Consider the following 144,179-nt stretch of genomic DNA (forward strand, 5'->3'; position numbering starts at 1 on the left):
AATTTTTAATTACTGCAGTGCCTTAACACAGTTCACTGGGGCCATGAATGTCATCCAGGATATATTTTCTAACAGCTTTATTTTCCTTTAATGCACCTTTCTGTTAAAAACAGATGACATTTCACCGTTACTAAAGCTGGAGTAATACAGGGATATCCCTAGTGACTACCTTAAGTTATTATTTACCATAAAACACCTAGGAGATTTATACTTAGTGTATTTATTACTAGGGTGAATTTGTTCAGATGTTACTTCTCTTCTCTTAATTGAATTTTGGAAACAAATTCTTTACTTCCCTTTTATTTCCTCAATTAATGGATTTTGCTGCCAAAATAACCTCTTCTGGTCAAAGAATATGTTTAAATAACATTAGGAAAATAGCTTACTCTTTGACAAAACGATGCTGACCATTTTTTATTCTGTCATTCAAGGAAAGTTCCCATTTACAATCACCAAAAAATTTCAAACCAACCTGATGCACTCCCCAAAACATCCCACACGACACACTCTGACTTTCATTTAACATCAGCTGTACAGCTCATTGACTGCAATACATATGTCATAGAAAAGAATCGGCTTAAGAAAATGTTATTTAAAGCTTCTCAGTAGTAAGTTATAATTAATACTTACAATTAATACCCGTCAGTTTTAAGATACCCGGTAGCATACCGTGCTCAATATACTCACAAGTGACCTGCATTTGTCTTTTCACATGTATTTCTTCCCAACAGAAATGTTTTATCCATTCAAATAAAATTACATAAATCGCAGTGACTTCCTTTTAACTGAAGGTAATAGTAAACAGAAGTCAGATGATAGCTGGTAGTGTGATACGGTGCTCCTATTGATAGCTTCTTTTTTGCACAAAGTAAACCTTAGTTAGTTTGATAACAGCATGCTGGACTTGGAAGTGAGTGTTATTCGGAAAATAAGTTCTTCTCAGTTGTCACTGAAGTGCTGACTGGGGCTTTGATTTGCATAAAACTTGATTATATTTAGTACCTGCTCAAGTATCCATGCTAAATCAGCATCGCTTCATCAGCACACAGAGAATATCTTTCTGCCTATATTTCTTCTAAGATCTTCCTAAGATGACTTATTATTAGAACATATCATACAGCAATTTAAAATGTATGTATGCAATCATACATATAATACTCATGGGTACTCAGATGTCTCCTAATTTCCTGCCTTTCTCTTCAATTTGTTCCTCAATGTGCAATAAATGGCTGTAACTGATATTCAGCTTCTAAAGGACTCTTCTCTGGAACTGCAGTGATTCATGAGGTGCACAGAATCTTGGTAAATGTACGAAATGATGATCAACATTATCTGTTTTTTTGAAGAGGATCCAATACTTGACCTTACAGATGTTTTTTTAATACATTGTCACATTATCTAGTCATATTTTTATTTTTGTCCAGGTCATCACAAAAAGCACATCACTGGGTTCATGTGCTAATGTGTGTTGCATGTTAGTGTGACAACAATGAAGTCCCGTGCAAAGCTATTACTGTTCTGTGATTATGACAGCTCCTTTAGGGCCAAAGGCAAATACCTATGGTAGAGTTTGACATCAATGCCAAAGTGAGACCAAATCACAAACAAAAGGAGAGGGCATTACAACATTCCCTCCTGTGGTATCTAGGGGTTTCTTTTCTTCTTTGCCTACCTGGGCAAAAAAAAAAAAAAAATTATGTTAAGAGAATATTCTCAATTTACAAGATGAAAGGGAGATCCTAATTTACTTGTCTACATGATAATTAGTGGCACAAGGTGGGCAGGGGTGGGTGGGACACAGGCAACAACTCTCTTACTGGGGAACTTTAAACCCAAGCTACAAACTCATCGGTTCTGAGCTTACCTTGAATAGCTAGGTAACGGAGAACAAAAAAGTGTGACCAAGTTGTCCAGTAAAGTCACAGACAGAAATCATTATTTCACCCTTATTTAGCCCTATAAAGCCACTGTCATCACTCTCTGAGATGCTGCCTCCACGTTATAAAAATCAAGTAAATAGGATAAGTATAAGCAGTTACATTTATAGGTATACATAGGCTACAATTAAAGTAAGAAACCTCCTCTTCAACGATTTTTCCTCTCTTGAAAATAAATAAAATCAGGGTCCTGCTGTGGCACTGAAGTGATTAAGACAAAGAACACATATCTGGGGAGCTGGGAAACAATGTATGGAACAGTATTTTGCCCAGCTACACACAATTTACATTCCTCACCTTTCACAGTCCTCAATGACTGCATATATTACTTTTTTTTAAGAAGCAGATTTTGGCTAAAATGACCTTTTCATGTTGTGTAAGTACAGATAAAGTTTTCCTAATGAATACACTGAACTTACTGAATGCAGAAGATAAAAATAATAGTCTCTCACTACAGCTGACAAGGAAATAAGTATCAAGACTTATTCTCCGCTGCATTTGTGTTAGAAGTCAAGAGTAATTTTTGCACAGTCAACAGATATGCACCAGGATAAAGCTTCCATGGTTCAGGCTTAGGAGCCTTACAGCTGCACTGTTTCCCAAGCGATGAGACTCCGCTCGGCAGCAGAAGGCAAGCTGGTTTTTGGTAGTAGGTCCTATCAGGCCCAGGTTAGCTCAGTACAGTCCATGCCTCTGGAGGTATCACAGCTGTGGCAGCCCTAAAACGGGATGATGCACAGGGCAAGGAGAAAGTTGATAGGAAGACAGGAGTTCAGAAATAACAGGAAGAATAATCCCTATGCTTTTAAGTGATGCTTAAGGAAAAGTTCCTATTCATATTATAAAACAACTTGCTCTTAAAAGGAATGTAAGAACAGTGAGGAAGGATCTCCTGCTTTGGAAGTCCTTGGTCCTGTTGGTACCAATTGGTTCAAACCAAAACATATTTTTCTACACAAATACTGCAGGCCAATGCCTCCCATTGTTGATAAGCCACAGCATATGGAACCTTTGTCATATAACACTAAAATGGGAATTTTATTCACATTCTCTTGTTTTCATAGATTCATGTTCCTTATTTTAAGAGAGAGGTGCTCAAGCTCACAGACTTGGATTTTCAGAACAGTTAAGCACCTACTTTGTGAACATGGCTGGAAGTATTGTGTATTTGAAGTACAATATTTTCTAGCTGCACACTGTGAACTTGGGCCAGAATTTCAGAGCTTAGTGTCCAGCAGCTCCTAGCATTTCACTCTGTTCTGCTGGGTGCTAGGTCCTTTCAAATAATTTGACTACTGAGGCACCCATGTGGAAGTATAGTTTATAACTCGTTCAAAGGAAAACCAATTTTCACTGCAACAAAGCATTTATTAAATAAGAATTATTGCTCTGTCAAACTACAACTGTCTGTGTCATATTTCTGTTATCACTTAGGAGAAAAATGCAGCTGAGAAAGCATACTTTTTACTACATTTCTTGAATTCTCTAATAGTAAAACAAGCTTTGTCAAAACTGCCTTTTCTTAAAGTTTTCACAGACACCCAGCAAGTTTCAGAGCCCATATTTTTTGCTACAAAGCACCTGAAGACAGAGGTGTAAAGTGGACATGAGAGTGCAACCTTGTCTATCTACCATAATACTAATTTACATTACTAAAAGTTCTAAATGCAAACATGCTTAAAAAGCATGTACAATTTTCCTTTCCATCCAGATTCACCTGTCTGAAAAAATGATACAGAAAACTATACATGTTAGTTAAACAAAACCTACACTTTTAACTAGTGTATATGTTTGTTGTGTTATCCATTGAAGAGGCCAATTAACATGCTGTATTACCCAATTTTTTACTAGTACATCGTGCATTTATATAGAATTCATGATGCTTTACATCAGGATTTTAATAACATTACTCATCAGTAAGAAAGAGCACCCTACCTCATACTGGGTAAAACCAGCTGCTCAGGATTTAGCCAAGCACCAAGACCATCATTAGTGGGCTCTGTTTATTCTTCTGGACAGTAATTACCCAATGTATATTAGCCTTTCATCAGGGAAGGGCTGGGAAGAAAGACAGAACAATATTAACTGAATTAATGACTAAGAAATCATGGAAGGCAGAAGATGGCAGATCCTCAAAGAGAAAAGAGAGAATATAAAAAAATCCTTGTCCTTCATTCCCAATGCAGATTTTTCTTTTGAAGTTATAGGCTAGGTATTTGCCCAAGGGCCAATATTCTAACTGCATGGAGCAGGAAAGCATCTATAGCTCACTCTCTAGATAAAGGGACAGAGAAAAGGAGCAATCTTTAGGAACTCAAACCCTGACAAGCAAGCAAGCAAGCAAATCACAATTAAGCTGAGTCATGAGTCTTTGAACAGACAGTGAGGCAGCAAGGATTTGTAGGGTTTATGAATGAAATGTTAATGTTTGCTTTTAGCTTGACCTGGGGCCACCTTGATCACAGTTGCATTAAACCAGCAAAATAACATGGCATGCTATCCAGCCAGCCATGGTAATACTTAAAAGTCAGCAAGGATCATTATCTGGAGTTCCCTTCACAGCTCTGCTGCGTGATTTGGCAGGTATATTTCTACTGTTCTGCAAGAACAGCTTTGGGCTTGGTAACCAAAGTCTGTATGGGCCAATATCCATTCCATGCAAGGCATGATACTGACTACAGCAGGTGAGCAAGGACCATGTTGCTACCTGATGGCTTTTTCCTGTGTATTTGTGTTACTCTCTTGTAACCTAGCAGAGACAAATTCTGCAAAAAATTGACTTAAATACCATTATGGTATTTCATGCAAGTGCTTGAAGAAACACAATTTTGACCAGTGCTTTCTACACTTTGTCCAGGTTTTTTCCATACAGCAAGTGGGGGGGGGTTGGGGGTGGGGGGGTGGGGGAGAGAGAAAAGTGGGAAATACGGGATGAAATCCAGCAAACACAAGAGGTTTCTAAGCTGGAACAGTAATTGTCGCATTACTGTTACCAAAGTTTCCGTTGTACACGAGATTCAAGTGTGTTCCTAAAAAGGATGGAATGAAAAGATAGGTTGTTGTATTCTTTCTTATCCTCCCGGGGAAAATAAAAGTTTCTAAATGTTTTAGTGCCATATTTATAAAATGACACGTATTTAGTACCCCCTCAGACATTCCAGAAAAAAATATGTTTTTATTTCCACCAAACAGCATTTTTCCAGAAACTCCTTCCGAATGTGGCAGCAACATTGGTCTGAACTCAGTCAATGACTGAGTTCAGGTGTGATTTCTTTTACACATAGGTAAGATCTACTGAACTAGAACTGAGTTATACAAAACATAAAGGCATGAATACTCTAAACATTGACACACATACTCAATTCCCTGCAAACAAGTAACCTTGTTTAGTTCCACTGTGGATGCCATATTAAGTATAAGCATAACTGCTTCCAGGATCCAGGTCTAATCTAAATTACTAACCAATACAAATGTTCTAATATTCATACAGGATGGTGTAAAACGTACATACACACAGAGACACAAAGTAAATATTACTGTTTCTCAATTGGACTCAAAGCCAAGTGCCAACAAGCAGGAAGGAAAATGGGAATTTATTTTATTAGACTTCACAAGAAGAAATTATCCAGCTCTGATGAGAATACTGATTTTAGGGTTTAATTATTATTCTAATGGAGTCACTTCCATTTGCAATTACACATTTCATTTTACAATTTAATAAATCATCACAGTGGGAAGTAAATCAGTAGATATTCATGCTTAAGCCTGAGATTTCTGGTGTAATTTGCATTAAAAAAATTAAATAATAGCAATAAAAAAAGCATTAAAAAAAAAAAACCCAAAAAATAAGGCAGAAGCTATGCAAAAGGAAATGCATAAATGCAAAACTACTGAGATTAACCAAATGAACAGCTTGAGCTATTGTAAATAAAATGGAAAATGTCCTGCCTAGTCAGCCACATGGTAGCTGTGTCACGATACTAAAGCTTGCAGCAAAGAAAACAGTACACACACTATGAAAGCAAAACAACATCTTGGAGGAAAGTTTATGCACTTTATTACTTTAATGTAATGCCAAATAGCACAAGTAAATGATATGTAGAACTTGGACTAGCACTAGATGCAAAGAAAGACAGCAGCTGGCAAACAGTAAACAACTCCAAATAGACAGTGGGACACCGGCAAACCTGTGAAGCTACAAAAAGAGCTATGTAAGAGGAGAGAAAACTTGCAGCCAAAGATAAAACTGTTCAGTTTTCCAAATGCAGCATTATGACAATGCAAATTATAAGCAGAATTCTAGAAAGAAAGAAAGAAAAAAAAAGACATGCTAAAATTTTAGGCAGGAGAAAAAGCACATAAACCATACAATAAATAAATAGACATGCAAGCAAAGCCACCAGCACTAACAACATTCTGCTAGGACCCATAATATCCACTGGCATTTTCACAAATACAGATTTACATGACCAGAGCATCCTCTCCGTAAACACACTAAACCAGATAAAAACACCTTAAGCAATATAGCATCCAGCTTATTGATTACTTTTATGATATTAGAGTAGTGGAAGTAATAGCGCACACAGAAAAGGAAGGTGCTGTGGGTAACATCTGTAAGTCATTTGTGCCAAAGAAATATCAAAAAAAGAGGAATGAGAGTCATGAACAAATTAGTCAGTGTTTGCAGTGTTAAGAAAACATGTGAGTTTAAGCCAGATTTTAAAAGTCATGAAAGAGTGCCCCAAAGATGTCTTTCAGTAATTGTCTGAAAAGGTAGCATTCTCAGCTCCCACGGTCTGCACAGTAAAAAATGCCAGAGATGAACACCTCTGACTTTGTATCTAAAACAGCTCTGCAGCAGGTCAAGAGGATCTGGACGCCCCTGGAAAAACAGGAAACAGAGATAAAGCAGATGAACTGAACTAGTTCCATGGCTTCAGAGAGAACAAAACCAAAACAAACAAAAAAACCCAAAGCAAAAAATAAAAGACTGAACACAAGCTAATATTATAAGATCATTTGCATCTGATATTCTAACAAGGATCAGCCACTGAATATCCTCAACTACCAAGATCAGTGACTGAGCAAACTATCACTGTATGTTAAAGCACTGCAATCTCCTCAAAAAATTCTCTGTGAAATACTTTTAAGTTATTTGGGAATATGGCTGGATTCGACTTTCAAGTCAAGCCTAATACATATGCCAAACACGACCAGAGATATTCAGCATACAGCAAGCAGTTGGTGGCACATTCCAAGAAACACAGTGCAAGCAGCAAGAGCCAAATGCTTCTTGGAAATTGAGAGCATTCCTAGTCTGGCGGAGAGGGAAGGAAGTATTTCATTGACTGATGGACCTTGCTAAGGCTCTACAAGCAAGAACAGCATGGCAGATGAGTAAAACAGAAAAAAATAAAAATCTCAGCCACTGAACACAAAATCCTATGGTTTACCTTGCAACCTATTAAGTCAAAAAAAGAATGTCGGTAAGGAACTACCCAGCATACTAAGACAAGCTACCGCTGATGTGATTTCAATTTGATTTGTAAGAGTGTAGCACCCACAGCATTCAGGAACCGATTCATGTCCAGCCAGCCCTGAGGCAGAATCAGGGCATCCCCAAGTGATACGGTCACTGCCCTCACCATCACAAGCCACCACCATGGCAAAAGCACACAGCACACCACACCGCTGGCTTCATTCAGAATTTGAGTAAGAGGGTGTTCTGCAGATGTTCTCTACACCAACCAATGACAAGGGTTTGCAACACTTGAGAAACAGGTATTTTTGATAACAGATAACTGTTCACTAGCAGCAGGTTTACACCAGTTAAGCAAGAATTCGGTCATATCACTCCACCATACCAGAGCCAGCCAAAACCCAAAACTGGGTCAGCAGCTAAAATTTTAGCCTCTTAACAGCTGCATGAAGCAAACAAATGTCAAGCCACCCTTGAAAGAAATAATTGCAAAAGAGATCTCATTAACAATGTCTCAATAAAACATTCTGTGCTGAGATGCAGGCCTTGATAACTGCAGCAGGACACAAAATCAGGATCAAACTTACAGAGTGTACCACAATGGTGACACAAAACCTTCCAGGGATCCTGTGAGGAGAAAGCCATTTTCTCAAGATAAATCACGTCCTGGAAAAAAGCTGTGTATGTGAAATGGAAAACTCCATGTGTTTTGGGTTGTTTTGGTTTAAGTGAATGGGTACATATTCTTCCAAAACGACAAATACATCTACTCACTATGAACACAAGCTTCCATGAAATAATACTGAGAGTCCAAGATTTGATCAGCAACCCAGGGAAAGCATCACCCGGGGAAAGCATCTCCACTAGTAAGTGGCCAGCATGATTGAAGATATCCTCAAAAATGCTACATCCCCACAAAAAAAAAAAAAAAAAAAAAAAAAAAAGAGCAAGACAATCTACTGAAAGAAGAGCCCAACTTCAAATCGTCCACAAAATACAATGCTTCATTCAATGTCAGGACATAAAAGGAAAAGCTTTCAAATTCAAAGAAGAAAAAGTTGGTTGCCAGATGGGAGGGGGTGGGGGGGTGTTGAACTCTGAGTTTAAAAGAATGAGTATACTGGCGACAACACAAATTTTACCATAAGGGAAATAACAATATATGTACGTCAGGTACAGTAGCTGTATTTAGTTGTGTCCTGTTGTATAAACAGAACAAAAGAAATACTATGATAATCAGCTACCTGGCGAGAGGGTGCATAATATGCATGTATAAAGGACCTTAAAATCTTAGCACTCAGAGGACATATATGAAAAGCAGACTTCTGCACTAACTTCACACACACATTTTGCACTTCAGCAGTCAGCACATTTGTCTTGGAACACTGTTTCCTGAAGACAGACATGTTTTGGCTTTCAATACAGCTATTCCAGAGGATCTCATCACACCTTCCAAACCAGTCTGTTTACAAAATCCAAAGCAAGGAGGGTCTCGGGAGTGGGACAATGGACTTTACAAATGACAGAAATGAGTGAAGAAAAGGATCCAAGGCTTCCAGCAGGACTTCAAAGCAGAGAGGCTTGTCTTGTCCAATGTGCAGCTTGCAACTTACGAAGACTTTGGTTTGCAGAGCAGCTGGTCCAGTAGGACAGTGAAGGTTCAGTTTCTTTTTTAATGCTTAAGTCCACTCATTTTATTTTATATGAAGGATATAGTTTATCCTAGAAAATGACAACACTGAATTCTAGGACACCAAATTAATTTTTAGAGAGTTTGTTGGTAGAGCTCTTTATTTTACAAGTTAAAATTAATTAAGGCTTGGGTTCTTCAAGAAACATAGCATCTGTTGGTCTTTGTCTCAGACAAGCTGAGAACAGAGTAATTACAAATGGTCTATATGTGGTTGCTACTCAAGGAAATACTTAATTTTTTGCAATATTGGAATAAACCAGTTTTTAATTAGATGACAGGTGATGTACTACATTTCAGCAACTGGATATGCTATGAAGTAGTTCAAATAAGTGGTTCTTAAAATGAATCACTTTGATTCAATTCTTCTCCCGTAACTCCACTAATCTTTCTTATATGTGAAACTCAGATTTATTTAGAATTGATCACCCACAACTAGCAAACTACTGCAAGAACTACTCACTTAACTACTTCCATGTGAAATACCTTCACTCTCAAGTGTTCTTTTATATGACCTATCTTAATTATGAATTTAAGGAAAAAAATAAGACCTTGCAATTAGGTTGGAGCAAGATTTTAAATCACAGAATCATAGAATGGTTGGGTTGGAAGGGACCTTTATAGGTCACCTAGCCCAATCCACTGCCATCAGCAGGGACTTCTTCAACTAGATCAGGGTGCTTAAAGCACTGTCCATCCTGACATGAATGTTTCCAGGGATGGGTACCTACCATCTCCGTGGGCAACCCGTTCCAGTATTTCACCACCCTCATTGTAAAAAATGTCTTCCTTACACCTAGTCTGCATCTACCCTCTTTTAGTTCAGAACCATTACCCCTTACCCTATCACTACAGGCCCTGTTTAAAAGTCTACCCCCATCTTTCTTATAAGCCCCCTTTAAGTATTGAAAGGCCAGATGGGTGCCTTTGTTCAAAGAAGGATTTGTTTCATTAAGAAATAGTTTCAGGCATGTTTTCAAGGTTTTCTCTAAAGACTGAGAACTAGAAATATTTTTAGGATGACAGTTAAAATATACATGTAACCATGGGCCCAGGAACATAAGCTGTAAGTAAAAGTACTATTATGAAACTGCCATGTTTCAGACATGTAATACACACCCAGATGTATCAGCTTATTTGATTATTTAATCTACATCCATAGCACAATACTGGCATCACAGAGAAGATTTTATCAGCCTGAGGGTTGTTTTTGTTTTGGTGACTGTTTTTTTGACACACATGCACCAGGTATGAAACCTCCTCATTTTTCATCATCATCTGACAATTTTTTCAACTTCTTATGTATTGAAACTTATTATAAAAATTATTTTTTTACATAGGCTTATTTGCTTTTTTGCTGTCACTCAGTGTGGAAATATGAGGGAGATTAACTTCTAGTATACAGAGCTTTAGAGAATGTAGGTATTTTTAAAAATCAAAACCTCCACTTTCTATCAGTGTACTTCTTTCCCTAGGAAGGGCACATAGATAGAAAAATAACCAAGTTAAGAAGAAAACACAAATCCAATATATCAAATGTTAGTGGATGGAAAATGTTAAAGTAACTATAAAATGTTTCCTAAGATCAATTAGCCAGAGTACAGAAAGTTTTGACAGTTCTGGTGTATGAGCCCAGGCATACAGAATAAAGCACTGGTATCTAAACAATTGATTTGAGCTTAATAAAAGTGAGACTAATTTGCTATGCACAGAATTAGTAGAAGCATTTCAAAGAACAAATAATCTGAATCCACAGTTCCATGTAATTTATTCCTCAATTTCATTTCTAAGATTTCCAGTGTACCTAGTAATAAAAATCTGAAGTGGATAAGAGGGTAATTAGGGTTTGTGTCAACCTCTGTATAGATTTTCTTTTTCTGACAGTACTAGAAAGCTGCACTGCCAGCACATGGAATACTACGGAGTATGTCTGAGGTTCCCAGTGGTAAGAAAATGTATACTGTATGCCTGATGTAAAACAAAAGACCCTTCTCAGTAGTTTTCTAGAACATAATACACTGCAGTACAGTACGGTGGACTTTAGCCTAGCAGAGGAAGTAACAAATACATCCATGTTTTTTGTGTTAATGTTTATTGTTTTTCAGCAATAGATTCACTTGGCTACCTCATGCCAATAATAATGTACTGTGTAGTTAGTCCTTGTTTACATTTATGGCACAGTTTTACTTGTAAAGAAATGTAAAAGAAAACATATGCCCCATCACATTAGTGTGATGCTGTCTTGCTGTTTAACATCAGCCGTAATGATCTTTCAAGAGTCTGACTGAAAGCCTGGAGTTTCTCTACGTGATGTCCCTTTAGTCTCTTGGAGAACATCACAGAATGCCTGCCGTGTAAAACTAGGCCTAATCTTAATTATCTTGCTGTCTATTTCCTGAGCTTAATTAACTTTTCTGAGTGCTTTTCTACATGACCATTTTGTCTTATTCAGCATTTAATAATTGCTTTTCCCTCAGTTCCTAGGACAACGAAAAGCCTTCACAATCTTAATTGTTATGGCAAAAGCTAAGGTATAAGATTTGAAAGAAAAGCTGTAACAAAAAATTTAAGAACATAAGGCCATGCATACAAATAGAAGGGCAGAAATCTGCAAATGTGGAGAGATAATCTATTCTAGCTTCTAAATGAACTGACTTTAAATATTTAATGATCTTGTTAAGTAAATTCAGATTACAGGATTCAAATTCTTGTCATTATAGGTCATCAGGCTGGTTTAGGTGAAGTACAAATTGTCCATAGTCCACAGTGCTCAGATAAGTTTAGAATAATATAGCAGCTAATTTGCATGGCCAAGCCTTCTCCCTTACTACTTATCCAAATACTCTACGATCTGGCCACTCTTCTTGCAAGGGAGAACAACACAGTGAAGGCTGAGCACGTTGTAGCATCTCATTTTGCTACTGCTAGAATTTTACTTTGTGTTTTCAGATTACAAAAACCATCTGTATGCTTCAGAGAAACAAACACTAAGACTTTGCTTACTCCATTTTTTTCACATTCAGGACACAAAGGGGAAGTTTTAAACTGGCTGTCTAAAAAGCCAATATGATTATTTTCATTTAAAAAATACTGTCTTCCAAGCTCACACAACCTCCATTAGCTATTCCAGTGCATTTACTACATACGACTCTCTTCACCTCTACCATGCCAGCCAGAAGCTGAATGATTAGTTGATATGCAGGTGTTCAGCCAAGTTGCTTTTTAGTAATATTGGAGATAGACCAGATAAGTGAAAAGCTAATAAGTGGACAGCAGTCATCCCCTAGCTAAAGGTCTGAGGTCCAGTAGATTTTACAGAATATTTGTCTAACTTTTCAGGATTTGATCCTGTCACTATCTGACTGTCAGCACCAGAAGACAGATTCAGACATAAAAATAACCAACATCAAAGTAAAAACAATCAGCTCAAGCACCCATCCAGAAAACAGGGAAAGCTATGCTATCTTTTCTGTTGCTACTTTTCCCGTAACACCCAGAAACAACAATCAAATAGCTTAGCAATAACTTCATCAAAGTGAAAAACAAAGCTTCACAATGGTAAATAGCTAACTGATAAAATTAGCTATATCCCCTTATCATGATGGGGTTAATAACTCTAACGACTTGACTCTTCTCTGTTCCCCTAGACACCAACAAAATACCCTTTATACTAAAAAATAACGCACTGCATAAGGAATCAGGAGTGCCGAAGTTCATATCATTTCACTTCCATTTGCTTGCACTTGTGTATTTCAGTCATTTTGACTGTCAAAGCCTCCTGCTTGCAAGCTGAGAAGTCACACAGGATCACTTTTAGCAGCTATGGGCTAAAAACTTGCAAGTACTGCTGTCCCAAGCTCTCTGCTTTTCAGTGGTATTTACAGAATGAAGATGGAGTAAGGGTATTTGGATGTACTGAACACCTAGTATACTCTCCTACAGCAGCAGGAAGAGAAATCAAGCACAAACATCATAACCCCGTACTGTTATATAGGAAGCACAGTGTATCTAGCCTTCTCCTTGAACTTCATGTTAACCCTTTCTTAACACAGAACAGAGTATGGTTTTATCAGGACTTGGTAAGAAAGTAATAAATTGAGTTATGGACTAGACTGCTCACAAAAGCAGGTCAAGAAAGACAGTCTTAATACAACCTATTATAATAAAGAGCAAAATAAAGAAGAAAAAAAAACAACCCTCAACCTAGTTTTTACTTACTTTTTCCACATTAGCTTCCACAAACTTCATTACTTAAACACTGAGTAACTCATCCAATCACAAATTTCCCTCTTTCCTCTCCCACCTCCAGATCACTAGGACAGGTGTGAAGAAAGGCAAAGGCTACTGAACAGAACCAAAGAGTAAGCCCAGCTGGGCGAACTTAGCCTCAGAAGGAAGCAAACCATGCTCCCAGGGCTGGCACTGACAACATGCCCAACCGCCTTGGCAGAGAGGAGGCACACCAGGAAAGGAGAAAGAAATTGCTGTCTCCCACTTGCAATGTGACTCCAGGGCTGAAGGAAAAAACATCTTTGAGCTCCCGGGTATGCCTGGGTCACTCATCCATGGGACAGTTTTGACATATGGCCCATAATCTTAAGAAGGTTGGCCATTTTACTTTTCAAGTTTCAAGCACAGTCTAAATAAGAAAAGTTTCATCTGAAATCTTTGGAAATTCGAGTGCCTTTCCCTTCAAGAGAAACCCCCCTCAGGAATCAGAGCCCAAAGCAACTTACTGGTGACCAGTTCTGAAATGTCCTATTAAGCCAGGGCTGTTCACACTGCTGTGAACTCTGTTGTGTCAACACAGAACCACCAAAACTTTAATCTTTAGGGCAGCTGAAAAGATTTATTGCTATGTCAGTGACAAGCTGGAGTTTAAAGTTTCAACATATGAAGCTTAAAAAAGGGACAACAACCTTTCTCTTAAGTGGTTTAAGATTTGAATCACAGTTCCACCAGCTTGAGGACTTGTGAATTGTTTTCAGCTCATGGAGCAATTGTATTTATTGCCAATAAATTGGAGGGCAGTTTGATTAAAAGATCAAGAGAAACATTCCTCTGTTCCTAGCTTTTAAGTACTAGGCTAATGGTGTAAGAAACCATTGACTAGACAGAAGTGCCATGGTCTTCAACCATAAACCTATCACCTTACTGTATTTATTGTCTCTTGAAGACAGTGACCTGCTTTTTGTGCTACGTTAGCCACTTTATAAAAACTGACTGCTAGTCAGCAGCTGTAAGGTTAGTTTCCTTAGACCATGTGTCATTAGCATGAGACTGAATTTTAAGACAATCACTGGATTAGCTAGATACACTTAATTAAATAAACTTATAAGACCACCAATAACACTACTTGTTGAAACCACTCAACAGCAGTGGAATCTCTGCAAATGAATATTAACAGAACTTGTAGTTACTTGTGTTCAGTTATCTGGAGTGGTTCGTATGCTCTGGAATTCAATTCTCGCTGAGACCTGCAACCAAACTTACATACACGGGTGTGTAAACCCACTCAATATACATTTGAAGAGGAAGGAGGAGAAATATGTATATCCCAAACTATTTTGAAATGAAGAGTCTGACCAACCAAAAAACCTCAATACATGTACTTATATCCTCATATTTACTGAGAGCAACTGGCAAATAAATGAAATGGAAGAAAGAGACACAGAAGCTCAAGCTGCTTTTGTACAAAGACAAAAAGTGGCTGCATTTTACAAGTGAGAGTGTAGTTTTCATACCCATGCATGCTTGTGTAGAGCAGTATGTACTTTCTGCTGTCTCTCTTGAAGAAGTGATGAAGCAGGTCATTAGAAGTGAACAGATTGAGGGACTAACAGTCATGCAGGGTGTTAAAGCAAGCTCGTGTTATCCCAACTGCACTATCATAATGCTTTCAACTACTACTTGCTTGATAAAATGGAGCAAAGTGAACAACTAGGGAAACAAACAGGAACTGAAATAAACCCTAGTAAGTAAGTAACCCTTGGTAACAGCAGCTTAAAGCTCATTTAACTCATAGGCTTATTTAAAAAAACAGCTTCTAGCACCACTTAGAAAAAAATTTGCTCAGGCCTGCATATGCACTGAGTTTCCAGGTATGCTTTGTGATTGTTAGAAAATATATTAGAGTTTTACTTGATCTAGATGACTGGAAAAAAAAAAATCCTGCATCTGCTGAAGCCACTAACAGCTTAGTGATATGTTCAACTGAGCCTCTTCCAGGTTTTCTCTACTTTCATTAATATATATCCTGGCAGTCAGTAGAAACAACAAAACATAGTATTTCAGAAGGTAGGGAAAAGGCCAATAAAGAGCTAAAGAAAAACATAAAGCAACTTAAAGCAACTTTTTTTTCCTGTGCTTTTGCTTCTTCCTCTCAGTGTCTGCCCTGATGGTCTTCTACAGTTAACAAGACCTGTTGTTCAAATTAATATGAATTTAACCTACTAACATATGAACACACTTCTCTGCTTCTTGCAAGTCAGAGATTTCTTTCTGTATTTTATGGGGGCTTGAAATTATAGGTCCCAGAAGCCATAGAGTACCATTTGGCACACACTCAAATATAATGCACAAACATATACATGTGGAAAGCTCCAACGTCCATTCAAGTTCTGCCATATTTCCATTGCTACACAAGTCAATAACCACCTCTTCACTTTATAGATTCCAATACATTTCAGCTTACAGCATTTCCATGTAAAGATACTCCTAAGGTTTTGGAGGAAATTAAAATATTTTCAAAATAGGAAAGAGTTATTAGAAGGACATGTTTCTATGAATAAGCATTCTTTCTGAATTCTAACACCTGTGGGTTTTTGTAGATAGCTTTGAATCTAGATCCTTTGTATATAGGGCAAACAGGCTGATATGAATCAAAGGCAGTACTAACTTTCAATGTAGTCAAGATAGGTATGTATATATTTACATACACATAAATACATCTATATTTATCCTGACTACATTAAAAGGTATTACTGTCTTTGATTTATATCAAGTGGTTTGCCATATATTTAGACAGCAGGATCAGAGAGGCTCCAGTAACTCTCTTGTTTTACTACTTTTTTTCATACCTGTATCTCCTCTGTGACTTTTGCAGCCATAGGGCCAGGTTTAGGTCATTTTTGTTCTGGCAACACACTGGGATTTCCAAACTCTGCAAATCAGATTTCGCAAATACCATTAGCTTAAGTCAAAATCATAAAATAGTAAGAGGGCTGAACATCCCATTATTTCCCTTTCATTTTTGTAGTGCAATTTGCAAGAAACATGAATATGTATTTTTGTGCCCTTTTTACTGCCACCATTCCTACTTGCATAGTCATTGCAAGATTGACATCACTTTAAGCACTATTTGCAATCACAAAGAAATAATTCAGTGATGTATTTCCCTTTTTCCACTGCAACAATGTTTTGCACTTATGCAGCCAATGTTACAAACAAATCTGCCATTGTGCACTAAAAGAATGAAAGGGAACTGTACTCATAATCTGATGTTGCAAGAACTGTGGGGAATAAACACAATGGCATAGAATGCCAATATTAAGCTTATGATTTGATATCTGCTGGAGAATAATTCATACCAATTTTTATGTGACATTTAGAACAATACATCTTTTTGTGGCAAGTCAACCAATAAAAAGTGTTGCCTTATAATATTAAAAAATGTGCATAGTTGCTGTTACATCTAAATTATGGAAGAGACCAAGTAACTCAAAACTGCTAAGTAACAGAAAAGAAAACCAAGAAAGGTGACACAGCACAAATCTAAAGTAAATTCAGCTGGCAAGGTTGGACTATGTTGCTTTCTGTGGGTGCTAGCAGTGTCAGCCAGGCACCAGGAGTTGGTGATAATGGGCAATTTCAGTGTTTAACAGTGGAACAGAGCAGGATATAAGCTAATTCTTCTGACATAAAAGGGGCATCCTCTAAATACAAATATGAGACAGCAGCTCAGTTTTCAAGTGACAGTGAATAAAGGTAGAAACCAATTTAGCTGAGGGTAACAATAAAAGTAACATTTCTGGTTTTTAGGAAGGCAGACATGGGAAAAAATATCAATAGCCTTCAGGAAAGCAGACTTCTATAACCTTACAGACCTGGTTGTGGAGGTCACACAGGATGGAGTGTTATTTTTGGGGATAGGAAATATCAGCTACCCTGAGTTTTTTCTTCACAAGTTTTTATCTTATTATTTTTGAAGAACCATTTCACATTTTGCATATGTTCCAGGAAGAGTCAACTCAACATCCCTGGAGTTATTTAAAAGACATGTAAATGTGGTGCTTACAGACATGGTTTAGTGGTGGACTTGGCAGTGTTAGGTTAACAGTTAGACTCACTGATCTTAAAGATCTTTTCCAATCTAAGCAATTCTGTGGTTCGATGATGTCTAGAGAAGATGAATAAGGAAAACCAGTAATCTTTGAAGGGCACAGATGTATATTATCACAGTGGAATGAAAAGATAAGGAAGGATTAGAAGACACCAACTTAGCTAATTTTTTTCAATGACTTCAAAAAGAAAGCTCAAAGTAGAAATAAGGTTAGATTATTGTTTAATACCACTAGTAATTTAAACAAACACCAGCAGAAAATCTAGAAAGACCAGCCTTTGAAGAGTTAAGGAGAAATTAAACTTATTTGGTAAGTAATTCAATAAGAAGACAACTACCAAAGGAGCTGGTTTGATAAACAATGGCAAGGAAGTGCTGCTTCACAGTTCTCACTGACTGACACATTAATACCAATTTACCTCCTCTTTCACTCAGGATGTGATCAATGCTTAACACGACCAGCCCCAGTAACAGAAAGGTAAGAATTCCAGACACTGCAGGTTAAAAAGTATGTTGGATGTTTTCAAGCTGGAAGTGCTGTTGAAATTTACCTTTAAAAACACTGAGGCCACTGCCTCCATGAACAGTGGAGCCTGTCTAATGGCATACTGGGGCTGAGAGGGGAGGAGAGGAACCCTCCTGGTCAGGAATGGGCAGCTTGTTGGCCCATTCTACTGTCCTAAAACCAGTGCTTGCAAAAGGCTAAAGGAAGCAGCTTAAGAACAACTAGCAGTTATCTTTCAGATTTCATAAAGGACATGGATGAGCCCAGAACACTGAGAGGAGGACAGGAAAAACATCTGGTGCCTACCTTTAAACCAGGGAAGAAGAAAGGGGAGAACCTGGGACATGGAACCCTGCCAGCTTACCTTCACCTCCTAGAAAACAGGAAAACAAGAAAGTTTAAGCATAACAAAGGTAAAAAGGGAATGAGAAAGTGCCCCATGGAGTAGTATCAAGCTATTCACACTTTCTCCCTTTGTCTAACACAGCGATTCTACTGAACAGGGAAGAAATATTAAGTGTTAACACCTTGATTTTAAGCTTCAATTACAAAACTGTTTCAGATTATGTTCTTGTAAGAAGTAAGAAAGCAAGTTAAGAGAAAGAAGCATGTAGGAAAAACTGGATAGCAAAAGTACTATTGGCAGGTTAGCAACAAACTGGAACAGGGTATGGAGTGAGGTTTTACAAGAGTCTATCCCAAGCCCAGAACTGTTCAGTATTTTTTTATTAACTTGAGTGAAAGAAATAACAGGTATGGTTAATAAATGTACAGGTGATACCGATCTGGAAGGGACTTAAATTGAAGGACGGGATTAGAATTCAAACTCCTAATTAACTGAATTCTTACTGACTACAGCAGAGGTTAGGCACTACTCAGAGCAGATGCAAAGTTCTATATTTAGGGGTAATCATCTGCACAGTGATAGTATAACAGATGACTGTATACAGCTGCACTACAGAAAGAGACCTAGGAGTTAACTGGTACATTTTGTGATCCAAGGGCAAATGCATATGGGAATAGGTTTTACCCCCCATGAGAATTTCTTCACTCATCTACGCGATGGAGTTGCCCTCAGCTGGAAATGCCCAGTTCTGGGTATTAATTCAAGAAGGATGTGAACCAGCTAGAAAAGGCAACAAGAATAATCAGAGGTCTGGAAAACAGGAAAAGCTGAAGGAATTATAGTTGCTCAGTCTAGAGGGATGAAGAGTGATGTGGCAAAAAAATCATACATACTTTACAATAAACTCTTAAGGTCCATTGTCAACAGTACAATAGTGATCTTAAAGTTTGAAAGCTTTACCTTACATGCCAAAAAAAATGTCTTGACATCCAAGACTTTTAGAAATGGAAGACAGTCCTCTACCCATTCCTGTTTGACAGCAAACTGAACAAATGTCTGTGACAGACAGGAAGAAGCAGCATCACATTGATTTTTTAATGGAATTAAAACTTAATTCAAATAATCAAGTAAAAAGAACTGGAGCTGGAGAAACAGGTAAGTGCCTGTCCTATAGGAAGAATACATCTGAATTATGTGACTTACAGTTGTGCTAGGTTTGCATGGCAAAGTTTTGGTAGTGGGGGAGGCTACAGGGGTGGCTTCTGTGAGAAGTTACAGAAGCTTCCCCCATTTCCAATGGAGCCAATGCCAGCTGGCTCCAAGATGGACCTGCCGCTGGCTGAGGCCCAGCCCATCAGTGACAGTGATAGCGCCTCTGAGATATAGTATTTAAGACGGGGGGAAAACTGCTCACAACAGCAGCTGTGAGAGAGGAGTGGTAATATATGAGCGGAACAGCCCTGCAGCCCCCCAGGCCAGCGCCGCAGGAGGGGCAGGGGGGGCTCCAGGGGCCGGAGCAGAGATTCCCCCCAGCCCATGGTGAAGCCCACGGTGAGGCAGGCTGTTCCCTCAGCCCATGGAGGCACACGGTGGAGCAGATACCCACCTGCAGCCCATGGAAGACCCCACACCAGAGTAGGGCGATGCCTGAAGGAGGCTGTGACCCCATGGGAAGAAGCCCACGTTGGAGCAGAATCCTGGCAGGGCCTGTGGCCCCATGGGGAGAAGACCCCCCACAGGAACAGATCTGCTGGTAGGGCTTGTGACCCCATGGGGGACCCATGCTGGAGCAGTCTGTTCCTGAAGGACTGCACCCCATGGAAGGGACCCACAGTGGAGCAGTGTGTGAAGAACTGCAACCTGTGGGAAAGACCCATGTTGGAGAAGTTCAGGAAGGACTCTCTCCCATGGAAGGGATCCTGAGCTGGAGCAGGGGAAGAGTGTGAGGAGTCCTCCTCCTGAGAAGGAAGGAGCAACAGAGACAACGTGTGATGGACTGACTGCAACCCCCACTCCCAGTCGCCGTGTGCTGCTTGAGGGGAGGTCAGAGAAAACTTGGAATAAAGTTGAGCCTGGGAAGAAGAGAAAGGTGGGGGCAGGGTGTTTTAAGATTCAGGTTTTTATTTCTCATTACCCTCTTCTGATTTGACCGGCAATAAATCAAACTAATTTCCTCAGGTCAAGCCTGTTTTGCCCATGACAACAACTGCTGAGTGATCTCCCTGTCCTTATCTCAACCCACAAGCCTTTTGTTTTATTTTCTCTCCCCTGTCCTGCTGAGGAGGGGAACAACAGAGGAGCTTAGTGGTCACCTGGCATCCTGCCATGGTCAAAGCCACCACAACAGTATAGACGCCACATACTTTCTGGCAGGCCTCTTTTCCCTTTTATTCTGATTGTCAGTGACCTGCAACCAAAGTTTTTGTCACATCGCCCTTTAAATATCAATAGATTGCCAATTTTTGGTACCTATTCTTTGCAAAGCTGATATTACCTCTGCCTTCAGGAACTGAAGCACAAGAAGGAAGAAAGTGACGATCCAGTTCTACATTAGTATTTGTGAGCTTTACCACTGGAAAATGGGATTAAAGAAACTGAAGACAACTTGTTGATGTTTAGTGTCTCATTTAAAGCTACACATCATTTAAAGCATAAACACTTCTTCATGCCAAGCCACTGCCTTCTGCTTTGATTATCTCTATATATTGCCAATGGTGGTATTTGTGACTTGGGCAGACAATTCAAATGTGATACCAGAATTGTGGCAGTAGATGGCATAACTACACTGTGATCTTGGGGAAACTTCAACTCCGCTCTTTTCTTTTGCCTAAACCATTCAGACCAAATATTTAAAACAGAAATTTAAAAATGCTTTATACCTAACATATTTTGCTCTTAAATTGAGGAAGCATGAAGCAAACTGATCATCTATACAAGCAGAAACAATATAGTGGGAAATGGAGCTGTTTTCTTGTTAGAGAAAGTTGTGCTCTAGGCCCAAATTTTTATAACAGTGGTCAGAATCAAGCCAGAATTCAGTGCTTAAATTCCTTTCTTGCAACTATAAGCAATAAAATGTAGATGTATAGAAAATGTGGTTAACATTACTAAGCCTTCCTTTAAGATTATTTTCCTCCATACAGATTTTAAGGCAAAATTTGGTGGGTTTTTTTAAGAAATAGTAATTAAATTTAGAATTAACTGTGTTTGGAATGTTTCATATCATAATGTTTTCCTTTATCTTCTCAGCTATCACAGGTTTTCAAAAATTTCATGTGAACTTATTTTAAGTTACAGTAAAAGCCTCAGTGTGTTTCAGCCTATGAACTCAAAAGTGATGAGTAGATATTAAAGCATGTAATTGTAAAAAAATTATACCAAAAACAATGTCATACAAGACAGGCAGCAGTAAAACTAAGCTTCCACTACCGGTAAGGGGTTAGCAGTACCTTAAAGAAAACTGAATTGCATGGTGCTTGTTTCCTTTGCACTTAAGAACGTTTCAGGATTCATGCTGTAAACTCTCCAGTAGACATCAGCATTATCTTGTTCATGTGATCCTTATTCACTGAACTGTACCACAGGCTCTCAGAAGGAATTGAAACGAGTAGAGATATTCTTAAAAAGCTGTAGCATCAGAGTAGCTAATACCCCTAACATGTGGCATAGCATCTGGAGACAGAAGTGCCCCACAAAGCAACACCAGCCCCTCTTAGAATCCCAGATCCCTTCCTCAGTACCACCATGTCTTCTTTCTTCACCTATCTTTACTGCTATCTTTCCTTACTTAGAGAAATAATGCAGGAAGAGATACTGTCTACAAATATTTCTATAATGTATGCATAAGTTTTGAGGGCTGTGGACCACTCTGATGTTCTTACTGGCAGTTTAGGCAAAGAGACATCACTATCCCTTCCCCATTTCATCATCTCTTCTTTACTAAACTCTTGCAGGCAAGCTTAATCTGTTTCTAATTTGCACTCAGAACTTTGTTTATTCTCCTGGGGACACACTGGGTATACACACTTTTCCTACACCCAAAGAGCCTTCTGCAGTCTTCAACAGATTCTTCCACTGTCTAGAAGAGTCTTTTATAGTGCCCTTGGACAAAAATATCCATAAAGAGGGAAAGAGCTAGATCCTCTTACATAAGACTTTGCCAAGGAGGACTCGAGACTTGAAAAAAGAAACTATCCTTCCAGTTCCATATACCTGCTTTTGTTTACATCAGTTGTGATATAAGCAAAGAGGTTCAGGCAGGTAAGTTTTGTCTCCCTTGTGCATTGTAGTAGCCTTAACTACACGATCAAATTTCTTTCATTCCAGTCCAGGATGCTGATGCTCACTGAATAGAGGGTACTCAGCATTTTCATGTTGTTCTTCTTACCCTGTATGCAGCCTCACAATTTAGTATATTCTTCACACTTTATCCTGAATACTCTCTTACTGATTTCTGTATGAAAGTGAAGTGTTTTCACCCATCACGTTGTCTTAGTGTTCTCTTACAAATGCCTCAGAAAGTAAAGGGGCATTATGATTCCTTTGCTTTTTTATCAGTGATAAATCAAAGCACGAAAGTCAAAGTTAATACAAGGATGACAACTTTTTCAAAAGTACAGTGTGATTCTTTTAAGTTTTCAGAACAGTTTCCATTCACTAAAGTTTAGCTGTGAAATCTCAGCACATCTGTGAACTGGGATACTCAGGGGAGAAGTAGCATGCAAATAGTGGAGGTTTTGGGTTGAGGTTTTGCTTTTTAGTTTGTTTTGTGTTTGTTTGTAGGAGTTTGATTACTTACTAAGATTCCAGTAAGACTTTGTGCAAGGTGAATTAAATTCTCAAGGACAAATTTCATCTGCCTAAGTTTTAAAACCCCTCTCTGCTACATCAGTGATTAAGTGTTCCTGTCTACATATCATTCAATCTCCACAAACCTCTGAAAGTTTGGACCTTATACCCAAAGTGTTTATTATTTTCTTGTAATTGCTGTTCAGTATGCAGTGCAAGTGTACTGGCTGTTAAAAATACAGTAGGAAGAGCACTTTGTGAGAGACTGTCCTAGTTTGCTTATACGTGGAAGTGTAGTATGTCTTGCTGGCAGTTATAGTATTCCAAAACCACCTTTTTAGTGCTTGGGAACAGTCCAACTACCCCCAAACTTTATAGCATAAGCCTCTATACTGCATGTTAGGAACTATAAAAAGGAACAGTTCCCCAGCATTTCTCTCCCAGCCCAAAATAATTCCAAATGCATATGACCAAGCCTACTAAACTCATCAATAATACTCAAACAACTTGAGATGCCTTGCAACATGCCTTTGGCTTGAGGGTGTAATCACAGAGAACAGTGTTACTGCTCCCAGAGGAAAATATTTCAATGTGACATGATGGCAATGGACTCTTCAGACCTCGCAGATTCTATTCTCATGCTCAAGTCAAACCAAGTTGCATCTTGAAGGGATTTAATTTAGTTTTTAAACAAAACAAGCTGGTTTGGGAAAAAGATTTTGCAACAGAAATGTGTCGTGTGATTCTTCCTCTCCTTTCTCCTCTCCCCCTGCAGTACATCCTGGAACCCCAATGAAGCTTCCAAAATAGAACAAATATTCATTAGGCTCCCTCTCCCAGTTATTTCTCCTTTGCAGGTAATGTAAATTCGACAGGTTTGAGTCCACGTGTAACAAGCAGTCTATCGCCTACTCCCAACCCCCTGCAATATTCTCTGCTGGCGAACCCACTCCATTGCTGGCAGCGTCGGGGGTGGTGGTGTTTGGGTTTAGTTTGGTTTGCAGGTTTTTTAAGAACTAAAGCCATCTAGATCCTTTTAGCTTCTGTACTTCTATTTCTGTCACAGTCCTGGCTTAATTCTTCTTTACCACATGAAGATGTTCTCAGGCTTTGTCTAACAAGTATTCTCTCTGTAGAAAGAAGAAAGTCTGCAGCTTTTACATATTTATCCAGTAACAAGTGTTCTCTTGCCCAGTGTCTTTTCATGTAACATCTGTCCCAATTCCCTATTTTCCTGGAAAAGTCAAGTCATGCTTGTCTCACAGGACATAAAATTGTTCTCTGGAACCAAATAAACTTTCCTTTTGTGTCAAAGGCTTCCCTCAGTATTGTTAGGACTATTGCTCTCTCAGGACACTGGACAATGTACAGCTGATAGTAAAATAACACAACACAACCACACCACTTACTCTGGGTTAACAGCTCAATGCATTATACACTAGGTTTTCTGGAAGACTCTGTTACACATAGCAAGAAACCTTGCAACAGTTGTATTGTCATTCACGATCTTTGGCCAAAATGGCAAACTCTACTGAGGTTTACAAATGTAAATAGTGATGTAATCTTCTTCTATCCTATAGGTAAAGATATGTTTCTCCTTCCACTAATTCTAAGGGCCCATACATTTTGTCTGAACAACAGCTTGGATCTCCACTGCTCATACGCTACAGCTTCTTTCACTGTAGTATGCCAAATTCTAAGTAATTTCTATTTTTTCAGGCACTATCAACCTTCAGAAATGGACCAAATCCACTGTCTGCCAAGTTCTAGCTGTTTTTTCAAGCATCCACTGTTTTTCAGAGTTTTTATTCAGCATCCAATCTTTTATTGGTTACATCTTGTAAAGCAGTAGAAAAAAGCTGCTTAACCACTTCAATCTTGCTGCAACTCCCCCTACTCAGTAAAATCATCTTTTCTCCAAGTGTAATTTTTGCCAAGAACACTGAATTCTTCAAGTTCCTACATTAACACCATGATGGTTTGGACCTGGCTGAATGCCAGGTGCCCACCAAAGCTGCTCTGTCACTCCACTCCTCAACCGGACAGGGGAGAGAAAATAAAACAAAAGGCTTGTGGGTCAAGATAAGGACAGGGAGATCACTCAGCAATTACCACCACGAGCAAAACACACTTGACTTGGGGAAATTAGTTTAATATATTACCATTCCAATCACACCTTCCCCTTCCTCCTAGGTTCAGCCCTAGTCCCAGTCTTTTTGTCATACCACTGTGCGGCACAGGGGGACAGGGAATGGGGGTTGAGGTCAGTTCATCACATGTTGTCTCCACTGCTCCTTCCTCCTCACACTCTTCCCCTGCTCCAGCTCAGGATCCCTTCCATGGGAGAGAGTCCTTCCTGAACTTCTCCAACATGGGTCTTTCCCACAGGTTGCAGTTCTTCACACACTGCTCCACTGTGGGTCCCTTCCATGGGGTGCAGTCCTTCAGGAACAGACTGCTCCAGCATGGGTCCCCCATGGGGTCACAAGCCCTACCAGCAGATCTGTTCCTGTGGGGGGTCTTCTCCCCATGGGGCCACAGGCCCTGCCAGGATTCTGCTCCAACGTGGGCTTCTTCCCATGGGGTCACAGCCTCCTTCAGGCATCGCCCTACTCTGGTGTGGGATCTTCCATGGGCTGCAGGTGGGTACCTGCTCCACCGTGTGCCTCCATGGGCTGAGAGGCACAGCCTGCCTCACCGTGGGCTTCACCATGGGCTGGGGGGAATCTCTGCTCCGGCCCCTGGAGCCCCCCCTGCCCCTCCTGCGGCGCTGGCCTGGGGGGCTGCAGGGCTGTTCCGCTCATATATTACCACTCCTCTCTCACAGCTGCTGTTGTGAGCAGTTTTCCCCCCATCTTAAATACTGTATCTCAGAGGCGCTATCACTGTCACTGATGGGCTGGGCCTCAGCCAGCGGCAGGTCCATCTTGGAGCCAGCTGGCATTGGCTCCATTGGACATGGCGGAAGCTTCTGTAACTTCTCACAGAAGCCACCCCTGTAGCCCCGCTGCCACCAAAAATTTTGCCATGCAAACCCAGTACATACATCTAGAGTTCACTCTACAGAACAGATCCTTTGATGTAACTGATCATCATTACACATAAGAAGCCCTCCCAATATGTCATATCACAATGGCAATTCCTTCCCGAAAACTCGCATTATCACTCACTACCTATTTGTAGGATTCAGCATTGATACATTTTTATCAGTTTACCTTGTCTTTTTAATTGCTCCACCTCGAAGTTTGTTAGCACGCTACCATAGGTGGCATGCAGTAATTCTTCAGAAATAAGACGGTTTACATGGAGTTTTGATTCCAGACACCTGTAAGCTACAAAAAGCAAGCTTTCGCACTACCCGTTTCTCAGGTGTCTGCAGCTTTCCTGCAGGAAGCAGTCAAGGAATCTGCCTGCAACCCTCAAGAAAGGGACACAAGCCACTCCTGAAGAGGGGATGCCTCACCAGAAAGCAAGACAGAGGAGTCAGTACTATTCAATGTCTTCCATTATGCGATACCTGCTAATTGAGAATTGTGCTACTCAATAAAGCGATACCAAGCATGATGTGAACACAGATCTTTATCTGAACAAAATTAACAACTGCCTCAGCTTTTATGGAAACTTGCATCTTAAAAGAGTTTGAATTCCATGCAAGATTACTTGAACGGGTGCTTCACAAATGCAAGGGAATAGGACTCCTGTGTATTTTTGCAACAAACTGTTGTTTTCCCGATTTGGAATCCAATTTTAAATATTCAATTTCCTGCAATATCTTTGGACTCCCTTCCAACTAACTAGCACAAAACGAAAGGTTTATGGTCACTTTATTGAACCAAGAGTATGTTGTTAAAGTACTAATTTGAAAATAGCATCTGAAAAGATGATGTAGCAAAAAAGACACTGCACAGAAAGTAATAAAAAAATGTAATACAGACACAAGTCTCTGTCAGATTAATTCAAAGCTACTGATACTTGATATGGTTATTATTACAATCAAATTATTAGTATGAAGTAGCAAGTTTCAATACAGCATTAGATCACGAAGTACCAGCCAGACCATCGAAAAAACCTTCAGAATTCTGGCAAAGAGTGTATGGGTATTTCTGCATGTGTGAAAGGTCCAAAATTAAAAACTTCATTAATGTGGTTCTCCTCTAAAAATGGTTATAATTCAAAAGGTTCATAAGGCATAATTCATTCTGTTGGCTTGTTTTCTGAATGTTCAGTTTCAAAATAAAGCATAAGAGCCCAGGAATGTGGGGCAGGGGTTGCGTATCTCCCATTTGTCTTTGCAAAATGCACGTCTGTGTTTTACATCCAGCTGATCCTACAAAGTAGCCATGGGGAGACTGCTGAAATCTGGGAGCATCACCTGGGTACACAAACTGCCCAGGACAGGAGAAGGGCTACTGAAATCACAGACCCCTTCTCAGGCGAGAGAAGAAATGGGGAGGAACCGGACATCTTGCACATGAGGGCTGGATTTTCCTGCCTTTCTGCTATTGCAGCCAGGAAGAGCCACTCGACAGGCCCCCAGGCCTGACCTACCAAACTGAGAGCACCTGTGGTTTCCCATGGTTCTCCATGCTGGCAGCAGTGTTTGCTCTAGCCACGCCAGGGCCACAATGTCCCCACATCCCAGCCACCCCCCACAACACATCATGCACCTGCAGCCCAAGTACCAATGCAGGAAAGGAGACACCCCACAAACCCAGCAGGCTGGGCAGTGACAGCAGCCCCAACCCTGCCCATCACAGCTCTTGCCCAAGCATGCTCTCAGGAGGGAGCTCCAAAGCCACCACTACAGCAAAGAGGGCAGCGACACTAATGGATGTGGGGGAAGTGCCCAGCTGGATAACCTCCACCATGGGACACTGTGATGCCTAACGCTGCAGCCCTCCCTCTCCCTCCCTGGCCGCCAGCTCCTACCGACAACGGGACACAGCACTGCCCTGGCATCACCTACACCATTTCAAGACCGTTGGATTTACCGCTCCACTCTCAAGTCCAAACACCTGCAGCTCTGGAAATGACAAGCAACAACCGCTATTCAGCAGCAGCTCCTTTGGCTGCTGCAGCATGCCAGCACACGGGCACCAGGCTCTGATGTCACCGCCATTAGGCACAGCATCATGGAGACATTTGAGAACTTCCACTTAGTACCCACAGCCAGCTGGTGCCAACTCGTTAGTGCTTGCTGTCTGGCCGGACCAAGCCCAGCTGCCCAGAGGAATGCCTACAGCTAGGCACCACTTTGGTCTAACCCTGACAGCCGTCTCCAGGAGAAATATCATCTGCTTCTGCTCTGGATGGGCTTGTTGATTCGGCCGACTCAGCTTCTCCTGTCCCTTCAAGATGGGACGAAAGCGCACCTTGTGATGCTGATCTAGCATTCCTCAAGGATGAAAATAATTTCCAAGCATGCAGCCAGGGCCACAGCACCAACAGAATCCATTTTTCAGAGGAGACCTCTGGTGACGCTGATGACTTTGCATCCCTCGCCTTTCCAAAGCAGCTCTGGAAGATGCTCCAAAGCCACCGGTTTCAGTCCATTTGGTGGGTTGTTGATGGCACCTTTGTTGCCACTGATGAGGAAGCCTTCCAAAAGAAAGTGCTGGCACAGAAAGAACCTCGTAGAGTTTTTGAAACTGGCAGCACGAAAAGCTTCTTTTGTGAGCTCCACCTCTATGGATTTTGCAAAAGTGCCACACGACTAAAACCACTGACTTGCTTGGTGAATTTCTGGCAGAAGCAGCAGTACCTTCTGCTCATAGCAAGGTACATCACTTCGCCTGTGTGTGAACTGACTCTCATAGTAATTGTGGTGCCAAAGCTTCACCTTCCAGTAACATAAGCCTTGGCAACACAGAAGAGGAGGATAAGGGCAAGAAATGCTCAGAGATTCATTCCTTTCTTAGGTACTTACTCACTAAGACTTAGGCATGAATGATGTGGTGGGTTGGCCTTGGCTGGCCATCAGGTGCCTACACAGGCCCTCTACCCATCCCCCTCCACCCTTCTTTTCTGAAACTGATCATTTTTTAAATTCTTTCTCTTTGCTTTCACTGTCATCAGGATCATGACCCAATTGCACTGAAAACACTCATACCTGGCACACTTAACTATTGGACTTCCACTTATAATGCTATTGCAAATTAAACTAGGCAGATTTATGAAAAAATGAGTTGACTACTGGCAGCATAGTGTGGGTTAATGAAATGTTGGTAGTAGGAGTCACAACATGCTTGTTGGAATCTATCATTTGCATGGCTCAGAAATCAATGCAAAGCAGTGCACGTGTACATATCTGAGTCTGAATTTTATTAAGTTCACCTTCTTTGAAAAATAATTTTGTTATTTATTAAGCTCCAAATTTTGTGGTGTTTCTGTATTGTTTTTCTTAAAGTTGCTCAAGAGGAAAACTACTGTGGGCCTATATGATTATCCGTTAGATAACTAGGCATAAATGCAGCTGGAAGCCCAGAATTCTTATCTTTGTGTTGGAGGCAGGGGAGAGGGACGGGGGAAGGCTACTTCCTAAAGCCTGCACCTGCAGAGTCTGGCTTACAGTGCAACTGGGCAGCGAGGGGTGGCTGGGGAGTGGGCATTCGGTGGCCCTGGCACGGCCAGAGCAGGGGCTGCTGCCAGCGTGGACAGCCACGGGAACCCCAGGTGCCCGAGGTGAGGCCGCGGGGCAGCCCCGGGGCCGGCAGGGCCGCTGCGCCCGGTGCAGGGGCAGGAGGGCGGGAGACCCCGGCCCTCTGTGCAGGTGCCCGGCTGTCCGTGGGAGCTGTGCCCTGGCTGGCTGGAGGGGCAGGGGCGGCAGGAGCCGCTGCTGGGGGCCGGGCAGGGCCTGGCTGCACTGCGGTGGCAGGGAAAGGGAGGGGGCGCGAGGTCTGGCAGCAGCGGCTGCACCCCCGCGCTGCACATCTGGGCTGCCTCTGGAGTGGTTTTCCTCCAGAGCTGGCACCGGTGGAAATGCAGCTGCTGCTCTCCTCTGGTGGCCAACTCTTTCTTGCACCTCTCAAGTGAGCGGGGATCATCTCTCTTCAAGATGAGGTTGTAGTAGAAGAGTAACTAAAATATGCAAGAAGAAGAGTTGGTTGCCAGTCTTTGGAGGTGGGGAAACACCAAGGCAGGACAACTGAGCCTTGTAACAGCAAAAGACCAGCGTGGGTCCTGAAAAGGTCTATTGGGCATTTGAAACCTAAAGCTTAGGCTGAGCAAGAAGTTATGCTCTGGTTCTGTTAAGGAATGACCACCCTTGTGTTTTCACCTGAGAAGTGCGCTGAGAAAGGAATGAATCTCTGAGCATTTCTTGCCCTTATCCTCCTCTTCTGTGTTGCCAAGGCTTATGTTACTGGAAGGTGAAGCTTTGGCACCACAATTACTATGAGAGTCAGTTCACACACAGGCGAAGTGATGTACCTTGCTATGAGCAGAAGGTACTGCTGCTTCTGCCAGAAATTCACCAAGCAAGTCAGTGGTTTTAGTCGTGTGGCACTTTTGCAAAATCCATAGAGGTGGAGCTCACAAAAGAAGCTTTTCGTGCTGCCAGTTTCAAAAACTCTACGAGGTTCTTTCTGTGCCAGCACTTTCTTTTGGAAGGCTTCCTCATCAGTGGCAACAAAGGTGCCATCAACAACCCACCAAATGGACTGAAACCGGTGGCTTTGGAGCATCTTCCAGAGCTGCTTTGGAAAGGCGAGGGATGCAAAGTCATCAGCGTCACCAGAGGTCTCCTCTGAAAAATGGATTCTGTTGGTGCTGTGGCCCTGGCTGCATGCTTGGAAATTATTTTCATCCTTGAGGAATGCTAGATCAGCATCACAAGGTGCGCTTTCGTCCCATCTTGAAGGGACAGGAGAAGCTGAGTCGGCCGAATCAACAAGCCCATCCAGAGCAGAAGCAGATGATATTTCTCCTGGAGACGGCTGTCAGGGTTAGACCAAAGTGGTGCCTAGCTGTAGGCATTCCTCTGGGCAGCTGGGCTTGGTCCGGCCAGACAGCAAGCACTAACGAGTTGGCACCAGCTGGCTGTGGGTACTAAGTGGAAGTTCTCAAATGTCTCCATGATGCTGTGCCTAATGGCGGTGACATCAGAGCCTGGTGCCCGTGTGCTGGCATGCTGCAGCAGCCAAAGGAGCTGCTGCTGAATAGCGGTTGTTGCTTGTCATTTCCAGAGCTGCAGGTGTTTGGACTTGAGAGTGGAGCGGTAAATCCAACGGTCTTGAAATGGTGTAGGTGATGCCAGGGCAGTGCTGTGTCCCGTTGTCGGTAGGAGCTGGCGGCCAGGGAGGGAGAGGGAGGGCTGCAGCGTTAGGCATCACAGTGTCCCATGGTGGAGGTTATCCAGCTGGGCACTTCCCCCACATCCATTAGTGTCGCTGCCCTCTTTGCTGTAGTGGTGGCTTTGGAGCTCCCTCCTGAGAGCATGCTTGGGCAAGAGCTGTGATGGGCAGGGTTGGGGCTGCTGTCACTGCCCAGCCTGCTGGGTTTGTGGGGTGTCTCCTTTCCCCTGGACATTCCTTGGCTTTGGTGATAAAACACCCCCAGTAGCTGCCTTCTGGCTTCCTGTATTTCCCTTTGGGTTTTTCAGATGGACTTGGAAATGCTTTTCCCAGGCAGCAATCATATGAATGGGGCACCTCAGCCCTGCCTTAGGACCATCCACCAGCCCTGCTCTGCTGACCAGAGGCGGCGCCTGAGCACTCCTGTTCCAGGAGAGCTACAAGACAGCACTGAGGCTGATTCTTATCACCAAGGGAAACTTCACCCCCCTAGAGGGAGTCCTACTGTCACTGACATCTCTGCTTCCAGACAGTTTGACCTTTTCTTGTAGTTGGGCCTTCCATGCCTGGGCAATTACAATTTGAATATCCCCTGCAGATTCTGTCCTTTCATGAGCAATTACTCACACATTCACCACTGCAGACCTTTCAAATTTCTCCTTAAGCTTCTTGCTCCCAATTTCCATTTCCAAAATCATTTGCTTTACCACACATAATTTTATTCCCTTTTCTCTCTTCTTCATTTGTTTACAGCTTAGTTTTAGACACCTTCAGATAAGGGTCTCTTTCTCTTACAGTGTAGGGTAAGACATGGTAGAATGGCCGCAGACACAGACACCCAGTCCACCACCTGTGGGAACCTGGAATCGACCAACATGTGGGCCATGTTGGCCCATCATTCTTTCCTGCCTCTAGGTTTTATAATCATTTTTAGTCATTAGTACAAGCAATTCTTCCTTTTCTTCTTCCTTAGCCTCTTAACAAATTCGGCATTTTTGTTCTGGTCCTTGCTTGCTTTTTGCTATGCTCTATAACATACTAATTGGCTACAATGTAAGATCAACTGAACTAATACATGCACAAGCACTGAAGTTAACAAACCCCATTGTATATGCTCAATATGTATATGTACCTCAATGCTATATTAAGTCATTTTTTCTCACCAACCTTTCCAGTCCGGGAACCATCTTCACCAGTCAAAACAGTTTTTCACCAGTATGTGAACATTACCTCAAATTTCATGTTTGTCCATTTCTGTTCTCTGATCATCATCTGCATCTGTGCTGCAAGTGGTGTTAAGCAGTATCCAAATACCTTCCTGCCGTGACAAGCACATAATCAAATGCCATTCTGTTTTGCAGGGCTACCTGAGATGCTCACTGTGCCTCTAACTGTAAGGCTGAGACAGCATTACCATCTCTCTCATTACAGCAGATACACTTACAGCCCTTTATAGCTGTGATTATAATGCAGATCGGTGGAAGCCAGTTTTTCAAAAAAAAAGTACTTTGCGAAGAGTGTTTTATCTTTTGTTATGCTGGGGTAAATTGTGTCCGTCTTTTCAGGAGAGGCCTGGATGTATTGAAACGCCAAGAAAAAAAAAGAGAAACATTTTAACGCACAAGTGTCAGCAGGCAGTGTCTTACAGGCTTCAGAGTCACATACTCCTTATAATCTTTCATTTTTAAGGTCTCACCACATAACAATTCTTATAGATTAGTATATGACCTGTAATAAAATAAAACCAAATGCAAAACACTGAGCTACAATTTCTAAAAACAATCAACAGTTTCTAATGATAGCAAGGTCACCAACGTCTATTTTCAGGGCTGTAGACTGTACTTTTGCTGACATTTCATCAAAGCATGTTCATCCAGATAATCCAGCTCTGCTGTGACAGGTGATATGCTCTGTGTTGTGTCTGAAGATGGTATGACCCTTTTACCCTGGGAAGCACGTATTCATCAAGCAGGTCCTCGCACATGACTGCAGCATCAGTAATTACCAGTACCAATAAGGTCCCTTCCAGTGCAGCTGATGCACATGTTCTCACTGGCAGACTGTGTAAAGTCTGCATAAAGATTGTATAAATAAAGACTGTAAATGTAGATTCAGTCTCCTGATTTCAATGCGTGACAGACTTGAGTGGTGGGTTCTGGTAAAGCATCTTTCAGCAGTCTGTGGGAAGTCCTTAAAACATTTCATTAATAGCTGACAATATTTCAGAAGAGCTTTATCTGTTAGTTTTATGTTTGAATGCAGGGAGGGCTGAGTGAGACAATCACATGGGTCTGCCCATTAAATTCTGGTGAGGTAACAGCCCATATTTTCTATTCACAGTGCTTCTTATATATACATTAGTGGGAGAGGTAACACATCCAGACACTTTGGGCCAGTGTCTGCAGAATTTTTTCCCAACTGTGTTTTAAAATGCGAGGTTTTTCTCTCTGCAGCCCCACTGCATTGGGGATCATGGGTACAATGCCACCTTGGTTGCATTTGTAAGGCTGCCCATATTTTTCACATTACTTTTCCAGTAAAATGGGTCCCCTTATTGCGGTCTAGCGTTAGGGGAATACTAAGGCAAGGAATTCACTCTCTCAGCAGTTTTTTGGGTTTTGGGGGTGGTTTTGGGGTTTTTTTTTGCAATAGTTGTTTCATCTGCATGCGTACAAGGGCAGACCTCCAGCCTGAAAACATACCTAAAATGACAAGGACATACTCAAAATCACAGCATTTAGGCATCTGAATAAAAATTTGGAAGTTTACAAATGGTCCTCACTGTTTAGGGTGTGCAGCTATACTTGCCTTCTCCTTCTGTTCCATTATTTTGTTGAAATCATGTCCTAACAATAAGATTCAAGAATGGGAACTGTACTTCACTAGCAAGCCTCAGTTCTTTGCACCTTAATTTCCGACAAAATGAAAGCCAATTCCTGATCATTCAAGCTACAGAACTACTTGATTAAAAACCGTGTTTGAATTATACAAACCCTAAACTTGTGTACACTATTAAAAAAAATCACCTTTCAAGTTCTTTAACTGTCCTTTTTCCAGTATTAGCTGTATCTTCAGATAAACCAACATTTTAACGGTGTAGTCATTAGCTCAGTTTAGAATGGCTTTTGAAACTACGTGTAAAATTGCAGAGACAATTGGTCTGTTAAGTACAGCAAGAGCACAACGTGTTTTATTAAAAAAACCAAAACAACTGTACAGAAACTGAATGAGATATGAAGAATAAAAGCTGAAGCATCATAGGGCAGGCATGTATTTTGACGCTGCGCCCCCCCCAAAAATAAAAGGCAAGACAGAACCCAAAGCAACCTTTGCTACATACCCTCAGTATAAGCAATGCAGGCCAGGAGAACTTTGCTCTCTTGGCTGCACACCTTGCACATTTCACCAGCAGCCTCTTTACCCTTTACAGACTGGGTAGTCTGAACTCTGGAATGAAATCAAAGCACCGTGAATTTCATACACCAGCTGAAGCTCCTTTGAGGACAACTAAACATAGGCATGTTCAGCTAGCAGCTTTATCTAGCTTTGTTACAGGCCTTGGAGATTACGTATCACCATCTGCACACTTTGGATTTGATTTCCATGAGATGAGCTGAAAGGCCAATTTTCCAGCAGTACACAAATGCCTGCATTTTGATTGACTGCCAGATGAGGGAAGAGTTTTATATTTATTAGAATGAAGTCCATTCAGTAAGTAACATGGAAAGCATCACCAAAATTAATAGTTCTTTCTTGCCAATGCTGTTGATTGTCACAGGGAGCGTGGTGATACCCTTCTGCCTTCCTGCACACAGAGGCTTCTGTGATACAATAAAATCAAGCATACTATGAAATCAAACCACCTCTGAGTCCTTCCTAGTGTGCACTAGCACATCCAGTTGTTACAACAACAACAACAAAAGACACAGGGGGTGAGATGTTGTTTTCAACACTGAAATATCTGAAGAACTACTTTCCTCAGGGAAAGAATCAAAAGGATATGAAATACTCTGTTCTTCAGTTGTCACAGAGTGCAAGCTCCTACAATCTGAAAAGCTGCTTTCAGAGTGTCCCTGTGTAGTTTTGGGTAGCACAAACAGACAATACACACAAAAATCCTGAAGAATTAAAGTATTTTAAACTGTTTAAGTTTACTTGCTTTAAAAAAACAGGTTTTTCACTTACTGAAAAAACAGGTTTTTTCCTCAGGCACTTCCAATAACCAGATGTCAAAGTAAGTGTGGTGCATGCTTTTAGGAAGCAAGCTATTAAATACACACTTTTTCAATGCAATCCAGCCAGAAAATTAATTTGCTATTAGAGCTTAGCCAGCATGCAAGCCAGGAATTCCAGATAGACTTTTAAGTGTATGACAAACCGAGTACATTCTTCACATCCCAACATAACACTTAAAATCAAGTTAAATCACAAAGCGAACCAGGATGAGTGTCAAGCATATATAATCTACTTCACCAGTGAGACAGTTAAGAAAAATAAAAAATAAAAAATAAAAAATAAAAAATAAAAAATAAAAAATAAAAAATAAAAAATAAAAAATAAAAAATAAAAAATAAAAAATAAAAAAGCCCACCAAAGCAGTTCTCATTGATTTGAGAGCTGCTTCTCCCTCCGCAGACATTATATACAGATAGATATACACAGACTATTTATACAGACTGAAAAATGCTCTGTTTCAAATTGCTGTTATAATTCTGTAACAAACATGTACACTTTTCCTGATCAGATCAGCACTTGCTTGTGCCAGCTTTTTTAATACTTTTCTAAATACTCCAAAGACATCATTCTTTTCAACAAAACCTGTGAAAACTTGGAAAAGGAAACCTGTAAGAATAAGGATGCAATTTAACAGAGGGAAAAAAAATATACTAATAGCCAGATCTGGAAAACATGCAGCAAAATTTCTTGCAGCCTCAATGCTCCCGCTCTGGTTGAGTACAAAAGGAGCCATGCCAAGACACAATGTCCACTAAAATTATGCTTGGTCCTATATCTCTGTAACAAACCCATGAAATTTAGCACTTACAATGAAACAGAACTCAAGCACATTCAATCCTTATTTTAGTTTGTGCAGTACTGTTTCTCAGGTCCACAAAGCTCATTCTGATAAGCAAAAGTATAAAAAGTTTAAGGTAAATACGATGCAAATGCAAGCAGGCAGAAAAATTCAGTCTCCAGATCAGGAGATGAAGACTGCAGGAGATGAAGTCTTCAAAAGCCAAGGGTTCATGAACAGATAAATGCAGATGAAGGAAAGGTAAACAAGAACAATTCCCCATATTTTATGGCAATGTTGGTATTTCCGATCCCTCTTCAACCCATCCCCTTTGAGAAAGGGTAATTTATAAAATGCTGTTCAGAGACTTTTGGTTCCAAAGATGCTAAAAGCAAGTTCGGAGTCTTTTTTGCCAGGCAGTGAGGGGTTTTTTTAAACCCAAAGAAAGCCAAACAGGCAAATCACACAAACTTTTTTTTTCCCCCTATAAATAATTCTAGTGCTAAGTTTCCATTGAATTTTCAGAATTCAAGATGCATACTCAGTTCCACATGGAATTTCGAGTATTCAAGGAGTAGCACTCCTTGCTAAAACCAATCAATATTTTACATATTTCTACATCAGCTTTAGGATTGTGTCACCTCTATTTCTCCAGCTTTGAGTGGGTGGGGCTGCATTCAGCTATGCAAGCTCAATGTTTCCAGCAGAATATTGCTGCAAGATTGTTATGCATGTTTACAGCCAGATTCATTCTGTCAATATGTTCTACTACTACCATACTCCTTCATCTTTTAGCACTAAGAGGAACCACGAAAGCAGTAAGTAATAACTAGAGTAAGTGCATCTGTGCATATGAAGAAATCCAAGATGAGCATTCCATGTGAAACAAGTGAATAGCATCACATCATTAGGTATACTGCTGCAGGGGAAAAAGCAACAGAAGTCAGATCACTGGATTACTCCCAGACATCTGTCAGCCCTACGTCCTATTCACGTTCCTGCGCACCACCTACCAAATGAAGCACTGTTATCAATGGGCCCTCTCCATACACAAGCCTGGCAACAGCCTTCACACCAGCTTTGATCCACTGCCGGGTTACTGTGTTATCTGAATCTGCAAACTTGTATCATACAACAGGCAGCCTGGATTAGCATTCACCATCCTAACAGGTGTATTCCAGAAAGCAGACAAGTTATGGATTGCACAGTCATCACAAAGGCTTTATGACTGAGCATGAATTCCCTAGCATACATAAAAACAATTCTTCTTTTTAAATCCAGATTAGAGCTGAACCTCCACTGATTTTTCCCCTCAACACAATTCAACTATCTCATTTCATGATCAGATCACCTTAGTTTCAGATGTGTGATTTAACATACCAAACACCTAACATTTTGAAGGTCTTGCATATGAATTAGATGAGAGATTAGATTAGAGAACTACCCTCTCAGAGGACCAGGGATAAAAAAACAAAAAGCACGACAACTATACCCTACTAGCTGATGAAGCTAAAGCAGTGCACAGACTCAGCAGTTCTACAGCTAACTAGCCTTCTCAGAACTATACACATGCCCAAATGTTCCCTTCCCCCCCTTCTTCTCTTTTTTTGAAGGCTCAGGCTATTAATTCACCTATGCAATGTGTGAATTATTCACCATAACTTTCACAGCTTCCCTTATAATATAAAACAAACCACAAACATCCCCATCACAAATGACCTACAGCTTATGTAGGAGGATCTCGCTAGTACTCGATCATACCAGGTGGACACATGTTTTATTCTGTTATGCAATATTCTCAGATGTAGAATGTGCAAAGTCGTTACAAAATGTAGACAACATTGAATAAAAAGCAGCACAACAAACAGTTTTTCTATAGATAAAATATATGAGACTTCCTCCAATTTGTAAATTTCTTACTGTCATTTTGCATTAAAACTAGCAAACAACTCACACGTAAACTACCAAGCACCCGTTTCGACATCCGGCTGCATTCAGATCCCAACTTTCTCATTTGTTCCATCATTCTTGGCTCAACACCCTAGCCCAGATTCAACTCCTATTCTTGCAAACCAAACTACATTTAGGCATCATTTTATGAAAGTCAGAAGGGCTAATGGATCACAACAGAAAAAGTTTTCTTTGGAAGAAAGACCATTGCTGAAGAGTTGCGCTAACTATCAGTAAGTGCACTGCAGAGGTAATAACAGCATTCTCAAATGGGGAATATCTGTAAAGGTTGCTCTTTAAACACAATGTTATCAGAACAGTTTTTAGAATAAATAAATGAATTATTAAATCTCCTGAACTCACCTCATGCTGCAGAAAATTCATGCACTAAATTTTGCAATACTGTTTGCAAAACTGACGGGAGGATCTGCAATTTATCATTTGTATTAGCCGCCAACCCAAGCCAAGGGGAACCGGTGGCTGCAGCACCAGCAAGGGAGCTCCGGGCGCGGGGTCCCCGCCTCCGGCCCGGCGGGAAGCGGAAAGCGACGGCCTGGTCGCACCGGACACCGGGGTGCCAGGACCCGCGAGGTGGTGCTGTTCGACCGCGTATTTAGTGCCTTTGGCTCCCAACTAGAAAATTAGGACTAGGAAAATACTCACATATTCACTGAGGGGAGCGTTGTTTTTGGTTTTGGTTTTTTTTTTTTTTTAAAAAAAAAAAAAAAAGAAGAAGAAGAAAGCAGAATGAAGTTTCAGAATAGTATTTTATCAGCTTTCTCCTTATCACCCGTGGAAGTGGTACCAGCTCCATCACATCTTTTTCTTGAGGCAACATTAGGTCACAAAACTAAACTTTGCCCTAGTGTTACAAGCTTGGAGAAGTGTTTTCTTTTTTTACCTGTTGTTCTCTAAAATAAATCAAAGCTTAGGCTTCTCCAGTGATAGTGTATTTTTCAACCAAATACTACATAACACCATTGGTGAGTTTTCTTACTTTATTAATTCAAATAAATAGCCAACATGATTGAAAATAATTTACACAGAAAATATAATTTACATTGTGGGTTAAAAAAAAATAGATTATAGGGAACAAAACCTGAACTTTATCCAGTTTATACACAAATAAATGTCGTAAGTCCACTGCACAGAAAGGCTTTTTTTCCCAGATGGCCTATTCCACCTGAATTTCAAAGTAATAGTCTATGCCCTTCCATACTCTTGAGGGCAAAGGGGCGGAGGGGGGGGGGGGGGGGGGGGGGCGGTACAAAGGGGAAGATTGTATTTTCAGAAAATTGTGGTGTAAAAATGGCAGTCAAATCACAAAAAGTCATTATTTCTTCCTGGAAAAAGAAGGCAACACGCAAAAGAAAAAAATTATACATACTTAGGATTACAAGGGGAAGTATAACAAATTGGAGTGCTAGGGAAGCTTTACAGCAGACTGCATCACAAAAGATAAGAATCACAGTAAAGAACAGTGGGGAGGTTTAATGATTAGCAGTTTCAACAGAATTTAGAAACTGTCTTATTGCCAAAGGCCTAAATAAAGTTACAGGAGAATTCAAGACAGCAATTGCAGATGGTCAGTGAAGCATCACATTACAATCTACCTTTCCTAGCTTCTAAGTGAAAGCTCAGAAACAAGGCTGAACCCCAAAGTTAGGGTGAACATGTTAAGCAAAGAACAAATCAAGGGTTAGCCTGAATAGCAATACACAGAGAGCGATGTGCTGATGAAAACTACTATTATACATGCAAAGTTACAATCACACCTCAAGAACCTAGTATAAACAAGGAAGTTTTAACAGCATTTTTAAGGCTATATGATTAATATTACATTAGAATGGCTGACATAAAAAAAAACTTCTTAAACAAACCAACATTTCTGATTATAAACAAAAGCTGATCCTAAGTATGACTGCAGAGGTTTAATTCAATCTTTTTGATATACAATGGACAAAAATGTTAAAGGTTACCAACAAAACCAGCAAGTAAGCCAAAAAAAAAAAAAAAACCAAATGAAAAAAATTGTGATGCCACCACCGTTTCTAACAAACTAAACCCAGTTACCATCATTTGAAGAAGGCATGCAGAGATGAACTGACCAAAATGACCACGGTTCATTTCATTTAAGCCAAACAATAGCTTTATGTAATTCATTTGAAGTAATAGGTACACCAAGGACACAGTCCTGAATCACTGGTCAAACTGAAGACCTGACGTTTTGAAGGCTCTCCCTGCCTCACTTACCTGAGTGACATGGGTGGCTTGAATAGATTAGTTGGTGAAACTAGCCAAGTTCCTTTAACCTTCCCCGAATACCCTCACGTGTTCAAGTTTCACTTAATGTAACTGTAAAAACAGGTCTACTGTTACTGAGCTCTCAATGGTGTCATTAACTTCATTAGGTGCTGTTTGTACAATGTTTTAAGCTCCTCATTAGAACATTCAAAGTGGTATTTTAGACTAATGAGGCTCTATTGTTATATATATATATATATATATCACTGTATAATTGCAGTTTCTTTATAAGTAGCTGATGTGGTGCAAACTCTCTTAAATGGTAAATAATGGCACAACAATCAGTTTTCACTGACATGTGCTTCAAATAATCCTCCCATTAGCCTGCAAACTGTACACCTACCGGCTTCAGACAAAAACGTTTTAAAAAAAGAAAGCTACACACACGTGAGCAACGCCTCAACCTTTATCACAGGAATGCTGCAGCCTCCCTCGCTCTCTGCGGCCCCGCTAGGCAGCCTGACCTACTGAGCAGACGCAGCAGCAGGCGGCAGGCTCCACGGCTACCGAGATGACGAGAGTCCAGCTAACCCCGCCGGTGTTTTTCAGCAGCAGCCTTCACTGACACCTTCAGTTCAGGTATTTTTCTGTCTCCTCTCATGATAGAAGGAACCCGAGAGGTCCGGATTGCCAGTCTCACAAGTGCAGAGTCACAAGAGCTAAACCGTGTTACTGCAACTGCGTTCACAATGTCAGGAGAGGGATGGTGTCAGTCAACTCGGCAAATACTCTAAGCAGGACGAATATGTACAGCAACTCAGGCACAACACCTAGGAGGGTTTTGGAATGGAAGAAGTTAAGCAAATCAAGGGGAAAACAAAAACAAAACCCAACAAAATACCCAGGTTGCAAACAGGAAGTTTGCTTCTGAAACAGTTTTGAACAGTGTAATTTCTGTGCTATTCTTTGCCCTTCAAGAAAGACAGACACAAGGTTTATGCAATTTAAATCACATATATAGCTAAATATAATATAACCTTAAAAAGAAAAGAGCCACATCTAAACAAACCATAGTTCCCCTTTCAACATGACAAATCTCCTTCTAATTCTCATACCTGGGCAAAAAACTTTTGCTTTTAACATGGTTGCACTGAGAAAGCAGATTAAAACAGATACTTGCATATGAAGGGATAGAAATTTCTATCTGAAATGACATTTGAGAGTTTTTTTAACAAAACATATTTTTATTTCACTTTCAGGAGGTACTCTACTGTGCAATCACGTAAGATTAAACTTCCCTCTTACTGTTTGTGCTAAGCACCATAAATACATGGTAAGAGGCAAGAAGGGAATTTAACAGCTGGGCCCATTTTCTCATCGGTTCTACATCAGAGCAGTAAGTTGCCACTTACAAGGAACAGAAAACCAGGTCTGAAGTGCTTAAATTTCCTGGAATATGTTTACCTTCCTCAAGATATTGCCACTCCTCGTTCTTAGCAACAATGTACTCTAGGCCTGACAGTAATTCTCATTGTTACCACAGAAAGTTTGAAAACATAACCTTGACAAACTCACCAGATTCAAGTATGTAAAGAAAAAGTTGTTGGGGTTTTTGTTTTATGATTATGTTCTTACACTGCTAGGGGGGAGGATGGAGGACTGTGGGGAGACATGGGGGGGAGAGAGTGAGAGGTAGATGGGAGGAGAGAGGGGAGAGTCGAGAAGAACATAAATTCACTTTTTTTTAATGCTTGGACTGATAGTACTGCAAGACTAGACATGACTTCAAGGAGAAATGCAGCCATTTACAAAGCTGAATTTCTTTACCTTTTTAAAGCATATCCTGCAAGCATCAAGGCAAAGAATGGCCCATTTACTCAAATGAGAAGCACCCTACACAAATGAGATGCTAGTAGCTTATTTGCTTCACATGCCTGTATTCTCTTGTTCCTACCACAGAGTTTATACTCTCATCCTCACCCAAGCCCCTGAGGCCAGACATTATTGGCATCAGGAGTCCTTCAATGAACCAAAAAATGTATTTTTGTGTTGTTACTAAGAGACCCAAGTCTTTCATTCACACAGTGCAACAAACTCAAACTAAATTTTAAGACTTCAGAGTTTCCTAGAGTTCCAAGAAAATCTTCCAAAACTCCATCTTCCAAGTCAGTTTCCTTTACATAATCCCACCACATGAGGCTCTCTTCTCCACTCCAATGGCTTTCTTCCAAGTTAGTTGGGTGTGGGTTTGTTTTTTTAAAAAACTCTTTCCTGTCTGGAAGGAGAGGCTCCTCAACACAGATACGCCTGAGTACCCCAAGTGGTTAAGTCCCATCTGTGCGGCTCCAGAAGCTGAGCACAAGGGAGTACCAGGGGGAAGGTGGTGAGCATTGACACATGAGTAAGCACAATGGCATCTACTGAGGTGACCACCATGACAGAGATCAAAAAAAACATAGTTTTAAGTGCATGTTCCTACAACAAGATTACTAAAGAGAAAAACAGTCACTGGCTTCCACAAACACGGACACCACACTATTCAGCTCATTCCTATATACCTCTAGGTTATTTCTCCTGTGCTACATTTTCATCTACCTCTTGCTGCACCTGACCCGCTGACAGTTTTCTGTCAGCTCGCTCTGTAAATGTGTTTGTGATTACACCAGTTCTGCTCTCATCCGGCATTCAGAGCAGCACAGAAGGAGCCGCAGCAATCCTAGGTATCTGCCTGTAGCATGTGACATACTCACAGGTGTGAGTTTAAGGAGGTACAACTCCAAACGCACTGTATACAAACTGAGTGTATCTCACTATGGCAGACTAAACATAGGATAGAACAGATCAAACACAAGTTCAAGAGGAAACCCAAGAAGTTTGAGACTAGAAAGAGGAACAGAATATAGGAACCTAGATATAAAACTTATCTAAAACATGTCCAAACAGATTTTATAGTGAACTAGATCTGATCCATATTGCATTCTGGAATTATCTGTGGAAAGGTACACTTTTCAAATGTACAACTCAGAGAAAAAAAATACTTGTTTTTGCACAGGCTTGGTCCAGGCAGGAAAAAAAAAAAAAAAGAAAAAAGAAAACAAAAACTGGAGGCGATCCTAACCATGAAAGACAGTTAGCTCTGAGTCAGAGCAGCTGCTTCTTTACATACCATAGAAAACAAAAATTATGCAAGCCAAATGCATAAAGCAAGAACTCAGTGCTTTAGGCTACTAGTTAAATGTTGTTTCCTCCCCCCCCAAAAAAAATATTCAGGGGATCATAACAGACTAATTATGAAGTCTTACTCTGATTTACAGGCCTAGTAAATTCTGAGACTCCGAACAAACTGACGGAACACCCACTCATCCATTCCCCTGCTCTTTATTACAAAATCTGTAAGGTTTTGTGGCTGCACTCCAGCCAAGATGTAAACTCTTATAAGATTGTACATAAAAACATTCACTACCACCTCAAATCACTAATATGACATTCTGCCACAAGTACAGCGGCTGGTTTATTATTGATTTGATTCATTCTTGGATGGTAATAAAATGGAATGGTTTGTTCAGAATATATTTCCAGCCATCTCTTTGCCTTTTTTGTTTAATGTCTCCTTTTATCATCACTTCAACTTGCAATCTTTATGCAGTTTCTTAGCAGTTACCTGTCACAAGGCACCAAGGCTTTTCTAGCATAAATGAAAGTTCTCGCTCTAAACACCCAGAATTCATAATTTTTTTCATCCCATCCAATAACATGAGATCATTTTAGTAAAGACATAGGGACTTAAAATAGGTGCAATGCAATTGGAATTGCTAATATATTTCCCAGTCTCAGAAAAAATACTTCAGGGATTGAGAAATCAAAAATAAATATTTTTTTCCTGGAGGAAGTCACTTTGAAAAAAAATGCATAGCAGTCATGTGGATAACAGAAGAAAAGAAAATTATAGATTTTTCCAGAAAAATTCTAACCTTTCAGTGATGTTGCAGACTGAGAATAAAACTGTTTGAGGTTCAAGGACACCAATCACTTTTTTTTTCCCCTCTGTCTGCATATCAAAAACAATTGCAACAGTGCTAGACTCCACAAGATAGAGTCTAGCAGGTAGGAGATAACAGAGTGTCAGTGACAAAGGTCAGAATTAAAGGGCATAGTTTGGTAAACAACAAAAATAAGGATACACTTGGCCAAATCTGCACACAGGGTTGAAGAAAAGTAGGTTACCGGAAAAGAAATAAGAAATAAAAGGGGAAAGCTGTTTTTATGAGACAGCAAGGGAGAGAGTCAAAACACATACTCAATTTTACAAGCCACTGAGCTACCAATTTCTTCAGAACATGACGAACAAGTCTCTGGGGAGAAGTCCATGTCAGCAGATAGCCACACCATCAGGAGTATCAACTTCTCCCCACACCTGATCCACTGCATCAGAAAGAGAAAAGATACTGGTGTCCGTTAAGTACTGCTAAAAGATGTGAAGCAAGCAGCTAAGAAAAATAAGTACTGTATCTGCCACATGCTTGCATAGGTAACATTTCTGTAGGTATCTAAACCTCTCCTGGAAAATTTTATGGACATCAGGAATCAGAAAGACAAAGAGGGAGGGAGTGCTTTAAAAAGCTGCATAGGGATTACAAACTAAAAGGTTTGTATCAGCTTGCATCAAGATATGACTGTCCTGAGGCTGATCATACAGCTTAGATCCCCTTCCAATAAAAATGGCATGAATTCAAGTTTTGTCTTTTACACAGGCACCATCAGGTCAGCCCTCCTGGCCTCCTAAATGTAAACTACTACCTCCTTCTTTTCCAGTCCCAAAACAATCTCCAAAATGTCTCGGGATCACAGCTGTGCAGAGGCACTAGAAATCAATAGCAAACACAGTTTGTCTGAGCCTGATAATACGGAGGAAAGCTCCATCCCTTGGGCGTATAATGACATCACTACCAGCACTGTACCTCTCCATTCCCACCAGAAGTGCATATATACATACAAACAACAAAATTATACAATTGTTTAGGTTGGAAAAAACCTTTAAGATCATCGAGTTCAACCATTAACCTAGTACTGCCAAGTCCACGACTATTCCTGCCTGCTCCTCTTCTATCAATCCAGGCAGTTACCGCTGCCACACTCAAGAAAGATGAGCCCTCTTAATAAGCAGCAGCGGTAAGAGTCTCAGGTCAGTGTCACAAAAGCCTGTTTTTCCTCACATGGCCATACATACCACCAGTGTCACTGCAGCAAAGTTCATATGGTAGACTTGGCACTGTTACATTTATGGTTAGATTTCATGATCTTCAAGGTCTTTTCCAGCCTAAATGATTCTATGATTCTATGTCGGGCTTGAGCTAATCCTAAACTAACTCAGTAATACCAGCTGTGTAGCCACAAAAGCACTCAACTCACCAGCTGAGTATCAGACCTGGTTAGTATAGCACTAGCACGGGCAAACCTAGAAGCCCTTCAGTACAGGCATACACTACGTGGTCATGTAATTGCAGGCTGGTAAGCACAGACTTGTGGTAGCATGTGATGGAGTATAGCAGTTTACAAGGGAGGCACGGTACTCTGTAAGGGAACTGTTTTGTGGACAACAGCAAGGAATGAAATTGAAGGGAAGAAATCACGTTATGGTTGTCTCTTGCTAAACATGTTCCTGCACTTACCCATTCAGGGAAAAATTAAATTGTCCTCTCTCTGTATTTGCTCTTTAACATACAAAAGGAATGCAGCTGCATTCTTTTAATGAAGGGTTTTCGTTGTATTTTGTTATACAAACAGATTGTTTTCAAAGATAAATACTTCAAATTAATAACTTACAAGCTCACTATATCACTGAAGTTTTCTAATCAGTTTTTAAGGATGTTTGTTTCTTTAAAAAGAATAAATACTTCCTATCCTAACTAGATAGATCTGAACAATGCAACAGAGCCAAGGCCAATTCTCCTTCTGCCTACAGGAGAAAAACAGCTTTTGTTTACTTTGTTAAAGGTTGTATCACTTGTTTTATGGAGGAGGAGTAAACTACAAAGACTTTGCCTATCTAGACAGCCCTGCATTTGTAGTCTATGATCACACAGGATCAAGAGAATCAGAGTAACAAAAAGGCCTAGACATCAGGAAATCAAAGACGTATAGCATAGCTACTGAAGGAGGCATGAACTCAGAACATTTAAGAGGAAAAATTCAATTTCATCAGCTTAAATACTACTCCTGCATACAAGCGTTCAGTTTTTTCTACTTCACATGGAATACCCAAGATGATGAAGGGTGTGTTTTTCACTCCTTTTCTGCCTTTTCCTTTCAAGACTTCTCACCTTTATTCAGAATTTTCACATTCAAGGAAACTGCTGTTTAATCTCTACCTTTGCTTCTTAGCTATAATGCTAATCCTGAATTTCAATAGTTACAGTTTCTCCTGTTGTTTCTGACATTTACAGATTTCATTACAGTTTACTTAATACCAATTATAAAACAAATTTTGTATTTAAATAAGCAAAGACCAGGTATTTAGTCATGCAAAGGAACTAGGGACAAAATTCAAACCAAACACGGAGAAAGATGTCTTCGATCTTACGAGTAAAATCTGAGAACAGTGCAAATGCCTTTGTATTGTTTCACAATCTGTTTATCAATGCTGAGAACAGAAAGAGTATACTACGTTCCACATGTTTTTTCGGTCTCATAGAAGAATGCTTATTACCATTCAGGCCCTAAACGAAGTTTGACAGATCTTCTGGAGGCCTTGGGGTGTTAATTTGGTATTATAAGCAGACTTGCAATCTAAAGAAACATTGCTTCCAATTTCCTTGACTAATCTAATCACTGTAGTAATCTTCAACAAACAGAAAACTGTGCAAGTTTGTAGTTAATGTTTGCCATTTCCTATGGAAAAAATGTTTATGTAAAATAGTTTTGTTCAGTTGGGTTTTGGGTACTGAGAATTAAAAGATTGTCTGTATTTAAGCTGAACTGCAATGACTTGACTTCATAGCAGCCACATGCATGCATGTGCACCAATTTGTCCCTGAAGAACTGCAATATAAGAATTTTGACATGTCAGGATGGGTGGATATAGTCACTTTTGAAGGATATACAATTATGTTATTCAGACTTGGGCAATTAAGAGACAGGTAGATAATTCGCAAAGTAGAATTTATGACAGTTTTTGTTACAAATTTGTCAATGAAACCCAATTTGAAATAGAGTTCTTGTTCTATGTATCCTTCTTTTTCTCAATTCATCAAAACAAGTTATTGCTATTAACAATGACATTCCAAAGATAGAAGTGCACCCAGATTTGACGACCTTTGTTTCCAAGTAAAACTATCAAGTGCTGCAGATAAAAAAGAAAACCTCCTTATGATGTCACATCAGCATGTTACTCATTAACTGATTTAAAAAACTAGCCTGAGCTAGAGTCACACCAAGATTGCACTTCCTATAGCAGCGAAAGGCTGTGTGTTTGAAGGATCGCACTAGAACTGAACTTGCCTAACGCTGCAGTTAACTCCATTAAAACGATGAGAAAAGGGAATTCCTTGAAGGACTCTGTTTTTCATTCTGAAAGTCAGAACAGCTTTGGAAAGTCAAGTAATACTACCCCAGTCAGCCCTACAGAGAGCTTTGGATCAGTATCTATAAGGTAAATCCTGGTGTGTTTGAGTGTTCTGTATGTACTTGACACTGGGGGGTACAGGGCAGCAAGACAGAAGTGCACGGGGACAAATACACTGGTGAAAATAACCTGATGGGGAAGCTTAATATGAGAACGCAATGCATGCAGAGATGATAATTTCACTCATGTTACTGACTGCACTGGGAAGGGGAGCACTACTGTAAAGCAGAGATCTGTAACAGCCGACAAGGTGGTGTTGCTCTCTCTTTCCTTATCTACTACTTCCTTACAGTGAAGTAGGGCTTTGAATGTGTATAGCACTGTAGAGCAATAAACTCGTTTTAAAATGACCTCTGAAAAGTCATCCAATACTACCTATGGAATTTGAATGGATTTCTGTACAAAACAAATATAAGTTTTGTTAGAACAGGGATTTTTAACAAAATTTTCAGCTGTGTTTTGGACTATATGAAACTTTACAGTGCTTATTAAATTATGTTTCAAGAGAAAAGCTGCCATAATCACAAGGAGTATTCATGGAAGTTAAACACTTGCAGGAATGAGTACTGCTAAAGGGTTTGCTAACAGCATAATCACAAACTATTTTTAACAGAAAATTTGTTTTCTTACTTTGGAAGCGTAGACTTGTTGGATTGTGGACTCACATTGAGGTGGAATTCATTGCAATGATGAGTTTTGGATAAATCATGCATGTTCTAGACAGCAAAGATAAATGAGGAAAGACAGTGTCATAGGGTTACTGGCACTTACCAGGTATCCTCCACCATCTACTGCAGGAGACAGACAAGTAAACATCCATAGTATTTATATCAACTCATTATGAATATACTTAAAGTAGCTTTAGATGTTTATTAGTCCCTAACCACCTTGAAAGTTCTTCACCAAGTGCTGTCCTTAATATCCACTCAGTGCGAAACCACTCTGAAGAGTGACTTGGAGGGAGCACCTCTACATAGTCTTTGTGAGGCTGAATTATATTTCTTTGTAGCTGTACACAAATTCTTTAAATGGGGTAACAGCTCATATCACTACCTGGGTCACAAGTATAAGTAAGTCTGATGGCCTTGTTTTTCCTCTTTTGAAATGCTGTTAGGGCTTTTTAATATTATATTTGCATAACATCCTTTATTTCAATTCAAATGTCAGAGACATAATGTCCAACAGTTTGAACAGAGAATAAGGAATCAGAAATTTTACATTCTTACTAGAGTTCTCAAAGGCTCTTCCCTAGAACTAATCACTTAGAGCCTGTTTTTTTAAAAAAAAAATATCCGTGTGTTTTTGCATGCCTCTCTTGATCTCATTTTCCGATTAAGCACGGGACATAAGTACATACATGGCGTATGGAGGGTTCAACACAAGTAGGTGATGTTTAACCATTTCTAATTTGGGCAACTGAAAGTTTACTCTCTTTTCTCTGTCCAACCCAGAACACTGGGCAGACAGATTTACCTAATTTTTTATTTACCACTAGATAACCAGTACACCAAACGCTACCATATATGCTCTGATAGCGACATGATCAGCTCTTACAAAGAACAGAGCCCTTTGCCTCAGATTTCTCAATAATCAACCGGCCTGCCAAGTAGCGAGTGGCAGGGGCAGGCCTTCTTAGAAATCCAGCTTACTCAGCTGCTGTTTCAGTAAAGATAGTATGACCATAAAGCCCTACTGTGAAACTATACCTCTATCAATAGCAAAGATGCAAAAGCAGGCTACAAATACTAGACATTCTAATAAGAAGAATGCATCATTGCACACAATGAGCTAGTAGCTGGACTGAGCTCTTGCCCAACTTGCTTGTCATGTGTTTGTCAGTCATGATACACTTACCCAAAATCAACCACATGAAAAATCAGGGAAAATGCTTCTGGGAGAAAGAAATGCAGGCTCTGCATTTTTAGATACTATTTTCAATACAGTCCTATTTACTTAGAGCATATTTCCCATATATGAAGATGCATCCACACAGAAAATTCACTGTATTAATGACTGCTTTTGTTCATCCTAATTATTCATGCCCAAGGACAAAAACTGACTATATGCCTAAGTTTTTATATACCTGTTTTCACCTCACTGTAATTGGCACCATGTGAGTGAGCAAAAATCTGCCAGAATCCAGGGGGTTATTAACATTTCAGACAGGGGAGCTCACAGTTTATCACCATGGCAGCATGTTATTCCTGACATAGAGTGGCATTGATTTCAGAAGCAAATTAAGACTCTGGAGCTATAGCTGAGGTGTCAGCCATGCATAACAGATCAGAGATTTGTATTCATAAAAGTATTGGCCACATATGTATGCAGCATTTTATCATTTTATCGGCAAGAATGTATAGAGTTGTACTGACATCAAAACAAAACATTTTCCAGTAGTCCAGATAAAAATATTGGCAAAGACAATAGGCATCTCAAACTTCTCTTCGGAGCCCATCCCTATAATGTGAGTTAACACCCTGCATCCAGATCTCCTAAACTTTAGAAAAATCTCAAGCCTTACGGTTCTGACCAATCTTCAGAATGACCCTGGGAAAAAAATATATTGAACACAAAAGAATGAGATTTTTACTCAATTTAGATCAGGACTACTGACCACCAGCACTGTGAATGTCAAACTCTTACATATGTTAACACAGCAATAATCAAATGTAGGTTGTATATCAAATGCTTGTTAAAAAAAAAAAATATATATATATATTAGTGAAGATTCAGCATTTACCAATACATTGATATCAGGTAAAAAACATAAATAAATAAATACAACCACCACAGGAAAAATAGTACAGTATGAAGAGGTACGTTTTCTAAATGCAAAGTCATGGAAATGGGAGTCAAAAGGGTCCTCAACTCTAATCCTGGCCTGGCAGTTAATTTGGTGCATTGCAATGCATAAATCAATTAAATACAATACTTGTGTTTTCCATCTATGATCTGGCATTAATATTTACCTATCTTTTGCATACAGCAGACTAACAGAAAAACTTGTAACAAACTTCAAAGATCATTTTGTGGTAGCTGGGCTTTTGTTTGGACACAAGAAAGGATCCATACATTCAGGTTTTTTCTTTGAAGATTTTTGGATGGGGACATGAACTTTTTTTAAGGCAATTTACTGCTGTGTTGAAATTACACCATTCAGAAACATCCAATGCACTGCTGTGAGGCTGAGGCTCAGTTCAGACTAATCCAAGCAATCACATTAAAGAGATAAATACACACCTATTGTCTTCTGAAAGGTGTACTGCCTTTATAGCTCAATTATGAGCACCTGAAACACTAGCAACCACTTTACTGTTCAATGGCTTGCACCTGGGATTTGGCATTCACCCTATCTAGCCTCGCCGTGCAAGACATACCTAATGTTTGGTGGGTTTTTTCCCTCCAGGGTAATATAGCTCCTAGTTCTAAATGAGACAAAACACTAAGGCTATCTGGCTCAGCAGAACAGCTTACTGTTCACAATGCCACCTGATGTAAAGACTGTAGAACTGATAGCACGATTCATTCTTTCACATTATCTCGTGTCTCACTTTAACCTTCCTCTCCTCAGGGTAGGAACAATTCTTTCCTAAGTTCCTGGAAAGTCTGGCCACTATTTTTTCTTGTGGAAGATTCAATTTATCCTCAAAGAAGCTGTGCTTTCACTTTCTTACATACTTAACACATGACACTGCTGCTCTTCAGAGACTTCCAGATGACTAACAGTTTCTCTCAACAAAATGTTCACCATATTCAGATGTACCGTGAATGTCTGCATGCATGCATCTCTATCAAAGTGGATAGCAAAAAGAGCTATCCACACCTGTTCCTTTACAACACACAGATTCAATAATTACATATATGCATGCACATTATTTACTAGACGCACATAATCTGTTTGATGTCTTATACATACCAGTGCACTTAGATCAAAATTTTTGTCCACATTATCTGTACACAGAGATGTCACATTTGGATGTCACCCAGGATTTCACTTGGCCATTTATAAGCAGAGAATGACAAATCAAGCTAGGCTAAGGCACCAGGGTAGAACAAACAATATGTGTATTTATCTTTTCCTGCCTAGCTGGCCAATATATTAGATGACGGTTATAAATGAAGAAAAATGGATTTCACTGCCATGGGATTTGGTACTTTTATTGTAACTGACAAGATCTAGGCATCACAGCATTCTAACAATGCCATCCACGAGGCATCCAAGGCAATATATTGCTTGGGAAATATGCCATGACTGCTTTTTTTTTTCTCATAAAAGTAAGAGGAGACACTGACCTGTGTTTTTCAGCAAAGTGTGAACTGGCTGAGTGTCATCTCATAGGCAGCCGAACTGAACTACCACATGTCATAAGGTTCCTTTTTCCAGAATATAAGAAAGTTGCCATGAACAATTTGGAGGGAGACAAATGTTCCCTTACTTCACCGGTTCCACCGTGTTTTGCCATTAACCTTCCTCCCCATACTGCTGTTTTGATCAGTATGATATAAATTAAGACAGATCAGTGAGACACACTATGCAGCGTATCTTCTGTGACTACACAGTAAATTGTGTGAAGGTCATTGGTAGCAAAATGGCAGTGAGCTGATGGAGTACACGTACACACTAGTGTGTTAGACACTCACTATGAGGGGGGTGACACCACATTACTAACAGCCCAGACATTTTGTGAGTATTTCTCCCTTTTTTCCTGCTGGGTACTACAGTACATAATTGTAGTCTATTTCATCCAATGGCTTCAGTATTCAGCCACAATGGTCAGCCTCAGCGAGCCTCACCATTTGTGGTGAGAAATGTTCTAAATAGCTTTCAGCCCACTTTACTTCATATGCCCTATGCACTTCCTTGTCCAAAGGGGAGTTCATACTAATACAGTAATCCAGGCTCCTTTAAACAAAAAACAGGAACAGACAAGCAGATATGACTTCTAGCAAACTGCTCAGAAGAAACTAATCACCTGATACAGATATCTATGAAACAATCTCACATTTTCAAAAAAAAAATAAAATACTGAACTCTTAATCTGGGAAAGGAATGGGGATCAATTGGCCGAAACTGCCTTCCACTCCTTACAAAATTGCACCACTCATTACTGTGTTCCTGCCCTAAGTATCTTCTACAGACTAGTACCTTGGTTTACTGCATTTCTTCTGAGCATACTTCAAGTGCACTGACTGACTTGCAGATGTTTATGAACAAACCTGCTTGAGGCAGGAGTATCACCAACACCTGATCAGATCAGGTATGGCTTTGTTTAGCTGGGTCTTGTAACCTCCAAAGACAGAGTCTACAGCCTCTCTGGGCAACCTCTTCCAACGCTGCACCGCTCTTTAGTGCAGTTTTGTTGTCTTTTCTGGTCTGTACTTTCCAAGCTGTAAGCCATTTCACTCTGGTTTGCCGCTGACAAGAAATCACAATTTTTCACTGATTCAATATCTTTCCAAATGCTTATTAGTTTGTGTCTCATACTATTAGAACTCCTATTTTTATGATATCTAATGTAATACTGCTTTCCTATCATACTTCAACAGAGTACTATAAAGACTTACTTAGCAGGTCTTTTATCGCTTAATAGCTTCCAAGACATTTCAGTAGCTTTCACAGAACCTTATCAATGCAGAATATCTCAGAAAACTGAAGACATACAATGACCTATAATCCAAAAATACCTGTATTCAGGTACTGTAAAGGTGGTATTTCTTTGTACCTTATTGTACCTGCAAAGAAGTACAGAAGAATCCTCTACTGAGGAGAAACATACTCTAAGTATACAGAATGCCAGAAATCACTGTACTCGTTTTCTGCTTTGTTCCTTCCTGGGAAAGCTTCCTCACATTCAGGAACGATGATACTCACCATATAAGCTGAGAAATATTTTATGAACAGCCTTTATGACTGTACTGAAATAAAACCCCAAGATACACAAATACTATTGATTAAGACCATCTCTAACCCTGTATATTTCCAGCTAGGTTGTCTTATTTATCATTCATTGGCAATATCCTATCCAAAAATCTCTATGCATGGGTAGCAGTCCTATTGCTTTTTATACTGACCTTTCCAGTGTGCCTCATTGTGCTTTCCATTGCCCTTCCCTTCCTTAAGTCATTCAAGACAGGACTCATAATTATTCTGATAAATTGAAGAAACAGTCTGAAAAAAAAAAAAAGAATGAAATTCAAAAAGGATATGTAGGTCATACTTAGTCAAATCTAATAATCAGCTGCTAACGTGCTAGAGGAGAGCATCTCAGTCCTTCCTAAGCTTCACCAGGTCATGGTGGTTCAACCATTAACCCTCAGCCAGCCTCATCCTGCTGTGAAACACAAAAACACTTTATTATGAAATACGAACAATGGTAGTGTGTATAGGACAGATGAAGTAATCTAATCTTGTCTTTATTCATGAGGCTTCTGGTGTCTAGTTTGGGGCACTGTGCTTCAGAAAAGATCTGAAACTGTTAGAGACAGTTCATAGGAAAAAAAAGAAGTCCAGAAACCACAATTTATACCTTTTACCTGAGGGTAGAGAGGATAAGAAAATGGGTGGAAATGGGAGACGGTTTTTCACTGTTCCTCATATAGAATAAATTAAGAAGCGGTGGCTTTAAATTTCAGCAAGAAGGATTCAGGATCATGTTAGAGATTAAGGATAACTTCGCCTGGATGATAGCAAACACTGTAATTGATTGTCTGGATACACTACTGACTTTTAAGAACAATTTAAACAAGTGTCTTGTCAGAAATGACACAGGAGTAGCAGGTCTTACCTTGGGATAGGGAATGAACTTGATGAATCAGTGCATTCTATTCTGCTTTTCTGTGATTTCATAGATCTTCTTTTACAAGGAAAGTTTTTCCTATTATTTCATCTCTAGTTTTTCATCCTTTGCTGTGCCATAAGTAATGTTGGAGGTCCTGATTATTGAAAGCCTTCAACCCCCTCTGAGGCTTACTGTAGCCTCTTCAGAGCAGGAGCATGTCAAGTTTCGGCCTACATGGCATCGTACTGCAGGCATCAAACGGTAATCAATAATTTTATAGTACACTAATTTCTGTTTCTTTCCCCAATCTGCACTTCACCAATTAAAGAAAAACACAATCCAGATTTTCTGACAACAATGGGTTTCTCTTGGTGACAGCTTGGTCTTCACTTACTTGCTATAGTGTATCTGTATACATGAGCAATTATAACTGTACAGGAAAAGGTCCTTCATGCTTCTTTTGCATATGTAAGATTTGCAACAGCGTATCAAAAAAAAAGCAAAAGGTTTTCAAGTACATTCCACCCACAAGAGCAGCTGCACATTTGATTGTTTAATATAAGGAACTCCTCATTGCATATTACTTGAGAATCCTAGCATTCAGGACTTCTATCACTCCAGAGCACGTCCTCTTGCTCTGGAGTTGCTGCACCATGCCGAGTTTGACAAAGCTTGGCCACAGAGTTTCTTTCTCAAATCCTCCAGAAAACACAAGCTATATTCATTGCCTATTACTTCCACCATCATTAACAGGTAACAACAAAATGCACAAAGGAGGCATGTATTGACAATTTGCCAGAACCAAGTCTCTGACAACAGTTAAGATATCATGGTATTGAACAAAGTAGTAAGGATTCCTTTTTAGTGTCTAGGCTGCTGGCATTAATTTACTTGAATGTTAACTTTCTTCTACAGTAAATGCCTTGACTGATTAAAACAGAGAGCTTTGCATACCTTGAGAATGGTGCCAGACAAAACTAAAACAGACTGAGCTCCAGGAACCAAGCAGCTCCCTTCCATTCTTGCACCACTGTGGTAGTGGCAGACACCTCTGGAAATGCGTGAACAAAGCAGTCAGCAGTAGCGTTTCTCTCCTGTAACTAAATCTACCAGAGACTGAAAATCTAAGCACTCAAAAAGCAGCTGACTATATTTCTTCAAATATCTAAAAGTCAGATTCTTACCTACTGTAAACCAGCATTGTTCTGCTGCAGTAGGTAGAAGCTACACAAGAGTTATTCAACCACAAGTATGCCTTCATCTTCAAAATTAGGACTAAAATAGCAACTGATACCTTTCTAGTGCGCTGAAAGGCCTCAAAAAACGAGATGAAGGGTTGGTAGTCACTTTTCCTTGGTAGTGCATAGCGATGTAAGAACAATTCCCAGGGAACCCAAAACCTCATACAGGTTGCTGAATCACAGCAAAGGGTACCAGGTCCAAACAGACACAGGATGCCAGCTCAGACTTCCCTGGCTTTTTCAATTCCAGTTCCACCTGCAGACAGCTGAAATGGGGCCTGTTCTGTTATTCCCCAAACATATGGGATGCTGCTATATAGCCACAGGTTGTGATTGGCATAGGGGCTGGGAAAGGCTCTGCAGTGCAGTGCCAAGCCTCCTAAGGTGCTCCACAGGGGAGCATAAGGCAGCAAACAAAGTTTCACAGGTGCAGGACCTAACAGGCCTGAATAATCGTTCTTGTAAATTGCATCTCATATCTTTTCCACATGTGCCTCGGATTTTATGTTAAATAATACATAAACATTAGTTAATGATGTCTCCCAGAAATACAGACATTTCAAGTGTCTTCCTTTCTACGCAGCTTCAAACACAGTCTTTATTTTGACTGGAGCTAATTAAACCCACCTGGTCTAGCCGAGAGGATACAGCAATCTCACATCTTCTGTGGGATCTGTGTGCCCAAGCAGCTATGGCAGTCCTGAGCCTTTTCACAATTAACACCTCTTCTTTTTTACTGTTTCCTGAATATATTGCAACAGTACCTAATACTTAGTTCTTGCACCTTCAAAATACTGTATGTATCAAGCAATCTTAACAATGCAACTGGAAGGTAACCGATTATCTTCATACATCTTTTCAATCTGAAATGTACACTAGTACCTATCTCCTACCCAGATGGCCACTAACAAGAGACCACTCTCCTGTACATACTCTCCCCTTATGTTCTATGAAGTCTGCCAGTTGGGAAGAAAATATATTCTATTATTACTTAAATTAAGATATTGTAACACATTAAACCATGAGAATTGGCCTTTTTCTACAGATGTTACTTTGAACTCTCGTAACAAAGCTGGCCTTCCTTAGATCGTATTATTAAAGCTGCAGACTCCACCTTTGCTTTGCGAAAACATCAGCTCACCACACAGAACGCTGACGTGGGTATTAACCAGGTAACAAAAAACCTCTGCCATACGCACACCGACAGTTTGCGTCTGCCACGTGAGATGGCTTGAGCCAAATGCTGGCATGTAACTTGAGGGCACACAACCTCCCCGACAGTCCCACCAGCACCAGCCGGGGGAAGGCTGTGCTTGCGCTGGGCTTTGTGCAGCGTGTGTCCATTTCCTGGGCAGACAAACCAGCCTGGGGCACTGCTGAAGAGAAAGGGAACAAGCACACACCTGGGGCGGCCAGAGGTGTAAACCACCAGCTGATCCCCGCGGAAGCTCGCAGGAGTACAGCCGTCCGGAGGCCCTGGGCTACCGCCCGCTGCGGACGGCGGGGCAACGCGCCGGCGGAGGCCTGTGGACTGCCGTTTGCTGTCGTTACCGCGGCCCACGGGCTCTCCCAGGCCTTCCCGCCGCAGACCGCGCGTGTGAAACCGCGCCCCGCCACGAAACACTCAGGGCACCTCGTGTCCGAGCCAGCGGGAGGCAGCGCCCCACGCGACAGCGTCCCGCCTGGGTCATTTAAGGCGCGTAATGGATCGGCCACGCGGGGAGCGCGGGCTGCCGCCGCCCGGGGCCGCGGCCGTCACTTCGCGGCCGTAGCCGGGGCCGCCCTCCCGCCACGGCCCGGGACAGCAGCCGCCCGCCGAGCGGGCGGAACCAGTTCGTAGCGGCTTCCCGCCGCGGGCCCCTGCTCCCGCTCCCGGCGGCCCAGCACGGAGGCGGAGGCGGCGGCGGGTCCCGCCCCAGGGCGGGGCGGCGGGGGCGATCGGCCCGGGCCGGCGGTTCAGTGCCGTGCGGCGGCGGCGGGTGCCGATGGTGCTCATGACCGAGCAGCGGTGCGATGCGGAGGAGCCGAGGGCTGCGCGGGCCGCCGGCCGGCGGGAGAACAGGGCCGCCCTGCGGCTGTGAGTACTGCCCGGGCCGGGAGGGGCGGCCGCCAGCCCGCCCGCCCCGGGGGCCCCGGCTGCTGCCCGGGCTGCTCCGCGGGGCAGAGGCGGCGGCGGGGACTGTGACGGCGGCGGCCGGGCGCCCTGAGGCGGCGGGGGAGGCCCGTGGGGCGGGCGGCTCGGCAGCGAGGGGCGGCTTCGCCGTTGTGGGAGAGGGGTGTGTGTGGAGCCTATAGGGAAGGGCCGCCAAGGGCTCTGCGCGGGCAGGCTTGCGTTAAGCACGGGTATCTCTGCGCAGCCGAGACCTGCGCTCCTCGGAGGGCAGCCTCGAGCACGGCGTTAAGCCCCGAAGTTGTACTTTTAGGAGCAAGGCATGTAAATAGTGCTTCTAGTAACTTCAGTGCAGCAGCCTGCAAATCCTTCTCTTCCGTGGCACAGACATACAGCAGCAGTGCTTTAGCACTCCAGTACTGCGCACGGGCTCCAGTGGGAAGCTGTGATCCTCAGACCTGGGTGCCAAGAAGAGGCAGAACTTTCCTGAAAGTTCACAAACTTTGATGCAGACAAGATGCAGTACAATGGGAAGTCAGTCTGACTTCAGTCCCAGGCAGGGTCGGGACAGGCCACTCCATTGGGGCAGCAGGCGCTTGCCTGCCCTGGTGCACGGTTCCCCACCAAGCTCCTAGTCCAGCGTAGCCGTACCCACACCTGGCCTCCTGCTCCTCAGCCAGAGAGGTACTGTAAAAATTGCGCAGATGAAGAGATCAAGAGTACTTAATATTCTTTGAGAGGAAGAGGAGGCCTTGCTGGCTAGTAAAGCCTGCTTAGGCTAACTGATGGAAGGTAGGGAGGTCAGAGGGCTTTCCCTTCCACGGGTGCAAAGAATCCCTGCACTCTACCGAGGCCACTGACCTTCCCAGCCTCTGATGGAGGCTGGGGACGTCAGGGGTTAAGGGCTGCTTCTCCTGCACTGGTCTTTAGCTTCCTGTGGAGGTCTCAAGTTGTTGAGGTGCTTGCATGCCATGGTAATGACCACAGCGTGAAAATCTGGCTGGAATCAAGCAGCTGCCTGGTTCCATACTTCCATACCAGGCACTCAATTCATGTGGGACTTGCCAGTCCCAAGGATGCAGTTTGAGAAGTAAAGCATCTATGAAACAAGAAAATAAGAAGTCTAGGGTTTTCTCCTCCAAAGAAAGAAAGAAAGAAAAAGTTACTTTCCCCTAATCTGGCATGATTCCCCTGCTCATAGAACTTTTCTTCAGAAAGATCTGAAACTTAATCTTTAATCTCGTCTTTAATCTTAAATGGCTTCCAGCAGAAAGGAGGACAAGTTACCAGCAACTGGCTTTTTGTTTGGAAAGAAACTCCAAGGTCTTTGTGTCTTTATTTTTTTTTTTCCCCCAACTGTTGTATCTCTGGTCTCTGAGCAGGTGTATTCCCAAAGTATGTATTGCAGTGAAATCTGTTGCCAGAAATAACTTGCTAGTTAGAGAGCACTGGGAATCAAAATGTCTTCTGAGTGTCCTTTATCCTATACAGTGTAGTTGCATCAGTGACTTCACATTGCAAATGAGACATAATTCCCCGACCTTCTCTAGAGCCTTCTGACTTCAAGCCCTGGGTCCCGATCCCCCATGTAGAATTTTGCTGGTGAACCTAATGAAGTTCTTCAGGTATGCAAGATCTCTATCTGATCTTTTTCTCTTTAGAACAGGACTAGGAGTCCAAGCCAATGTATAGAAAGCTTGATGTCAGAGACATTGCATATGCACCAACTAACTGACCCTCTGTTTTGTCCCCAGGTGTTTTAATTTTTCAGTGCTGAATCAGTTATAGTTAGAAGTGAGGTTAGTCCTAGCAAGTGTAATAGATGGAGAAGTCAGGCTTGCTATGACTCTTTTTTTTTTTTTTTTTTTAGCTATCAATTTTTGCTGTTCAGTAGAAAGTAGTGTGTCATACAGTGAAAACCTAGGCGATCTGTTAGGCTGCAGGCTACAGTGTTCAGCAATACTAGCCTGGGCAGCACAAGAGTGAAAAGGCTGGAGTAGGCAAAAAAGTTGAAATGCTTTGTCTTAAACTAGAGAATTGTTTAAGCATTTGCTGTTTGCAAACAAAGTTTGAATTTATTTGCCAATTCCATTTAACTGGTAGCTGGATCCATCAGAGAAAGTCGTGTTCATTTGACTGTGAGTTTACCTCAGAAACCAAGTAACTTTGATTTGACTAACACGAAGCTATAGGGAGAATTCTTCAGCTGAAGAACAAAACCAGAATCTTTGTTTTTATTCAGTTAGGAGTGAACTCACTAAAAACTGGATTGCTGAAGATTATTTTTTTTTTAGAAAATTTCATAAATAAGCATGTGTGGTTGTGGTAGAGTTTTGTTCATTTCATGTACTTCCAGGGAGCAATATGCAACCAACAGAGTTCATGCTGACCTCTATTTGAAAAAAAATCCTAGCAGAGTTATAGAGGCTCAGGGAGTTCTCAAGTGTTTTCCAAAGCTCAGAGGAGAGAGATTTATATGTGCACTATAACCTCTACTTCCTGGAGGTATGCTTAAAATGTTTTTCAGTTTCCGAGATGGACTTTATAGCTTGATACCGATATGCTTCTGCTGCTCCCATAAAGGTGTCCCTGGGGGATAGGTGCTTCTGAAGGATGGAAGCTGTAGACATTTTGGCTTGGGGTTGGGTTTTTTTTGGTTTTGGAGGGGGTTTTGGGGTTTGCTTTTTCTTAATTATTTCAAGATTACATCTGGGAACGTTATATGTCAGTGATTCAGAAACTTGATACAGAATGAGTTAAGTATATGCATACTAATTTAGAAAATGGGCTTCTCTGGCATGTTTAGTAATAGTTATATCTTTGCAAAGTTTGCAGTACATCTGTCTGGATTGTACATCCCCTGTACAGATGTACAGAGATAACACTGCGTGGAAGATGGGTGCTGTTCCTATGTGGACCCAAAAGAGTGATGTACCAAAAGTCTGTCATTACATGGAGTTTCTCCTAAGCAAATCAAAAGTTCCTGGACAGAAAAAAACCTTCCAAGTGGTGTTCCTTGATCATTACATCCTGATGTGGCCTTGGACCAAAAAGGAATTAACCCTTACATTGTATTTAGAGGATATTTTTTCTGACTTGAAAGTGGGGTGTGTGATATTTATGGTGGCACTAGACGTGCCTCAGAAGCTGTCAGCCCCACTACAGGGACAGCTGGTGGAACTGAAAACAGAGGTACATTTAGGAGGAATGGCAGAGGTTTAGTAATGAGCAGTTCATGTTCCGTGTCAGCATGCTTCTGCTTTCACACATACCTGCCTCTGTTGAAGTCAATATAGCATTTTCTGGTTTCCACAGATAGTATTTGGCCTACTGCAATTAAATCTATCTGTATTAGGTCAATGTGCTAAGTTACGGTATGCTTATATACTGCTAACATTAAGTGGTACGTTCTGCCTCCTTCTTTGAGCGTAAGATAATGTCCAGTTACGGAGTGGAACTTAAAGAAATGAGAAAGCTGCGACCTAAGGCTCTGAAAGGTATGGAAAGTTTTAGGTTTTGTTTTGGGGTGAGGGGTTTGGTTTTGGGTTTTGTTGTTGGTAGTTTTTTGATAAAAAAATATATTGCAGATACTGGGGAAGATATGCTGCTGAAAGCAGTGGAAAATGCTTACAGGCAAATTACACACTTCTGGAAAAAGAGATAATGTGATCTTTATAGTTTGTTTGTCTGATGTGTTATGCTGCCATAACAGATGTTTCCTAATAACTGTTTATCAGCTGATAAGTTAAAACACAATTAATCAACTGACCTGTGCATAGTCACAACATAATAACTTTTTCTTAAACTCTCTTACTCAAGGGAAATACAAAATGAAGATAATAAAGAGGAGGTTATTTATTACTGATTTAAATTTTTATTTCAGCTTTGATCCAAGTTAACTTCTTTCCAGATGCCAAACTTCTACTGCTTTTTTGTGAAGGGAAAAGAGCATATGTATGTGTCCACGTTATTCATATTTTGTGCTTTCAGTGGATGGAGATATTAAAACACAGTATTATATTTTTAAATTATTCCGTGGTAGTTCTTCCCTGGTTTTGTAGCAAAAGTTGTAATGCATGATCTGAAAAGAAGGATAGGCTTGCAAAGTGAAACATTTAAATTTGAAGTGTGACAGAAAAGAGATTTCCAGTCTGGATGACCTCCATTTGTTCATGATGATGTTCTCTAATTGCTCCTATTTTTTCCTATTTTCCTGTCATTCTTACTTTGTTCACTGTATATACAAGCTTAAGTTATAAAAGCAGCTTTTTAAAAGTAACTGTGCTATGTGTAAATGCATACTATGAATCTGAACAGCCTTTTCATTGTACCACGGTGCCTCACTGGCTAACCTGAAATAGTCCTGATGGTTTTTTTTAAAAGCAGTTATGCTGCCTTTACTGGTTATATGCAGTCTGTGAGAAATGCTTGTTAGGCAACATAATACTACAGATAAGCTTTGGGCAGCAGGATTTGTTGCTGGTATTTGACAGGTGATGTATAAACATAGTATCAGAGTATTGTGATCTGGCCACCATCTCCATAAATGTTGCGGTCATATGGTTAGAAATGATGTGCCTATCTAATGATGCCACTGCTGGAACTCATGATCCTCATGCTCTGTAGTTGGCTGTTGCCAAGGCCATATATATCCTTTCCAGTTAATGTTTTAGACTTCCGTTACTGTTATACCAGAAGATCTTATGTTTGGTCTAACAATCTTTACAAACCTCTTTTGTAGTACTTATTTTAACCAAAATTCATAGGTAGCTGTCTGAATTCAGCTAGGCTGATCAGCAAAAGTCTCTTCAAATGTTGTCATCACAGAACAAATAATTTGTCTGCAGATAACAGGAATATGGTAGGACAAGTTGGTTTTCCCCATTTATCCACTTTTCCTTTATCTAGAAGATTTCTAAGCTACACAAAATTACAGAGGGATTATGTTTTCTTGCCAAGAAGCTGTAAACAAATATTTAAAACATCCATTTTTCCTTCTAGATAATGCAGGGGTCAGTGGGAGATTGCAGAAGGACATGGGCAACTGCTCGCTGCCAGCCCAGTGTATAGGGCCCTTCTCTCTTTGAAAAATGGCATAACGTGCTATCTCATGCTGGGGTGATTATGTTACAGCAATGGAATTAAGTACTGGGAGGCAGGACGCCTGAATAAAAGGGAGAACCAGGGATTGTAGGCGTATGTACAAGGAGAACACAGTTACCTCTTCTTAATTCCCTGCTAACTGAGCCTCAGTGCTGTACTGAAGTATTCACTTCCTTTAACTAGACTTCTGCCTGGTACTAAGCAGCTTCTGCCTCCATCCTTGAAAAATAGAACACTAAGATGAGAGAGGTTAAGCTTCCAGAAAGAATGGCAGGAAGTAACATGCAGATTGCAGAGAGGCAGCAGAGAAACTTTGCAGTGCCAGGGATGTAGGGGCAGACTGAAGCCTTCTTCCCCAGTAGATAAATGGGGGAAGCCTTATAGTTACTGACAGAATAACTGGAACAGTTCCTGACATCCCCCAAAAAAGCAACCATATCTGAGCATGTCTTCTGCAAAGATCCATTCCTGTATGTGCCTCAGTGGTTTAGCCTTATGGGAATCTTAGTTTAGGCTGTTTATGAAAGAGACACCACCATTACTTGATGGTAATTTTGTAGCTACCATTTATGCTGCACTAGTTCAAGAAGAGGCATTTAGGTTTGTTTAGCCTTTTTCTGGACAAGAAGGAATGTTGTATTAGGAAAGTCCACTAAATAACACAATATATATATGCTCATTTGGTTTTGTGAAGTTTTGCAGTACATGTAAATATGCTATGGCCAGCATAGGAGAGAGTCGGTGTTGCCGTGAAGGACGCTGTGTGGCCAGTGGAAAGGCTCATACTGAAGAGGGAGGCTTACAGAGCATTCAGACTCAGTGTTCTGGTGACGCAGAAGATAGAAAGTTAGGCTGGCCCTAGCAGGGATCTGGTCACCACATGTCACATCTGATGCTAATAAGAGTATCTTTGTGCAAGACTTTGGAAGGAAAATAGTTCCTTATGTACAGTGGCACTGTCAAAGGCACTGTTGGGGTTAGTGTCAGTTAGACCAATTGTTGGAAGGTAGTATTTCCTACTGTGAAGTAATAGCTTTTGTATTAGATTATCAACATTGTTCTGGTCTTTTCCATGAACGCATAGGCAGGTCTGTCAGAAAAGTTGTAGGTTGCACAGATAATTATGGGAAATTCAACACTGCCAGACCCTTGCACTGGTGAACAGTGAGCCTCCAACAGTGATTTCACTGTGATCCACTGCCATCCCTGATGGAAGGTGGGATGAAACAGGGTAGATAGGCACAATTATATGTTCATCTTCATCTCGGTGTTTTGCATTAGGACTTGTTATGCACTATTTTTGCTGGGGAATGTACAAAAAAATGTTGTGTTTGGGTATCTCTTGAAATACCTACCTAATTTTTTCTGTTCCATCACTGTTGCCTTTTAAACAGAGAAATCCCATTAATGATTGTGGGTTATCTATTGTCAATGCCAGTTCTTAAAGGAACTGCTGCATGATCAAATCCAACCCTCCTTCCTTTTGTATATAACCTGTCTGAAGAACCAAACTTATTTTTTCCCGTGTACATTGATTAAAACACTTCATGTGCAGCATATTAAGTCATTACTTCTAAAAGTGCCATAAAACAGAAGCATCTGGTCAAGTGATTCATGGCAGCTTCATTTTTTAACTTTGTTTTTCTTAAGCAGCCGAGAAAGGAATAAAGGTGTTAGCAAGATTGCTCCTAAACCTCTGCTATCATCTTAAACTGTTCTGCATTCTTAATAGCAGTTGTTAATGTAATTGCTGTTGTCTGCTTGGGGTTTTTTTGGTTTTGTTTTTGGGTTTTTTGTAATCCTAATTCAGTCTGATGTAGCTACTTAGGCTTTTTTTGAAAACACAATTAATGCTGGAAAACTGGCAGCCAAGTCTTGTATCATATGGAGGCATGTTGCTGTGGAGTTCCTCATCTAAAACTCAGAGATCCAGGCTCAGGTAGTGAGACCAAACCTTTACATTATGCTCATGCTCTGGTGATCAGACCTCTGGTGATCAGGTGATCATTGTAAAGATGCTTGTGGTGTTCAAGAGAGATTTGTATTGTTTCTGCTTGAGTTTCAGAGCAGATCTAACTGATAGATGCCCATGAAGTCATACTGAAGACGCGGATTATGTATAAACGCAGCATTTTATCTTTCTTATTGAATGTGGTATAGAACAGTTGGTAGACCTGAGACTTACATGCCTTTGCCCTCTCTTCTGCACCCTGAACAAGTCATAGGTTCAGGAATTCTTCTTTCTTTTCCCTTTCTGCTGTTACCGCTGGAGGCTAAAGATAAAAATATAATCTGATAAAACACTACGCGCTTCCTTTTCAGTAGGATTTATGATCCTATTTTTTGTCGTGTTCTGGGTTAGAAGATAAAGGTAGGCTAGCACTAGGAGACAGCAAAATCTTTCCTGCTAAAAGCTGCCAGCAAGTTGGGGAATTAAAAGAACACTTGCTCCAGCCCAAAGTAGATGTGAATGAGTGTCTCCCCTAGCGTCTTTTGCTTCCCATTTTTTTCAGAAGTTTATTTGTTGAGAAGAGTTGTGTTGTGCTAGATTTGTCCATGCCTATGTTCAGATAATTTTTGGTCACCCTGCCAAGACTCCCATGAAAACCGCATGCTGGGAATCTTGTGGAGTTGAGTGAAGATACATATGAGAGGGCTTTTGCTTTTTGAAGTGGATATCTGAAACGGAAACTCTTGAAAAGACGAGAGAGCTAATGGCTTATATTCCTGTTCTAGTGTTAACTTAATAAAATATCTTGTTATAGTGTCTCATGTTTCGGAGCACAGGGAATTCTTCTGTGGGTTGTTTTGTTTTTTTTCTATGGAACTTGATAGTAGTCTGGTTTTGATTAGACAGGGAATACAGCCAGTTAATAATAGATGGTATTTAGAGCAGAGAATTTACATACTTGCTAATGACGTCTGTGGTGTCACAGTGATCTTCCTGATGTCCAAGTGGTAAGGTAGTGTGAAACTTGATCTGGTTATTATGTGAAATGTCTATTCAGTTGAGGGGAAGAAAACTTTACTTCCTCTTAACAGCATTGGAGGTTTCTGTTCAGTATTAACTCAAAAATGTCATTCATCCCTTTAATAAAGATACAGCAACACAAACATATGAGACTGCTCACAGGTGAGTGTGTTCCAAGACACAGTTGTGAAACAGAACGCAGGAAATATAACAAGGTATTTAATTTCAGAAATATTAAGTAAGATTCACAATTAGAAAAAATCTTGGTTAGTTCCTCTTTCAGTACTAGCTGATATCAAGATTCCACCTGTGCCTGACCTGTTTCATCCTAGAAATGCACAAAGAAATATGTAGCATATATGTATGTGTGCCCATCCATATGCGTTTGATATTCAGTTAATGTACAGCTATCTAACTTTGCCTCCATTATGCCATGTTTGACTGAATTCATGAGAAGAGAATTAGCCTACTCCTTGAACAACCTCGGGCAGTTAAATCTCAGTCTGGCTCATACCTATTCATGTTAACAAACTGACCCTTTCCCTCACGCAGGGTTTCACATCTCTGCTCCTTCATTAATGCTTTGCTGCTCTCCATATTCAGTATAATTACATTTGATGGTTGTATATCTGTCATACAACATACGTAAGAAATGCCAAACTTCAGAATTGGTTGCTTAGCTTCCTTCACTTTTCAGCCTTAAGTGCAGGCTGTGTACTAAGTATAAGGAATTATACAAATACCAATACATAGATTATGGCTATCCTTAACATCCATTATAGCAGCTGTTAAGCAGCTCTTTGCTCCTTTGTGATTACAGGCTGTGTACTAAGTATACGGAATTACACAAATACCAATACATAGATTATGGCTATCCTTAACATCCATTATAGCAGCTGTTAAGCAGTTCTCTGCTCCTTTGTGATCAAGGTAGCTCTGGCTCATTTTCTGCTTGTTTTGATAGTTTTGGATTCTTGATTATTTTCAAAGTTTGGCTTTCTGTTTGCACAGAAAAAGTGATACTTGGTCTTAGAAGCAGGCTGAATTGTAACAATACTCTGAGGCGTGGGTTTTTTAGGAGATCTGTTTTCTCTCATGATCAGTGCCTTGTGCCACATAACACTGGATCATGTCTGTAGAGCTACTGGAGGCATTTTGCTTCTGAGTAACCAGACTTTGTAGAAACATACAACATCTAAATCCTCAGCTTGAGCACTTGTTAGTTTGTTCAGTATGGACACCACTGTAATCTGCTATGAAGAGGACAGCTGGAGAGTTTACCATGGAAAAGGTGTTTTCTTCTGTCCAGGGGTGAAATAATTCAACTGTGTAAGGTGTGAAAGAAAACTCATCAGATAAAGCACTCCAGATTCAGATTACGCATCCAAAAAAGGTTTGTTCAGACCAGTGTGGCACAGAAAATATGTTTCATGGAATGATGGGGCATACCTTCTGAAAGGACTTAAGACTTTAGGCCTAGCAAAGGGAGGTTGAGACGGTTGTTCCTTCAGGGTGTGGTAGGTCAAGGATATAGTCTGTGCTGAGGGAGGAGGCCTCTGACCTGCAGCATGCTTGGTAGGGTGTCCTTTCAAAGCATTAGCACATTTCATCTTATCCCCTTGCAGTCATCTCTGCTTGAGGTATGTTGCCCGTTTGTCTCCTGGATGCTGCCTAGATAGATCCCTTCATCTTGTTCCATCTCATTTGCTTTTAAGCCTGCCAAAGTCTGTCATCTTGATCTGGGATCCTGGAATGTTTTGAGTCTCTTCCTTTGGCTTTTAGTTTCTGAAAGAATAACAAGTTCCTTTATCTGAATAGATTAATGTCAGGCAGTAAGAACAGCTTAAATAACACTATATCTTAGTATTTGGGCCTTTTGCACATCTTTGATTCCTTTGTCAAATCCTTTTGGTCTGCTAACAGCTGCCCACTAAATCCAACAGCTACTCAACAGAACCAAAAGATACAGAATATCACTGTATTTGTGATGGATATTTCCACATATACATTGTACCAAGCATGATTGTGGACCTGTTTTGCTGACTGATTGGACTTCAAGCAAAAGTGGACTCCAAATCAAATATAAAAATAAATGTAGTTTGTTACAGTACAATAAAGGACAACAGTGTGTATTATGATAAAAGGAAACAGTACTAATTAATATACACAGTACGATAAAAAAGCAATAGGAGCGATGCATCAAATCATTACTGCAAAGCAAAGGTTATACCACCGATTACCTTAATAACATCATCCAGGCCCACACTTTAGCTGGGAAACCCTGTTGCAGCCGGTGTGAGGAGTCTGTCAGTAACTGGGAAGTTCCTGCATGGTGTGTCCATCTGTAGGTGAGTCTTCTGGCCCAGTCACGGAGCTTGCCCACCTTTATATGCAGCAAAAAAAAAACCAGCTTACATACCTAGTGTATGCAAGCTTTTAAGTTTGCGCCAAGTGCAGGCATACTCTGTGTCATGATCTGTAGGGTCCACACATGTCAGGGATCTTGGCCAGATGTCCAAGTGTGGTCAAGTTACTGTCACGGCACAGCTGCACGCAATATTTATTGTCCAGATGATCCTGCTCACTTCCTGCCTGTTCAGGGGGCTCAGGACAAGCACCATCTGTTGGATTTGTTGAATGTGATATATAGTTGTCCTTGAGCAACTTAAGCTCGCTGTCCAAGTTAAACAATTCCTAACCAAGTACATGATCAAAGGTGTTTTCATAAGCAGTAATCAATCATTATGTAATAAACTTTCACCAAAGGATGGCAGGGGAGAAATTACTCCACAGTCTTTTGGCTGATAAATTGCAATAATACAGCAGTTGAACTGCTGTTGCAAAATTAATCCTTTCTGTATAAAAGAAACAAAGCAGGATAGCAGGGCTTCTAAGGTAACATGGTGATCCACTATGTCTGCTCCATCCACAGAAGGAATGTTGCACCAATGCTGACTCAGTTAAACCCTAGAGAAATACTGGTTTGGCTGCTGTTTTGCAAGCAATTGAAGTTGTAGCTAACATCACTGGTTACTCAAGATGCTGCCTTCCTCCTGAGTAACTGATGTGCAGTTTGTGGACTGGAGGACTAGTTTGTCCCAGCTTATTGTGGCTTCTGAACTTTTTAGACCTATTATCAGGCAGACCAAGTAGCATGGGTGTTCTTTGGGATGGATCTGAGGAAGCTTTGTAGAAAGGTTTGCGTGGTTGTGGGGAATGAAACACAGTAACCACTGTACAGTTCTAGAGTTTTTAATTTCTCTTATGGTTGCCTGAGAAGTGTTCATGTCTGGTAAGACCATATTGGGGTTGTCAAGGACAATGGTTGTTCTCCAAGGCTCACTTTCCAAACTGTGGCTTATTAATACCTGTGTGTCACATTTCTGTTCAATGCTGCTTATTCAACTAGTTTTGAGAGGAATAGTAAAAAAGTTGTATTTTAGATTAATTACTGTCTTCATTTTTTTTCCTTTTGAAAACTCCCCATTAATGTGACACCACATAATTTTCACAGTCTGTTTTTCAGATCCTAGATAAGATTAGCATGAAATATGAAAACCTTTTGAAGTTCAGAAACTTTCTGCAGTATAAGGAACTTGACACATCTGTCTATTGGAAAGTTGTTGGTTCACAGAAACCATTCAGATTGGAAGAGATGAAGTTCTTCTGACTTTTAAAATACATTGATGAATAATGAACTTCTGAACACTTCATTAGAATGAAACTTAGTCCACTGCATTGGTTAATCTATCTAATAGCATTTTCCCTTTTCTGTGATTTAATCTTAAATTACTCAGTTTGGTTATTGTATTTTTATAAAAGGAAAAGAAACATCTCTTGCAAGAATTTTAATTAGAGTGCTTGCAACTAATGTTTAATTTAACTTGCTTAGATACAAGATATGATCTTGTACCAAGTGTAAGCCTTGGCTTTGAAAATACTCCTTATGATAGAAGTTTTTTATTTAGAAACTAGAGGCAACTTCTCTTTTAGCTGTTATTTTAAATAGGCTTGTTAGTAGTACCAAATACACAATATATGTTCAATTTGAAAAATACTTATTTTCATATCAAACTCCTGATAAGTCACACAGTTTACATGCTTTGCCCTAATATTTGCAAATACAGTCACATATGTACAACTCCTGCTCAATGTTGTAGTTAGCATCACTTTGTTTCTTAAGTGCACTTGATCTGATTTTTCTTCATGGATTGCTGACTTTTGTCCTCTCTTTAAAAAGCATTTATGAATCCTGCCTCATGCATGAAAATGGCAAGGAGTACTTTAATTTGCTTGTGACTTGGTGAATGGTATTGTACTGGTTTTAGGTCATACCTGTGATCTTTTCTTCTCCAGAAGGACAGGTAAGATTATTCTGATAAAGAAACCTACTAGGAACTTAGCTGCTGTGTGGAGCAATAGTTATCAGAACAGTAAAGACAAGTCCTTATGTAGTTTTTCATTATGTGAAGGGGGCACATAATGAAGTGTGAAGGATAGGCATAGCAAAACTTTATCAGCTAGTAGGAATACACTCAAAATCGCTACTGTCAGTGGCATGTGTTACACAAGCCACATTACTCTCCTCATGCCTGAAACGGTTTTGGGGGAAACTCTCACAGTGTTTGGGTACATGCTTCCTGTTCGCAGCTGCAGAAGATGATCCTGTAGAGGTGACCAGACTGGCACGAGATAGTTTAGCATTTCCACACACACCAGTCAGCAGGATTAGCATGCTGAGATGCCCTAGCTCTCTGCCATTTGAAAGCAGCTAGAGGGAATCAGTTGAGACAGTAGCAGTTCAAGAATAGTAGTGGTTGATAGGGAAGACAGGGTAGGAGAGACTCATAGGTTTAACCGTGAAGTTGGGATTAATCTATGGGTGAAGGAAAAGGGAATATGAGTGGTAAGTAAATAAAGCATTTAAGAGCAACAAAACATCTAACCAAACTGGCAGGTGTAAATGAACACTAAAACCTGGGTTACAGGTATTTTTGGAACAAACTTGTAGTATGGAGGTCTGGGTGTGGTACAGGCTGCTTTGATCAGTCTGTAATGTTGCTGTGTAAGAATAGCAGGCTGCCCAAGGTGAAGATGGACACCAGTCAGGCTCCAGACTCAAGCAACTACATCTTAAAGTACTGCTGTGTTATGTCAAGGCTGTGACTAAGACATTTGCAGGATTTGCAGATTTTTGGAATACAAGCTCCCCTATGCTTCCGAGAAGCACCTTGTGTCTCTCTGCTTAAACAGATTAAAACTGCTTATTTGGGTTTTTCGGGCATAGTTTGTGTTGGCTGAAAATAACCGCTGGTGCCTTGTGGTCAGTCAGGGCTCCTCCAAGAGTGAAGCAGTGGGGAAACCATTGGGTTTTTTCCTTACTGACTTTATTAGTGCTGTAACCCTTTAAATTATACACAGCACGTGACTTCAGAAGTATCAATTCAGTGCCCCTGTGTTGGGGAGTGCTAAGGGTTGAGGAAGGATGAGGTAGGGGAATAGTTGCTCTATGTAAACATAAGATGCCTAGCACCAGTAAGGCAAAACTCCATGGCTTTTGTCCTGTGAGATAAGCTCTAGTTTAACTGGGGGGTAGGATACCGCCTCATTAGATCGCAATTAAGATGTTGTGAGGTTGGTCTTCTGATTTTACTCACTAAAGTGTAATCAAAGCAATGGATTTTTTTATGCCCTTCTTAAAAGAAGAGAGACCTAAACTAGTCTGGGAACCTCTGTCAGCAAAACTCTTGTCTTAGTAGGAAAAGAAAATGTTTATTGTAAAAACACCATCACATAATGGCAGTGGCTGTGTTGTTGCCATAAAATTTGAGAATTAAACATTATAATGGAAAGCTTCTATAAATAAGGTCATTCAGGCCAGACATTAACTGGCAAAATTGTTTGGCTTTATTTTTAATGCTAAGAGTATCCTGTAGTCTTTCTGAAGCTTTAGTCTTCCAAAGGAGGGTGTGTATATGTATTTGTCATGTCTTATTTTAAGGTGTTGTCATTCTTCAGACTCTGCTATTAATGACAGCTTTTTCCTCTAAATTTTCTGAGTTAACATTTTATTAGAAAATGATGAGAAGAGAAGGCCATGAAAGGCTCTGATGGCACATCTCCTAGCCCTCAGACTCTAGTTCCTTGACATACTTTTCTGAGGCAGTGGCACGTGCTGTGAAAAGGCAATGCACTGTGATGGCACTGCTGCTTTTGTAAAATAAAACCAGTGCTTTTGATACTTTGAGAGGACCCTTTATTGTGAAAATCCTGCAAGTAGACTCTCATAGAATAGATAAATGAGAGGTAAAATAGGACCCAGCTTCCTCTTGCAACCCTGAGTCACAAATAATCTGCTAAGCACTAGGTACTGTCAAGCAGGATGTTTTTCTCCCAGCTTGCCGATCAGATTAATTTTCATTCGTCGTTAAGTCTGAGTACTGAACATGGAATGCAGTTTTCCTGAATGAGACGTTCTTTTTGGAACGGAAGCTTGAGCTACAAATTCTATGAGCACTGAAATATCCATGGCAGTATTTCAATTTTCCTCTCTTCATTGCTGAAATTCCAGTATCAGAACTCAGAATACTGTTCAGATGTATGATACCATCAAGTCAGTAACTGAAAACTTTTCAGGACCTTAACATAAAATATGTAATTTTGTTCTTTAATATGTGCTGTATTGTCAATGTGTTGCAGTGGCATTTGATATCAGTATAAATCCTGCAATACATATTTCTATTTTTTTTTTCCTCTGCAGTTCAGATGGAGAAAATGGAACAGATGAAAAAAGAAAGGCAGGAAAATCACCTACTGTGTTGCTGCAGACCCCTACCACTGAAATGGAATATTTTGATGACCGGAAAAAAGTTGATGGTGCTAGGTAATGTGAGAAATGCTGTGAGTGTTGTTCTAGTCAAATAATCAGAATGGTTACAATCCAATCAAGAAGCTACTCGGGAAACTACTGGCAAGAAACTATGCAAGTAAACAGGTATCAGAGCCACTTTCCAGGGATTTCTGTTAACCACCACAACCAGTCAGACTAGTGGGAATTTAGATTTTGGGCTGGCTTAGACTCCCTGTTTTAGGAAAAAATGCTTTGCACTGCTTGGTGCCACTGCTAGTTATGACCTTTTCACAGTTTGAGTACTGGGCTGTAGCCAGAACTCTTTCATGCTGCAATATTGATTGTCCACGGTAAAACTGTTACATGTGTTAATTTTGGACTCTGTGCTGTATATGGCATCAGATTATTGTAAAGTCTCTGTGAATATAGTCATTCTTCCTTTGTTGGAAACTGGAATGCCTTTGAAACTCTTCTACAAGAAAACAAAATAATACTAAAATCCCACTTGAAATTTTGCATCTGTTCCACTTTGTGAACAGAAGTCAGCAGTCAACCTGACACTGTGGTTTTGGTCACAAGGCAGATATTTAAAAGACATCACTTAATTTCCTGAAACATCTACAACGGGGAGGTATTTGAAGAAATACATGATTACTTTTTTTTTTTTTTACCCCAAACTCTCCTTCCAGTCTTACTTCTTACAATGTAATTGACTGATTGAGTGTGTGCTGGTGAGGGGTTGGCATAAGTGGTTTTTTGTAAGGCTCACTGTTCATTTCTGTTGGACCTGTACTTTGCATAAGCACACAAATACACATACACAAGTTTTCTTCTGAGAGACCACCTGAGATATGCAACCGGTCCCCTTGCTGCAGCAATCTTGTTGCACATTCTCTTTCCTAAATCCAGCTATATCACCATTACACTTGAGCATTCTCTTCCTCTCACCCTTCCGTTTTTTTACTAGAAATATTGAACCTCTGAAGTCTAGGAAAGTAAAGAAGACTTACTGTGCAGGATAAGGTGCAGTAGTGGAAGCTTTTGTAGCACCTTTCTTTCCCCATTGAATTTTTAGCACATGTTCTTCAGGTCTTTCAGTATAGTGGTCCTGTGTTGTGTTTTTCCTTCTGCTCTTCAGTCTGCATCTGAAGGACTAAAAAATTAGAGCTACCTTATTTTTATAGCCTATTGACATGCTTTTGTTCTGTGCTAAATAGCTCTCAGGGATAATGTTCTTCTCTTCCTGATTTATGAAATACTGTTAGCCCAGCTTTGTTTTTGTTTTTCTGAACAGTCCATGCCATTATGTTCTTCTACATAAAACAAACAAAACTCGTTTTCCCAGCCATCCAGAGAGACTTTCTTCTGTACTTGTTCTGCTCTAGAGCTGTTGGGTTTTTGGTTGGTTTTCTTTTTCTAGTATGAATGGCTAGAGCTGTACAGGTACAGCTTCCTATATAACTGGCCCTGACAATTCCCTTTCATCTCCTCTAGCATTGCTGGTTGTCTTAATGATTTCATTACATTACACTTACACAGTTCATAGCCATCCTATGACTTACGCACCTGTATTTTATCTCTTTCTTTCCAAATGCACTTTCCAAATTAGTTTATACTTTGTGCAAATTCGTAGCTTTCAGTACACTGCCCTGCACTCTCAGGTACTAAGTTTTATCTTACTTTATCTTTTATTAGTAAGTCACATGCTTAGTGTTAGTATTTCACATGTTACCAAGAACCAAACAAACATGGAGCTAAGCACTGTGATAATTCATTAAGTTGTAAAAATGTCTTGAACTTCTTCTACTTCCTTACAACTACCAATTTAGAATATCCCTTCCAGATTAACAGAAAACCTTCTGTGAGGTCTGGCATGGTTTAAGAATAAGATACACTCCTCTTTGCTGGATAATCCTTGATGAATCAGATAATAGTTACTAAAGAATTAATATGTTTCATGGAAAAGTACGTCCTGTTGCTAACTTTTCAAGGCTAATGAACTGAGGCCAAGCTTATATGGGATGCCTTTTTTGATCTTCAGGACAAAAAGCAGCACAGATAGTCCACTCCTGAACGTCGATATCAAGAGTGACTCCAAGACTGAAAGGAAAAAACGTGCCTCAAATCAGGTAGGGCAGAGTATGGACTTGTTTGTTTATATGTATAGTAGGAGTTAATATGTAGCTACCGTGAAAACCCCCTTGTTTAATAGTTCGTGGTTGTATAAGGACATAGCTTCCATTTTCATCAGAGTCTGGGTAAAGCAGGACACAGACTTAATAGTCACATAGCAAAAATCAGGATTTATTGTAAAACAAGTGGGCAAAATTACAATATATTGGGAGGATAGGAAGTGGAATGGGTCACTTGATTGTAAGACTGTCTAATAAGGTATGTGTCTCTGGGTGTGGGGCTTTTTGTTTTTTAGCTGAAGGCAAATGCACACTTTCATAAGCTGTTTCTAGATGTTCCCATTGATGAGCCACTGAAACAAAGTGAGTATTAACGCCCTTGTCATTGCTGGCTGTGGATCTAAGAGGCTGTTACTCGCCAACTGTGGTGATGTACAAGTGGAACTATTTAAATTTTAAAAACCTTAAACTCCAGCTGCGTAGAGCTACAAGGCCTTCTTCTGCATGCAGTGGGTGTTTTTGTTTTAATCTTGCAAAACTTCAATCTTAGTTGTTGGGAGTCTGTGGGAATCATAACCTGCTTTGCACTTGCAGAGTAACCTAGTGCAACGTTTTTCAGTACTGAAGCTTCCTTACTAAAGGTGTAACTTAACTCAGACAGCACTGGTCAAGTGACTAGCCTGAGTTTTTGCTGTTGATGATGCTTTAAGATTTAAAAAAACTGGTAGGAGAAGGACTTAAAATGTTTAAAGATTCTGCTGTTCCCTGTGGTAATAGAATTCAAGTGAATTCTACATAGATACTTCTAACATGTTTCTGGAACGGAATACAAAGAAAAAGGTTCATGGGTGAGAAATTATTTGTTCAATGGCTGTGAAGTAAAAGCTGTATTACTTCATGTGTGTTGTTCCTCGGTTGGTCATCTAGTCCAGACAACTGCTGTAGAGCTAAAAGTTGATGTTGCCTGAAAACTAGTAAAAAAGTTTCTAGGAAGCTAGGTAGTACTCTCCCAGAAAGTATTCTTGGCTTCTTTGAGCCAGTTGTATGTTATTACACATTTTGGTCTTTGTCTCTCATATATTTTGATTCTAAACTTAGGCCTGTGAAATCTTCTGAGCTTGTCAGTATTAGTTAAACTTACTGAATATTTCAAGGTTTGACAATATTTATTGAAAGGTATAAACCTAAACATACTATGATTTTGCAAAAAAAGAGCAAAACAAAAGCCAAACTGGTAACAGTTGGCTTGAATTTTAGTTACCTTAAAGATCATAGAGTATCTATTTCTTTCAGGTTTTACCTGTGCTTTGCAGAAAGAAATTCTGTACCAAGGAAAGTTATTCCTTTCTGAAAACTGGATTTGCTTCCATTCGAAGGTTTTTGGTAAGGACACTAAGGTCAGTAAAATCTTTGTGTACAGAACAGCAATGCTGTTCCTTAACAATCTGTTATTAATCAGAAGTTCACATTATTATGCAATGCTGGAATATTAATACTTCTAAGTATTATTGAATACGATCACTGTTCAGAAGTGATGCCCAAAAGTCACTGTAGAACTGGAGCATTATTACTATTAAAGATCGAGTCTCTCTCTTAAGGACTTCCTATCTGAAAAAAATAGATGAAACGAAAGGATCTGATATGCAGCAGTGAGGTCATTGCCAAGCCCATGTAGCACAAACTGTACAAAAATCTCTTACTTGGGCTAAGTATGGAAAAGAGGAGGAGGGAAGGCTGAGAAGTATAAGGACTATGAGACTGTAGTTGGAGAGCTAGAGGGAAGAATCAAGCATATTAAGACAATGAAAGAGGGAGAGCTAAAACTGGCTTCCGAGTTGAGCGGCAAAGATCTTTGAGGTATTCTTCTAGCACTCCTGCATAAACAGAGAATGGGGAAAGAAAAAATAGTTTGCTAGTTTTTACTTGTGAGCCTCAATTGAAGAGCAGAAATGGGACATGAACAGTTGGGAAGATCCTAATTTACAAGGTCATATACTTTTTTTTTTTTTTTTTTTTTCTTTCTTTCTTTTTTTGGTGCAGATACAACCCACCTAAGTCTTGGGTCCCCTGTGGTAAACGCTATGCTTACAGATAGAAATAAAGCCTTTCCAAAAAGATTTGTGTTCTGTTTCTGTTGATCTGGAGCTTTTGGAATGGTTTTGTTTCCATAAACTGTGCTTTGTTTTTGAGCTTTTATTGGAAAGCAGCTCAGTTTGCTGCAAGGATTTCTTTGGCTTCTTTCTCAAGTACGTCCTTGAACAGAGTTCCTGGTTGGATCCAGACCTTTGTCAGTAAATTGGGTGCTGAAACCAGTTTAGGAGTTGAGAGTATCTTACTTCTCTGCTGTCGGTTGTTTTGGTGGAACGACATCTATCTTTGAAGGGGCTTTTGAGAAGGTGGAGTAATTTAAAAATGCTTAAAATTATTAACAACATGTTGTTCATAGTGACCTTTTAGATTATTGTGTTTTACTGCTTGGCCCAAGAAACGGAATTATTGTTGAATCCTAGTTAATGGGTCCTGTTAGTCATAGGCAGTATGTTAATGTAAATGGTGTGTATGTCAATGATACTTCCAGTTATCTCCCCCTGCCCCTGCAACACATGCTTAAGGCTTTGTTCAGTCACATAAAGCAGGCAAAAGTTTTTAGGAATACCATTAATAAAAAGCAGGAAGGTCAGGGATATAATGAAAAATGAGGTAATGGGAGGGGGAGAAGGAAATTAAGCTTCACAGGAAAAGGCACGTTCTTAGCAGTCAAATACACTGATAAAGTTTCCAAGACACAAAACTGCTATTGCTTAGAACTTGTAGAACAATTTAAGCTCTAGTGATTAAGTGTTGTACTGTGAGAAATAGCAGGTCTACACATTCTAATAAATTTTTCAATGTGAATTCTTCTACCTGCAGATTTTTTTTTTTTATTGAAAGCTTTGGGGGAGGGAATAGCCATGCAAGCCAGGAGACTGTTTCTGCAGTGTAAACACTGTGCATATTCAAAAATAAAAGATTGCATCTGCAGGATTCAATAGGCTTTGAAAGACATCACTCTCTTTCCAGGTAGTTCTGGTTTGGCTATATATACTGGCCTTGAGTCTTTCCTGGAGCTAACATTGTCTTACACATTTTAGTTGCTTTCCAAGTTGCCTGCAGGTAAACCTTGTTTCCTGAAATAATTATTGTTGCAGATAGCATGTTAACATCTTAATCTGGTGCTGGGGTAGCAGTGCAATAAGCCAGTACCTAATCCTACTGAAGTACACTTCAATCTTGATTGCAGTAATGTTATCCATCAAAATAACATGCAGTAGAATGCCATTAATATCTCTGATTTAAAGTTCTTTGAGGTGAATGGAACCAATAAGAAAATTTTTAAGTTGCTTTTTTTATCGTTACTGTTTAGTGGCATTTCTGCTGAAAAATCTTCTGGTTTGCTTATGTTTTGGTTTGTTGTTTCATTTTGCCTTTTTAAAGCTACACAGATTCTGTTCTAGCTACCTGAAGATCCTGGGGGTTTCCTATCAAGCACGCATCATAGCTGCTCCCTTCTTCCTACTCCCAGGAAAAGTTGTTTTGAAAAGTGTTGAAAAACTTTGTGAATGATACGATGTCCACTTTAAGAAGAAAAGATATAGTGGAGGAGCTGTTTAATTACCCATTTTCAAAAGACTAGTCTTCTGAAGCTGGACAAATAGAGATGACGTGTTAAAAAATCAATAGAACAAATGATGACCAGTTTTACAGATTCTAAGACAGAGGACTGGGATTGAAAGTAACTAAATTAATATGCTTTGGAGTTTTTCTGCCAGCACACTTCTGTAATGAAACTACCAAGTAAAGAGCCAAGTTTCTAGCCCTTAGGCTACAAGCAGATACTTGACTAGCCATGCTTCAACAGTGGTTGTCACTCTTGCACCCAGATTAACGTACACAAATACTTTGTTACCTAAAACAGTTTTTCATTTCATTACTTTGTGTTGCTGTTCTGAACAAAAGTTAGCAATGTTTTATGAAACTGTGTAACACAAAGTAACTTCATTCTCTTTCTGCACTGGTGGTTTTGATGCAGTGCTGTGATTGCTCCTTGAACAATCTTTGGACACTTTGAATGTCGCTTCCAAATTTCTCAGGTAGTTGTGACAGTGTGTGCCAAAGGAATATTGAACAGGAATTGTATATTAACCATGTGTATCCAGGATTATTACATTTGCCTAACTTGCTAAGCTGTAGGCTTCTCAACTGAAAGTCAAACCAGATAATCTGTTATTATAAAGAACTGAAATACTCTGAAATTTAGCAGGCATTAAGCTAATGAAACTGGATGTAAAGCAGGAAGGAAAACTGAGAACTTTTTAATGTAAATGTAGACAGTCTGGATGGCACACACAGGAATCAGTTTAAGTCGGTCAGTGGGTCTATGGGTCTATATTTTCAACATTACTGAAGGATGAGCTGTTTACTCAGCTGCTTGTTGCAGGCTAAAAGATCTAAGTATGGAGAAGAATTCTGTGTTCATTCTTCAACAAGCCTCTGGTTTGATGTGTTCCAAAATATTTTGTTTCTAGACAAAGAAGCCTAGCTTTAAAACTGGTATGTTCTACAGTACACTGAGCTCATAGTCTTGTAAGAGCCAGAAGGGATCAGGAAAGACAGACGTGAACTAAAGCCTGGATTAGCATCTGATAAAAACAGAAATAAAAACAGTTAAGAGGCAGTAATAATCTGAAACCATACCTGTTCCATGTGAAATATTAGTAATCAGGGATGTAGTAGAGAAATCTTTAAATGAAGAGTGTTGAAGATCTGGTTTATCACATCTGGTAGGCTGGCTCCTTGTGAAAGATCATGTAGGTTTGTATGTGCATACTGGTACTCTTAACACTACATTGATCTTGTTTCAGATTAGTATACCTGCGCTCTCCGTGACGCTTTTGAAGAAGACCAAAACTGCCCTTCTTGTGCCAAATGCTCTGATCATAGCAACAGTCACAGATAGGGTGAGTACTAGTAGAGGGTGAAGCTATTGCACTCTGCTTGCTTTCTTTTTCATTTTTCTTCTGCCTGTTCTTTTTTTTAACTCCCTCCTCAACAGTAATAGGAGGGATTCTTGAAAGTGCCAAGTGGCCACTTAAACAGTTGGCATTTAGACTTTGAACTTTGGAGAATCTGGTTTCCTAGGGGATGATTCTAGCTTCTTCTGCTAATTCTCTTGTGACAAGCAAGGACCCTTTTTTTTCTTCCTCTTACTAACCCTCTGTCTTTGGTCTTTGGATCTGCGCTAAAAAAAGCTGTGTAGAACTTTGTAAGAAAATAAGAAATGGAATCTCTGGTTTTCACCTGCTCTCTGTAATCTATCATCCTCATTCTCCAAGACCGCTGTGTGGTTGCACTGGGGGAACTGAAACAGCTGGGTCATGAAGTGTGTGTGCAGAGCATTATCTGCCTTGTTGGCAGCTCTGACATATTCTTTCATGTACTTGGGTCTCTTACCTGACCAGCAATACCATAGATGCACAAAATACATATGCTTAGTGATATTCAGGAATAGTAATTGCATCAATCAGTAGAAGATATGATTATCCTAAGAGCAGCTTTAGGCCAGCCCATTTTCATTGCCCAAACATTTTGTGGATGCAGGAGACTGTAAAAAAAATGAGTTGTGGTTCTTTGGGGTTTTGTTTGTAGTTTTTTAAGAGGTAAGTATAACATAATGTGCAAAGTCTTCCTAAAAAAAGAACAGATCTGGACTATCCTCTGGTTTCTGCAGCAGGACATAGTAACTTTTATGGGCCTGTTCTGTGTTCTTTGTGATTAACCCCAGGTCATAGGCTTAAAAGGGGTGGAGGGTTTTCCTGCTCTACAAAAGTTCTTGAAAACAGTTACTTGATCAGCAAAATCACTTATTTTTGAAGTTAGTACTGTATGCTTTTCTCAAACAGTTTTGGAACTTTTGTTTTTTCAGTACATGTTCGTCTCCTTACTCTCCAGAGATACTACCTACAAGCTATTAAAATCTATCTGTAGACATCTTGAGGTAAGTACTAATGGGAGTGAAGATGATACATAGCTTTGTGTTCCCTATTACCACTTTTCTGCTTTTAAATACTGGATAGTTTCTGAGTATGTTCCTCGTTAACACTGCTGCTTTTTTCAGGACAAAAGCATGGGCAACAGTCCAAATCCCTCTTCTGCAGAAAACAGCTTCAGAGCTGATCGTCCTACAACTCTGCCCTTGGTAAATGGCTTAGATGTTGGTTCTTTTGTTGCATGGCAGCTTTCATTGCAAATACCATTTATGTCTGAAGAAAGGCAACTGAAGGAAATAATGACATCTGTCTTCTAAAACTTCCACGATTTTTTTAACATTGGGAGGGCAGTAGGAATGATTAGCATTAAGTATATTTCATCTGATCACATGCAGTATGTATACGTGTGTGCCCTTTGGATATATTCCAAGGTCTATGTGCTCTGCATATCTCTGTTTAACAGTCAAGTTTCACAGTGCTCAAAGTTGCTTTTCTGACTGCCATGACACTTTTTGAAGTGTTTCTAGTTGCAGTCCTTCCTCTGTGAACCAGTTCAGACATCTGAAAGACATGCAGGCACATTTGATGACCAGATTCTAATTCTAGTAATGCCTGTCATGGACATCTCAGTTGGTTTAATTGAAGTGTCTTTCTTCTCTACACAGGCTTATTATCCTCACTTAAACAGTGGCAGGGGATGAGGCTTGAATTGATCAGAGGGACTTAATTTGCTAACTTGATCTCTACAGCTTGATAACAGAGATTGTTCATTGTTTAACAGTTTTAAATCTGTAATTATTGGTTCAGTTTCTAGAGGAAGGTCAGAGGAAATAAGGTTGATTGGATTTAGAACAGAGCTGAGCTTTCTTGTGATGCTTTCTCCCCATCAGGATTTCAATGAAGACTATTCTGATCTGGATGGAATAGTGCAGCAGCGGAGGCAAGAGATGGAAGAGTCCAGCAGCACAGGCTCACAGACCCCAGAGCTGGAATGCTTCCAAGGTGAGTGAGATTGTGGAGGCCCAAGAAGATGAGAACTGTTTAGCTCTCAGTTTTGCTTCTCTAATCCCCTCCTGATGTGAAATATACATTGTCCACAGTCCTGGAGAATTGTGTGGTTTTCCAGGTCTTCCTCAAAGCCGTGTTAGCTGTGTTTCTATTATTTTGTCCCTTTGCAATCCAGACACAGGCAATGACTTGGTCAGCAGCAGATCTGACTTGTCATTACTGCTTCCAGTTTTTTATTCATGTATTATTTGCTCCCTACATCCCCCATGAGTTATGCTAGCAGAGATAGTGTGGGAGATGTTCCTCATTTTAAAAAAAGAAAAACAAGCAAACAAAAACCTCTAAAGTCATTTAAGTCACAATGTAACTTCCTTTAATCTGTACAAATCATGTCCTTTACTGTGGTGGCTTTTGGTCATCAAAAAAGTTATTTTTGATATGTGGATTTGTGGGTTTGTTTTTTAAACCCTCACTTTATTCTTTGCAGTTAAGACACTTGAAGATACTGTCCAAAGTTGTTCTTAACAGTGCTCTTTGTAATTTAATATGCCTCAAGTTATTCACCTAATTAGCAGGAATGCTGTGTAGAAACTCACTGCATGTAAGTTCCTAAGTACAGCAGAACTTGTTTTATGTAGCATATATTGAATGTTAATAGAAAAAGCTAAGGTATTATTCTGTTGTAGAATTAATACATATTAACATATTAATGTGTTGTTATGTTACTACTCCAGGTTCCATGTTGACTATAAAATTATTTGTAGAAAAAGAAACATTTACTGTTAATTTTAAATTAAACACTATCATTTTTATAACTGTTTTCTGTCACATTAGTTTTAATTAACTCTTCTTTTTCGCTGTGTGCCTTTTCTTCAGTGATATGATTTGGGGCTGTTTGCTTTCATTGGTCTTTGGTATTTACTGTGCGCATATTTTTAATTGTTTGGTGGCATCTGTGAAACAGTAACTAAATCGTGGTGTCATCACTTGCCACATGAATGCTTCTGAATAATGATTTAATTTCCTGTGTTACTTCCTTATGGCTAATAACTACTTCAAACCTTTCCATTTTCCTTTTCCATAAATAAAAAACCAACATGCAGTTAAAGAATCACCCTAGGAAGAAGAACTGGGGGGGGGAAGGGGGGTACATCTGTCAGTTGTGATTCTGTTTCTTGTGCATCGTTCAAGCAGTCCAGGGTGCAAGTAAAGCATGAATAAAACTGAGTGCGACTGAATTTTTCTGTCCTATCTCTTTCAAGAGCTATCCACATTTAAAAAACAGGAAAGAGAACTGTAATCTTTTTAAAGTAACAATGCAGTATCTCCATTTGATGTTGCTCTTAAAGTCACTTGGAATCATTACTATAGCATAGTCAGTCCTTTTGAGAGATGACTTTTGTGCCTGTATAATCTTCTGACTGGAAATTCAGTGATAACCTTCAAAATTTGTACAGGTTGCCATCCTTCAAAGGATCTTAAAATGTAAATGCATCATCCTTTTCCAGTCCAGGTGATGCTTTATATTTTGTGATAATGTGGAATTACACATTACAATAATGTGTTTTAAGATTACTAAACCAAATGCTGCTTTCTGTCCAAGTACAGAAATGCACTTTTTAAAATCTTCTTCTTACCCTATTCCTCGACTAACCTAAGCGACCGACAGCTTCCTTTGACTTCATATTTCATCATTATTAAAAATCTTGCTTTTGACAGATTATCATGTTGTTGAGACACAGACTCACTTGAAAGTTTCCAAGACTGAGGCAAAGTCTCTCCGCTCAGATGCACACAGTAAACGTGGACCTGATGGAAAAGCCCGAAACAGTCCTCGAAATGGTAAGGAGTCAAGACCATATCTTCAGCTGGAGTTAGCAGGCATAAGTTTGCATAGTTATGTCAGTTCATGTAATTTGGAAGAACTTTCTTGTTTATCCTTATGTTTATATTATCCATTGCATGCTTCTAAAAATGATTTGTGTGCCATGTCTGCTTTGATCAAAGTAACGCTTGGTTCTTGTCCTCGTAGGCCATTCTGAAGCCTTCAGGTTCTTCCACAAAGTGAAGACCCAGAAGCTCTTATCTCTGAACCATGTACTTATATTTTATGCAGTTCTGTAAGTTAGCAATTAATACCAGTATTATCAAAATACTATGATTTTTTTATGTATACATAGATTAGTGCAATCTAAGCTTCACTTGAAAAAAGGAAGCCATTGAGAATTGTGGCTTTTGTAGTTCTCAGAAGTAGAAATGCTGGGGCAGGCTTACCTAACAGGCCTTTCGCTTTTAAAAGCAAAGGGTCTTCTGGTTCAGGATGTGTTAAAGACTAACTACTTGCAAGTTCAGTTTACATGTCACTTAGCAAAGCCATACTCAGGGCTGAGATTTTCATAACTGTCCGATTGCCACTTACGGGTATTCCTGAGGTGTTTCTAAGAATGATACTGTTATTATTCAACATGTGCAAGTAACAATTTAAATGGCTTTTAACATTAAGTTTGTCAAGTACCTTTAAAGTTTTGATTAACTGATGTACCTTATTTTCCTTTCTTACAGGGTTTGTGTATTAATATTTTCTACCTTCTACATGAGATACAAAATCAGTGTCCTGGAGGAACGTATTATTTCCATCACATCCTTTGATTCACATATTAAGGAGTAAGATACGCTCTATAAAATTCGGGAAATCTTCTTCCAGTATTTGTCATGCTCATCTATTTTCCTCGGAAACCACTGTCATATTGTAGTGCCCTTGTGATACGTCAGTGTGCTGTAGTTCTTGTATCTGTACTAGCCTCATCTCACAGCTTTCTGTTTAAGACTTTCAGTAAAAATGTGATATGTCGTGGTATACTACTGCCTTGAGAATGTTTCATATAGCTGTGAGTAACTTCAGTGTAAACTGTGGAAGTGATCAGTTCCTTTCCAGAGCAACGATTCTGTGGAAAAGGTATAACTTCTGTCTTTACTCTTGATGTTATTTGATTAGCCGAAGATGACAGAAGTTACTTCATAATCTTTGGGCTAATCTGACTTGCTTGTATAATGTTTGCTAAAGCTTTGGGCTGCTTATATTCTCTTTAGAAATTGATATCCTGTTTTACTAAAATAAAATAAACAAAATCCACACCACAAAACCAAACCAAAACAAAGAAAACCCCAAACACACCAAGGGAAGGTTCTTTGTGTATTTGAAGAGGAAATAGGGAAAGGGGCCATGGTTCCATAGACAGTCCCATTCTGTAGCTAGAGTCATAGATATTGTCTGCCCCTGTGTTTTTACTTTTTTTTTTTTCAATCTCCAAGTTGCATGGGTAGGCAGTGCAAGGGGCATACACCACAGCAGTATGCCAAGCTTCCTACTCCTCTCTGAGGGCAGAAGGTAGTTAACTGGATACTGCTGAGAATACTAATCAGTTCATTCAACATTAAATTTTGCATTAACTCTTCTCCCCTTCTTATACGTGATTTTTTCTGAGCTGGTCTGAAAAACATGTCTTCAAAAGCTATTTGTAAATCTCTGTGCAAGACCTGTAGCCACCTGCAGCCTGAGTGGCAATGCTGATAGCTGGAGAAGCACCACCTGAAAAACAGGGAAAATAAACTCCAAAGAGCTGTACCAAGACTGGGTGGAACTATCGCTAAGAGCAGGCAATGTCAAAAGCCATTTTCCCACTTCTGGCATGTTTTTATTAACAGTATGCTGTGTCCCTCTTCTGAAGCACTCTTACAGGAGAAGGGCCTGGGTTTTGCTGCTCTGATCTCAAACAGTACAAGATAAAGGATGATCTAATGTGCACTTCTACAGTGTCAAGGGGTTGGACTTTTTGATTTCCTTCAAGTCACGGGACATGGAACTTAATGCAACTTTTCGACTTATTGCCAGTGGAAATAGCTGTAAAGTTTTCTGTCTAAACTTCTGGAGAATGAGACCACATAAAGAAAGAGTGCATAAGTGACTGAGGCCTTTGTTTCTGTAAACAAGTACAGTTTACAATGTTGCCACTGTATTCCCATCTACATGTATCTCTCAGTTCTGTTTTACTCTGTTTTGCTTCTGTCACACTTACTTCTTTATTCTGTTTGACAGACGTGCAGGGCACCAAGGTTTGGGATCTCATCTGCAAATTAATGCTGATGCCCTTTGTGATGAGTTAACTGCTAATCTTATAAAATTGGAAAAGGTAACTTCCTATGATATAATGCAAATTCTGACACACTAACCCGGTTCTTGCGGAATTTCTATAGTCTGTTATTTTGAAAAGTGCCAAATTACCCCCAGATTTGGTACAAGAAGCTGACATGTTTTCCTAGACAAAGGACTGGATTTTGGACTACAAATTAGCACAAGTACAAGCACTGGTATGCGTAAATGTTTTGCCTTTTGCTGAGGCTTACAACCATGAATACTAATAAATGTACACTTCAGGAGTGATTATTGCATGTAATGATTTCAGTGAGGGATTATTGTCCATCAAGGCTAAGGATTCTGAACTTAACCTTTATTACTATTTGATGAACTTTTTTGTCTGGGGCTTTTGTTTGAGATTATGGGGGGGTTTAATTATTATAAAGAAAAACAATGCTGGCTTTCATGTGTGGTCAGCTTCTTCATATGAAGTGGCTGGAATCTGCCTGTTTTGGTGACACAAATGCTGCTGCACCAATTTCGTAATTCCAAATATTCCTGGCATTTAGTTTTTACTATACTCTAATTGCTAAAGACTTAAATTGGAAACCTATGCAAAACAAAAGTGGGTGTGCAGACTTTATTTCCATTTTAGTTGTTGTGGTGGGCTACTCTTGGCCAGCAGTCAGACACACAGCCAACTGCTCTCCCCCTTCCTAGCAGGGCAGGGGGAGAAGGTAGAATGAGGAAGCTCATGAATTAAGGTAAAAGCAAGGATGTTGCTTACCAGTTACTGTTGCAGGCAAAACAAATTTGACTTGGGGAAAATCAATTCAATATAGTACCAGTTAAAATAGATCTGGGTAGTGAGAAACAAGGACAAACGATACACCGCTGCCTTTCTTCCCCCCTGTCCCAGGCTCAGTTTCACTCCCACTCCCAACTCCTCACCCCATTCCCTGCCTCCAAAGTGGGGCTGGTAGGCTGTTACAGAAAGTAACTTTCTGCTGCACCTCTTTCCCCATTTTCCCCCTGCTGCAGGTGGGCTCCTTCAAGGGCCTCCGTGCTTTGGAAAGTAACCACCTGCTGTGGCATGGGTTCTCCATGGGCTGCAGCACGGACATCTTCTCTGCCATGGAGCACCTCCTCCCCCTACTCCCTCTCAGACTCTGGTGTTCCTTCTGCTGTTTCTCACCATCTTACTCTGCTCCTGTCTCTGTTTGGTGTTTTTCCCCTTTTTTGAATACACTTTCCTAGAGGCTTGACCACAGTCTTGGCTGAGGGTCTCAGTTGTGCCCCTGAAGTGGGTCCATTGGAGGCTGCTGGAACAGCTGTATCCAGCACAGGGCAGCCCCTGCCCCTGCAGCCCCCTGTCCTGTCCCCCCACCCCCAAACCATGACAGCTGCACACAATACAGGTGCATGAAATGTTACATGTTGGGAACATGTACACTGGCCAAGCATCAAAAAAAGTATCAGTGGAGCAAATCCAAAGGTTACTTGAATTCCTGTGTGCTTAAGTCACATAAGATATTTTTGCACTGTTTCTAAATCAGAGTGCATGCCAAGGTCTTTTAATACCTTTTTTTTTTTTTTTTTCCCTAAACAAAGTTTCTCAAGTAGCATAAAGCTAGGGTTACATAAGATCACTCTTTACCTGTGTGGCGTGGGTTTTACAAATACTGCCAAAAAGAGGTTTCGCTGCCCAAACCTCCACCCCCTTGGCTGTGGTGGAAGTCTAGAATAATGCTAGCTTAACTCCTCTGTATGCTCTGGATGCTAAGAATATGAATACAGACGAAAATACTTACCAGAGGATTAGCAGATACAATCTTTAGCCAAATTAGGTCATTTAAGAGGTCACTGCTTTCCAGCTGTCTGGGACAGGCTGGCAAGATGGTTCATGAGAGACGTCGTTTCAGTGGGAAGCTTGCCAGCCAGCCCTCTGCAGCAGGGCTAGGCACTTTCCCTCTCCCTTATATAGTCTTTGCTTGGAGACATAGTAAAAAGCAGCTGGATGATCAGATCATTCAGTTATCCCCAGAGAAGAGGCCCTCTGTCCTGAATTAGAGTCTTAAGTCAGTGCTTTTTTCGTTTAGTGTCTACAGGATTGGACCCTTTTAAGTCTTCCCTTGTATTTGCCGAATACTCAAGAGACAATCAGCTACTATGCATACAGGCTAAATGAGTATTGCCTGTAGCTGCATATTGTCACATCCCAGTCCTGTCTAATCTAGATGAGCAGTGGTTAGAACAGGATGTTTGTACTGCAAAACTGGTAGAAATCTAACAGCTTTATGTTCTCGGAGCAAAGTTACTGCTTAACTGTTTCATATGCCTTAGTGAAAAGTGCTAGTAGTTGACTGCAGCTGGCTTCAGCAGCACAGGTGGCATTGACAGTTCCGGTGTAACTTGTTTCTCACCTCGTTTCCTGTGCAACTGCAGCATTGTAAGCTAGAGCACAGGCATTATCTAGACTAAAAAGTAGAAATTATTCTCCAGTTAAAAAGCGTTCAGTGCAATATGTTGCAATGACTTTTTCAGTGTGACCTTGAGCTTTTTGCAAGCTCAGCTTCATACTTGGAGTTGCCATGGCTTAGCAGAATTTTGCTTTGGCATTTAAGTGAATTTAACAGGTTGTTAAAATGCACCATGTCTATCAGAGTGTAAAGTGTTAAACTGGGGGAGGGAAAACGTGGCCTAATGTTACTCATTCCCTTATTCTAATGTAGCTTGTTAAAAGGAAAATCCTATGTATGCATTAAGTGACTCTTGCAAAATTAGGTGCTTCTTCCTGTGCTCCTTTCCCCAAAATGCCCCACTTGAAAAACGTGTGCATCTGGGCTAGAAATGAGGTAGGATTAAGAAGTGGTATCTGTGAACAGGAAGTATAATGGCTCCTCAAATTAAAGCCTGAAAGTATCTGTGACTAAACCTTCTGCAGCCAGTGACTGCTAGTTACTAAGATACAGAGAACACATGTGCCAGGGAATGTGACCCACTATATTCCCCCCTCTCTGCTTTTAAGGACAAGGAGATGAAAGATAAATAGGCTTTGTAAAATGGGTCTGTGCAAATCATCTTTGAGGATCTGACTGGCTGGTGTTGCCTTCAGTGTAACTAAGGAAAGATAACCCACAAACAATACACTGAACCAGGCAAATGGGACATACCTGCTAATGGTTAAAAGACCTTTATTTCGCTGCGTACGCCTCATAGGCAACTGTGTAGCTGAAACTGTTACAAAATTGTTTGAATTATTCACTTAAACCTGAACGGCAACTTTGAGGCTCTTAATGGGTTTTGATCAGATTCAAAATAATTGGGTTTCTTGTCCCTTTCTTTCTAGCTCTAGTCTTTTCCTATCATTTTTTTCTTATACCTAATGAAGGAGAGAGTCTATAGGAGGAAATTGCAGGAGATGCTCGTAATATGAAAGCTAGGTGTGCTGCTAGCTGATTGTATCCAGATGTTTCCTTTGACTAGGTCAGGAAGCATTTAGCATTAATACCATTGGTATGAATAGTTGTGACAGAATTAAGATGCAGGCAGAGAGTATAATGAAGAGTATGTCTTGGGTTTTTTAATGCAGTATAACGCTTCCTGCCCCCCAATTATTTTTCTCTCCTTTTTCTAAGATACAGAACAACTTACAAAAACTACTTGAAGATCGTGAATGAAACGTCGATGTTCTTGGACTGCTTCAGACCTCATTCTTCTCTCTTGAAAACAGTTCCAAAGGAGCTCTGCTGGCCAGAGTTCAAGCTTCTCTATTTTCAGTCCAAACCAAGCTTAAACTACTGTAAAGCTCATGTCATAATGCAGAAAGTCATTTTATTCTTGAGCATGTATCTATAAGTGTTGAAAACCTGTATGTTCTGATCTACAACGTGTATGTTTTGATCTACATGTACGTATATGCTTTAAAAGTAAGGGGATTTTTTTCTTCTCTGTTGTGTGTGAATTAATGGATTTTATAGCTTGCTTGATTCTAGACTTGCTTACACCAGCACAAACCTGGTGCATCAATTTTTTACCTCAGCATTTGCTTTCTGCTATCATCATACAAGTGTAAATGGGAAGAATTTCAGTCATGACTCATGCTGAAGTGTTGTGTGAATAAGCTGGTCAGTTACGGTTATGGATTGATGCTTTGCTATACATTTTTACTATTTTGTGCTGGGGTGTCCCAGAGCTCAGAAGACAGTCACCTCTGAATGTGGTTATGTGAAGTTCTGAATGCTCGAGGTGTGCTGTAAAAAGGCTCAATTCTGCTTTCTGTGGCATTGCATCACCGCTGAGGGTAAGGTCTGTTTCTTACAGACCTAAGGAAACTGGGGATTCAGTTTCCACTGAAGTCAAGCTTGAAATATGTATGGACTTGCCAACTTAAAATCAAGTTGCTTATAAATAGCAGTATAGATGTGACATATCTGCACAGCTTAGAATAACTGCTAGGTTTTTTGTCCACTCATAGTCTCTGTCCATTAAGTTAATCGGTGTGAAGACCCTGAGTCAGCTTTCCTTGGAGTTACATGGGGTTTTGGTTAGCTGAACAAGTGCAATTTGTGCTCCAGTTGATGGAAATCTAGTCGTGGTATGTGACTCCAGGGAACAGATATTTCCACATAACAGGAACTGGTGAATTAATGATGCAGCAATACAATCACTAGAATGAATGAAGAAGTGATATCGTACTATTTTTTTCACAGTGCCTCAATGGGATAACTGGGGATTTTTAGCTTTCTAATTCACCAAGCAGGCTGGTTAGTTTTTAAAAAGCAGTATTTAGGATAATAAAAACTAGTATCTTTAAAGTAACAGTATTGTTTATAATATGCTATGCATTTTATAACCATTTCTGTGAAATGTACCCACTTTGTTTAAATAAACTTTTTTAAAACAAGCGACTCGATACTATAATTTAGATGAACTGAGTTCCATCCATCAGCATGAATATTAGTCAAGTGTGATAATCATGATGATGAGGCTCATACAGTACAAAATTTGTGCAAAACACAGTACCCCACAGGAAGGGTTGCGAGCTGCGTCCTGCTGATGTGCTTCCTCTTACTCAGCTGTACCTGAGGTCTTCCCAGACTGCAATGACCAAACAGCAGGAGTAAATCTGGCCCCCAGAGTTCTTAGGAAATTTTAATAGTTTTCTCATGTGATTTCACCTTTAAGAACATTGGATGAGTATCCTAATGTTGAAGCAGCTTGGAGAGCCCTATGTGCTCTCTAATGTGCCTGCCTGGCTCAAGGTTCCATCTGAGCACGGTCTGTCAGAAATCTGTGAGTTTTCATGGTTCTCCCTATTGCAGCCTCTGCCTTTCCTTCCTCAGCTGTCATGAAATTATTGGAATACTTTGTTTCACAAAAAAAGCCCTATTGAAATAAGTTAAGTTTTCTTCTTTTTCCATCCTTTCCACTACTGCTATCTTTTTCCACAGTTACACAGCTTATGAATATTTTGGACTCTGACCTTATCCTCTCCCTTATTCTCAGCTTCCTTTAATTCTGTATCAGTAACAGAAGTTTTTAGTTCTGTTTATGGTTTAAAACTTGATGCCACAAGTCACCTTTATCAAAGGAACTTCAGGGAAGCTTGATTATATGCAACAGCTGAACTGTGTTAGCCTGTTATTCCATTACATCAGCAAAGATGTGCTTTGCTATAGGAAAACAAAGGAAGAGAGATAATATTTGGCATCTGCCTTATGTAAAGCAGGCAGGCTAACGCCTTATCGTTTGCCATAAGTGAACACAGTAATTACCAGCCTGCATGAGTAATCAAAGGTGGATACATGCCCTTTAGCCCGTGGCAGCAGCATGCCAGGGGAGGCGAGTCTGGACAAAGGTGTAACAGTGTCTTTCAAAACAGAGAAGCAAATTACACTCCGAAGAAAGAACTGGTGCTTGGTGCTTGTGGCTCAGGTCACAATTCAGTGTTGCCACCTCACCTCTGCTCGTCCATTGGTACCCTCACTCCTTTTCCTAGAGGGAGGAGGAGGATGTCTTGAGGATGTCATACTGTTCAGAAGTCAGTGCACAGCTGGGCAGCGTGTAATGCTGCAGTGCTTCCAATCTGAGAGGCAGAGCACACGCAAGACCCAGTGGGGACAAAGTTTTGAAGTGTGAGAGGTTTTCTAATCTTGTGACTGAAGAGGGGGAGTTTGCCCCAGTCCTGATTGGGTGGGAAGTAGCAGCAGCAGTGATGAGCAAGGAAAAGGTGCTTGCTGCGAGGCTGGGAGTCGGGCAAAAAGCTAAGGGGGCTTCCTGAACTAGCATCTCTGGTATGTAGTCCAAAGGCCTCGAGGAGGGGTTTTGCTATTTGTCAAAGGTGAAGTGCTAGTTTACAGAAGCAGGTGGGAAGATGTGTGACTTCAAGGAAGTCAGAAATATACACCAAATATTTAGTGCACGGTGTTAATAATGTTCATGTATAATTAGCTGCATAGGCTGCCTAGAAATTACTTTTAAAAGCCAATTTTCTTACTTCTTTTGGTTTTGTTTTTCCAGTTTTTTCTGTCTGTTGTCCCTCACAGCATAGAGGCTGGAAAAAAAACTGGATTTCACCAGCCACAAAGGACCTAGTTCTGGAAAGATGCTTTTGCAGATACATGGAAGGCAACATGGACACATCACTAACATTTTCTGTAGTTGTAGTTGGTGATGCAGTAATTTTTTCTTAGCAATCTTAGTCCAACTTTCACCAGTTTGTCTGATTGCTTACTCTAAGGGAGAAAAAACAACCAAACAAGCAAACAGCTGCTTGATTTTCTTTCTCAGAAAATGAATTCTGAGGAAACTCCCAAGACACTTTTGGTGGTTGTGGGTAGGAGCCATAGATCAGACCTGACTTTTCCACATATACTCTGCCAATGTACAGCAAGTGGACTTACATCCTGGCCTGGTGAGACTAATTTGAAATTATCTTCTCCACCTCATTAGTATGAGGTTACTAAATGGCTAAAAATTGCTGGGAGGAAAGGGAGAGGGACGCAGAACCACATGACATGGAAGTATATTATAGGCATGATTTTCTGATGGTTTGGAATTCTTCTGTCTTCAGGCTGCTGTCAAGAGGAAAAGTCCTTTTTTCCATTTCTCCACTCTTCCATATTCCCAGTTGTTATTTTCTTACACGTTTTCACAGGTAGAAGAAAGGAGCAGAAATGGGTTTGGAGAGGCTGGATGGGTTGAGGGCTTGTTGAATTAGTTTTCTGCCAAGTCAGTTACCTGAACTGCTTGGGCTGAGGGGTATCAAGTTTATCATACAGTTGTTGTGAAGGATGCAGCTAGCACTCTGTTAAGGCAAAGTATTATAAAGCCCCCTCTCTGCAGAACATGAAAAATACTAATTGTCATTAGCATTTGTAGAAAAGACTAACAATTTTGTGTGTGCGTGCACATGTTTGTCTTGAATTCTATCACTGGTTTCTTCTGAACTTTCATGCAAATGTGTAGCAATGCTCACTCATTCCTGCTATGCCTACACTTTCATTTCCAAGGTTCCACCTAATACTGACAAACACTAAATAAACCTCTAGGTTGGTGTTTTTCGGGCCTTTGTGGGCTATTGCTTGGCTGGTTCAGCTGCAGCTGCTAGTGAGGTATTACTCTCAAGAACAACAGGAGATTTTGCATTTACAGACCGGGGGTGACATGCAGTAAAGATCATGAAAAAGCTGGCTATTTAGACAGAAAACTGAGCAAACAGTTCCCTTTGTGCTCAGTGCCTGTGTCTCTGCTTCTGTAAACAGCAGAGGAATAATATCATTTGAAAGGATTTTGCCAGCACCTGCTTTCAGTTTTCCTGGTGAGATTATCTGAGTCTGACATGCAAATTTGCTCAAGAGGGAAAATTGACTAATCTCATTTGATGTTTCCAGGTTTATGGTTTGAACCCAGTGGACCTTTCTGCTAAACGTGGTTTCATGTAATGAGGCGAAAGGGATGGGGTTTTTTGCTTTCATGGATTATAATATTGGTGTAATACTATTTTATCATTGTGGACCTTTAGAATACCTGTTGTTCAGTGAGCAGCCACAACGAAATACATGCCAGTATATTTCATTATTGTCTCATTATTCCCTCTTTATCTGTAGCCTTCCTGGATTTTAACAGAAGGTCAGGAAAATGCAACGTATAGTATATGCACTAACTCAGCAGCCCTTAGGATCCTGAGTTTATTCCCTGAGCTTCACACAGGCTTATGATGTCTGTAACTATTCCCATCCAAAACACAGGAATTTCACTGGTACATAGACCCCTGCATTTTAGACCTTGAGGTTTTCCTCCTGGTGGCATCTACTGACTCTCAACTTCCCTTTTAGTCAAACCGCCAGTGATACTGTGACTACTCATCTTAGATTATATCTGAAATTATTTGGGTGATGAAGCCCACATCCTTACAGCACCTTGATTAGGGGCCCTTGCCTACACCTGCTACTGGTAGGACCCTCAAAGGGGATGATCCTAAGAAGGAGCTGGTTAGGAAAGTGCTCTGGAAGGCCACCAGTGGGATTGGTGTAATAATAAGAGGCTTTTGTCTTTCTTGAGAGGCTACCAGTGGGATCGGTGTAATAATCAGAAGATTTTGTCTTTCTTCAGTACCTGGTATCATCTCTATTACAGTTTACAAATGAGTCATCAGGCTGCAGCATCCTAGCAAGCAGACTTCAAGCATGAATTCAAGGCATTCCTATGTTTTCCCAAGCTTGTGTTTCCAATACAAAACATGTAAGAATATTCCAGCTATTCCCTATAGAAGTTACAAATGCTCTGCATGGATCACTTTACCTTTCTTCCCCACAACAGACAGTATTTGTGCCAAATATCTTGCCCCTCCTGGAAGGTCCAAACACATTTCCAAGAGCGTAATTGTTGGTGGAAGGAGTAACACCCTGAATTGGATGTCTGTTTACTAAGTAAACATCTGGGTCAAAAAAATTAGATGCTTGCTAGCTGCCAGCCTCTGTGAATTCAGTCTAGATAGCTCTTCTCCCCTCCCTATATTTTTTTTAACTTTCATCCATTGTGTGTGGAGCCTATGCCTATGTATTTTACTGTACATGTGACCTTCTTGCCTTGCCAATTTCTGTACAAGTTCATCTGACTATTGCTTAAAAGCTCATTATGTTCTTAAGGTTGAAAATGTATCTTTTTCCAGGCTTTACATCACAAACAGCAAGTTCATGTCATGATGGTGTAGTAACTGCATCCTATTCTGCAGGAGTGACGTTTTATATTAAACTTCATAACAAGGATTTATTAGTCATTGACAATGCAGGTAGTCTGGGCTGTACAATAAAGTTCTCTTCAACTGCTGTTCTCACTTAATGGTATTAATAAGGTAATTTTCCACTGACTAGGCATTTTAGAAGTGCTTAGCAGAAGATTAAAGGAAAATCATTCCAATGCGCCGTTAAGTACAAAATTAAAGACCAGCTCTTTGCACTATCTACAGATAGACAGATAGGGGTTCATTCCAAGAAGAAAAGGTAATGAGTAACTTAATTATAACCTTACACGCTGCACCTGGCACGCAGGGCAAAATACAGCTCCATATCCTTCCCGCACTTAGAGCTTGTTATCGTGGCAATATGCACACGTGGCTGCATTCTGAGGCATGGGCAAGGTGGGAAGAAAGTCAGCGTGTACTAACAGATGTTTCCACAATGTATGAAATGAACCATGAACCTTCTCTCACAGACAAATCATGTGAGAAATAAATGCTTTATTGTACTGGCTTATGATACTATGTGAAGATGTGCCCTGTGTTTTCCTGTAAACAGTTCTAAGCAATGCCACTAACAGCACACATGAAAATAAATAAACAATCTACATTAGCTGATTTGGAAATGCCCAGCCTTCTAAAGACTGATTAATGGTAACGGCTATAAGGAAGATGGTTGTTGAGCTGAAGGACTTCAATTTCTTGATTGTGGGAAGATATCTTCCATACTTCTCCAAGTCTCTTCATATATTTCTGATTTCTGAAATCACACTTTGACCACCACAGTAACTCCTCCCATGAAAACGATTTGTGGTTTGCTGTCTAATTGAACTAATGGAAGCACATGAGTTGGATTACGGTTAGGACTAAAGAAACAAGGGTGCTCAGGGCTGGCTGTTGAGGGCTGCCATAGTTGCTCCCTCCTTCTGCTTATTGCCCATTGTCTGCCTCCATTTCCCTTCATGTGCTACCAGATGTAACCTGAATCCAAAAGTTGATCTGTTAAATGGTAACCCACCCAAAATTAGTTCATTTTCCGTCAGAGCTATGAAGAAGAGTCTGTCTAACAGCGTCAAAGACAGGCTTGTTGAGCAATGCCTGAAATAATGTTTTAGAAGTTTTACTGACATTACTACTTTTGCCCTCTATTGTATTCTGTAATTCTATTCCATGCAAAGTGAAGCAACATTGGAAATGGTAAGAATACTCTGAGGCAATTTCTCTGTACACCTGCCCTGTACCTCGGTGCTTCCCCAAGGAGCTGTGGGCACAGATGACTGAGATGGACCGAATGCGTTAGCAGTGGTAAGTTGGGCTTCCACGTGACTCTGGTTAACTCCTCAACTGTAAGCATCAAAGAAAACTCCTCTTTGTAGATGACAACGGAGGATTATAAAAGAATAATGTGTTTGTCCTATGATCATTTGTCTGTGTGTGTGTGTTCCCTCAGGAAGCAGATAGAGTTACCTGGCACAATCAGACCTGTATTACTATTTCCAACATATGGAAATGAGATATTTTTTTTTAAAGTTGTGACAGCAGTAATGTTAATATTGGAAGCATGTCTGTCATAGCAAATATGCCTTGGGATAAGATGGACTGTCAGCTAAGTGCAATATTCATTTTTCCCCTGCAAAAGCAAGGTTATATGCTGACACACTTGACTGGATTTTTTTCCTCCTTGCTTTGAGTAGTGGAATTAGTCTCCAGGCACCAACACCAAACATAAATCAACTCCCTCATCTCTTACTCTCTCTGCTTACCAGTTTTATTTCCCATTCATTTGTTTTTCATTAATAAGTTCTGCCCTGCTGTAAGCAGCAGAGCCGTCAAGTCCTGGTTCTGTTTTAATGTTTATAAAAAGCTCTTTAAGCTAACACTAGAAATTCCTTTTAAATTTCTGCATCTGGTGAAAAAAATGTAGTTCTTTTTGTGTTGGAGATACACAGTAACAACTGTACAGTGTATTATATAGCATTCTTTTCAGAAGGGTTTTTTTTTCTGTCCTTCTGAAAACTACCTTTTTTTTTTTTCTTTCCAGCTCTCAGACTGAGAAACCTTTAAGCTAGTTTGATTTCCACAGTGTGGGTATTTATTCTGTTCTGAATTCATCTATTCTTTCTTTTACAATGTGCAAGAATGTACTGCAATAGCAGATGTATTTAAATCACATTGAAAAAACAGAGATGTTAATGTCTAAACCGTAGAACATGTTAGCTTTTTTTTTCTTTTCCCTCTCTGGCAGTTTTTCCAACAAGTGAAAACTTGTTACAATACACCCAAGCACAGATGAGTGAGCATGTAACAGCTATGCTGGTTTAGCCACTAAATTATTATTGTGTGGTGTTCTGGGCCATCCTAGAAGGGTGCTTGGGAGCCTGAACTTGGAAAGCTTGGAGAAGTACAGGATTTCCCCTGCTGCCCTTTCCTTGCTTTGCCTGCGGAAGCACCCGGTGCAGCAGAACAGCTGCACTCCCATCGCCCCTAGGCAAAGTCCTTCCATAACATACCTTTACTGGGGAAATTTTAAACCTCCAGCTATTTCACCACTTTTGCTAGCTGTTACTGCTGCTGGTGATACCACCACTTAAAACTATGTGCTACTGCTGCTGGACAAGGGGCTGCGCTGCTAGTGGATGCTCATTCCACACTAGTCCCATCAGGGACAGTAGAAGCCCTAGGAGGAGAGAACTATTCCTCCCTATGTTGAACCTGACACAAAAATTTCATAAGTAAATAAGCTTGCACAAAGGCTAACACCACAGCCTCATGACAGGAGACTCCAGCATTCTTATCAATCATGCTAGTATAAAAAGTGAAAAGTATAACATTAAATGCTGCAAAAGTTTGCCATCGTTGCTGAGCAATGAGGATGTACAATTTGAGCAAATGAAATACAGATCTTTTATGGGCTGAAATGAAGTTTTGATGTTTCCTCCAACATATTTTCCCTCATATCTGTCATCAGTCTAGAACAAACTTTGGCAACCTTGTTAAGAAAATCAGTAGAAAACCTGCCCCATCAAAAAGTAAGTATTAGCAGCCTAGATTATCTAATCAAGTTATGATCAAGAAATTGTCCGAAGTGTGAAAGCCTCTGTATTGTGATAGTCTTTATTTGGACTCCCAGGTCATTTCCCCACTGCTTTGCATCACATACAATTTTGTGTGTGTGTAGACATACACATATATAATACATACACACAAACAGACATACATAACACATACGAAAACGCAATTTAAGTGTGAATTGCTGCAGTGGTGAGTGTATCCTGGCTCAGAGGCCTGAGGATACAGTGGCTTCTGGCTCAGGGCACTGACAGCCTTTTGGCAGCGGTGCAAGCGACAGCACCTGAGAAGTAGCACTATGCAAGTTGCTGCCAAGCTGTGACTTTCAATATAGGTTTCTTGAGGGAAAAAAAAAAAAAAAGTCAATAATTTTACTGCCACAATTCAGTTGGCTTAGTGAAGGCATAGTTCAGGAAGTGCAAATGAGCCAAACAAAGGAAAATATCCTTTCACACCTCTGTTGTAGGCTCAGTGGTTTTTCTTGTTCCCATAAGTCACGTGCAATCAGCCTATTTCTCTCCTAGGGCCGGCTGATGAGTAAGTTGCTCAGTTGGGATTTCATTGGCAATAGCATGTGTCGTAAGCTAGGCCACGGGTGCTCAGGGCCTGTTGAATAACTTACACTCCCTGTCTTTCTGCCACCTTCTTTATCACTTGCAATGAGCAATCTCTCACAAAACACTTGTGGCCAGCTACATTATTATCATTTATTGCACCACTCACGACGCTGAGCAGCTGGTGTCTTTCCTGAGATTAAGAATGAGCGTGAAGAAATCTGCATTGCCTGATACTTAAGAGTTTAGTCATACAGCTGCCTGAGCCACTGCAGACATGCACATTTCCATCTCCTCTACCATTAGGCACTTAAGAGAGGCAGAGTTTGACAGTTGTCCAACTTGCCAGCAGTTGCCTCTGTGCTACTGCCACCCTACCGTCACCCCCCTTCTTGGTCATGTGCTGCTGCTTCCCATCCCCACCAGCAGGCCTGTGCCATCACTATCCTAATTTGCTTCCAGGAAAATAATTTGGGGTTATTTTGTGCAAAGTCCAGAGTACAAAGGTACGTTGCATCACCTCTGCTGCTAAATCTGCTAAATAGATTAGATTTGAATAACCAGTTTGGCAGAGAAAGGAGGAGCTGGAAATTACGAGTTCCAGGGTGACAACACATTTTTCTCCTGTGGATAGAAGTGGAAGGTGCTGCTTTGGATGTCTAACTCCCTTTTGGCAGCACAGACTTGGCAGTACCAGGTTAACGGTTGGACCTGATGATCTTAAACCCAAATGATTTTGTGATTCAAGTGCGAGCTTGGATAGGGCCACCATGCACAAACATATATACCCCTGGTCATAAAAGCAGTTACAACTACATCTTGTGAGATTCCCTGGCCTGGCTCACAGCAAACCTACCAAGTCAGGCAGCCAAAGGCTGCAGGACAGCAGCTGACTCACTGCCAGACAGCTCGGCAGCTCAGAAGAGAAAGAAGCGGTGTCCCAGTGGGCAGCACAGATCCCATGTGGAAACCAGCATGGTGAGGCAGCAGTTTAACCAAGATTCTGTAAAGCCTCTAAAGCAATGCACAAGCCAAAATCCTGCTTCGTAGTGCCCTGGCCACAGCTCTATGAAGGAAGCTGTCTGTGCTGAAGTGTCTGTGCTTTTACCTTGCAGTCACTGCACTGGGTAACTGTGGAGCAACAGCAATTTCTCTGGAAATCTTGGGAGCAGCCCTCAGCCTGAGATGCTCATGCACTGCTGTGAGCACGCATTGCTCTTACCTTCAGAAGCACTGCAGCCAGGCCATCACCTTTACGCTTCATGTAGCAGGAGCCCTTTATGTGGTACTGCGGACCCCCAGCGACTGGCTCCACTGATGGGAAGCTGGGAGGGCGCGGGTGGGGGCTGTGCCTGCGTGCCCCCTCCCCAGCTCTGCCCCCTGCCCTGGTGCCCCACCGCGGGGCAGGTCAGGCTGCAAGGGTGGGCAGGTGGCTCTCCTCAGCTCTGGGCCCAGCAGAGCAGGGTAAGAGGGAAGTACAGCTTCTCGCACCCTCTCGCCTGGGGAAGAGCTGCAGAGGAAATGAAAGCTGAACAACAGCATTTCACAACAGAGATCAGGGAGAACTTGATCTGTGCTTTGGTTGTGCTCACTGTGTTCATCCTGCCCTGGTGGAAGAAAGCAAAAATTGGTATCTCAAGTTTTAATGAAGTGGCCTGGTAGAGACACACACAGATACAGATTCTCCACTCCCAGCAAATATCATTCTGGAGTAATTATAGACAATTTTTAGAGCTCGAACAGAAACAGTGCTAAGCCAGAGTAATGAGAAAAGAACACAAGTATTTTCTGCTCTGCCCTGTTGATTAACTGAACCATAACAAAGGTTGACTAATCACACCTCAGTGCTGAGGAATGGGAAGCTACAAAATTATGAACTAGGTAAACAATTAAAAGAAAGTCTTGGAGATGCTATAGAAAATACATGGTGGTCTATAGGTATTTAGGGGAAAAATGAATTGTTTTGGCTTGGGTCATACCCTTTGTAATTCTATGCCAGAATTCATTTTGATCTCTGGTAGGGAAATAATGAAAGACCATGATTTCCTGGTATTTTAACTCACATTCCAAAACAAGTTTTCTTAGCAGCTTAAATACAAATTTCAAAATATGTTTTCTGATTAGCTGAGGACCACTGTAAGCCAAGCAAATCACTTTTTCTTTGCAAGCCCAGTACACTGAAATACTGATGTCCTAACCCAGTTTCAAAGAAGCCCTAAAGAAACAAACTAACACTCTTGAGGAATGACAAACACCTCATAGTAATTAGGAAATCTGTGATTTGAAGAACTCATGAAAAGAGTTGTGCAAAGTATGCTTCATATTTACCATTTCTCGTGGGAACAGCACAACATGGAATGACACAGACTAAGTACCAGTAAGGGTTAGCCTTTCTGAACTTTCAGTATTTATTGTTCAGAAAGAAGGCAGTGAACAGCCAGAAGAGTAAATGATACCATCAGCATGCAGGCTAGAGTACTTAGGCAAATATTGGCTGAATAAATCTAATAAATATAGAGATTTGAAATGCATAGATTAATACATCAGAGCTGATCTCAAAAAACATGGAACAAAAATTGGTGTGCTTTTTTTGGTTTTTGGTGGGGTATTTTTACACAAAAGATGCTGAATGACACTGGGACAATTTTTACAGTACAGAAAACATTAGGAGAAACATAACTATCCAAGCAAGAATGTTGCTTCTGCTCTCAGATACTTTCCTTTGTGCTGTTGGTGCTTTTTTCCTTAATCACAACAACTAGTTTTGACAGTCTGTCCTACTGCCAGAATCATGCTCCAATCAATGAACTCTCAACCAATCTGGAGATTTAGGATTACATTGTTCCACAGTGAATATGTCTGTGTATGCTTTATCTGCCCTAACTGCAGCCTTATGTGTTGGTTTAAACTACATCTGACTCCTTCCCCTGTTCTCCTCATCCAGTAATTACCTTATCCTTTTGTTCCTTTATACAATATTCAAAACCATGCTCTTTCAATCTATCTTATTTTGTGCACTCTGCCGCACCTCCCGCTTGCAAGAGGTCACCCTTATCTTCCCCAGCATTCCCAATGTAATATCCAGCACCTAAAAGCCTGGTACTGGGTCCTCTCTCTCCTCTGCAATGCTGCCTGTGTGTTTCACCCTGGCTTCACCACCCCCTTTGCTGGTGGTTTTGAATTCCTCATCCTCACTTTCAAGGTCCTTCCTTTTTCTGCAGCCAGTGACTGCTTGCTGCCTTCCTACAGGTTTCCTTGCACAGCTGTGGTGCTTGTCAGACTTTGCAGGGAGTCAATTCAACAAGAAATTGGCGGGGGTGGAGGCGGGGGGTGGGTGGGGGGGGAGGAAATCAGTAACACAACTAACCAAAAAATATGGAAAGGAAATGAGCAGGCAACACAGAGTCAACAGCAGCCAGTGCTGGTTATGCCCGCTTTGGAACAGCAGTGCTTGACTCACCATTTTCAGATTTCCTACCTTGTGTTCCATCCCCGTGTTTTTTCTTGTTGCCGTAAGTTTCTTCTCCTCTGCTGTCACCCCATGATCCTGCATACCCTCTCCTTCAGCTAAGATCTTCACATTGGTTTTTCAGCCTATGGAGATTTAATAACGCAGCAAAGCTTAAGAGGATAGTTTGACTTGCACTGTATCATGAAACGCCACCATAACATTGCTCTGCTGTTTGCTCTGCCTTAAACCAAGACCATAAATCAAGTGCCATCTGGATCAAATTGAGAGGAGGAGGAATGTCTTTACTTTTTATGGGGCAAACAGATATCTCCCATTTCTCAAACACATGATTGTGAGCACATACAGTCAATAAGCGAATACAGTCACATATGAGCTAGAAAGAGGTTTGAATTCTGGGGTTCTACGAGTATCCTGCATACTTGCTGTGATGTGTTAAAAATATAAAAATACCAGCAATCGTAGTAAAAAATGTAGTTAGAAGAAACACAACTCAAAGAAGAGGTATGTGCTGCACTTCTAAGGTATTTCTCAAATGCAGCAGTCACATCAGACTGAGAGTTTTATATCGTTACAGGTCAGTCTGAATCACAGCCCAATGAGTGAGTAGCCTCTTGAAACCCAAGACAAACAAAAGACAGGAGAATATAAGTGCTCAGTAATAGCCTAGGGATTAAATAAAAGCCTTAGGAGCCACAGATGGTATTTCTCCTCCGTTATTCCTCAGTCTCTCATTTTCAAATGTGCATGCTGTCATTTCATTACGTCTGTAATGAATAACCCTGAATAAGTGGGTGATGCTAACTTCACCACCTCATGCAAGGAGGTTTGGAACACCTGTAAGGGTGGTGCCAGGGAAGCATGAAACACAGTTACCACCAACTTTGAGCTTTCCACAGTTTAATGAAAGGATGGGTCTTCCTCTGAAGTTCAGAGACGTAGTAGACACTGTTTGTTCCCTTTAACTCCACCTTGAAATCAGGTTGCAGGAAAACAGCTGTAAAACCAGAGAACAGTAACACACTGTGTAAAGTATGTATTAAACAATTCATTCCTCCCTGGAGAAGAGTACCCAGCTGAAACACTATTATTTTTATCCTCTGGCTTTTGGAGTTCATGTTTTATATAACAATTGCACTAATCTACTGAGGCTTTTGCAGAATAAAGTGTATTTAATTACCAGCTCAGAAGTAGTGTTCCCAGATGTGCTGGAATAGAAAAGACATTGAGATGAAGAGATTTGTGTTTTACACAGCTGGCTAGTGAGCGTAACGGCGGCCCTTCAGCAGGCTTTAGCCTGACCAACAGCGACACCGGGAGGAACGCGACGACTCAAAAAACAAAGGCTGCGCTACGCCTTACTGTGCAAGTCCCTGTCCCAGAAATGCAGAAAGTGTTTCCATATTATCTGGAGGAAAACAATGAGCTGTATGGAGAACCAATGCTAATAATTTAGGAGAAAACAGAGACTGAACATGTACCTTTGTACCAGGTACTCACAGGCAACCATGTTCAAAACACAAGGTTAGACGAGATGTTTTTCACTGCAAGCAGCAAGCACTTCAGTGGCAGTTGCAAACAACTGAACACAATCCATTACTTAGTTTTCAAACACGGGGCAAGTAGCAAATGACAGCATGTTTTGCTGATCAAGCGATACACATTTCAGAATACTAAACACAAGATATGAAAAAGTCCTTGACAAGCCATATTTTTTTTACTCGAGAACTTAATTCTATGTGATTAAGTCATTTAACCCATATATATGCCTTCACAATTTTTCTCTTCCACATAGGAAAATAAGAGTCCATACTTGTGCAACACATGCCTAATACATTGCTGCAGCACAACATGCCAAACGATTCAGAAGATAATCCAGGCGAAGAGGTCTCCTGTACTTCACACTTTATTTTTTTACATAGCTCTTGATGAGATTAATACAGAGACCTGAATAGATTAGTACAGGCTAATGAGTCCTGAATGCAGCAGCTATACATACATACAGTATCTCGTACAGAAACATAGGCAGCTGCCACAAATTAGAGTTCTGGCAGCCCCATGGTTTTGAACCCATCCAGCAACAACCCACAGAACTGAGCAACAGAAATACCATGAGAAAACCACAGGCAGAAGACGAACATGTTGATCTGCTAGCACTGAAAAGTAACGGTGAGCGCTTTCCCAGTTGTTTTAAATTCAGCACTGCAGGGCAGCTATTTCCCAAAACCCAAGTTGAGACCTACTATTGGTGAGTAGTATTCCTGGTTCCTGAAAACAGTTCCTGTACCAACTCTGCTATCAGAAGCTGTGATAGGATGCAATAGAATGGAAGAAAAGCAGCCTGCAGCTCACAGCCTGCAGGTTTGATTTTTCACCATTCGTTTAAAAAGCAATTGCTTTGTTTATCAGTAAAAATTACATTAGTCTTCCGTTAATATGGCAAAATGAAAGGAAGTTACTTGCAAGGCTGTTCCCATCAAGGTCATTTCACAGTAAGCAATACTGTGCTAACAAATGAATTATTGATCACATGTCATTTAACACTTGTTATTCACTGGTGTTACACACTCAGTTGTAATTAAGTTTACGCAACAGTGGAAGTCGCTGATAGAATTTGTATTAAAACTGCAAGTACCATTATGTTGTTGCACATACCAGTAGCTCCAAGACACATTTTATGAATTCTCAGACTGCTTTCCTTGGGTGAGATAACCCAATGGCAGCTAATGCAGTTTACAATCTGAGTGGACTTTTCAAGTTAAAGCAGAAATTGAGAAAAGGGTGCTTACAGTATTGTTAAGCCTCCTTAGTTTAACACTGCACTACAATCACAACTGCTTATAGGCACCTAAATCCTTGCCAAAACCTACTACAACCTGCAGCTGTCTTTAGAAGGCACTCGCCCCAGAGCCACTTCACTGGAAGCCAATCAGCTAGTCAGCTCAGGCAGGATTCTTCAACAGGTAACTATAAATAAATAGGGTGGAGAGAAGAAAATTGCAAAAATTGTCTAATGAACTCAAAGCGGCCTGGGAAGCAGATGAGGCGCTATGATTACCTGCTGCAATGCCATACCAGCAGTCCAATGACAATGCAGGTAACATGAGCTTTGGAACAGTAATTCATATACTTAGCAAAAGTCAGGATGAATTTGTAACGTACTTACAGAGAAAGCTCATTGTTTGCCTACATAAAGTGGATCTAATGTGCTTACTTGTAATATACAGAGGTAGTTACACAAGTATTTCAAGTTGAGTCCTCTGGAAAACCACTCAAAACTTTGGGTTGAAGGAATTGCTGTATTTCAAAATGTCAAGTTTACCTTTTTACAAAAAAAAAAGTTTAGTGTTTGCTATACAGTCATCTCCTTGATTACATCCCTACATTTTTTCCATTCATACTCATTTTCAAGTAATGATTCGATGACCAAACTGACTCACCATCCCAGTTTTGTTCCATTCCATGGCCTCAGTCCACCTATCTAAAGCCAGATGGCAGTTAACCTTATTCCTGTAAAATAAACCAAGGGATTTGCAAGATTATTTTATCTGAAGAGTAAAAATACCTTTATTTCCCAGAACAACAGATGTGATCTAACAAGGCTATACAAACCACTATTAATAAGCAGCAAGAAGAGGAAAGAGGTCTTGAACTTATTTTTCATTGTTGAAAGTTTCATGACAACATTCAGTGTCACAGAACAGTGTTTAAGAATACAGCTTCTGTAACTTGTGCTAATTTCAGAATAGCAGAAATTTTAAATTAGGACATGTGATCATTTCTTTGCCCTCTATCTGCTAACGACTTATCTGCCTGCTTAGGGGATTTCAGTTCTGTGTGCAAACACACGACATTATTTCATGAAACCCATTTCCTAGTTCAATGGCCAAGCACAAAGAACTACAGGAGAGTTCTCCTGGCTGCAAGAGACCCAGTAGGAAAAAAACTTTGGCTGCCTACTGTTTATTCTATAGAAAGTGACACCTAAAATACCTTCTATAATACAGATGGTTTAAAACACATAGTGTTTTGAATCCTACTAGATAGTAGGGTGAAAGAAGACTACCTAGCACTGTGGAATGTTGCACCTTTAACACAATCTTGATGACATTGCTATTAAAATATCTTAGCATCAAAATTAAATCAAAAGCCATATCAGAGTCCTAGAATCTGGGCCCAAAATTAACAGCCCTGCCATGTTCAGAGATTGTGGAATTTTGGTACATAGGACTGAGAGGCAAAGAAATCTCCCCGAAAAATGGTACATTAAAAACCTCAGAAGTTACTCTGTGGAAAGTGAAAATCAGCCTAGTAGCGCTGTGCCTTTTTCATCCTGGATTCTGCGTAAGGCTCCATAATGACCTGCTGACAGCTGCAGTCTTCACTGGCCATGAGAAACCCCCATCTAAGGTGAAACACACATAAACAATGTGCCTTGCCCCAGCAAATTCCCTCTGGAAGTGTATTCCCTCCTGGCTGCATCTCCAGTTCTTCAGCTGGTTTCTTTGTAGGGTGCCACAGGAGCTGCGACAACCTGAATTGGCTATGACTCCTTCTAATGTTAAGAGGAGGTTCCAAGAGACTGCAGTAGCCCTTGGTCTTACCCCTTATTTCCCAACACACAGGGTGACAAGTCTCTTTTCTGAAAGAGGGGCAAGAAAACCGTATCAGTCCTTTTAGCCCAGTGATGCTTCTCACAGCCATAAAAATGGACAGTCAGCTGAATGTTCCTGCTCAAAAACAACAATTAAAAAAAAAACAACCTAGAAGCCCAAGGTATCTCACAAAATGTACTTTTATTTTTGCATGGAAAAATAGCCCTGTACTGCCCACCCCCCACAGCACCAGTTTTCTGTAGGAAACTCAGCACGTAGTTTGAAACATAGACCTACTAGCTAGAAATATCAGCAAATGGTGGGGAGGCAGGGGGTACAGATAGCATTGATAATGAAATAATAGTGATAAGGCAACAGATTATTCAGGACATCTGAATCCAAATGTGTTAGTTTCAGTCACACTCCCTTCTTCCCAAAAAACACATACTTCTTATTTGAAGACTGAAGTAATAATTTCATACAAAGTGAAGCGATTTTAGAATAGCTGATTTTTTGACAGAATTAGTATCTTTGTTGCAAGTCAGTTTCAGATGATTAATTTTCTTCACCATGAGGCTTAAAAGGCGCTTGTTTCTGAAATGCTAGGAGAGTTCATGGCACGGCCATTCATAAAACCGTTACTGAAACTTGATTCCTTGAGCCAAAGGTAAATCCTTGCTGTAGTTGATTGTACTGGAAAAGAAACAAGTATTTAGAGACCAGACTTGATTACCGAGACAGATTATGCAGTCCATTTCCTACATACGAGGCTTCTGGTTTCTGTCACGTGTATACAAAAAGAATTCTGTGAGCAGTTTGACTATTTAAAGTTATAAATTGACTTTACTCCAGTTTTCAATATAGTAACTATTACATGGAAAGACCACATTCCCCAAGATCAAAGAGAGAGTAAAGTATAATTTCTCTATTTCATCTCTTGCTAGGAGAACCTCCATACAGAAAAATCAAGGTGGGATTTCTTGTCTTCATACACCTTTGCATGGAAACCAAACTTAGCACAGGTAGAAGCTAGGGAGGGCAGCAGAGAGTGGGAATTGTCAATCACCACAGGCTCTCAGGAGATGTATGGATAGATACCCAACACATAGCTAAATTACCCACCACTGGCAACAGTGGCCCCCTCACAGTGGTTGTCACTTCACATAATTCCTGGCAAGTTTCAGTAATTAAAAAAAAACAAGCTAAGTTTAAAATCAAGCAAGAGGGGAAAAAAACCCAGGTTGTTTAGTGGGGTTTTTTTCCTTTTTAGGAACAGAGAGCAAAGAAAGGTCTCCATCTAGACCCTTCAAATCATCTTCTACTAGGAAGACAATGTAAATTCTTGCATGGCAATTACACTCACACATGGCTATCTCACATTCAGTGAGGACAACCTCCGCAGTCAAGGATTTATATGTTTTGAACTTTTGCATTTATTTGGAATTTAAAAGTCTGTCTTACCAAGTAGACCGTCTCATATAAAGTTTCCATGAATCACTTCCAGATTCTCTTCCCCCACCAGTGTGCTTTTCACCACCTGTAGGAAGAAGGTTATAAATGAAAACCTGAAAATTTTTTCGGAGCATGGAAATCTGGACTAACTCTAGGTGATACATTTTATAAAAATTCATGGGAAAAACTATTTCTTTGCCCTTGTTCTATATCTGAATACAACTCATACTGCTAGCTCTCTCCTCTTGCTTGATCCAAAAATTGATCTTCCAGCAGTTGAAAGTTTCATGATGCTGGCACTAGAGCAGCTTGTTTTAAAGCTTTTTTTTTTTTTGTATTTTAACATGGAACAGAGTACAACAATGTGCTAGTTCTTGCACTGTTTAAATGGTAAGATGAATATCTCTTCTCCCCCCCCCCACTTCCTTCAGTATATACAAAAAATGAGAAATAAAGGCAAAAATGTGTTTAAAGTATTTTTGTGAGAAAGTCTTAGGCTGTAATGTTTACATAGACATGCAAACATACACAACAACATCTTTCTATGCAGCCACATGTCTAAACAGATCCAGAACATATACTTCTGAGGTACATTCCCTTGATGGGGTCAGGGGGGGGGGAATGCTACATGGAATATTTATAAACCGAATTTAGATATTTGTAAAGCTGAAATCAAACTACCTCTACTCAATTTCTGTTTTTTCTAAAGCAGTATAACTCAAAATTAACTTCAATGATTTCTTCAGATTTAGTAATTTAAATGGACTGATTAAAACCTTGAAAAATAAGGTGAGGAGACCTAAATTATACCAGTTAGTTTTACAGTAGTAATGCCTTATTCTCTTCCAGAATTACAAGGGGGAAAAAAAATCCCACCAGCTTATAAAAAACAAAAAATGTCTGAGGATTAATACCAAGTCTTTAGACCTGATGCTAGAGGATTTAATAATTTAAAGGATCAAGAAAAAAGCCTAAGTAACATACCAAAAGCGCCTCCAATCTCAGCCCCACTGGTTGGGATGTTGACATTCACAATGCCACAGTCAGACCCCTTCGGTCTACAAACAAAGATAAAGACACAATTACTCCTCAGGATCAGGAAAGGCTCCTTCCCAAAAATGAGGACTATAAAATGCTTAGCTAGCATTATGCATAGGTTTACAAAAGTCACCAAAGACTGTGATCTTAGGCTTCAGGAAGGCAGAAAAATAATTTAAATTATACCCAAGCCAGCGGAAAATCCTTCCCAAATCCTTGGTAAAGATGCTGCTGGAAAGACCTTGTTTTACTTCATTATTCCAGGCAAACACCTCCTCTTCCTCCTAGAAGGAACACATGCCAGTGGTTAAACCATGACCATTCAAAGCAACGCAGTTACAAAGAAGCATAGTGAGGAAAAAAACACCACACAACAGCCATAATGCAAATATACTAAATGCCACTTGGCAGATACATGTGCACCAAGTCAGGTGTAGGTTAACTCCACCACTGCACAAAACATACAATATGCTTTTGAGCAGGTTGACATGAACAAAAAAAAAAAATCTATTCCTGTCCAGACTCTCATTTAACTCCAGTATTATTCACAGAAAAAAAGCATAAATCATAGCATCATAGAATGGTTTGGGTTGGAAGAGACGTTAAACATCATCTAGTTCCAACCCCCCTGCCATGGCATAAATGGCAGTACATACAACCAGCTACACACTGAGGTAAACTATTACAGTACATACCCCACAGTACAGAACATCAGTTACCATTTCTTGAGGTGCTGGGACAATTACATGGACATGACATACATCTGAAATCTCCCTCCAGACTCATCTGTTAGCATCCTTCACACCTGACTAATTCCCCATTATTACTTTACCTTAAATTTCAGCACATACAGTATGGGGGCAAATGTCTCAGTGTGGACAATGGGTGCATTATGAGGAAGGCCAGTCACAATGGTTGGTTCAACATAGTTTCCAGGGCGATTTATAACCTTCAAAACACAAAAAAAGAAAAAACTAAGTAAGTTCAAACCAGCATCCTGCTTAGTACTAGCACATCAACTGCATACTTCATGGCTGGTTACTATAGCTGTGCCTAGCCATCAGAAATACAAGATCACGTCATCTGAGTAGGTAATATTTACTTGTTGAAGTATTTAAAATGCAGAAACATAACTTAGTCTACTAAGGAGGCAATCAAATCTCAGAGTCTAGCAGCTGACAAAACCTCCCTCCTTTCTCCTACTCATCAGCTGATTAGTAAACTGATTAGAACTTTACAGGTATGAGGAATAAAGAAGGTGCCAATGCAAGACAAGAACTCCCAGAATGTTATGTCCATGAGAATGAAACATCCCTTATGATGAAGATGTGCAAGTGGCTCTTGAATCTCCAGTGGTTTGATACTGTGAATCCAAGGACAGAATAACAATTTTTGTTATATATTTGATATTCACCATTTATATTCCTGTTCATATTTTCACCATCACTTGCAACTAGGGAGCGCAAGGAACAGCCAAAAACTCTTAGCCATTTCTTGGAGGAGAAGATAGCTCTTAAGTAGAGCCATCTTTGCCCTAAGGACAGGACTGCAATTCAGACATTCTCAGATTAACATCCTGTAATGGCTGACAGGACAAACTGAGATACAATCTTGGCCTAAGCCACCACATTATTGTATTTTTTTCCCCTGGAACACTAAATGTAGCAGGCAGAATAAAAGTCAGTCACCTTTCCACCGTAGACCACAGAGCCACCCTGTTGTTTCGCTTGTTCTACTGCATCAAGAAACATTTTCACTGCTTCTTTGGTATGAAGAGGCCCATACAGAGTGTCAGCTAAATACAAAAGATCCAAAGACATGCTTTCAGCAAAACTGTATACACTTGCAAATATTCTTATGATCACATTTTGGAAGTAATTATCTATCTGTCCAAGATAAGCAGTATTAGCTGGACTCTTAATCTCCCTTTCAGAGTTTGTATTCTAAATGAAACCAGCTACCTCACTCCCTGGTAAATTGCGAAAATTAGACAGCTTTGACCTATCATCTATTTGGAATTTAAACAGAAAGAAACAAACAGAAACTTGTCTCCTAAACCCATGACTTGGAAATAGCTACTTACAATCCCATGGATCACCGATGCGGACCTGGGCATAGGCCTTCGCAAGCTTTGTCACCACCTCATCATGGATGCTTTCATGGAGGAACTAAATGAAATGTGGTAAGAAGGTTGCAAGACAGCTCAGCCTATGCAACTATTTCTGAAGTACTACTGCACTTTCAAGAGAGCTGAATGAAGTGTGGAGATAGTGTTGCTCATATTCAGCAAATCCCAAAGTTAAAAATAAACACATGAGCAAGGCCTCAAAACAGCACTAACACCATGAAATGCAGATTTTAAATCTTTACCATGAAGGTTTAAAAACAGCAAAGAAACAAAAATCTAATTTTACCCCATCTCACATCAATGGTATCAATGTGTTCTGCAAACTTTTCAGTTACGTGTTTTAGGACAAATACTCTGCCCTTCCTATAAACCCAAAGTTAACCTGCATCAATTTTGACAATATTTACCCAATAAACCCAATTCTGAAAAGACTATATAGACACAGGCTGACACTTAACACCTTTAAACTTGTTAAAAATGATTGGTTAAAAATTAATAATAAAGTAAGCAACAGACACACCCTTGCTTTGGTGAAATCTAAACCCTGCGCCAAAATTCATAGCAAGCAAAAGCAAAGAAGCTCTGGCAATGAAAACCGAGAGAAATACAGGAGGTATATAAAATTTTATTTTCCTGAGTTTTAGCCCCAGGTACTTCTAGAAACACATACAAAGAAACTCTTTAGAGCTAGAATTACACTGGAATGACAAACTACCATCGTATTTGGCCATCACACAGATTTTTGACAAAGTAAAAACGTGTTTGAAAGATTATTTGTTGCTCTCCACAATACCAGGAATTGCCAGGCATCTTCTGAGCTAATCTGGAACTAAGTTTAAATTCAGAGCTACCCAAACCAGACAATACAGATTTACTTACCAGCCTTCTAGCAGTTGTGCATCTCTGACCCGCTGTTCCCACAGCGGCAAACAGAGCAGATGGGATGACTAGGTTCAGATCTGCGTCTTCAAACACTTAACAGAAATTAAGAATATCAGCATGTTACTGAAGTAAACAGACAGTTTGCAAGACTTCAGACACTAAACAACATAATAAACTGTCAGGCTGGACAACAAACATTAGGAATAGGTAGCATTAGCATAGCACACTAAGATACACTGAAACACCTCAAAACTCCTATTACTTATACACCTGGAATTAGACACACACAATTGGACGTAAATGTTAGGTCTGAAATACTGAAAAGAGCCTTGCACAATAAAGCTTGCAAAGGACTTCAGCTTCATTTTAATTCAAGAAACTACAAGCTGTTTCTTGCCATTTCTTCACTATGTCCTCTCACTGAGAAGTTTAGAAGCATGGAGAAACAATGGTAAAGTGTATCCAGATGGCAAGTGAAAAAAGTAACTAAAATACACAGGTGTACCATAATGTGAAATATAAATGAACTGAACAAATACATCTGGCTAAAAGACATTGGGTTATTTAAAACTTAAATACCACTCAGCTTAACCAGTCCCACAGAACTCTCTGAAGCATCAAAAGTTACTACTAAATTTGGGACAAAGTCCAACCAATGTTTACGCCATCATTCAAAGCCAATTCCACAAAAAGCAGGACTTCCATACAAAAAAGTAAACTATGAAGTATAATGCAAGTTTATGCTACTGGCTGCAAAGCAGCAAGGAGAAGAGACAGACCTGCTTGAATGTGATTTTCAGAAGAGCTTAATATTCTAGATAGGCACTTACATTTGTTCAGAATGTGAGAAAAGCGAAACAGAAGGTTACAGCACAATGGGACAGCAACTTAGGAATTTATCTACCTTGTATTTTCTTTCTGCCACAGTGCTTAGCTATTCCTTTCTTCACTTCAACAGTGAATACATGTAAGAGGCTTGAACTTTCATTTTTTATCTTAGAACATTACCCCTCCACAGTACTGAAGACAGAAAACTCTCAACATTCTACTACATATTTTTTGAAAACCCGGGGTCAGGGAAAGAACAAAGGGATAATTTGTTACAAACATTTGTATACTTTCAAATACGGAACAACAATTCTGTGTTGAATATTACCAATAATGGCATTGTTTCCTCCCAGTTCCAGCAGACTTCGACCTAATAAAAAGACACAAAACAAGTTATGTCATGTGCACATGTATTCACTGCACCTCATTCAGTGAGGTCACCTCTACCTAGAGCTAAGTTTCATTAAACCTATTTTTCTGGACAGGCAAAAGTTTTGGGCATCATATTCAACTATCACTCTAGCTAAAGCAGAAAATTACACCAAATACTACATTTATCACATACTGTGAATAGAAATAACTGGAGAACAGTTATTGCAGAAAGAAGCTTAAAAAAACAGCACTAGTATTTTTAGTGCAAAATAGCACTAGAAAGGAAAAGGTGAAAACAGAGTAAGTTCTATCATAGATACTATGATGCAGACAAAGAAGAGAAGGTGCTACAAAGATTAAAACTAAAGAGCTAAGAGTCCAGCAGTTGTGCGTGGACTTGCCTATACACTTTTAAGCATTTGCAACAAACACAGCATCTCAAAAATCGTAACTGTTCTCCTGTATTTATAAGGAACAAAAGACAAGGGGCCATTTCTCCGTGAACACACTGCCAAAAAGACCACAAGCCCTGGCTGTTCATCTTGATAATCTCCATTCACTTATATTCATGGACCATCCCCTGGACCCAAATTAACTGTAGGACCATGGATTTGTGGATATCCCGGAAAAAAACACCGAGTTGTAACAGAGCTTACTGAAAAATGCAGCATCTAATTTGCACCAAGGTGGGGGGGGGGGGGGGGGGGGAAGTCACACAAGAACTAAGCGAAGCTGTTATTTTAACCTATGGGAATCCCTCACCTTTCCCGACCACGCAAAGAAATAGAAGAGACCCCACACACTCACCAAATCTCTCCTGAACCATAAGCGCTACTTGCTTGCCGACTTTCGTGCTGCCAGTGAAGGACAACAGGTCCATTCTCTCATCTCTCGCCATTGCTGTTCTGCATGACGGGAGACATACCACCATGTTCAAACAGCAGACAGCTGGAAGAGCTGCTTGCATCTTCCACATAAACCAACTTCAACCAGGGAGATCTCTCAAAGTCAGAACCACTTCTTTGAAAACATCAGGTAAGTGACTGGGCCGGCAGCAGGAAAGCTTCTTCTTAGCCAGAAAAAAGGAACAAGGCTGTTTCCCTCACCCTTTTCAGACCATAACAGCATCACCTGTACTAATTTTGAAATTCAATCTGAAGTATGTAGTGAGACCAGCTCCAACTGTTACGTTCCCCAAGAAAATATGCATACCTATGACATTTTTAATGTTTACTATGTCTTTTGTCTTGTCTTGAAATGCTCAAAAGATACATCTGAATATATATCTGTACTGGGAATTGCCACATTGGAACAATAAAACAATATGATTTGTACAGCTTCCAAGCACAGGTATGCATCTATAAGCAAGTGCAGAGTCCTATGTGAGCATGGAAAATGGGGAAGTGTTCTCCTCTACAAGTGGTCTGAAAGACCAATGGGCTAGAAATTGAAAACTCCTAAGAACATGAGTTGAATTTATTAGCTGTAATCTTGGGCTGTAAGCATATGCAGAAGTACAGACTTAATCATTTCTCTTCATTAAGCATCTGATAAGTTACTTGCTAGCAGCTGAACTTACAACAGCAAGTAGAAATTCACATGATGTTTACAGCAGAGTTTCAGACCAGCTGATAAAAATTATGGCAACACCTATGTGCATGTACTGCGAACTCCTGGAGATCAGAATAACTTCTTCACAACAAGTACCTCAGAATATTTTTTTACCCTCTATATCATCTTCACAAAACACAAGAAATGTTACCTACCCAATGTCTGCTCCACCACAAACCAGAGAACAGATTGCTCCTGGAACTTTGTTATCCTCCAAGACTTTGGCAATTATCCTAGAATCAAAGATGTAAAAATCTGAGATTTCCAACAGGTGCATATAATAGGGAATGAACCATTAAAGCTGTCTGACAACGCACATGAAAAAGCTACTTATAAAAAGCAGCAGTCTTGCAGTTAATTGACAAGTAGTTTGTACAGTACATAATTCTCCCATCAAGGACTTCAGTGTCACAGCTCACACAAAAGTAACACAAAACATACTTCTTATGCATCCACACAACTGGCACGGACAAAAATTACATCAGTCTGTAAAAACCTTGGCCACAGTTTTTCACCATTAGAAAGAGATATTTATATAACTTCGTGGAGCTACATAAAATACTCTCAAGTCGTTTGGGGCCATTGTTCTCAGGAGTTAATATCAAAACTACAAGACTTACTAATCAGTTATTTTTAAAGGGCTTACTTACATTTAGGATTTAAAAATAGATGTTATTTGTAGCACACAATAGGTAAGTATTTAAAATGTTAATATAGTAAGTGAAGTAACAATAAACCTAGAGTACCACTATGACATTTATTCTTTGGAGTTCTTCTCCCTTTAGTCAAGAATGGGCTTTGAACCCTAGAAACACAAGCTAAGTTTTTACTGGGTTTGGATTCTAAAGATGGGGTGAAGGCATCTTCAGCCAGCCAGAAGAATCTGACAAGAAACTGGGTGCTGACGTTGGGCTGAAACTCCCAAAAAAAGGGGTAATTCTGAAACATGGATGTGTGATTCAGGGAAGATAAATTGCATGAGCAATTAATCTTCTACAAGGAATCAAACCACTCAGCTAGCCCTACTTCAGCAAAGGCACATCCCTGGTCCCAGAAAAAAATGGCTAACAGTATAGGTAACATCCTATATATTCTGTTACTTCTTAGGTAACAAGGGGAAAGTAGTTCTTCTGACCATTAAGCACTACCTCAAACAGAAAAGAGGTTATTCAAAAAGCAAAACAGAAAGGAAAGAAACCAGAACTCACTTTGTAACAGCAACACTAATGAGGGATGTTGTAGGAGCACCCTTCCTAAAAAGAAAAAAATTATATAAAAGACGAATGACATTATTTTCTCTTCAATTCTTCAAGAGTAAGAAATAATTCAAATATCAATTTTTATGGTATCTAAAACACAGCACAATTTGGTTAAGTAGGTTTTCAGTTGTGCGTTGACAGGAAATCAAGTGTGGTTTTTGCACAGCTGAGCATTCAGAGCTTCTACTGAAACCCACATGAAGAAGAGCTATGCCAGACGGAGTGAAGCAGCTGAAAATGGAACAGAGGCTGGAAGAGGAAGCAAAGCTGCTTTAGATTCCTAATGTTAGCTGTATCTATTCTGAAAATATTAGCTATTCACTATCATTGCTGCAAGACATCAACCTGAGTTCTTTATTAACAGGCCATTTTGCAAAGTCCTGGACAGGTCTGAATCACAATATCTTGTAAAAGAGTGACCCCAAAAGAAAACAAAGCTCTTTGACTACAAGTGAACCTAAAAATAAACAGAAATTAAGCCCACATGAAATACAATCAAATATACAGAAATACCAGATATTTGGTAACAATCTAATGCCTGAGATATTAGCTAATTTTAAAATATCGTCAGTACATTGGAGAGCTGTTACCTTACCAGAGGCAAGCATTTCCACAGATCATGGCAATTGCACTGTTCCACCCATAAACAGCTACAGGGAAGTTAAAAGCTGTGATGATTCCCACTAAACCAACAGGATTCCACTGCTCTATAAGGGCATGGCCGGGTCCTGAAAACAAAGAAACAATGTAATGCAATTTGCATCCATTTAATATTTTTTTAATTTATTTTTTAATAAAGGAAACCATGAAGCAAGGGGCCTAGTATCACTTCTCTGTCCACCAGAGCATTAGCTTGTGGACAGCTGTATTGTATGTGCTCTGCAGTTTACTGGAACAAAGTTATCTAGATCGTGAAAAAAACTATTAATTTAACAACACAAAGTGTTACTATTTTAACTACTCAGTTAACAGAATGGTGATTGCTGATCGCTAACTGACAAGAAGGTCCCTCATTTCTAAGTACACCACTGAATTTTTACATACTTTCCTCTAGCACCTGCATTAACAAAGAAATCAAAGAGAATCTAATGCTTCAAAGAGTGGAGAGAAAAATCTATTGCCCCTTGATATACACCACAGGCTAGATACTTCATTAGGTGGCGCTACTGCTTACCAGCACATCTAATCCTAGACAACATGCTCCCTAGATAACTCACAGTACAGAGATTTTGCTGCATTACATCACTGTATATTTAAGATATATCTCCATCTCTTCATTTGTACAAAAGAACAACCGCAAGAAAACAAAAAAAACCCCAAAAAAACAACATACATACACACATACTTACTTTCTGAAGGCAAAATAGGACCACCAATCATTCGGGACAAACCAACAGCATAGTCACAGACATCAACATACTCCTGCACTTCCCCAACACCCTCGACAAAAATCTTTCCCATTTCCAAAGAGACCTGAAAAAAAGAAGAGCAAAACAAAATTATTCTTTAAAAAATTGCCTTACATGCCCAATACACTTTGTCTCCCACTAATGTCAGGTGTATTTGTAAACCAAGTAAGATTTAATACACATTTTTTCCATTAGAAGAGATTCACCTCTTCCCAAGTTATCCGTAGCTCAAAGAAAGATCACAATAGACAACTAGACAGGAGTCACATTCAATAGGAGGAAATCAGAAGAAGACAGTAATGAACAGATGAAATTAAAAATAATCTACTGAAATGAGTAGCCAACAGTAGCAAGGTGCACTGGTTTAGATCAACAAAACACTGAATTTCCATCAGGACATTTGTACATACTGTGGACCAGGCACAGAATAAATTGGAAAAGAGGGATTACCCTGCACTAGCAAAAGTGAAAGTAATTTACATTTTTCAAAAGCAGACTACTAATTTCATAACATCTCAAAGTGAGTTTGAGGGATTCCATTTTCAGACACTGCTGAAAATGTCTACACATCTCTAGTATGTTAGTAACCTGGGATGTTTAGGATTGATTTTTTAATACTTTTTTTATTAAGCTGAAGTCAATCCTAAGCTATGTCCTTCTGTTAAAGGCACATTAGATGTACACTGCAGCCATATAAACTATCAGTAAGAATCAGCTGGTATTTTAAGACATTTTCCTGCAAAAGTGAGAAAATTCACTAACTTATGAACTAAGAAGTCACCCTTTTACCCCCACTTAATTTTACAGTCATGCTCTGGTATCTAGCTGTGACATTCATACAGATAACACCTACCACGTTAGACTGATAATTGTACTTTGAAAAAGCTGTTAAGTGAGGAATCAGGTTCAAAGGTTTGCTACAATATTTTACTCCCCATGCAAAGGTTAAAATAAAGGTGACTAAATGTATTTCTAGGTATTTGTATAACATCCATGGTCATCTTGAGAGAAGGAATAGCCTCCTCAGTGACCAGAAATAGAGGAGCATCAGACATATTTAGTATGAAACACAGCAGTGAGTCCGTAAGTACGATAGAGATCCATATGGATACTTGACAAGGACATTGTGAGGCAAGGCTATAAAGTTCCAATGGCATATGAAAAGGCGAGTTGCCATATCATTCCCTTTTACATACCCTAAAGCCAGGAGAAGTCCTAAACCCTCAATACCTATTGCACAGCTTTCACCCTGAAGTTCACCCCCTATCCTGGAAGAGCTGAACAGATTTATTATCTGTTTAGGAAAACTGGAAAAATGCTCTGGCACTAAGCAACAAGTTTTGTCCAAGGAACATACATCAATACATACATTCTGTCTGTCCACGCTCACCAAGGAAGCTGTACCATTTCTGAATACAAACTACATTAGCACTCCAATTCCACCACAGAAACTCTGCTGACAACACAACATCAAGGGAAACGGCAGAACAAGGTTTTATAGGTTAACAATATGGGCTTGACTACATGGAGTTATTAACTGACACCTTCTTCTGAATAGTGGCACATACAGGCAAGCCTTGTAAAAGCGAAGTTTCCCACTTGTCTCCTTTTCGTCCCTAGCAACTACCAAGTGTTTTAAAGAAGCAGTCCTTCAACCTTTATGTCCTGCACAGCACTGCAAGAAGATCTCATTAAGACCATCTCACCTTCTGAAGCCTTATACCTCCACATGTCAGTTCACAAAATCCTGCGGATCACCAAAAAGAGCTCAAGGTTAAAAGCTCTGCATTAGAGGAAGGTCTTTTCCAGGACACTTTTAGTATCAGACAATGCCCTATCTGACAAGCAAGTGGGAAAACAGCAGGACAGCAGCTGCAACACTCCTCCCAGTAAGAGTACAGGCTCAAAATGAATCACACTTCCTTTTCCTATTATACATTATCATCTTCAGTGTAGGATGCCAGAATGCAATCTTACATTTTTTTTCCCCCTTTTCCTTTTTTAAAAAAGTTAAATTAAATATAATTAAGTTAATTTTTAAAAATTAAAATTAATTTTGGCAAGCTAATAGAACTAACAGCATTTTAACAATTACTAAAAGTTAGTATCACAGAGTGGTACATTAAAAACTGAGAACAACGTTTTGACAAACCGACCCCACAAAGTTAAGCTGCTTCTTAAAACACCTTACCAAGCTTCCTAGAACTTTAATTTTTTGTCTCAGGGCATCACCAATCTGTCGCACTATTTCTCCACGCTTAGGTGCAGGGATCTAGTCAAAACAAAAGAAAACAGAAGAATTATTTGAGACTGAACATCTGTGATTTCTGCTGCATATATATTTTTAGTTTTCTACCCCTGCAGAAAGAAATTACTGATTGTTGTACTTTTCCCCTATCTTCCCAAGACATTATTGCTCATTCATTTTTATCACATACACTGCTTTACAAAAAATTGTTTCCTGCCTCACAGAAACTGGTAACACTGCATACATTTATATCTGTTCAAAACTTCAGTTCCACTGAATATTGCTAGAAGCATTCAGATTATTAGTTCTGCTACTTCTGTCCAGCTACACCACCCACAATGCCCCCAAATAATCAGCTGCACCTCAAGAAACAAGTATTTTTTAATAAAAGCACATTCACTGGTTTCTGAGCTTTTGAAGCATATTTAACAGCACAATTTAACATCACAAACATTTTTGACAATGGCTGTTCACATTTACTTTGCTAGTCATTCCTGACACACACAGAAGCCTTGATCATGGAAAAAGCAAACCTATATACCAAGTATTAATAGATATATTTTTTTATGTGGTATCAGTATGTTAGATAACAATCAGTAGCCAGGATTAATAATAAACCATATAAATGCAACCGGATTTACAGAATTAGAACAGCAGTTCTCTGGGATGAGGGAGGTGGGGAATACATAAACCATGCAAGCACCATCTTTACAGGCCAAATGTTTCAGATAAGCTCACTACAAACACCAAAATTCACAAACAACAACAAAAAAAACCCAAAAAAACCAACTTTGAGATGAGGCTTTAAAGCATTCGATCTGTTGATTCTTTATTATGTGTTAAGATTGCTTTCAGATTATTTCCAAACACATTAGAAACTGGCATGCACTCACCAACACTATATTCACAAATTATAACAAAAGAACATGTACTAACATATCCTGAGGAAGCTAAAGAAGCTGTTCTGTTTGTCTTGAAGTCTGTTCTCTTCAGGAAAGGTAAACTACTTTGCTTTGGATAAAATACATAACGCGCAGTACCTTAAAAAAATCCAGGTTTCAGTTTGTATCAAAGAAATAGCAGGTAGCTATAAAAACCAAGCCTGGCATGGCTAGCAAGAAAATGGGTGCTGGCTGGACATAGCTTGTAAAGGTGCACTGAGAATAAGGAAAAATAGCTTACCTATTGTCTGACACAGCAATGTAACCATTAATGTTTTACAGTAACAACTGTTTTGTGAGATACCAGAGCAGCTGGTGAACAAAAAAAAAGCACACTCAAAACCAGCAGTCCTCCTCACCCCTTGAGAACAAGATTACTGCCATAGGTCAGACGTCCAAACAGACTGCAGAGCTCTCCGGCAGGAGAAAGCATGCAGAAACATGAAGTTAAACACACCTACAAGGATAATTTGCTTGCTACAAAGTTTCTGAACTTCAGCAGACCCATTGGCAATGGCTTACAGGCACAAGCCTGGGTATATTTGCCAGACTTTTAAAAACAAACATTTCTGACAAGTCAATGCCCTCATCTTTGTACCTCAATGGTAATGTACGCAAGTTGTCTGGGCTTGTTTCTTGAGCTCCTCACTGCAAATTTTTGCTTTAATGCAACATACACAGTACAAACATATTTTTACACCTCCACCTGACAGGGCAATTTAACGGCCTTTATCTGCCAGAGATACGTTATAAAAGTGAAGTCTCTGTTAACTTACATCAGCCCAGACCTTCCATGCCTCTTTAGCCTTCTTTACTGTTTCTTCATAATCCTCCAAACTAGCCTACATGAAGAAGCATGTCAAAGAAAATGTTAGGAATTTTCTAGAAGCATGTTAGGAAAACCAAAATCCCAAAACAAACAGCACAGAAGAGCTTCTGCATCCAACTCAATGTATTTGTAGTGGAGAGTACTGCACTACAGAATACCACTTTCACTGGCAGCTTGTATTCTACTAGTTTGGTCCCAAGATGGCATGTTGAGTTGCTTGAAATTACTGTTGAGAAAAACCGTATGTGCTGCCTCAGAAAAAAAAAAAAAATAACATGAGGAGGAATTTTCCTTCAGATGACAAAGTATGCTCCTTAAAGAACAGCTGTAAGGGAGGCATTCATCATATACTCATATAACTTATCTTATAGCATTGTTAAACAAAGGCTGTGAGGTGAGGACTGTCCTGCTCCACCAGCCTCACCGACATTAATTAATTACAGTCTAATGGAGTCCTAATATTCAAAAGGAGTAGGTTAGCGATGTAGCGCTATTCTCATGCTAAAAACTTTCACAGATTTACCACGTGAATGCCACGTTGCTCTCCTTCATACCTCCCCCTGGCCACCAACCTCCACTGAGTAGCCACATCCCACCCCTGTGGATTCTGCAACTTCCCCTAGAAAAAAACGGAAAGGAGCAGAAGCAGCCCTCGTTCTTCCCAAGAAAACCTGCAAGACTGTATGTAGAGAGGTGGGGGGGGAGCTGGGGGTGAGGGCGGAGGGGAGGTTAACAGCTCGATTTTCTTCCCGGAGATGCCGCAGGCTTGTTCCAGCGACGGCCCGAGCTGTGGCGAGTTCCGTCAACCGCCCTGGCCCCACCAGCCCCGGGCCCCGGCCGCCGCCCGCCGGCAGGTCCCCGCCCTTCGCCAGCCTGGCCGAGGGGCAGCAGCCGCTCCCGAACCGACGCCTCGGCACCCGCACCCGGGGGGCTCCCCGCTTCCCCGCAGCCGCAGGGCCCCCGCCCGCCCAGCTGCCCCGGCGGCCCGGGCCACGGCGCGCTCACCTGCCGGACGCTGGCGATGGGCTCGTTGTTGGCCGGGCAGTAGGTCGTCACCACCTAGAGCAGGAGGGGGGCGGTTAAGCCGCGAGGCCGCGCTCGCCCCTCTACCCAGCGCAGGGGGCGCAACGCCCCAGGCCCCGCCGAGGCCCGGCCGCGCCGCCGCGCCGCGCCCACGCAGGGCCCGGCTCCCGCGGGCCCGCTCCCCGCCACAGGCCGCGCCGCCGCCCGCACCTGGCCGCCGCCACCCCAGCGCCCGTTGTACACGCCCGGGTTCTCCTCCTGCAGGCCCAGCTCCCTCAGCCAGGCGTAGCGCGGCTGGTTGACCAGCAGGGTAGACATGGCGGCTGCCGGGGCCCCCGCCCGCAGCGGTAGCAGCGCGGCAGCAACACGGCGCACGCCAAGCATGGCCGGCGGCCGCCCGGGGTGGGGAGAGGAGAGGCGGGGCTGGGGGCACGCGGCGGAGGAGCCCCGCCCCCGCCCCGCCCCCCCGCCTCCGGCGCCGATTGGTGGTGGCGCGGTCCGCCGCGTGCCCCGGGCCCCGCCCCTCCCGCGTGGCCGCGGGACGCACCGGTCCCGTATTTCTAACGGCAGGGGAAAGTGAAAGCACACGGGCGTTCAAACGGGGAGCGGCTGTAGCTGTCCTTGTTCAGCAAAGGAGGAATAACGATGGTGATGATGGTGAATGGTGATGATTATAATAACAATAATAATTATGATGGTACTGTTACTAATAATAACAATAATAAAAGTGTACTTTTCATTCTTTAATGCCGTGCTTGAATCTCAGTGAAAGGAAGCAGCTCCAGCCTCTAGGCCAGCCACTTACCCACGCACCACTGTTTGTGATGCCACGGTGTTTCCATTTCTCCTTTCCCGTACACAGGACCAAGACACTTACCTCACTGATATGCACCCATCTTGCAAAACTGCAAGAGATTTTTATCTGATATTTTTAACTCCCCTTAAAAGGCTTTAGAAATTTAAACAACTTATTATGCTCACAAAATACTATTTTCAGCAATGCAGTATTTTCTGAATGATAAAACCTCTAAGGAGTAAACTTTAAATTAGGAGTAAGCTTTAAATTCTTTAGCACATGAGAAGAAAATGCCACGGATCTCCAGAATGCCACAATTTATATTCTGGTTTCCACAACTACACACTTCTGCTTACTGTAAATTATATTAAGTATAAACAATTTGCTCTTTAAGAAACAGTTGTTCAAGAGTATTTTGTCAGATGAAGGGTATTTTTGGATGATGTAAACAGATTAGTATTATAAAGCAATCCAGCAAGATTCAAGAGCTGAAGATGCAATTGCCTTCATTGCACTCAAGATCAAATTGTCATTTGCACAAGGAAACCAGGATTGGATACTATAAAACTTGTACCAAAAAGATAGCAAACCATTCACCTTTGAGAGGAATACATAAAATCTCAAGCAAAAGCAACTCAAAAGGGAAATTACTGCATCTGAAAGGTAAGAATCTTTTTTTTAAGTATGGGGATAAAACCTTACCTCTACCCGGAGAACAAACACCATCAAAAGAACAGCCGTACAGGCTTTCTTCCCCTCCTTTGACACCATGCTTTTACAGCCTTGACTTCAAGAACCTATGCTACAGATGGTATGGTAGATCAGTCCCCAGAGCTGTATTTTCATCATCCAGCCAGCAGAACCTATCAAAAACCTGTTGGATAGGTCTCCATCACACCTGATCTGGAGTGAGTTTGGTTTTACCTCATGACCCAGAGGTGTGAAGCATCCCTTGAGCTATTCTATCTCCTGATGACTGTTTCTCATAGTGCAAACCTTTTTCTCAGAAGGTTTAGTATATAGATCAAATATAGAGATGAAATAGGCTCCAGCTGGCTCTACAACCTGCAGCACCTGGTGAAGCTGGAGCTGCAGCAGCTCCACACGTGCCTCAAGGAAGAAGAACCTGTCAAGGGAGTACCCCATCCCAGTAACTGAGACACCTTTGTGGCCATAGCTGTCCTCACATAGCATTCACTGGCACAATACAATGCCAGGGGAACAGAAATTCATAGTTATGTGTTTGAAACCATCCAGATGCCCATCAGAGAGCTTGACCTCCATCGACTTTGGTGAAACTTTGCAGAGATCTTCCTGAGAAGGTCTGGGCCTGACACCTCCCAGAGGAACTGGGGGGATATACACCAATGTGAGGATATGGGCTTTCTCATGGTATTCAATACCGAGATTCTGGACCCACTGCCTCAAGAAAGTCAAGAACCTGAAGGCACCAATGAGCCTTAATGGACCTGAACGGCTTTGCCTGGGGCCTCTGTCCCTCAACCCAACACCCAGGCATTGACTGAAAGTCAGCCCTGGGCCTTTGGTCCCTCCTGCCATGGAGCAGCCACAGCCACACCTCTGCATGGACAAGGATGTGGCGAGCCAGACCCTGGCCCAGGGGGGGCTGGCCTCTGCCCATCACCATGGGACCTGTTTGTCAGCTGCTGGCGTGGTCCTGACCCTGGCCAGCAGGCCAGCTTCCTGGCTTCACCTCGGACCTGCCTTGCCACTGCCATACTGCCTCACCACCTGGGCTGTGACTTGGTCTGGTGAGGCCCCTGTCCTGTCCCCCAGCTCCCCATCCCCCAGGGAGCAGTGGCCCTTACTGCTTCCTGAAAGGGAGGGTACAGCTGCTTCAGGATGGTAATCTTTGAGAGGTGACATTTTCTAATGCATGGCACAGTTTCATGCGGACTTTCACCTTTTTTGACCTTAAACGTCTATCTATGGTCAAAGTGATATTTCACAATGACATAGCTGCAAGATGTCCTCAACCCATTCACTGGGTTCTAGCAAAAAAGTGGGACCCTCAAATGTTTAGGGCAGTAGCTGAGGCACAGGCAATGTGGTTTCAATTCCACAATCCTTCTCTGTCACCATAAGCAAGCAGTTCCTCCAGCCACAACTACACATGGCTATTGGTACAGCAGCGACAGGTCAAGCCACAGAGAACATCAAAACCCTGGCACCATGCCTGACTTGGGTCTGCTCATCTTCTTTTGCTCCAGCCTGTCCAAGCAGATGGAATTTTTGCTGTCACAAGTGGTGCCAAAGTCCTTTCAGGAGGGACCTGAGGCTGACTTGCCATGTTGGTTTGTGATCAGATATGCAGGACCTGCGGTGTGAGTCACATTGCTTTTCAACCATCCACACCAGTAAAAATGTGGTTTAGACCTGCATGAAACCTCAGCCTGTGGGGCCCAAAATTTTTTCTTCCTCACAGGCCCAAGTCCGTATCTGTATCTAGATACACTTCTAGATGCTACAAGTGTGACAGGAGTGTGAACTCAGGCCAATGTCTGAAATACAGCCCAGGCACAACCTGTGCTTCTGCAGAGCAAGGCTGATCACAGGAGGGTGTGCAGGATACAGAAAGACTGTGTAACAGGGAGCTATATGAGAAGGGAGGAAAAAAGCTCCGTAATAGACTAAAGTATGTATTTTTTTCTATTCTACATGGTCGTACTGAGCTTGATATTTTAAATATTTATTTATTAAAGGGAATTTCAGTGAGAAATTACCTATCTATGGTGACTTTACTTTGCAGTGTGATTATGCTAACATGGCAGTTTGCATTCCCCTTGATCTGGATGCGTTGTGTCCATTAGTGAGAGCACACCTTGAAGTCTGTGTTGTTTAAAACTGGTCATGGTATCTTATTCTGCCATTAGGATATAATTAGGGTTGCTAAAATACTCATTTATACCAAAGCTTACAAACTGAGGGGAAAAGATCCATTTCCACCAAAGCTTACAAATTGAGGGGAAAAGATCCATTTTACTGGTGCTTGTGGAAGTCAGTAAAGATGTGTCCTCATCTTGTCCATCAGCTTTTCCTTATTTCCAGATCAATGGTGAGGTGAATCAGCTGAGCATGTCCACAGAAGCACTTTGCTCCACCTCAAGGAAAGCAGCATGGTGGTAGAAAGGGGCTGGAAAGGGAGACAGTTTGACTACACCCCAGTTGTAAGCCAGTCTGTGGGTCCTGTGAAACTGTGCCCTTGGGTTCTGGGTTCACTTCGGTGCTCTTCAGGTATAGCCTTTCCTTGCCCTGTGCTTCATTTACACATCTGTAGGAAAAGGTATAAGCTCCTTCCCTGCGTGAAGGATGATCCAGGGAGCGTTAACTGCTTGGGTACAATGAGGATGGATGTCAAATGTCCACATAGGGAGGAGGTCATCCCAGAGCTTTTATGTTTACATGAAGTCAGAGTTGCTTCAGCCCAGTACAAGAAATTCAGGCAGAGTGGGGCAGAAAGGGGAAAAGCTTCCAAAAACATGCTTAAAACTCCCGTGTTTGCAGCGTGACACAGCTTTGCCCGAAAGTAGCAGGCTCTTCTGTCATATTTACACAACAGCTTTCTCAATTAATTTTCAGAAGGAACTGTGTATTTTCCTCAGTGGTAAGATATTGGGAATGCAAAGAATTATGGCAATTCTTGCTCTCAAAACACAGTTAAAGCTGCAGGGGTGGAAACATGTGATAAAGTTTTTCTCCTGACCTTGTTACCATGTAGTTTAGTCTTTTTTAGCTTTGTAACTATACTTCTTACATATAACTTTTCTGTTTTAGCTTTGTAACTATATTGTTTGTTTCAGTGTAATCACTATGGAGAGATTGCTAGCCAACCCAGGTTCTGTAAGAGTCGTTTAAAACTTAGGATCTCTGAGGAGACCCTTGTATACAGGTAACTAATGAAACAGGCTTGGACTCTCCTTGGGCTCTCCATATCAGGGAACTAAATTAAGGTTCAGTGATCGGTCAGCTGCCAACTCTAGGGTTGGTTATTGTTTGAGACCCCTTAGAAGACTCAGAGACACCTTTAATGGGTATGTGTGATGCTTACTTAACATAGTCCATCCTGTTGAATGAATATGTAAGCTTTTTCTGAGAAATGTAATGCATAATCATAAGTGTGGACTATATAGTTTTGTTTGAATGAAGCATACAGCATGCACATTGGGTGGAGCATTCCCCCATGCATCCGTCACTGCAATACAAGAATGCCTGCTTCTCAACACTATGTTGGTGTTAAGGAGTTTTCTTATTCCTGATTTCAGTGACAACCTGAAACATTTCAAATCACTTTTGAAGCAGCCCTTCACTTTTGTAGTTTGTCCGTTACTCATATTTTAAAGTTTCCTGGTTACTCAGCACTGAAAGTGATAGCACCTACAAATCACTTGAAACCCAAGAAATAGACACATATGATTGTATAGCCTGTAAAGGCAGAAAACGGTTTGAGATATTTAAAAAAAACAACAACAAAACAAACCCCTGAGACCGAAAGTATCTTGCCATGTGGACAATACAGCATGGAATTTAGCTTACAGATATGTGGTGATGCAGGTCGAGGCGGACTGAAAAAACACTATGTCTGCGTGGCTGGGTTCGGACAAAATGACAAAATGGCCTTTATTGTTTATACAAATTATTTATATATCTTAGACAGTACATGTGTCAGACCCTGATAGGTTTTTGTGTTCTTCTTGCTTGCTATTTGCTGTTGCTGTAGGTGCCCATATGCTGCAGTTCTAAGTTCCAGTTCTTCACATCTTGTTTACATATCTGACAATTTGTGGCTGTCTTAAAGGTACATGGCTAAGTCTTTGAAGTCAACTAACTTTTCTGCAGACCTGCTGCAGACCCCAATGCAGACAAACAACAGACTTTACATATTTAGCTTCAAACGATTGTATAATGAGCAACAACATACTATCTGACTTCAATCAGTAATGCTTTAGCACAAGAAGTGATCAGCAGATAGTAACATCTGAGGCTGAAAAGGGAGTCCAACAACAACCTCTGCAGTCTGGCTTGTACTTTCCATGCCAAAGTTGGTGGTGAGGTGGACACATCAGAAGGGAGAGCCATCTTACAGAGACACCCTGGCAGGCTGGAGGAGTAGTCAGGGAAGAACAGGGAAGTTGAACAAATACAAGTGCAAGATCCTGCAGCTGGGATGACACAACCAAAGAACCTGGTAGGGCTAGAATCTGGGTGGCAGGGGAGCAGCCTCGCTGAAAGGGAGCTGGGGGTCCTGGTGGACAACAGACAGAACAAGTCAGCAGTGTGTCACTGCAGCAATGAAGGCAAATCGGATCCTGGGCTACATCTGGAGGGACATTACTAGCAGAGGTAGAGATGTGATCATCCCACTCTACTCGGCACTTTTCAGGCTGCACCTGGAATAATGTGTCCAGTTCTAGTCCCCACAATTCAAGAAAGGCACGAACAAACTGAAGAAGATCCAAAGGAGGGCCATGAAGATGATCAAAAGGCTGGAGAACCTGTCCTGTAAGGAAAGACTGAAGAAGTTTGGGCTCTTCTCCCTGGTAAAGAAGGCTCAGAGGGGACCTCATCACAGTGTTCCAGTACTGAAGAGATATCTACAAAGAGGATGGAGGCTCTCTCTTCACAAGGAGGTACATGTAGAGGACAAGGGGCAATGGGTACAAGTTGCCCTGAGTGAGGTTCCATCTTGATCTAAGAAAGGCATTTTTTACAATGAGAAAAATCAATCACTGGAATGGCCTTCCCAGGGACATGGTAGAGTTTCCATTGCTGTTGATTTTCAAGATAGATTGCACAGGGTGCTAGATAATCTCAGTAGGCTTTCTCTCCTACAAAAGGGTGGACCAGATAGTCTTTCGAGGTCCCTTCTGTGATGCTATGACATAGGTGGGGAGTGTTGCCCTAAAGCCCAATACAGGAGTAATAGAGAAAAGGACAGAGAGGTGCAAAAGAATTTAGAACATGCTTGAACAATTATAATGGACTTGAGAGACGTTCTGAATGATGTTGAGAACTGGACAACCTGGGGCGGGGCCGGGGGGGGGGGAAGGAAAGGCAGTGTTTTATACATACATATGGATGCTTGGACAGTTTTATCATTAGCATAGGGCAAGACTGTTCATATCAAGTGGGCATCCCAAAGAGTTTCCTCACCAACTTTCATGTTGCCACCATCCCCATTAAACATGTAACCTCTTCAGAACAGGTTGTAATTTCTCAATAATTCTCTTCTGCTTTTTATATTAATGATACCTGATAAGAAACTAAAACAAATTGAACAATGACCAATCTAGAATTTTCAAGGTGTGTTTCCTTTCAGACTTCAAATAGAATAAACATTTCCAGAAGGGGTAGGAGAATTAAGGAAATAGATAACATTTGCTGACATTCAGCCAATTTCAGGGCAGAGAAGCAAACTACAAAACAATGTTTTCCCACATTTTCCTGCAAAATAGCAAAAGAGAAACATCTTCTGTCTTCACTTTGAAATACTACTGCCAGCTTATAACTTGCATACCTTTAAAGATAGAAGGAAGATGGTGAATGAATTAAATACAAGATTATTATAAGAGGTTTTTCTCATCCTGAGTCAATCCAAAATTATTCTCTTGTATCCCCTTTCTTTGAAATCAGAAAGATAGAAAAAATGGTTTTATTTTGGCATTTTCTGGTTTAGAAAATATTTTTTGGTGTGTACATTGCTTTTAAATTCTCCATTCATGCAGTTCCTTATACAAGATATTGTGGCCTGCCACTGAATTTGCAAGAAAGAACCAGTGTGTAGAAAAAAAACCCAACAAGACTAACTTCCTCTAACTTTCTTCTTTTTTTTAGCTGTTGTGATGGAGGAGCATAAATCAGAGCTTTATCTACTCAAAAGAGCAGGACAGCTAAGTCCAAGTGATTTTAAGAGAGTTGAAGCACTGGAAATTTCTGACTCTACTGGAAATTTAGGGTTTGCAAATAGAAGACTAATCATGCTAGGTGCATTCCTTTTTGGCAAGTATTATATTATGAGTGCATTGTCAGATTGCCATTAGTTCCTGGGATGTATCAGCTCTTTAAAAGTGCACAACACCCAGTCAAGGCACAAAGAACAGTGCCAAACAGGCGCAGCATTGCTGGAAGATTTCATGGTTGAGTTCTCTCTTATGTACCAAAATCTTACTATTGTTCTGACGGGGAGGGGGTGTTCATAATATTTTGTGTGTGTGAGTTCTCTTTCATGTACCAGGAACAGAGCTTAGCTGACACCTTGTCCTTCATTGAAGGAGCAGAGTCTCAGTCTCCCTCTTTATTTCTTCTTTATCATAAAAGAATGTACAGAATCTTCCCAGTTTTCTCATAAATCAAATGATGTGGAAAATTAAATCTACAGTTAATAAATTGGGTGGCAGTGGGAGGAGTATAAACATAAACTGTTTATTTTGTGCTTAGAGAACTAAGCTAAAAAGTAGATTATCAAAGGGAAGGATTAAAGTCCTGGGATATCTCCATCACCACCATTTCTTTTTTTTTACAGTGCTCTACCAAGCAGGGCCAAATCAATGGTTTGCTACTGAAAGCACCAGCTTAATTTTTTTCCTTTAATTAACCCGATGGTACAGATCATAGCTTCCCACACAGGAAGAAGTGGAGGGCTTGAAAAAGATTAACTCTGTGGGATGCAGGGTGGTGCAGAGGTACATGGGATGCTGTAGTAGCTTTATCAAGACTACAGTTGCAATCTGATTATTTTACTTACCCACTGGGAGGGCTGATGAGGACAAATCAGTGTGTGTCAAGTTTTCCTTTGTTTAGGCTGCTCAAATTGCATCTAATTTGGCTTAGCATTTCAGGCAAATTTCATTTCCGTATTAGGGTAACATTAATATGCTTGTCATAAAATTTATTTCATTTACATAGTTCTCCACATGTGCACATGTTGAGAGGGAGAAAACTTTATTTAGAAGTATCCAGCAGAAACTGTTTTTCACCGTTCACGTTTTCCCTCAGGCTCTAACTTTTCTGATTCTCAGCTGTCTCTTCAGTTACAAAGGCAATCAAATCACATCCCCATCTTCCCAACAGCAATTAAGAGAGGCTAAGTAAAGATCTACAGAAATCCACCCTAGGGCTGTTTCTGGAGAATGATCAAAATACAAAGGTCTTCATGTCACTGTCTGGCATCTGTGTGTGCATGAAGCAGAAAAGGCATCAGGGGAATGGGAAGTGGCTGTGAAAGAGCTTCAGGCTAAGGTCTAAATTGTATACATCTTATGGGATTGCTAGTCCTCCTTCATGACATGTATGTCTGGGGGAGAGTCTCACAAAAAGAAATGCCCTTCAGACTCCTTGGAACAGCAAAACGCTACAATGACTGCTTCAGGAAAGGGCTTGGTGAGACTCATTTACTGCAAGTAGTCCTTGCATGTCATTTAGTCTTAACTACAACAAATGCGGGTCTGCTCATCTTGTTAATCCTGAAAATATGCAGGGAAGTTTTATACCTCAGGATGATGTGTTTCTGTAGCAAGTGAGATGGAAGCACCTGTGTAATTTTTTTTTTTTTTTTAAGGCTGAGACAAAATCAAATGTTCTAATTGACTCTTAGTTGTTTAAAACAGATTGACTTGTAAAAATATTTTGCTGACCTTAAGGTTAAGTGACTTCAACTCCAGTTACTTGCATTGTCCCAGATCAAGACAGACCTAAGAGACATCAAAATTAACCACCCTGTCTGTCTCCAAGAGGCAGTTGTCAGTAAAAGCTAAGTGATTGATCAAAATACTACTATATGGGATGGAGCCAGCTAGGTCTTCCTATTCATGCTAGGCAGGCTCCTGTGACCCGCACAGATGACAGTGTGACAATACGGATAGCAAATCCATTACTTCCATTTATTTGAAGCTAGCACTATACACAATTATTGCCACAAACCTCTACCTTCTTTTTGTGATTTTCTCAGGTTAGAGAGGAAACAATGTAGCAAAAGAGATTTTAAGAACTAGTATGGCTAGGTGTGTCATTATTGTTTGTAAAATAATTTTTATTTCCTCTTAGTTCCTGAAAATTCATTATATATTGAATAACATACTGATGGAATTGGTTCTTCAAGGAGCTCTATAAGGATCTGTTTGAAATCTTACTTTGTTCTTTTTGTTAAGGAAAGAATTGCCATGGAAGCATGTAAACAAAATCACACTTTTTCAGATTTGTAGGATCATTTACACCCACTCATAGCATACACACTCATATTAAACTCAGGAGGAATGTTATGGGTTTGCCTAAATTTGCAACCAAAAAAAATAAAATCATGCCTGTGTCATCTAATGGCAAAACAGGGGCAAACATAAATAATGAATTAAAGTATGTTTTGGCTAATGATAGATTTTATGATTAGAAAATAAAGACATTAAATAAGACTGCCTACCTATCCTTCCATGGCAACCAGTAATATGGTGGCTTATTACTGCTTTTATTTAGTTCTTTCTTTTCACTACAGTGCTTCATTGCTTAGTAACTATGTGAGGCCTTCAGAGAGTGGAGGAGCTTTGACTTCTTCTGGAGGTACCTGTTTACCTGAGGGAAGGGGGATCCCATAGGAGCCCCCTCCCTCTTCCATGACAGGGGCAGCTCTTTTAGAGGCAGTGCTCAAGAAGCTGCAGAGGTAATAAACCTGATCCCTTTGGTGGGGTGTTGTTCTGATGAACCACTCAAGAAGAGCCACAAAATTGAAGACCATGACCTTTAAAGACAGCTTTGGCTTGAAGGCCAGAAGAAATCTGGTGGATTATAAACTGTTGCTGGAGTAGGAAAGTCAAGTTTATGTTTACAGAGTACATATCAGCTGTGGGCTTGAAAATACTGCTATCTTTAAAAAAATTAGAACTTAACCAAACCTGCTAAACTTCTGTATCTACCAATGCATTTACACTGACATTTTTGAATCTCTGATGACTGAAGAAATGCCCCATTTCCAAAGCACAGCTTTCACTACCATCCTTGAAAGCTTGTATCTGAAGCCATGTTTTCCAAATAATTATTAATGAACAGGAGTGTATCATCACTATTAGGTACAGCAACCCACAAATGTGTAAATAAATGACATCAGATAAGAGTGACATCAATCATTGTTTTGAGTAAATTGAATGTAATCAGAATGCATACAGTCGCTAGGGGTATATGTATTTCTTCCAAGTACACGTATATGTAACACCAATATGATTTTTCCATTATTTTCCATGAGATTTTCAGCATGACCTAAGGAAGTTAGCAGTATCTAATGAATGTTTTCTAGGAAATCAGTATCTAAAAAAGATCATCTGGGAACTACTACTAAAAAAACATGAATAGGAAATATATTTTCATCAATAAAGGAAATTTCCTTTGAAAAATTCTTTATTTCATGAAAAAGGAAGTATTTTCATTTGTTGGTTTGACCTGAAGTATTTCGTTGGGAGGTTTGTTTGGTTTAAAGTCTTATTTTGTCTGTACCTGCCTGAAACATTTCCTTGCAACACTTTTCATACTGTACCTCTCTTTTAAAGTACCATGGGCAATTATGGGGATTGTAGTATTGGATCCTTTCTTTTTCGATTGGTAAGGACTTTGTCCAGTTTATTTCTGAAGCACCTCAGTCACCTTGTGACAGAGATATGTAATGCACTATTGAAGTCACCTGCTGACAGTTTGTCAGGGGAGAGTGTGGTAGTTTAACCCCGGCCGGCAGCCAAGCCCCACGCAGCTGCTCGCTCACTCCCCCTCACCCAGAGGGATGGGGAAGAGAACGAAACCTCGTATTTCAAATTCTGAGGAAATCAGGAGGTAGTCCTAATGGATCAGTGCTTAAATTATATGAGAACTGAGAAACCTGAACTTCCTAGGGAGAATGCCGTAAACTTCAGATCTGTGAGGAGCCAGGCTTAAAGGCAATGGATACTTCCTAGGGATCTCAGCTCTCAGCATCTCTGAGACTGAGAGAGCATCAGTTCCACTGGGCAGCAGCATCATCTGTGAGACCACAACAAAGAGAAACACAAAGTCTGTATGTATGTGTACAACACCTGAAACAACAGTCTACGGGATGCCTGCAGCAAGTCAGTGAGGCTTGATTTTACTCAGTGGCACGACAGCCCGCTGGAGCCTTCCTGCCAGCCACAACCTGGCACCAGTGCTCTCTGCTGGTGGAAAGCCACCCTGTGTAAGTTAATGACGATTGAACACACAAAAAACTTCAGTTAGGAGCAGGGTGTGCCTGGCTGGTGAGGGACTGGGGTCAAATACTGCAGGTGGTGATGGCTGCATTTGTCAGAGACCTCTCTTGTGCCAGGCATCCCCCAGCCCCTGGCACCTGTGGGCAGCAGCCTTAAGACCTTCGTTCCCTTTCACTTCCTAAAGTATGTACTGCAGAGAGTTCATCAGGTCCACTACTCTTTCAGATATCCCACATGAGAATAATTCAATGTTTTAACACCAAATTTACTTATTTGTAGATGTTCAACACAAATGGGATTTTGATTTAGGAGAGTGATACAGCAATGAACTGAAATCACAACCCAATATATAGCGATTGCAATATACAACTGAACCACAGTACAAACATAGTTCCCATCAACAGTCCCTATATGCTCCTGCATTGAGTTTGCATGGCAAGGTTTTGGTAACAGGGGGGCTACAGGGGTGGCTTCTGTGAGAAGCTGCTGGAAGCTTCCCCCGTGTCCGATGGAGCCAACGCCAGACGGCTCCAAGATGGACCCGCTGCTGGCCAAGGCTGAGCCCATCAGCGACAGTGGTAGCGCCTCTGGGATAATGTACTTAGAAGAGGCAGGGGGGGAAACTGTGCAATGAAATCACAGCTGTGAGAGAGGAGTGGTAATATATGAGCGGAACAGCCCTGCAGCCCCCCAGGCCAGCGCCGCAGGAGGGGCAGGGGGGGCTCCAGGGGCCGCAGCAGAGATTCCCCCCAGCCCGTGGTGAAGCCCACGGTGAGGCAGGCTGTGCCCCTCAGCCCATGGAGGCCCACGCTGGGGCAGATACCCACCTGCAGCCCCTGGAGGACCCCACGCCAGAGCAGGTGGATGCCCAAAGGAGGCTGTGACCCGTGGGAAGCCCACATTGGAGCAGGCTCCTGGCAGGACATGTGACCCCATGGGGGACCCACACTGGAGCAGTCTGTTCCTGAAGGACTGCACCTTGTAGAAGGTAACCGCACTAGAGTAGTTCATGAAGAACTGCAGCCTGTGGGAAGGACCTACACTACAAAAGTCCATGGAGAACTGTCTCCTGAGTGCTGGAGCAGGGGAAGAGTGCAAGGAGGAAGGGGCAGCAGAGACAACACATGATGAACCGACTGCAACCCCCATTCCCCATCCCTCTGTGCCACTCTAGGGGAGAAGTCAGAAAAATTCAGAATAAAGTTGAGCCTGGGAAGAAGAGAGGGATAGGGCAAAGGTGTTTTAAGATTTGGTTTTATTCCTTATTATCCGACTTTAATTTGATTGGCAATAAACTAAATTAATTTCCCCGAGTTGAGTCTGTTTTGACTGTTGCTGAGTGATCTCTGCCTGTCCTTATCTTGACCCATGAGCCTCTTGTTGTATTTTCTGTCCCCTGTCCAGCTGAGGTGGGGACAGACAGAATGGCTTGGTGGGCACCTGGCTTCCAGGCAGGCTCAACCAGGCTCAGCCCCACTGTCATGATGCTGGCTGTTCCCAGTCAGTGGGAAGGCATAGGTGAGTTGAAGCCAGGTAAAGCCCATTGCTTTCTTCCAGGTCCGTTTTGTTAGTTGTTTGATTCTCATACTCTGTGTTTGGCGGAGCCAGATATACGTTCCACTTATGTTGGTCTGGCTGGCTCAGGAAGATTATACTTCCTAATGCTTATTTTAAGGAAGGCCATTTACATAACCAGTTGAACCACTCAACTGATGCGGCCATTTATTGACAATAAAAGTCACCTGTTAATCCCCTTGGTGTTCAGTTCAGCATCTTTTACAATAGCTGTGACCACCTCCTAAATTCCTTTCTGAGCCTCATGAGCACATCATCCTTGTCTATCTTCTCAGAGCTTTCCCACTGTAGAGTTTGTGGACCAGCCACAGCTAAGGACAACACAATAAGTGCAGGTTACCTTGGTGCTTTGCTGTCATCGTGATATAAAGTCCTAGTGAGCACGAGGGACATTTTGTGGTGTTTCATGCCTGATGGGAGAAATGTCATCCTCTGCCTTGGACCTCCAGTGTCCAGAGACAAGCAGCAGCTCTTGGTCTCTGGAGAGGCACCCCCCAGAACATACCGAGGAGCAGCTAGTCTGAGGGGGCGAAATGCTGCCACTTTCTCCTCTCTGCAGACACAGCTCCAGCCTGCAGGTGCTGGCAAGCAGGCTTGGGAGCAATACTGGTGAGTATTGGTCCTGTCCATGTCAAGTCACGGGGAAAAAGCTTGAGAGGTCATGAACACTCAGCTACCCAGAAGGAACAAAACTAGAATGGACGAGTTGGGTTGTGACAACTGCAAAATGGCACTCGGAAGGTTTGCAGCAGCATAGAACAACCCAAACCCTGCGGAGACCATTAACTGCCCACCTGCATCTCCTGAATGTTCTTGGCATGTCTGTGGTGGCATCTCAAATGAAGGCAGAGAAGCTGACCAGGAGGTATTTGTGGGACGGTATAGCTAATGTGGGATATGCTAAAAAAAAAAATCCACCTCCAGAACTGAGCGGCCTGAGCCTCCTGCTGACCTCTTTCCCCAGAGGAGCTGTCACTGCCATACCTGAGAGGGCCCCATCACCCCCCAGCCCATGGCCTTGTGCTCCCAGCATGAGCCCAGCTGCCCCTCTCCAAAGCACCCCATGGTGCTGCCCTGGCTGTGGGAACAGAGTGGGTAGGACTCAGCACCCACCTCCCCACAGGAATGTGAGACACGCTGTGGCAGGTATCTCAGGGGATGGACATGAGAAGCCAGGTCTGACTGTCAATGGCCCTGGCATCCCTCCAGAGACATCTGCTCAGTGCCCATATCTCAGCTGTGTGAGTACCTCATGTTTGTGGTGTGGAGCAGGGAGGGGAGGTGGGATGTCATGCCTGGTGTTCTTAATGAAAATCATACCCAAGAAAACTCCAAACCGAATGGCAGTTTAGAAAGCCGACACGCGTGTATCGCAGCGCTGGGTGCACCGGGGATCTTTCCTCCCAGCGTGCACACCAAGCTGCTCGAGGGCACGCATTATATACCATAGAGCACCGGCATATCCATAGTACATGGCGTGTGCGTTGTCATGCTCAGGGCTGGTACTAGTTTCCCACTTCCCATGCAGATCAGCGCGCACCTCAGACAGCGCTGCTGAAGCCTTTTACCGACTGCACATGCTCCCCATGCTCCCCAAATGCTCCCCATTTGCCCTCTTTTGGGGTGGGTAGGTGGGGGGCTATCTGAGTCGTAGGTCCAGATCTCCCACTGCCACAATTACTTTTGTCCTACTTCCAACTGACTTTCTGTTGGTGTGTGTGTATTGAAACACTTTATCAGTTTGTCTCTTCTTAGGGCCAGAGCTTTCTCACTTGAAGGTATCTTTTGCACAGCATAGATGGCAGTGTTCTTTTCGCTTTCTGTCTTTGTTTCCCGACCTTGTGACATCAGCAAAAGAAGGGGGGCTGTGCAGGAGCGGGCTGGAAACTAGGGCCATGCGTGGCAATCAGTTAGCTGACAATTAGTGGGGGACGGGTGGCTCCAAGGATGGCGCCAAGGAAAGATAACACCTTGCTGTTGATTGATGGTAGTTAACCACCAATCGGGGATTGCCTACTATGCAATGCTTAGCTTAAAGAACCAATCTGTTTAAAACGCGTGATTTCTGAAAGAATATACACCCGTGTTTCTATACGATAAATCGACATTTGCTTGCATCAAGCTGCGTCCTGTCCATCGCAGCAAATTGGTGACCCCGATGTGATCCGGTTAAGGATCCGACGTGAAGGGCTCTCGAATCGCCTGAGCGACTTGCAGCGAGTCCCACAGAACTTTGAATGGAGTGCTGAAAGGGAGCGGGAGCCGGCCGGCCTGAAATCCCTCCGGAGCTGAGGTGAGCTGTGGGAAATCCGTCATGGGGAATCGGGCTTCGTCCCCAGAAAGAGATGTGTATGGACTCATGAAGGGTCTTCTAGTCAGATTCGGGAGTCCGTGCCTCAGTCTCCTCAAATGATGACCCCTATGGTGGTGTCCCGAAGCCTTGGCAGAATAAGGATGGAACTGGTCGATAAAAAAGAGCTCGTGGAAGAGGGCTGCGTTCCGGAGGAGACGTCTTGGCTGAACGATCGTCTTGCTGGCTGGACCAGGCGGACAACCTGCATCGAGACAGGTGAGCAGCCAAGAAACTTGAGACTTTGAAAGACAGCGGAGGGGAACTCCGTGTCGGGAATGCATTTAGCACCTTGGTGGCAAATTCTGACTACTCTTTGCCGAGTGTGGACTAATTCTACTGATGGTGCTAAACCAGAGGAGGCTGTAAATTCCACCGACAGAGAGACTTTTCTCAGAGACACACCGTCAGCGATGTCCACACCTCCCCTGCCCCCAAAGCTGTCACTGATTGCAGCGACCCTCACAACACAGGACCAAGCATGGGAACAGGACAACTCGGACAATGATTCCATTGACAATGATAAACCTTTTGATCCAGGTCCTATAGATCTGGAAAAGGGCTAGACCTTTCCTCTACCCCCTCATCTCTCCCGATGCATTGATTGTATTTTTGGGGAGGGTGAGGGGGGGTCTGGGGGATTGGTGGCTGGAATGCAAGTGGGAAACGCTTAAGTGAGGGGTTTTGGGAGTCGATATGGCATAACAGGTGTCTGCATGCTTGTGGAGATGTATAGCTGCGTAACTGCATGAGTGATTTTTGCCCTGGGCCTGGTGGTGCATACAACTGCGGTTTGTGTCCGGGCTCAGAGATGTAAATATGGGCTTCTCTGTTATGGTAAAGTGTCTCTGGTTGCATAAAAAAAGAGGGAATGAAGGGAATGACCCCAGAGGTATGTTCAGGGAAAGCATTAAAGAGTTAAATCACCTTGTTTGGTAGGCAGTTAAGAATGTGGGTCAAAATTGCCACTGTTTTTTGTTGTTGGCTCAAGGACATGGCTGTGAGGATTTTGATGGTATGTGCTGCGTGGATTTTAGGCGCCCCATTGCAGCAACATGTTATCAAAATCTGAGAAAATGTCAGCCTTTTTGGCATCCATTCACTCAGCTGGCAGTATAGTTTGTTTGCTATTACCTTGGTTGCTGTCATGTTTGCAAGGGCCCTGCAGAACATGGCAAACCTGGTACTAGCTGTTCAAAAAACAAAAAGGGGAAATTGTAAAATTGTACGGAACAGAGACAGTGGGTTATTTTGACATTGATAATATGTCTTAGTTGTTTTTTTATTTGTTCTATTACTTATACCTTGGTTTTACTCATTCGGTTTCAAAGGTTCTTTTTGTGCAACAGGAAGGGGGAGATGCAGGAGCGGGCTGGAAACTAGGACCATGCATGGCAATCCGCTGAGAGGAATGTGCTCGGGCTTGTCTAGACAACAATTAACAGAGCGTGGGGGATGGATGGCACCAAGGAAAGATAACACCTTGCTGTTGATTGATGGTAGTTAACCACCAATCGGGGATTGCCTAGTATGCAATGCTTAGCTCAAAAGAACCAATCTGTTTAAAACGCGCGATTTCTGAAAGACTATATACCCGTGTTTCTATGGAATAAATCGACATTTGCTTGCATCAAGCTGCGTCCCGTCTCTTCATTCGCCGCAGGGCTGGTTCTTTGTTCTTTTAGACTAAATTGTGTAAGTCTTTAGTATCAGTGTCAGGGTGAGCCAGGGAGAGGGCTGAGGCAGTTCCCCCCACAGGGACTGCAGGTCCCACTGGCAGCAGCTCAGGCACTGCAGTGCTGTGGCTGCTGCTCAGGAGGGCACAAGAGCAAAGCCCTTATGGTGCAATCCATGCAGAAAGCTACAGGTGGACAAAAGTTCTTTTGACTCAGAAATTCCAAAGGATGTGATGGCTCAGGGGGAGCCAAGAGCCAAGCCTCTGCAGAGGAAGGCTTTTCCTCAGCTCTAAGAGGTCTGTGGGTGGGATGAGGTGGAGCATGTCTGTGCGGGTTGTGTGAGAGGAGCCATAAGGCTTCTGCTCTTCCCAGCGATGTGGAAATGCAGCTCCCAGAAAGATCCCTTTAACTTCCAGGCTTGCTTCTTTTCAGCTCAGAAATGGAAATCCCCCTGTGGAGGAGCTTTGTAGGGTCTTCTTGCTGGCCCAGGTCACTCTTGATGAGCATTGGTGAGTGTTCACCATGGCACAAGTTCAGGTGATTTGTATCGGATGAGTTATCCCCCAGGGTAGGATCAGCAAAAAGATATCACAGATCCATGCCTGTACTGGCAGAAGCTGCTGAAAACCGCAGGCTCCATTCTGCTGGCCCTGTAGGACTGACTCCTGCCTCAGGGTTTATTACGTGCCTAGTAAAATACTGCAGCAAACTGAGGATTTTCTTCAGCACTGATGTCTACTTGTAAGAGTACATGCATAGATGATTAGCTGGATGGGAAGAGCTCTTTGCACAGCATCCCAGCACTGGGACACAGTGAAGCACACTGTGGGGATCAGGCTCAAGGTGGCCTGGGTGGGAGCCAGCCAGTTTGCTCTTCCCTCCTCTGCAGACCTTGGCAGTGTATGAGCCTCCTCCTGGTGCTGGGGTGTCTGTGCTGTCCCCCTGAATCACAAAAAAACTCAAATATGAGTGATATGAGCCCCAAACCAGTGAAGCACTAGTAAGCACCCTATTACAACCGACAGCAACTTAACGTGCAAACCCATCCCCAGGTAAAGCAGAGGGAAGTGCTGTGAAGGGTCACACCTGTGCAGCTGAAAGCAGGCACAAGAAAAGGCAGTGCTACACCCTCCTGCATATTTCTAGGGAGAAGGATTAGTTTTGGTTCTCTGATCAAAGCTGTCCCAATTACAAGGAGGGGAAAGAAGAGAAACCTTCTAAAGGCAGAAAATTACACATTTCCTTGGATTTTATTCTTACTTCTATGTTAAACAGAACTTTTCAATATTTTGTGGATATAACTGCAGCTTTCAACCACTCTTTTGAGAAACCTTAGAAGTTATACACTATTAATACTCTGTCTTTTTCACTTTTCAGAAGTGTTCAGTGTAAAACATACTACATATTTTTTTTCCTGGGAAATCAAACCAACAGGATCTGTTGACAAGGCTCTTTGGCAGTGTTATTGTCAATGGTGGTCTCTTTGGATGCTCTAGACAGGACGTCCTGGGGGAAGGCAGCTGACTGGAAGATGCTCCTTGTGCTACTTGGCTGAGGATAGTGTGTCAACATATTTGTGTAGACAGGTAGTAGGACTTTTGGAAGAGGTTCTTAAGGTTGAAAACTACTATCCAGTAAGATGATGAGGAATGGTTCCTCCGTTACCTTGAAATGTAATTTGTGTATTCTTATGCATAGGTGAGATCTTGAACAAGACACTGAAGGTTTGCATGTGATAAAGCATTCCATTCCTCGCTGAGTAATCAGATGGCTCTTTGTTTGCAGCATTCTGGAGTATGAATGCCTTGTGTGCACAGCCTGTGAATGCACGGGCTGATAGCAAGCTATGCAAGCATACACAGAGTCGATATTAAGCTGCTATGTGGGATGCATTTCTTTATCTGCGAACAGTATCCAGAAAGACAAGGGCCCCCCTTCTTGGAGTTAAAGCTGAAAGGAGACTTGTCCTGAAGAGCAGAGCTCATATTTGCCACAACGGATTATTATTATCCACAGGATCTGCTTCTCTTTCAGCCTTTCTGACACTGATAAAAGATACATACATGTATACTACGGAGGGAAATCTTTATAGAAGGCAATTGAAGCAATGCCTTGGAAGTCTGCTCAAATTTTCTTCTATGAACTGAAAAGCAAAAATCCCTCTATGTTAGAAAATTGCTTTTGAGGGGCAGGAAGGGCATGGTAGTTGGTAGGTTGTAAAATAATGTATTGAAAAGATGATGGTTGTCTGTGACAGTCTCATCACCCAAATGTTCTCCCTTTCACATGCACACCTAGTCAATGAACCTTGTCTTAAAGAAAACAGGAGTTCTAACTTCTTAAGAGGAATTCATCAGTTTTCCAATGTGGAAAAGAATGCAAAATATTGCAGTTTTCTTTGGTACAAGATTCTTCCATCTTCTCATCACACACAGAGTGTGATTTGATGTTTTTCTTGAAAGCTTTCGTTTTGTTTTCTCTCCTGGAGGTTGGCGATGCTGCCAAAAGAGGGCAGCAACCAAGCAGAAAAACTGCACGCCTGGCCCTGCATTAGGTCACGTGGGAATTTAATTTAAGGGATCATTAGCACAGAAGCTCCGCGTCTTACTGTAATTACTGCTCAATGCGCTTAGCCTGCTGCCAATTTGTTCTTACGGCAAAAGCAAACCTCTGAATTGTTCTCTTTTCTTTGTGTTTTCTTTCAAACTGAAAAAACAAGCCCAAACTACTGCTGAACCATTTGAAAAGAAATGCAGTACCATGGGAGCATGAACAAACCCCAGGCGCTGCTCTGTGAGTGCTGTGTAGAAGGCATGGATCCCACAACTGTGTTTCTGCAGCTTTACGGGGGACTAAATGCATGTAACACAGTGTACAGCTTATACTGTACCTTTATTTCCATGTATAAGAGATTTTCATTGTTCATGCTGTCAGCTCCCTCCTGCAGGCTGCATTACCAATAATAAGTTGTTATTACTGCTCTGTTCCCTAATGGGCAGCGTTTTCTCTCAAATCCACCATTCCCCTAAGACCCAGAACCACCTCCTTCATGTGTGAGGC

At 41.1% G+C, this 144,179-nt stretch overlaps 2 protein-coding genes and 1 long non-coding RNA gene across 5 annotated transcripts; 1 reads left to right on the plus strand and 2 right to left on the minus strand.

The window, feature by feature from the left end:
• Window positions 1-16,191: 16,191 nt before the first annotated feature.
• On the minus strand, window positions 16,192-57,941 carry LOC119141480. The gene is made up of 4 exons (XR_005101937.1): window positions 57,630-57,941; window positions 54,279-54,375; window positions 18,259-18,325; window positions 16,192-16,268 (listed from the first exon to the last, which is right to left on the minus strand). It is a non-coding gene; the product is annotated as an uncharacterized LOC119141480 (long non-coding RNA).
• Window positions 48,018-90,510, plus strand: GRAMD2B (GRAM domain containing 2B). Of its 3 annotated transcripts, XM_037373850.1 has the most exons (15): window positions 48,162-48,233; window positions 57,272-57,398; window positions 73,171-73,293; window positions 75,302-75,389; window positions 75,689-75,755; window positions 76,686-76,789; window positions 80,294-80,389; window positions 81,355-81,426; window positions 81,547-81,627; window positions 82,309-82,420; window positions 84,146-84,268; window positions 84,459-84,546; window positions 84,989-85,090; window positions 86,523-86,616; window positions 90,200-90,510. In XM_037373850.1, exons 3-15 carry the CDS (start codon window positions 73,253-73,255, stop codon window positions 90,239-90,241), a joined length of 1,110 nt encoding a protein of 369 aa, XP_037229747.1. In that variant the 5' UTR covers window positions 48,162-48,233; window positions 57,272-57,398; window positions 73,171-73,252; the 3' UTR covers window positions 90,242-90,510. The 3 variants fall into 3 exon arrangements, with proteins under 3 accessions (XP_037229744.1, XP_037229747.1, XP_037229746.1); XM_037373847.1 differs by lacking the exon at window positions 57,272-57,398 and having other exon boundaries at window positions 48,018-48,233; XM_037373849.1 differs by lacking the exons at window positions 48,162-48,233; window positions 57,272-57,398 and adding an exon at window positions 58,161-58,303.
• Window positions 90,511-107,671: 17,161 nt separating this feature from the next.
• Window positions 107,672-123,924, minus strand: ALDH7A1 (aldehyde dehydrogenase 7 family member A1). Its single transcript, XM_037373316.1, has 18 exons — window positions 123,720-123,924; window positions 123,492-123,545; window positions 122,434-122,499; window positions 120,660-120,740; window positions 118,409-118,532; window positions 117,655-117,787; window positions 117,009-117,053; window positions 115,956-116,033; window positions 114,997-115,094; window positions 114,146-114,187; window positions 112,987-113,081; window positions 112,063-112,147; window positions 111,668-111,774; window positions 110,812-110,928; window positions 110,166-110,263; window positions 109,926-109,999; window positions 108,951-109,026; window positions 107,672-108,182 (listed from the first exon to the last, which is right to left on the minus strand). Exons 1-18 carry the CDS (start codon window positions 123,891-123,893, stop codon window positions 108,128-108,130), a joined length of 1,602 nt encoding a protein of 533 aa, XP_037229213.1. The 5' UTR covers window positions 123,894-123,924; the 3' UTR covers window positions 107,672-108,127.
• Window positions 123,925-144,179: the final 20,255 nt, after the last annotated feature.

Source organism: Falco rusticolus, chromosome Z (genome assembly GCF_015220075.1).
Source record: "Falco rusticolus isolate bFalRus1 chromosome Z, bFalRus1.pri, whole genome shotgun sequence".
Taxonomy (NCBI): domain Eukaryota; kingdom Metazoa; phylum Chordata; class Aves; order Falconiformes; family Falconidae; genus Falco; species Falco rusticolus.

Coding starts and splice junctions, on each gene's coding strand:
- GRAMD2B (XM_037373847.1), top strand. CDS start 48,112: ATGAGAAAAGGGAATTCCTTGAAGGACTCTGTTTTTCATTCTGAAAGT. Junction 48,234..73,170: donor TTTGGATCAGTATCTATAAG/GTAAATCCTGGT, acceptor TTTCCTCTGCAG/TTCAGATGGAGAAAATGGAA. Junction 75,756..76,685: donor TGATGAGCCACTGAAACAAA/GTGAGTATTAAC, acceptor TATTTCTTTCAG/GTTTTACCTGTGCTTTGCAG.
- ALDH7A1 (XM_037373316.1), bottom strand. CDS start 123,893: ATGCTTGGCGTGCGCCGTGTTGCTGCCGCGCTGCTACCGCTGCGGGCG. Junction 111,775..112,062: donor CATCGGTGATCCATGGGATT/GTAAGTAGCTAT, acceptor TTTTGTATTTAG/CTGACACTCTGTATGGGCCT. Junction 110,929..111,667: donor CTGTGGTCTACGGTGGAAAG/GTGACTGACTTT, acceptor TGTGTTTTGAAG/GTTATAAATCGCCCTGGAAA.